The sequence below is a fragment of the Diuraphis noxia genome, unplaced genomic scaffold, assembly GCF_037042655.1.
Source record: "Diuraphis noxia isolate RWA-SAM2 unplaced genomic scaffold, SU_Dnox_SAM2 contig0001, whole genome shotgun sequence".
Classification (NCBI taxonomy): Eukaryota; Metazoa; Arthropoda; class Insecta; order Hemiptera; family Aphididae; genus Diuraphis; species Diuraphis noxia.
This window is the reverse complement of record NW_028301711.1, coordinates 33,427,371-33,571,549: the sequence shown is the minus strand read 5'-3', so window position 1 is coordinate 33,571,549 and position 144,179 is coordinate 33,427,371. Positions and strand designations below refer to the sequence as shown.

Genomic DNA, 144,179 nt, shown 5'->3' with positions numbered 1-144,179 from the left:
ACCTAATTAAAACGACCATCGATGAATGAAAGGGAGTAAAATTGTTCGTGACCACTATTCCCTTACTGACACCTAAAACTTAATTGGATAATATGGATCGTAATTTTATTATGCAACTTAAATAAAATTATTTTTTAAGTCCATGAATAAAAGCAAGTAAATGTATACGTAAGTATCAAATATTAAATAAATAATTATTTTAGTATTTATTTATAAGTTCAGATGAGTGGTTATGAAAATCGTTTATTTAAGGGAAAATAAGAAGAGGAAGACCAAAAAAGTGATGGTTGAATAGTGAATACTATTGAGAATGATATGGTGGCAATTGGTGTGTGCTTAGGGGATGTGAAAAATCGAGAGAAAAGTGGAGGTGTGGGACAAATGTAGCCGAAGGCGAGCCCTCGGAGAAAGGTGAAGAAGAAGAAGAAGAAGATTTGTAAGTTTCGACGAGTGAATTGACAAGACTTATTTAACAAGATCAGGGATTATAGGTTTAGCGTGTCTTTGTTAATCCAAACTTTAAACATGCTTAAAATTATGCTTAACTTCGACATAATTGATTTATTTCCTGATTAAATATGCGGTTCAGAAGATGATATATTTTTTCCAATCACCCATGTTGTGTTAACGTGGGTTGTAAACACATAAGAATTATTAGAGAACAACCGACCAAAAGATTATGAAATTTTCACATTTTAAAATTATTTTTTCTGTATAGCTAGGACTGAAAATTTTAGGATCATGAATGTATATTCAATCCGTATCATATTATTAAATACTTATTTATTCACCTTATGTATGTCTGTTCTAGAAGTTTCTCTGTATTCGGTTTCAAACCACCAATTTAGAGTGAATTTCAAATTATGGGACAAAATATTATGTATGCAATCTTATACTATGAAACAGACTCTCAGCATACGTGTATGACAATTCTCCGATATAAATTATAAATTAAATATTTTAATTTATGGTTAAAATACTTATACAAATCGGAATAGAAAAAATAGGTTTATTGTCTTATTGATAAACTATACATTTTAAGTCAATTAAACAACATAAACATTTTGTTAGTATATTACTTTCAAATACAAATGGTTTACTGTATCATTAATTAATTTTAGCAAAAACCATAAGTTAATTATAAGCTCGTCATTTTTGTACAAAGTTATTTTCACAATATTGAATTAGCAACTAAAAAAAAAGAAAAGATTTTTAACTTAATATAAAATCATAATTAAATAAATATGATGGTACAGAAATATATTTTTTATATAATAAATTATGGTACCTAAGAGCTTTTAAAAATATCCAAGTTATAAGTTATATAAAGTTGGTTTATACCTTTTAACTAAATACATAATTAGTTTCTCCAAGTATAATTATCATTAAACACATTCAATTTAAAATTACAATTCAGAATAACATAATTTTAATAGGTAGAGTTAATTTAATAAAGGTACATATACCGCAATGTAAAATATTAACACTATACTTCAAACTTAATTCATATTGTATATTGTATTTATAATAAACATTTTATTTTATCTATATAACAATATAAGACTAAGTTAGTATTGTGTTAGTGGAAAAATACAGTCATTTAAAAAGGTTTAATAATTTAAGAAAATGTAAACTGAATAAACCACAAAAAAACAACTGTGTTTTAATGTAAATAAATTATTACATACTGAACGTTGTTGATTTTAAAATATAAAATTGAATACACTCAACACATAAATCTACAGACTATAATAGCTTTAAAAAAAATAAGAAAAATGCGTATAAAAAAACAAAAAAATGAAGTTTGTAACATATTAATAAAATATATAATGAAAAAAAAACAAAGTAAAGCAGAATTACTAAGAAGTTGAATAAAAAAAATTGTAAAAACATTACACACTAATTATTAAAGATAATATCATTAATATCTGACTACAATCTGTACACAACAGAAATGAGATCCCTCAAATAAATCAAAAATGAAATTAAAACAATGTAAATTATGCATAAATAAAAAAAATTATATCAAACATATTTTTCCTTCTGGTTGAATAGATAAATAAATTCTTCAATTGGTTATCTTTAAAAAATATAAATATAATATAAGTATCATGAATACAACAGTATGGTGTGAATATACAATTATCATAATTTATAATATTGGACGGATTCAACCAATAGAAAACACTGCATTTCTAAAAGTAGAAAACACAGCCATGTTTTATAATAATTACTTACAATAAAGTAAAAAAAATAAAAGATGAAAATGCATACAAGAATGTTCTTAAGAGATGCAGCTTCTTTTAAGTATAATGATCTTTATAATTTATTAACAACTATTCCTCTTTAATCCACAAGTGTAAAACATTAAAAAAATGAAGATATATAAATGAAATATAAACGTGATTTTAGCTAGCATGACAGCCATTGCAACAAAGCTGTGTTTATTAATGTTATTTTTTAAAACTTTTCGGGTTTGAACCTTTTCTGTAAGGTCAGAAATAAAAAAGAAAACACTGATCTAATAGAATATTTTACACACATACGTTGTCCATAGATATGGATTTATATATTATTATTATATTATAAAACAATGTTGTTAAAAAGAAGGAGCTTCCTGATGATATTATTTTAATTATGTGCACAGGCTGTATCATATAAGTTTGGAAGTAGTTGATACGTATATGATTCTAAATGCTTATTAAAAGCTATGTATGGAATGAAAATTGAATGGGTTCAATAAGCTGAAAAATATGGTAGTGTGTTAGTTGTACAAAATTATTATGATTGGAAAAAATATCAAAAATGTTATAAAAAAGTAACGTTGGAAAAAAATTAACAAATTATACATAAAAAAAATACTTAACATTGAAAACAGTTTGACAAGACTTAAAAATAATAAAAAAAAATTAATAATAATAATTATTATGTCGTGAGACGCGTATAAATGGGATTCACCAAATGTTCAGTGTAACGTGGGCAGTGTCTTCAACTGAGTAAGGAAAATTAGCGTCCTCTCTCTGCCGATTAGATGTCTATTGTTTGCAAGAGCATATGCAACTGTCTAAACACGTTTCCCAAGTTACCCTGGACCGTTTGTCTCTTCAGCACAAATGACCTGATGTCCATGAGTATGTTTTGACACTTGCGACATTTGTTATATCTGTAAATAATTAACGGTTGGTGTTATTAGATCGTGTAAGGTACATATTATGTTGCTTTTAGATGTGGCTGAGATAAGGTTTTGTACAACACAAGGTTGTTTTTTAAATCTTTGAATTTGTGTAAAACACCTGTGTCTAACAATAACCCTCTGTATTATTCTAATTAAGAGTGATAGAACCGCGATATCAGTGGTACCATACTCCTAGTCCCATTTTGTTCGATCAAAAAAATATTTAATAGAAATGAATAAGGTACTAAGTAGGTACTTTATTAACAGGTGATTAAGAGTATAAGCGATTGTAAATTCCGCTAACTTTTATAAGTAGTCGATTTTGGCGTTGAATTTATAACATGCAAATTCCAATAATTTATTTTTACGTCAAAAAAATGGAACTCCAATGAAAATAACTATGCATAAATTGTTTGGTATGAATTTTATTTTTATTTTACATTTGAAATAAGTATTGATCAGTAATGATAATTTTATGTGTAAATTATGAATTTACATAATAAAATGTGAATTAGTGTAAAAAAAAATATATGTTTCTAAACATAATATTTTACATATAAATATATAATAAACCTCAAGCTGCATAAATAAGGGTGGTGGTAACTAGTTATTTGGGTAAAGCTGTAAGGTGATCATTTTTGCTAAAAAAATAACTGTCTGTTAAGGCAAGTTTAATAAGTTTTATTGATGTGAACTGTAAGATAATAACTTGGTACTTAGATGCATGATGAAAGAACATGGTGTGATGAGATTTATGTGATACACAGTCGTGTATAGGCATCACGTTCAGTTATCATCAATAACCACTATCATGATATTTATTAGATATTTTTATTTAGTATCCAATTTTATATTTCCATATTAAAAATAATAATAGTAAAGTTTAAAACTAAAGTTAAAAATTAACTGTTGAGAAATATTAAGAAAATGGAGTTTGTTTTTGCATTAATCAACAAAGTTATTAAAAATGCTGGACTGAGAAGCTATAAGGAACTGAAGAGCCAATGACAGTGATAAGTGGAGGGAATTTGAACAAATTATGTAAAATCAGACTTATTAACAAAAGGCAATAGGTATATATTGTAAAAACATCCATCAAATCAAAAAAATAAATTGAAGATAAGTATAATGTCATGCTATTTTATTTTTGAAAAAAAAAAATTACTAACCTTTCTTCTTGCATAATATCAACACCTATTGCAGAAGGTGGTCTTTGTATATTATTCTTAATGACTGGCATGAAATACTGCAGTATATCTCTTATGGCTTTGAAACTTACATTTATGAATCTGAAAATTAATATCTAATTTAAGCTTAAAAGATTTACAAAAAATGAAAACATGAGTGGGTTGTACGAGTATATCATACAACATAAACTAGATGTATCTTAGGTCACGGCTAACTATTATATTTTTCTGATAATATGAAACATCTTATGAAAATTAGTATCTTGAATAATTGCTGTAAGCGCCAGTGTCTTCGATAGTTTCATTAAACAGTCTCAATTTCTAGGTTTAATATTAATAATACTGAAAATTCCATGTAATTCACTTAAAAACGTTCAACCATTGCATGGTGCTATTAATTATTCAGCCTGAATATTTTATATTATAATATATGTGTAATAAACCAAGATCTTAAATTTAATAGTATATTAGGTCTCAGAACACATATCACAATAATTTTCATTACAACTTATAAGATGCTTTAATTTATATAAAGAACTGCACAGGATTTTAAACTTGGTGTGTTTTTGAAAGCTTAGTACTGCAACTCACGTGAAATGGATATGGTACAACACAAATTTTTGAGTTTTAACGATTTTGTTCTTCAAATATGATGTCTACCGCATAACTACAGACCTAACTCTAATTCACTTAATATTGAAACTCTTACTACATTTTGACATTGACTTGGGTTAAAATTCTTAGATGTCTAGGAAAGTTAATTCATCGATTTTCTTAGATCAAATAAACTAATAGATCATCTATTCCTTTCTAGGTTCTTTTTAGTAGCTTTAACTACTTCATAAGTGAATCAATCAGTAAAGAGTCAGTATCTTGTTATGTGGACAAATCTCACATTTGTTTAAGTTGATAGACTTATTGTACTTAATTCTATATATTAAAACTTTAATATAATAAAATTAACATTTTACTATTAAAATGTATAAAAGAATATAAATATTTTCAATGAGCCCAAACCATAAAAAAAAAAATAAATAATAAAATAAAAAACAGACAACAGACAACAAATCATATGTTGACAATTTTAACATACAAGTAATTTTTCATCTTCTTAGTAAATTAACTCATAATCATATTATGAAAATATAATGTATTAGAATCAATTTCAAAATATAAACTTCAATTAAACACTTACGCTTCATTGCCACTTTGAATCAAATCAGATATCGAAGGAAGTAGCATACTACAAACATCTAAGCACCAAAGATTTCTACAAAAATATTAGGTATATTTCTAAATTAAAAATAATATTTAAATTTTGTGGTGTACACAGAAGTATGCGGGGAAAGTTAAATGTATGCACTCGAATAGGTGGAAGAATTATTTTTTTTCTATATTATACTAAAAATTAAAATGATCAATGTTGAAAATGGTAAATAATTACAATCTAAATCAAAATTACATTTTTATTAAGTGATGATAGTCAATATGTATTTGTGTTGTGTAAAATTAAAAAAAAAAACAAAATTCTAGGTTTCAACCCAGTCAATGTCTTTAAACAATAGTAATATCTAACTATCAACGTGTCAGTTTGTGTTTATGGCATTACTTTATGCAAGAGGGTTATTCCAATAATTTAAAGCTTGAAATTATATTCTGTTTAAGTAATACATTTTATTACTATAGATAAAGAGTACTAATGGTGCTATTTAATGTTAATCGAGAATTGGTCCACCAGTGATTAATTATAATTGTATACACAAAAATATTAAGATATTGGATTCAGAAAGTTATCATTTGGTATTCAGTTTGTTCAGAATAATCTGTATAATATTATACAATTATTATAAATTTAACTATTATTTACTGTATTTATAGTATTTATCTTATGTATTTATTTCAATTTTTACAATGACAATACAGATCAAATATTTTTAATGAATAAAGGTACAATGCACACTGATAGTATTGAACAAAATATTAATGAAAATCACACATATGTCAAGTAATGCAGAGTAAAAATGTTATGTGTGTAATTACATAAAATCATTCAATGATCATTTGAAAAAGTCAGATACTTAAAGACCACCTATGTCATAAGTTTTTTATTGTTTATTTGATAATATGAAAACATTTAATCTCTTATTTTAGGCTACTCATCAATAATTATCTTATAAGGTAATAAAATAATATAAAATCACTAAAATTGTATCTTTGTATGCTTGAATGTAATTTTTTTTGATTCCACAATAAAATTAACTATTCTTAATCCTACATATATTAAGGAAAATTACTGTGCACACCACTGTTTAAACATAATATTAAATAGGAATTTATAATTTACGGGCGTTGTGTAATAATAGAAATGAGATCTGATATGACAGCATCATCATTCATAGAAACTGCAGAATTTACAGCACACTAAAACAATAAATAAATTATATTAACATTAATAGGTATATAATATAATTTGATCATGTAGTTACTTATAACAAACCTTAAAATTTTTATTAGTCCATAAAGTCTGTATAATATTAAGATAACGTTGTCTTTCTTTGAGCACACCCATAGTAGACTTATGATTTTTGGTAAGAATTTCCACAATGTTTTCTTCATCATCCAAAATATCATTTAAACTCTAAAAATAAATCAGGTTTATCATATTTTTTATTTGTAAATTAAATATCATTACAATTTAAAAATTAATCGTTGAATTAATATACTATAGAATTATTTTAAATTATGAACAGAGCGATAAATGTACTGATTTTACGATGATGTATGCTTTTTTTTAGTCAGTTAACATTTTTATCAGTATAAATAATGCTTTAATTTTAACTTCAGTATCTTTTCTGATGGGAAAGTGAATATAGTAGGTATTTCACAGTTCTTTCCTTAAGTGTCAGCAATAAACAACAAAATAAAATAAGTTTTCTGTGCTAAACCAGATTCTCACAAATTCAATTTAATTTTTTTGATGAAAATCCTAGTTACTTTAAATGTTGACCAAAAATTAATATAACCATTTTCTATGCATAAATATATGTGTATATTTCATATATATTTTTTAAATATTTTGGTTGTTTTTAAGCTTTTTAAAGATATAAAAACAATTTCTCTTTCTCAAATACTTGAAAATTTAATGCGCAATTTTACATAAGTCAAAGTTAATGAAAATTTAAAAAAAAGATGAGAATAAACCCTCGATTGTTATTTTTATGAATGTTTGAAATTATATTTTTAAAATCTCAAAAATTTACAAAATTTTCTTTGAAAAATGAATAATAAATTTTCCTACATTTAACAAAAAAATAAAAATAATAATTATACTGGAAAGTTAAACAAATTTTTCATAAGCTATATATTGTCATAGCTGAATTAATGAATTCTCATCAAACAACTTTCTTATTTAATTGTAATTCAAAACTGAATATAAACTTGAATTAAAAATTCCTCGTAAATTGTTAGAAGAACAAATTGGAAATTTGATTATATCAAATTTATAACTATCTCAAAAATCTACAAAATTATTTTGAAGTTAAAATTACAAAACATTTTTAGTTTCTATAACAAAGGATTAAAAATTTAAAATAAGGTATCTCATAACTATTTCATACTGCCAACAATTTAAAAATATATATAAACACAACTTTTGTTTATTCTTATTTTATGTACAAATTTGGTTTATATTAGATATTTTAACAAGGAATAACAATTTTATTTTGTTGTAATTTAAAAATGTTACTATTATATAGGTTGACGTTAACTGATAGAACAGATACTTTTTAGTATGATATTATACCATTGAATTTAAATTTAACACCATCCATTGACCTACATAATCCAGTGACCTACTAGACACTTAATGTACAGCAGAGTGTGAACCAGTTTTGAATATATTGAATAATATCTAAGTTGAAATTGTATGGAATAATTTAAAAAGTATTAAAATGAAATATAATATTGAATGAAAATGTTGGTTTTAAAACTAATAGACATAAGTTAATATTTTAACATCATAAAAAATTTCGCACATTTGTACAAACATTTTTTAATAACCCAAAATCATCCAAGGGAAGTTCAAATTTCTTAGTGCTGATATCAGTCTTTTTATGTTCAGGTGTGACTAATAAATCATCAGCCAACAGTCGTTTATGATGAGGTAATGATGTAATTTCATCTGGAATAATTTTTCTTTGAGATTGAGGTGATGTGTACTTATGTCCATAAGCAAAATGATCTAAAATATATAAGTTACAATAAATATATTAAATTATACAAAAATAAAACTATTTTCTAACCATTTTGTCTAAAGACTGGTAAAGAAGATGGGCGTTTGGATAAGCTTTCATTTATTACATTAGAAGATACACTTCGCATTGAAACAGATGATGTTATGTAAGGATTGTGTCTTTTTTCAGACACCTCAACACTATCAGGTGTTAATAACGGAGTTGGTAAATCAGGAGTTTGATAGTCACCAGAACTCTCAAACTGAGGTAACTGAAATGAATCACAAGGTGTAGAATCCACAGATGAAGTTTCAGCTTCTGAATAACTGCTTTGCATTAACCCTTGAGAAAGGTCTAGTTGATAAAAATATAACAAAAATATAAAATTATAATTTAAGACACACTATAAAACATACAAAAAAATTTACCAATGTTATGTTTTTTTCCCTCTAATTTCACAGAAGTTGATAGATTTCTATTTACTGAAAATTAAAATATGTATTCAGAGGATATTTTTTATTTATAAATTTAATTATCTTACCTTCAGGAATGAATATATTATTGGGGTTATCTGTAAAAATATAATTATTAAAAAATGATTATTAATAGTCATTAATAAATACAAAATAAACATCAATATTACCATCTTCAGATAAAGGTGAAAATGGAGGTGGACTCCGATTTACTGAAAATTAGACATAACATAAATAAAAAAAAATGTTTTAATGTTATTATAAACTAAATAATTAACATATAAGTGCTTTATAAGAAGTAAAATATTATATTCAGTATTGAAACAATTATTTGGAACTTTGGAACTTTAAGGTTCATCATACTTGTATTCATTGAATTTAAAATAAATGGATTTCCTTTGAAGCTTAATTTTTATGAATACGTTCAAATTTTGTTTGTTTATTAAGTTATGTATTTATTTGTAAAGGTATCAGAATTTAAAGGTATTTAACAAGCCATCAATATACATGGAAACATATAAATTCAATGAGATTAAAATTTGTGCAATTCAGTCAATTACTATTGTATTTTAAATATATGAGAAAAATATAAAATACTAGCATACACATTATATTTAAATTAATTCAGTTATATAATAAAAAAAAAAAATAAATTTTTGATAAATACTGAATATATATTTATTTACAACTATTTGGTTAAGATTTAATAACACAAACTTGTGAGTGTTTTTTAAAATATAGATTCAGATAAAAATGTAAAAATGTATAATATATCACAATTCTATTACATCATACATAAATACAGTTATTAATTATTATACAATATACGAAATATAATATAGAAAACGTCTCAATAAATAATGCACACAAACACATAAAAATGTTTAAATGAATGTCAGCATTTACATTTGTAAATGATTACAGACATTAAAATAAATAGACATACTTACATATTCTACTTGGTTTAAACGCTAAATAATAATTAACATTATTATTAATTCTTTGTTTACATGAAAATGATCATAAGATAAAAATAACAATACTTACAAGTTCTATTTGGCTTAAACACTGAATGATAATCATGAACGTTATTAATAACAGTTTGATTTTCGTCGTCAATATCAGTTTCACTTTCATCAATTAATTTCATATTAGTTCTGAAAGTAATACAAATGAGAGAACATAAATAATTAAACATTAAACATTTAAAGCTAACATTAATTATTTTTACATACTTGGGTTTAATCATTTCTCGTGATTTTTGTTTATTAAAACTTTTTCGAACACCAGTATCTCTTGTAAACATAGTATTAGTCTTTGTTGACTTATCAGGTGGCGAAAATTGATTCTTAAAAGGATATTCTTCAGGTAAATTAATTAACCATGTTGAAACGTCTGTTGATAAATGGGAAGCACCAACCTAAAAGTATTACAAGTTTTTAAATAAGCTTGATAGAAAAAAAATCAAGAAAAAAAATCCATCTAATAAACATTTTCGCGCTTATCGCGTGTTGGTGTCGGCCGTTGTCGATTGGCGGTTGAACAGAAAAGTGATAGCGCGGGTTTCTGCGCAAAGGCCGTTTGAATTCAAACGGCTATTACGCGGGACCGCGTCACAGTAGAACCTGGATTATTCAAACCTCTGATAAATGAACGATTTAGTATTCGAACAAATTTCAAATGCAATTTACATAATAATTATTGTAGTAACCAAAAGTCAATAAGTGTTGTAATACTTGAACATAATTTGATGGTTAGAAGGTGTAGAAGGGTGTAAGCGATACTTTTTTCAAAATTGATGATTTTGCATATTATCGTTAATTGCTAACATTGATTTTTAAAAATTTTATTCAAAAGTTACTTATAATTTAAATTTCTTTGTTTATGTTTTTACATACATTAGTCATATTTATTATCCAAAAAGTTATGTTTAAGATTAAAAATTGTTTTTTTTTAAATTGTTATTGTAATCAATCATTGACTAAATGTCTAACTATTTTTTTTTAAAACAACAGAGTTTGTCTAGTATTTTGTTTTAGATTGCTATAACATAATATTAATTTTACTTAAAAATAAATAAGTAATAGAAATACATTTCTATTATTTTATTAAAAACTTAAAAACTAAACAATTCAAAGGTTTTAATAATAGAACACATATTTCACTAAACTGACACAGGTACCAGATCTAATCAGTACATTTTATTCATTACTATATTTTAGGTACCTACAAGAAGAATTTTTAAAAATAAATAATGATGAGAGCTCAGGTATATATTTGGCTAATATTCAGTTTTAATAATTTACTAAGTATGTGTTTAAGTGCATTTATATTTTATAAATATTATTAATTCTAACTTAATTATTTTCACTATAAATGAACCACTAAATAATGATTTTAAATCTTAGGCTACAATTGACAATTTTTGAAGTACTTTCATAAAATTTTTTATTGATTAATCAATAATGTTTATAAAAAAATAACAATATTTAACTATGAGAACCATTATATTCAGTAGGACACTTTTGGGGTCTGGGGTGTAAGCTTAAGATTTTTCCAGATTCAGAAAAAAAAGGGGCATAAATCATTTTTCTTTTTTATATTAGCTTTAAGTTCTTAGATGTATCATTATTATGAACTATAAATCAATAAAAAAAATTATTAACTCATTGTATCTTGCGATAAGTTTCAAAACAATTTGTTATACAATGTTACTAAGGTGTCTAAGGTAGTAACACAATTTAAGTAAAATATGTTTTTTGGCTTTCCTAAACAATTTGTAGATCAGGGTTTACACCCTTTTACCTTCTAACTATCGATATGATGTTATGTTTGTTTTGTAATTAATATAATATTATATATTACACGCTAGCTTTTTTTTAAACCTTTTTATTCGTTGATCCCTTTTTGATATCCACTTTTCTCTTGGAACCCAAACTGTTTTTAACTTTTAAACTTTTTTTAAGAGTATTTGCAATAAAAATTATAATTATTTCATAACATAATAATATGATATAGGTATTTAATTCAAAAATATGTTAAAATAAAAATATAATTAATTATACTTAAACTACTTAAATTAAAATTCTAATGAGATAAATGATAAAAGCTATTTATTATTAAAAATATTAAGAATATTGGACTTTATTAATGAAAGTTGTATTATCATATTAGACTTGAATTCAGATCTGTAGCAATTTTTTGTTTTTGTTGATACATAGATGGAGAACTTTATTTCACACATATTATAAGTGGTTTCAAATGATAAAGGTACCAACTCAGCTTTTTGTGACAATTGAGGATATACATCTTTTAAACTGCACCAAAATTCTACTGATGGCATTGATTTAAACTTTTTTTGCAACAATGAATCAGATGTCTTTCCATTAAAATTTTTATATTATTTTGCTGACATGATTAGATATTATAAATTCATTTTCTTAAATATTTTTCAAAAAATTACTCAAGATTTGCAAAACCCAGCGGTTCTGTAGAACAAAGTTTAAGAAACAATGTTATACATAATATAATATACTAATCTGACCTGTAGTATTAAAAAAATTCCCAACATCCAAACATGAATGTTTGGATTCACAACTTGGTGCTGTCCCAATAAGTTTAGATAATCTAAGTTCTACTATATTCACAACAATTATATTTCATATGTAAAATATTTAATAACTTACAATTCGATTATCTTTTACTACTAACTCGTTCATATTTCCCCATTTTACAACCACCGAATCACATACTCTGGTTGGTTCTACACCATACACACCAAGGTAATCATCACCACCTCCATATAGAACATCTCCTTTATCATTAAATTGCAAACATCTAAAGAAAACAATTTCAATTACTATATAATAATAAAAAAATAAAAACCATACATATGAATTATGTTATTACCTAATTATTGATTTTTCTGTATCTATTTGGGAAATAATAGTAAATCGCTCCAAATCTAATATATTAATTTTATTGTCTGTACCACTACTAGCAAGTAAAAATACTAATGGATGAAATTGAATTGATGTTACTGTTCCTTTATGTAGTTTATCAAAAACATGTATCATGCGCCCAACTCTCAAATCCCATATCTATAAAATAAATATCAAAAATAAAATAGTTTTACTATTTATATACAAATAATTATACATTCAAGTCTTGATAACCTTAATAACTCAAACTTTTTTTGTCCCTACAAAATTCATATACACGCAATGCAATATTTGTCGCAATAAGTCAAATGTAAAGATAGTTAAGCAAAGGTAACTCAGTCATGTCATACATTTTATTATTAGAATCAAACATTTGTTTTAAAAGTAGAGAATTGTTTAGGAAGAAAAAACAGTAGAGTTGTAATTCTTTAAGGATCAAATATGACTTGCACAGATAAAATTAAACCACTATTAATCAATAACTCAATAAATTAATGAATAAATACATATTAAATTTAATGAGTTTTTAAATGTAATCTTTAAATTGTAATTGTAGATAACAAATAAACATATAATAATATCTAACTCGAATTAGTTTGTATTTTATAAAATAATTCATTTATCTAACGTGAAAAATAGATTAGTCAAATCAGGCGCGGATTCAGGGAGGGGGCTATGGGTGCTCAGGCACCCCCTGTCATCTAGCCACCAACAAAATAAATTTATGTTATAAATTAAATTATTTATTATTTTTCAAAATAAAAATAATAATAATAATAATATCGGTGCTTTTCGTTATCACCGTCACATACGACAATAATAACTATTATTGTTAATTGTTTTCGAAGTATACTCGTATGTAACGACACGCGTCGACGGCGGAAAGCACCGATAACAATTATTATGGAAAAAAAGTTAGCACTAATAAATCAAATAGTAAATGGTAATATTTAAATAAATAGTAAGGTGTAACAATTTTTTTTTTTTTGAGCACCCCCTGTTAAATTTTTCTGGATCCGCACCTGAGTCAAATTATACTTTTACCTCCCTTGAAATTCAAGTTATCAAGACCCGACATTACTTGTAAAATCATTATATGACAATACGATAAATGTGGTAAATTAAACTAAACTTGAAGCTATTAAATAATTGTTAGGTATCACAATTTGATTATATAATGATACATGTATTACTAATTATTTACTTACTAATAGCAATGATATATTAAACACTAAACAGTTTGTAATATGGATCTATGGTTCTATGAAATGAGATATATACCATAAATTTTTATATTAATAATATCAATATCTAATAACTAACCTTAACACATCCATCTTCATCGCCAGAGGCAATCCATAAACCATCTGGACTGTACTTCAAACTAGAAATAGATGCCTCATGACCTTTGTACATCCCTATGCAGTGTGAATATCGATAATCCCATAACTAAAAAATGAAAATGTGTACACCCAACTAATTATTTTGTATATTTAATAAAAATACTATGATTATTCAAATTATACCTTAACATTGGTATCCTTTGAACCTGTTACAAAATATGAAGATGAAGCAAAAGGAAAAAAATCTAATTTTGTAACAGCCGACTTATGTCCACTAAATGTCTTAACCTTTTTTCCTTTAGTTAAGTCCCATACTTTTAAACCACCTGTTTGACTACCGGCACCTACTAAATACTCAGATGGATCAAATTGTACGCATTCAATAGGAGTTACATGACCACATAAGCTCTAAACAAATTAATAAAAATTGTTAAAATAATTAATAATACATGAATATATCAGTGGCGTATCCATGAAGCTTCGGGTGTTCAACCCTCACTCTCTCCCATTGATATTTTCCCCCTGATAAATAAATTATGAATATTATTATTATAAGCTGTAAAAAAACTAATTAAATTAATAATAAGTCCCCTTCCCATTTCATGATCCTAGAAACACCACTGAATATATTATACACAAACATTTAATACTATCATTATAGATAGAATTTAAAGTATTACCATAAAACATGTTTCACTATCAACTTTCCACAAGTTTACTTTATTATCTGCACCACCTGTAGCTAATACTAAGCCACTTTTTTGACCAAGAGCCAAACAAGTAACATTTGCATTATGTGCAGAAAATTCTTCTATATAAATAATACAAAAGTTAATATAGCTATTTACAGAAATTATTTTATTATGGAATTATATTCAAACCATTATACATATATTATATAATACAAACAGAATAAAAAAAAAATGCATGTTGATCCCTCATCTCGATAATAACTCACTCAGTAATCTATAAGATTTATTGTTCATAATTAAATAAATTATTTTTAAAAAAAATATGAAACTAAATACCTACATAATTAAAAAAAAAATTGACAACTAATTTTAATTGTCTGATTACTGATACTAGTACAATATTCTATTTGCATTATATACTGCTCTGCTAAGCATAAATGCAAAAAAAAGTGAAAGAAAATTGTAAGACAAATTATCTGATAGGTTTACTTATTTTACACATATTTTATTGAAAAAATACTCCTTAAACTACATTATATCAGCAAAATTAACATCATACAAAAATTTTATTAGTAATAAAAAATATAGCAGTAATAAGTAAGAATACTCTATCTAACATTTAATCCAAAAAACATCAAGTATAATAGAGTACTTTATATTTATAAAATAATGAATAATGTACATATTTTTTTTTATATATATTTTTGTATAATGTATATGATTCGGGTGGTGATGCTGAGTGCCTGTCCCTAAATGCTAAATTCTGTTATTTCATATTATATTAATTATTAAATTTGCCCATTGTACATAATGTTGTATAGATTGTAAATTACTTAAATATATATAAAAAAAAAAAATGAGGGTAAGTCGTGTATGTCGCTCTGCTGTACAGTAGGTTACAAGTGGGTTACTGTAATGGATGGAATTAAATTTGAATCCAATGATATTATATCATTGTATACGAAAAAGATTCTGAGTGAAGACGGTTTATCTGTCTAGGATATATTATAGATTATTAAAAATTTTCAAATCTAAGATTTAAAAAGAAAATTTTTTATGAATTTCTAGTTTGAAATAATTTCTAAATTTTCGTGATTTTTACATAATATGTTTTCAAAACTCAAACTTTGAATGCTTAAAAAAAAAATTGTGACTATGTATTTCTTTTATTTTTCAATTTCTATTGTAAAAATATGTTAAGAGCCTTGTATTAAATTTTTTTAAGCTTTTCTGCCTAACAAATAAATTTTTATCGATATTAATTTTAAAAAAACTAATAATGATCGAAAATTTCAAATGCCTATGAATAGTTCAACTTAAGTCGAAAATTTTTGAAAATTGCATGGTGGATAGAATATACTTATATAAACATTCGGTGAAAATTTCATGTATCTATGATTATTTGTTTTAAAGTTACATCAAAAACCAAAATCGATTTTGTCGAAAAATGAGTGTGCGTAAAATTTCCCGTTTTTCCCTTAATTTTTAGTTTGTTTTTCTCGATTATTTAGAAAACTATTAAGAATTTTTTACTTTTGACCCCCCAATGTACCAACTAGATTCACTTTCTGATCGAACGAGGTACTGAAGTCAAAAATCGAAGCATTTTTACTGCCCCAAAACGTGATGACACAAAAAAAAATAAATAAATAAATAAAAACACACACCATGGTAAAATCAATACATTCATCGCTCCGCTCAGAATCTAAAATGTATATAATATATGGTTAGTTTACATTAGGTTATAAATTATAAACATAGTAAACAACTTTATAGAAACAGTTTTTGATAAAACTATATTTAACACGTTGGTATAGTCCGCCAAGAGCCCGCGTTGCCATGTTGAAAATTCAGGGACGTCCATTAAAAATTTTTTATAATAGGCTAAATAACTGAACGAGAAAAAAAGGTCTAATAATTCAAATGGATGTCCACTACTATTGTTGTATATATATATTTAATATCTAGAGTAGGTATTGTAACCAGTTCACTTTATTAATTATAGGAATGACAAATTTTTGGTACCTAGAGCCATAAAAACATAAATCCACCTACGAATATAAGTATAATACACTGCTTATACTGTTAAGTACTAACATAAAATTAACTTTTATTCATTTAATAAGTGAATAATACTAACTTGTTTTTTATTATCTCATTGCACTCCTTGTCAAAAAAAAAAAAAAATTAAAGGTGTATAATGTATATTATATTTTATAGCAAATCAAATAGTATAACAAATAATAAAGGTATTAACATGAAAAATACAATTATGCATTTTTTTTTTAACTAATATAATATTAGTTTTATAACACTTTTGCTTAGCAGAGCAGTGTACATAGTTGTATCATGAACCAGAAGATTTTTTTTTAATCAACTATCAAGAACATTATAATGTTCTGTATCATTTTTCAAAATAAGAAAAATCCCATGTACAAGATACATATTAATTTATTACCTGGCTCATAATAAGGCAGTCTCTATGTTTTTTTTTCTATACTTATAAAATTATACTTACGTAATTTGCAAATATGTTTGTTTGGATTTGACATTTTAAAGGCATGTACTCTGTAAAATTAAAATTAAATAAATGGTATTATGTATAATTATTACATAGTTTACAATAAAAAGCTAAAATTTAGAATAGTAAAAATTACAATTTTCCTTTTAATACAATTTTTAATAAGTGCTTTATATATTTCCTGAAATATACATTTTTTTTTTTATTCTATTTTCATTTGTAAATAATATGTTTTAAGTTAATATAACAATGTGTTAGTTCAAACAAATATCTATGTTAATTTAAATTATTGACTATTAAATCATAAATTTGTGTAAATAAATATTTTACTGTGAAAGTTAAGTTGTATTCAATTAATTTCATAAGAGTTCTTTTTATTTGTGACTTACTAAAATTATTTAACTAACAATTTTTGTATCCAAGTCAAAAAGAATACTTATCAAATCAGGTTGAAATAAAATATCAAAAGGGTTTTCATTAAATATAAAAAAATACTTTTTTAATTTAAATTTAACAAGCTAATCTTAACAAAGTTATTATCTAATTCTGTTATAATATATAAATTACAATACCAAGGTGTGGCAGTGGGAGGATGGATTTCCATTAATAGCTGATAAAAATATGAATGCTTTATTCAATTTTAAAATTAAGAATATTCTTGATTATTCCTCCTCCTGATGACATTTTTAACTGTGTCCTTGTATAAAATGATTATTTTTTGTTAAGTATTGGTTTACTTTCATTTTATTTTTAATAATTTGAATAACCATATCTAGGTAGTTATTATTAAGTATTGAATTTGTTATTTATAAATTATAAAATAATTTCAAACTAATTCTTATAAATTACCTAGTAGAATAAGTATTAATAAGTAGTAAAATCATCTATGCATGGTTTTTAAGTACGTTGAAATACGCATAAAAATTATAGATAGCTAATAATATGAAAATCATGGTTTTTCATACTTATACAAAAACCTTTAATTACTTCAATAAGAATGGTGCTTTATATAACATTGATAAATATTGAATAGAAAACCAATTTTAATATTAATAATTAATAAACAATAGTACCTGCTATACATTGTAAAAAAATTTTATTTCAAAATTGTATAAGTACTATTATTAAAGTAACTGTATTTTAGGTTGTATTAAAATACTTGATACCAAATACCAATAATAATAAACAACTACATTTAAACAAATTCAGCATATATTGAAAAATTAATAAATAACAAGTATAAATAATTAACACCATAAATAAGTAATTGTTTATATTGACTCATTTTATATTGTAATGCAAATTTCTCAATAATACACAGTTGTGTGAAGTAAATAAAATAATATCAAGAAATTTATTAATTAGAAGTTATAACTAGAGTTGGGACATTGGTGACTTAGTATTTTGTTCCTTTAATTATAGACAATGTTAAACAAGCTAGGTACCAATTTATTCTTATTTTCGGTTTTCAACTTTCCATGTTTAAATTTTTTCTGGTAGAAAATTCATTTGAATTGGAACATTAGAGAGGGAGGTTTCTATGGTATAAAATTCCCAAAAGTTTTCAAATACATTGGGAAAACAAACAAAAAATTAATAAAACTGAGACTTTAACACTAAATCAGTTTTCAGAAAATCTGTTTTGTTTTTATAACTATATCAACATTTTCTAAAATTTTCAAAATATTTTGACTTATTTTAAGCTATTCATAGGGGTAAAAAAATTTCTTTTCATTAGTTTTTTTTTTAAATTTTGTTAATAAAAAAACTTTCATAGGGCAGCAATTTGAAAATGTACCTAATAAAAGGTTACTCATAAGTGGTTATGGGTTGAAAATTTAAAAAAAAATTGAACTTATTCCACGGTAATTTTTTATTAATATCTTTGCAAATTTACATAATTTTGAAGAATTTGATCAAAACTTAAATTTCAGATGACCATAAAAAGTAATTGTGAATTTACATTAAACTTTTTTTTTAATTTTTGTTAACAACTTATGAGGAACCTTGTATTACATTTTCAAGTTTTTTGACCAAGAACAATTTTTTTTATCAACAATGATTAAAAAAAAAAATAATAATAAAATCATAACTTTCTTAAACCAATATATATAGCTTAAATTCTCAAATAGTGGTTTGATTTGCAAATTATTTTGTTGTTAAAACCGTATAAAATGTTCAATTTTTATAGCTAAAGATTGATAATTTAAAATAAGAATTGTCATCATTAATTATACTGTTATTAAAAAACCTAAAAAACATACCAAAACAGTGTTTTAATTTTTTTTTACATTTTAAGTTTGACAAAATCAGATATTAAACAAATAATAACAATATAAATATATTATTTAATTTAAAAATATTATTAATGGGTATTAGAATCTTTTAAAATATATTATTATGTTGTAAGTATACACACAATGACATTTTCAAATCAATTTCTTTGCCAAAATTTAACCTATTACAGTACTAATAACTAATAGTAAAAAAAGTTACTTTAATCACAATAATATCATAAAACTTATTTAATAATATTATAGGTTAACAGACTGTGTTTACTCAGAATCATTTTTTTTTATACAATAATTTTATATCATTGAGTTAAAAACAGATCTATTACAGTAACTATTTAAGCACCTAGTATGTATTATTGATGAATTTTATTGTGATTAAATTTACTGCATATATGTAAACATGCTTTCACTAAATTATGCTTATCCAATATTATATTTATTAATCAAAGTCCAATAATTCTTTGTTTTTAAATAATACCTACATTTAGAATAATTTTGAAAAATGTTTAGATCATTTTTTTTTTTGTTTTTTGGGTTATGGAGTATTTTTAATGATCATTGTTCGTATTTTTATAGGTCATCAACATCCTATCTCAACAAATAACACTACATTTTAATAGGAAATATTAAAAAGATTAATTTCTTTTAAAACATTGACTAAAAAATATAAATTATAACTTTGATACATTCAAAGTGTATCATTAGAAAATGTTTAATTAAAACAGATTGCAAATCATTTAGGTCAATTAATTTAAAAAAAATTGATAATTGTACTTATATTTTAACAGACTTAATTTGTTTTTATTATGTTAATAAAAGTATTACCTGTAATATATTAGGTGTGTTTTATATATTAGGTTTTAAGCGTTAATTACTCCTTTAGAATAATTTAATATTCAATGATATTAATGATCTTTAAATTTATTATACAATTCCTATTACCATCTTATCTTATTGACATAAACACGCCTACTATTATGGTATAAATAAATGTGTGTAGAATATGTAAGGATAAAAATTTTATGCAATAAAATATTGTTCAAAATGTAACTAAAATTTCAAAAAATGCATGTAAAATGAACTTAAAACCTTGAAAATGATTTAGCATCTTAAAAACTTCAGTATAATAGCAGAAAGCCCTAAAAATTATATATCCTAAAAACTCCATTACAGAATCAAAATATAAATCATAAAAATCATGTAAAATCATGATTTTCATAATATTTTTATTTTTTATAATACCAATAATATAATATAATAATATATTATAGGTAGCTATAAGCTATCAAGTTATTTTAAGAAGAAAAAAACTATATTTTTATTATTTCAAAAAATAATTCATAAAACAAGTGTTAATGTTTTAAATAGGTATAGAAATTCTTTAAAAAATATAATAAAAAAAACGATTAATGATAAAAATAACAAAAATTCAAAAACGGATTTATTGGTAATTAATTCAAAGTTTATTATGCTAGGAAAACAATGTTTAACAATAAGTTAAGTTAGTGCATATTCCAACAAATAAACAGTCTACTTCTACTATAGACATAGGTAATTAATATAATATATAGGTATATGGTCCAATGAAAAATGGCATAGGATAAAAATATTTTAAAATATAAAAGTAAAGATATTTAACATCTGAAAATTTAAATTTTTAAATAAAGTTTTAATAATTAATAGATTAAAGTTTATTAAGTTCTGTTATCATATGATTGCTTATGTTATCAACTAATTACTTATTATTAAAACTATTAATATAAATACAAAAACTATTAGGTAATTTAGATGAAGGTAATACTAATTATCTTTTTTTTTTTTAATTTACTAGGGTATTTATATAAATATCTATCTTTTACTTTATATGTTTAGCGATAGATTTCAAAAATTCTTCAAGTTCAATTTTTTTTTCAGCAAATTGTATGCAGAGGTACTAGATAAAATATTTCTATAGTTTGAATTTTTCTAATATTTTTATTTCTTACACACAGCACACCTAGTCCGTTCAAAGTTAATTTTAAACATTTATTCTGGTGTTATTTCATAAATAATTTAGAATTAGTTAACAACTATGGTTTTTATAAAGAGCAATTATTTATTTATTAGATATTTGTATTTAAGTTCATATTTTAAACAGTTTTGATTTTTAAGTTTTACTTAAAGTCTTGTGGACTTTTTTCCCAAGTGCCTAATATTCAGGTCCCAAAAAGATGTGACTTACTGTATTGAATAGACAGAAATGTATCATTTGTACACCGGATAAACAATATTTCTAAATGTATACGGTGTATAGGTATGTTTAGGTTTTTATTTTTAATAACTATGAAACAAAATCTTAAACTTACATTTGCAGGAATGCTTATAAGCATAAATTCAATTGAATATTGCAAGATGATGGATACAAAAGCAGAAAGAGTAGATGGTAAAACTTCGACCGCGATTTTGAATGTTGTTTTGATTATTGTTGCTTTGTATACGAACTACGAAGTAAGTCCAAAAAAGGTCAACGAATTAGACTACCACTGACAGCTGCAGCAGCTGTGCTTGTTGAAAAATTGTATTTTGGCGTTAATCATTGCCGTTATGAGGGGGCATTCGTTCACAGGCCAATGTTTTGGTTTTTTCTTTTTTCTTTTTTGATAATGACACAACGATGATAAGAAAATTTGCTCCATTTACAGTGATTACGTTTTATCAATGGTTTGTCAGACGGGAATGATTGCGCAGGCCCACGGAAACGATACGCAATAAACCACTACCGCCCTTCCTCCGATCCATCACACCAGCTGTTAGTGTAGCCATGGGTACAAATCAGAGGTTCCCAAACTGTCACTGTGCTCCGCGGAGCCCTTGATGTTCCGCAATGGCTTACCAAGGACTCTGTTAGTAACACCACAACAAATTTAAAAATTATTTTAAATAAAAAATAATATTTTCCAGTTCTTTTAATACTACTGTTTCACATTTATTTATCAATATCATTTTATTTTTACCCTTGAATATACCGGTACAATACGTGTATATAAATATATAATATTTTACTTCATAGAAGATGAACACATCAGGCAGATAAAAATGAACGTCAAATATTTCTTGGGGGCTCCACGAGAAACTTCTACCTAAGGCTCCGAAGCTCCGCTGGTATAAAAGATTACCGTGTACTGGTTACACGTCATACAAAATTGAAAATAAGAGACTAAAACTTGCTATTCGCAAACTATTCTGTGCCAACGGCCAGAGTGCCAGACCCAGTACGCAGACGGCAGTCTTGACGTGGTATTGTGTAGGTACCTACTCCATATCTGTTACACTCAGTGCCGCAACAACCACAGGGGCAGCCGGGGCAATTGTCCCTGCAGAGGGCCGCTAATCGTTGGCTCAAGGGGCCCCGACGTGCAGTGCGTCTATTTAAAAAAAAATGTATTATAGTCTAATGTTTAAATAAAATAAAATATATTAAGTAAAAATATTATTGAAAATATTTATTTTTATGATTTATAATGCTATTTAATGTGTTGTCGAAGAGCGGGGGGGCCCTATTGATCCATAATAACATCTATACTTAATACTTATATATAAAACTGTTAGTGAAAGTATTGGTTATTTAGTGACAGAATAAATTAGTAAATAATATGTATGTACTAAATACACTTATATAATTGTGGATATTAGAATATAAAATATTGATAACAATTTTACAAATTGTACAAAAGTATGGTATTGTTTGTTTAATATTTTTAGGGGGGCTTTAACTTCAAATTATTTATTTTGGGGGAGCTAAGCCCCCGTAAGCCCCCCTCCCGGTCACCGCCGATGAACGTTTTAACAATCATTTCATACATTTTATTATTTTAGCTAATTCTATTTATGATGATTCTGAATATTCTGATAAAACTGTTAGTGAAAGTATTGGTAATTTAATGACAGAATCAATATTATAATACAATTTATATTTATAATTAAAAAACAAACACTAAAAATGTTGTTATATTTTAATAACAAGACACCAGTCACTGGGTGGTGGTGGGCCTTCGCATTTTATTTTTAGGTTTTAAAAAAAAAAATACCATCATTATTTATTTTGTATTGGTAACCTATAAAAAATATATACATAAGCCTCAGGGCCCCATACATTGACTGTGTCCGGGGCCCCAAGAATCCTAGTTGCGGCACTGGTTACACTCTGTTCCCGCGTTGCCGTGACGACTATAATTAATAACAATATCAATAATAAATAATAATGTTATGTACGAATAACATGCCATACTGCCTCCGACGGTACCTAGCAAGTCTGAGGTCGCACTCACACAGATGTCAGATCAATAAGCGCAGGTGTCCATTCCTTGAAAGCGGTTTTTTGAAACTCATTAAATTGTCACAAACATTGGACATAAAATGACAATAATATCAAATATGAACTATTATCGTTTATAAATTTATAATTATTGATTAGTTCCCTTTTTGAATGTGCCTGCAGCATATTATAAATTATAATACTACGGACGTTGCCTATATAAACGATATGGAACACTATAACATTCGATGATGAGATCACCTCCAGCTATAATTTTTTTAAATGACCATCAAACACGTTTTGACCGAAGGAGTTTAATGATTATTGTACGAATGTAAAATAGGTAAACCTTAACACTTTTACTTTACTCTTCGTCCTCGATAAACGAATAAAAAATAAAACTATCTACATATATTATTGTATTTTTTTTTTTTTTTTTGTCATATTATACATAAGCATGCACGTAAAAATATTGTAAAAATGTTTAAGTACCTACCTTATAAATTATAATTGATATTTTTGATAATCGCCAAGCAGTGGCGCATTTAGACGTTAAGCGCCCTGGGGTAACATTTTACAAGCGCCCCCCCCCCCCCTCCCCAAGAAATATACATATAATATATTTGTATTTGTGTGTCTTGGTTTAACATATCTAATACTTCATCTTTATCTATTAAACAATAAAATACAATTATTTAATTTCAAACATAAAATAAATACCTACAATTTTAATTTAATTTCTTTCTCAATATTTTTACAATTTTTTGTAGTTATGCTTTCCAGAACTGCTTACATTTGAATAATTTAAGTTCATATTTATTTGTGTAGGTAGGTTTACTATATTTAATTCATCGAGTTTCAGTTTAATATTATTATTCAAATTTATTATAATAAAAATTCAAAATATTAGTTTTGAAGTACCTATACTAGTTTTTTACAAATTAAAATCTGTTTTCTAAATTAAAATCCATCAAACACACTTTTGTCTGGTATTTTGGTTGTTTTACATGTTTTTGTCGACCTGCTTCAGCCTCCTTAACTTAAACTAGTTAATAAAATACAAAAATTGGATCATTATAAATGCCAATAGTTATAAGAGACAATAATCAGATAGTGTATGATAGGTATAATATAATATAATGGTCCAATATTAATATAAAAAGGGAATTTGGCATTTTTTCAAAACAGGTAGGTACTTTAAATAATTAAATACAAAATAAAATAGGTAGATTGCAAACAAACTTGAAAATTGAAAATTTTTCACTGAATTGTTATTTGTTTTTATACTTTAATAAAAACAACTTACTTGAATTAGTTGATGGCTTGAACATACTATCTAATTTTCTACATTTCTTGATTAATGCATCTTGTTTTAATTTTTTAATTTTTGCTTGCTTTCTATATCCTGAACCACTTAGTTTTTTTTTAGCTTCCATATTTAAAATCCACTTACTAATAATCTATTAGGTACAGAATTTAGTAATATAAAACTTTATAATACTTAATCACGTACAGTGCATAGAACCATACACGTTGGAAAGTATAACGAATTATAAACAATAAAGAGTAATAAATGGTAAATCAAATAACACTGTGCAATTACCGTAATCACCGTCAACTTGATACACAAGACGCTGTCAGAAGACAGTTTACTGTTAATAGTAGATTGACAAAAATAAAATAAGTGATCGACAACGTTCGGCAGTCGGCGATAGGGAAAATATTTATGGATATTATGTTATTTTTAACTTGTATTAACTGATAAATTGTAATTGCCGCCACGGGTGATATACCGATATATACCTATATATATAAATAAATCATAGATATTTATATCCATGATCGTCGCAATCCCGTTCAGCCGTGACCCGTATGAAAACCGTTTATAATCATAGACCTAATGAATTATGAGTAAAATGTCTATGTTTAATTTATAATATTTATTTCTATTTTGTGTAATAATTATATCAAACAAAATATAAATATTTCAATTCTATGTAGTGGTAAACTGTAAAAAAATTTCCGCCCCCTAGCACTTTGGGAATCTGGCGCCCGGGGCACTTGCCCCAGTTGCCCCCCCTTAAATGCGCCACTGTCGCCAAGGTGTTGAAATTAAGAGGACGTTATACCCGCATGTGTTGTTTCCGTCTTACAAGTGCGTAACATGGTAAATTTTACGTTCAGCAGATCACGTTTAGCTCCGTGAGTTTAAAATGTAGAGTGATATTACCTCTAATAAAAGTTAAAGGTAACATTAGTACATTACTCGAATTATCGAGGGTTTCTCAGAGACTTTTTATTATATTTTTATTTTAAAGTTATGAGTATTTTAAGTTATACAAAAAATTTACAATTTTAAAATACTCATAACTCGCTTTAAAATTAAAATAATATAATAAAAAGTCTCTGAGAAGCCCTCGATAATAATGTTACCTTTATTTTTTATAAGAGGTCAATTCGCTCTACATTTTAAACTCGCAGAGCTAAACGTGATCTGCTGAACGTAAAATTTGACATGTTACGTAAGACGGAGACAACACATGCGGGTATAACGTCCTCTTAAGTTTTGCTCTCACGGAGAAAATATATGTGATAAGAAATGTATACAACCATTTTTTGTCAGAAAACATTCAAACAATAATCACATTGTGCCATATTTTATTTTACGATAAGCCCGAAATTAATTCCTCAAAATGTATGCCTATCATTTTTTAGAAACATTGATGAAGAATATTGCCCCCTCCATTCTTAAACACGCCTCTGTTTTGGATTAGTTATTACTTATTACTAATTATATATTTATATATATACAGTTGTCAAAAAATAGAGATATTATGATGTGTATTTTATAAAATATAATATATGAGTGTAATAATATAATACAAATTATAATTTCATAAAATACAATTATGTGTGTTGTTCTTTTCAAGAGTCTATAGACGGAAATCCATTAACATTTCATGGGAAAGAGCTAATATTTTTAATATCCATGTGAGCTGGAACTTCGATCCCGACAACTAAAAAGCTGTCTGTTTTTGGGAAACTAGCGAGATATTTAGGTGGTATTTTAGCCTCTTACAAGCCACCCGCGCGTATCCCTTACCCGATTTCCTTTTTTCGCCTATACAAGAGTCAAGATTTAAATCTGGAGCTACAGTAATAATTGTTCGTTATATTGTTACTAAGTTATTTCTAATTATTTGTGACCATTATAACGAGTAGAATCTAAATCATTGGAATTGAAATTATAATATAAAATATATAGTAAACTCATGGAGTAATAATCATCTTCATAGTCCGTGGTATTAATATCATTATACATACATATAACATATATACACGGAATGACAGGATGAATATCTATCAGATTCTAAGAAGGAACAGCCTATATATGTAATAATTAGATTATGAATAATTGATTAGATATTTTAAACATATTAATTTATGCACGGTCAATTTAATTACTAATAAAACGATGATGAATACCATGAACATATTTTAATACATTTTATTATAAACTCCATAATAGTTAACAATGTTAACATATACTTTGTATACCCACCTAATCTAAAATATAATATATTATAGAGTCTATAATTTAGACTATATTAAACTTAACCGCACTCATAATTTATTATGAATTATGTTTACACAGTGTTGTGAAACAATATTTATTTAATAGTACTTATTTTATATTATTTATCAATTTGAACAAATGTGAAGATAACTATATTGTCTATTGGAGTTTATAAATTGATATTAGGTGTCTATAATCTATACCTATAAGTTATATCGTATGTTTATATTTTATTATGCTTAATAGATTATTATAATTTATAATATGCAAGACTTTTAATTGTTTTAACTTTTTTTTTTTAACACCTACATTCAATATTTTTTCATTGCTATTTTAAATCCAAGTAGAATGATTAATGCATTACTTGTACAATGATGTTTATTATTTTTATGTGGTATTGATAATAGCATTTTATAAACAATATGACATAATTTTCGTTTCATTTAATGCTATTTAATACTAATTTAATACCCCCCCCCCCCCCCCGTTAGTACACCACTGATTATGATTAAATTCTGATTTATTAAATTTAAGGCAAATTGAATGAGCGAAATTTTTTACAAATAAATATAATTAAATTTAAATATATATAATAATTATAATGAAATAGGTAATTAAACAAAATATTATTTTTAGTTTTAGTTCTTATTAAACATAAACACATAATATGGATTCATGGGTAATCAAAACAACCAAAAACACATCTGAAAATACTATTGAGAATAATAAAACGTCCAAAAGTAGTTTCAAATAATGATAAACATCAGTAAATACTTCAATAATTAATGAAACAATTAATAGTCAACCGATTTTTCAAAAACATAAAAAAATTCAAATAATTCTTCCGTCGTATCCTAATGTAGGTGGTAGATCTTTTAGAAGTCAATGGTTTAAATTATTTGATTGGCTTGAATATTGTCCAGAAAATTATTAAAAACCAAAATATTCTATTATAAATGGATATTACTATATTAGATGGAAAATTATATTTGTGTTAATTTAAGGAGATGTCAGTGCAAAATGCAAATAAATTAAAAATTGCATTAATATTGTTTTTATTTATAATTCCACCGGGCCCCTCCCCCCAAAAAAAAAAATTTGCTTTGCCCCTCCTGAAAATTTGGTCTGGCTACGGGCCTCACCTAATCATGCAATTCAAAAGTTCTCGATAAGAGAATGAAAACAATTTTTTTTGCAAAATTAATTTATTTTTTACTAGGGTAACTCTCCCAACCACGTCTCACTTAAATATATGTCTTTGAAAAATAGATAAATTTATTGTAATTTATAGTTGCCTACTGCTATTAATCGTGTATTCGAGTGTTCAATATAATATGATGTATTTCTGCACTCGGCAGAATAGACCTCAACTAATAAGGTAGTAACATTATATTAGATATGTTAAAATATTGTTATGATGTTTTATTATTCCATATTATTTTCTAATGAACTTTAAGTGTTAAAATGTAAAAACCTAAATGGTTTAAATAAACATTAAATAATTTCAATTTCAAAACAAATTACATAATTATTATTTTATCAAAATATAGTCTACAGTCTACAGTATAAACACAGTGTAGCTCATCAATTATTATAAATATACACAGACACACAGTATATACCAGATAATATATATTAATTAAAGTAAAAGTATATTAGTATGTAATAGGTAGGAGTAAATTTGTTTATTTAATAGTTAAATGTGTTGTTTAAGATTTAAATATTGCACTTTAGTCTTTAATGATGAAAATTATATTTTAATACCTATAAATAGTACAATCTTATAACTTAATTGATATCTTTAAAAGTTAATTACTATTTAATATGAGCTAATTTATTACAGTAGTGCTGATACATTAAATCCAATCTGCAATCATAACAATTAATGAATTTATTACGTATTATTATGTGTACGCGCGCGGAATACATCCATGTTATAATAATATTATAAATTATAATCTAAATTATTAATTTACTACGTCCATTGATAAAAAAATTATATATGACTATACCGATGACATCGAATATTAAAATATTGGTTGGGTAAAATAGTTCATATTCTTTGGACAATTTTCATGGTTGTAATATTTTGTGTGTAAGTCTTCTAAAGATTATACAAAATACTAACTACAGAAACATTAGAAACTAAACGCAGAAAAGAATAGTGATATCATAAAAATGTTTATTCATAAGAACCTATACCAAATAATAATGGGAAATTGCAAGTATGTTTAAACGACTGGCAAGTCTATAGTGGGTAAGAACATATACATTGTATACATTGCTACATTAGTTCCATAGAGGTGTACTGGTATGGTAAATGATGTATATCATGAAAATTCAAAGTTCTTATATAGTTATATTATGCATGGTGTCATGGTGATAAAAATAACATAAGTTCTTATCTATAGTGATAAAAATACAATTGATATCCATGTTAATTCTTACACCTGTGTTAATATTAATTAATATTAATGTTAATATTGCAATAAGAATTTGATAAATTTGAACCTGATTTTAAAATACATATCACAATGTTGATCAGTCAACGTGGTTGAGACGTTGAGTTTAAAAAATTAGAAGAAAAACAACATTTTAAAATAAAAAAATATCTGATCAAAACTAAAAATAATATTCATATCAGACTTTAACTAATAAGCCGCATCGATTTTTACTTATAGTTTTCTAATTTAATATATTTTTTTTTTTATTCCAATTTTATTTGATACCTATTTTGTTATAACCTAGCCTACCTAATATCATTGATTATAATTATAATCCTTGTAATAGGTACTTTATTATCATTATTTATGTATAAATATAAATCCTGGTATTAATAATCAATGCTATATAATATAAACAGTTACGAATGCAATTTTTTATTTGATTTTTGAATCTGATTGTAATATACCTACCTACATTTATCATTTACTTCTCATTATTTATATTTTATATAAAATTCATTGTATATTTATTAAATGATAATGATGTAAAAAATAATAATCTATAATAACTTATTTAAAAACAAACCGCATTTTAACCACATCAGCTATATTTTAATAGTTTATACGACTCCGTTTATACGACCTACGTAGTTTAGTCAAGACTGAATAATTTTTATTACGCAGTACGCAGCATTTTAATTTTATCACAGTGTAAAATTTAGTAGGAACTAGTATATCTCGAAAATTCTCACGTCATGGGTAATAAAATATGGCATCCATTTACGTCATCTATATTATGTCATTATCTGTGTCTTGTGCAGAGAATTTCATTTTTCTATTATAACAGTAATTAGTATTATTTCAACGACAATATATGGTTGTCTTTTAACATAGGTAATATTCTTTAATAGAATAATTATAAATCATAACTTGTATAATAGATTGTAAATAATAATTATTAAAATAATAAATAATAATTATATGAAATTTATAAGTAGGTAGGTATAATATCAATGTCCGTCGTGATAAAACATAGAATTGTTCACAAAAATTGTATAACATATAATTTTCTATATGCTATATAGTGCTATATACCATACAATTGTCAAACTATTTTGAATATTTATATTAGTTTAACATTCTGAACGGAGCAATGAATGTATTGATTTTACAATGATGTGAGCTTTTTTTTTCTTTCATTTATGTCTATGTATCTACAAGATAAGTAGTCAAAATAATGCTTTGATTTTCAACTTCAAGATATTTGCGTCTTTTACGGTGGGAAAAGTGAATCTATTGGGAAGTTTGGTACATTCGGAAAGTCAAAACTGAATTTTGAATTTTGACAACATTCGTAAGAATCACTGAATTTTACATAGTATTTTTTGTATTTTAAGTTAGAAATTTATGAAAAATTTTATACAAAATTCCCCATAATTTTTTCTTTATTCAACAAAAAGAATGTTTACTGGATAGTTTACGAGCGTTTGAACATTGAAAACTCACCAGCAATTTTAAAAATTCTTAAACAACGATTTTGTTAAGCGTTGTACCTAGGTACTTTTCATTTTCATAAAAGGTTAATTTTATCATTTTCTTTATAAGATACAATTTTCATAAAATTTTGACTAGCTTTGAGTTATTTATAAACATTAGAAATTAGAAATTTTTATTCTAGGAATAAGTGTCAATGATATTTTATTCATTGGGTCAAAAAAAAATTGAAAATGTATAACAATAGGTTGAAGTTGAAGGTTCCATACAAGACGTGTTATTAGTAAAAAAAAAAATTTTAACTTTAAAGATTCGTATAGGCATGGTTTTTTTTATAGTTATTTTAAATTCAAATTTGGTCGAGATTGACGAGATTACAAATTAAAACCAATAAAAACAATTTTAGTTTAATGCAAGAACTTAACATAACAACATTTAGTAATTTGTGCACTAATTACTGAAGTACATTTTATTATTTTTATTGTAAACATATTACTTAGGTACTTTATTATTAAAGGCGTTTATAAATTTATAATACGTATTTTGGTTTTATAAAAATCCTATCTCTACTCGGTAAACCACTTTTACCACAGTGAATAATAACTAATAACTATATAGGGCTCAGAAGTTGTTGAATTTACTGATTTTTTGTAGGGTATTGGATTTATTGCTAAAGTAAACTTGAAGTTAGTTCCAGAACTATGGTTATCTGACACTTTAAACATTTAATAATCTATTGATAAATTGAAAAATTTGAAAGAAAATGTATTAATTAAATTATTTTAAGTTTTCACTAGGTACCTATTAGGTATTATTATATCATAACTTTAAAACTACATATGTACCTATAATATACGAATTATAATATATATATTATATGTACACTATAAATATCTGCTATTAAAAGACGATAAATTACATATTTGCACCAGGTATATACCTACTATAAGTACTACCATTTATTTAGTTTATTTTATATATTTTATCCCTGTAAATTGTGTTTAAAAATTAAAAATAAATATTTACTTATATTTATATATTTTTAACAGTATTGTACTTTTGAGTACAAAAGGAACATCAAATCCAGCAATTTATATACGTGTTAACTACGAGTATAATTTATTAAAATATTTGATTTGTGAAAATATCGCGTTAAAGAAAAAAAATAAGTGCATATTTTTAAAACCTATTTATACATTTTTAAGCGCATAAGTGCATATACATATTATAGAACTTTTCGTTTGGAGCCCTACTAAGAACTAAAAACTATTAGGTGTATTTCTAGTGTTAATGTGAAATACTGCTAGACAGTGACCTAGTGTCAACTATACTCTATATAATAGTAACCTGTATGTGCATTATGTAATACGTATATGTATTGATTTCGTTTGTACATTTTATGGAAAGGCCATAAAGCCATATCAGGGAAATAATAATATAATACATATTATTATATAATATCTTAAATCACGATATTGAAGATAACTTCGAATTTAAATCAACTCAAAACTAATTTTTAGAATTTTTGTGGGGAAATAGCAGGATTTTATAAGTGACTTTCCAGAACAATAATTTTTGGCAAATTATGCATTAATACTGTATAAACTGTAGAGTACAAAGTGTAAACCTATACCTAAATACAATTTATAAATAATGATTTATAAAGCAAAAATGATGCCTATATATGTTCATATCTAGTCTGAATTTTTTCGATACTTTTAAAATGCTAATATAATAATTTATGCGAGAAGCCTTCTGCACAATTTTCATTATTGGTTCACTCAGAATCCAAAATCGATATTTATTTGTATTTATAGCTGATAGTTAGGTATCATAAAAATATGCTTGTTTTGTATCAAGAGTCAAGAAAAGTAAATGTATATATATTGCAGCCAGTTTACAATTGCATGGAATTTTAAATTTAAGATTTGATCAATTTTAATCCTTAAAGTTAATAATTAAATATATTATATAAATTATACGATTAGGTAAAATATAATATTACAAGTGTAAATGAAAACTTGAAATAAAAGTTTTTAAATTTAAGATTTTGTATAAGATGTAAATCAGTGAAAAAATCATTAAAAAATGCCACTAAAAGTGAAAAATTCCAAAAAATAAGTGAAATTAAGTTTGGTATGTCTATTGTCTATTCAACAAAACTAACTACTTTATGTTAAAACGCTAATCGAGTAACTACCACTGGTAAAACAATGCAATGTACCTACATTTAAATTATGCATGCCTTTGTTTAAGTTATAACTTTATAAGCAGGTATTTAAACTATTTATAAATAGCCCACAAAATGTTGGTTCATTATACCACTATATGCCAAGTCAGCTATTACTAAACTGTATAGGATATGGAAGGACCATAACATAAGGAAAGAAACAAAGATATATCTGATGAAAACGCTGTTCTTTCCTATTGCAACATACGGCTCAGAATCATGGACTATTAATGCATCTTGCAGAAGAAAAATAGAATCTTTTGAAATGGCATCGTATCGAAAAATGCTGCGTATACCTACCACATGGACAGATTACAGAACAAATGCGTCAATATTAAAGAATTGAGAATACAAGAGAATAGACGACTCCTCCCCTCAATACAACGTCAAATCCTAAAATTTTTTGATCATATCATAAGACGAGAAGGCCTAGAAAAAATAATTATTCAAGGAAAAGTGCAGGGCAAAAGAAATAGAGGACGTCCTCCTAGCCGATTTATTGATCAAATCAAAGATTTAGTAGGAATCAGGTCAATAGCATAAATTATGCGAAACATAGAAGACCGGGAAGTTTGGAGAAATATTAGGAATAATCATACGTTTGTATAAACTAAATGGTCACGACGTTCGAAATCGAACTATCGAAGAAGAGGAATACCACTCATAATTCATCTAAAATCAAAAGTTCAAATACTTATAAAAGTTTCTGATTAATTATAACTGCTCGTTCAAGATTTGATTCATATATATTATATAATTAAATAGTTTATAAAATATTACCAAAGTATAAAAGTTGAATCTTTGAATATTTTTAATGCAGTTATTTTTTCTCCATATAATAGCTTATAATTTATGTAAATTATTCTAATGCAACAAACTCAAAATATTTTTTTATGTAACAACTACTGTATTGCCTCGATTGTTACGTAAAAGAGTTTTACATATCTATAACATGTTACCAAATGATAATACATAGAATATAGTATTTCGAAGATTATGAAAATTATTAATGGCGCCTATATAGGTTTATTGCAGTAGGTAGTATATACAGAATAATATAGTCTTAATAAAAAAAATAGTATTGTAATATCTATACCTATGCCTATTTACATACACAAACAATTTACTATTCCCATTGACTATGTGTATGAAAAGTTAGATTAAGTTTCCATATAGTCTGTGTTATTATGCATTGTAATATACCTAATATAATATATCTAACAAGTTAATTTGTTAAACATTAGTATAACCTATCAATAAATATATGTCAATTTTTATAATTAAACTTCGCCAGTCTACATACATAATATATATGTAGTAGTAGTATATTCTGGTAGGTAGGTTTATATTGCTTCACAGTGTATGTAATATAAAGTATTATATAATCTTCTTTTTTTATGTTAATATTAATATACATATTATATCTATATGTTCTGTATTTTGCTGAGCTATATGGGTACCCTGCTTTTAATATTTCACTTGTATTTTTTTTATAGTTCTGAAAAATAAGCTGCAATATATAGGTTGGTACTTTATCTTACGTAAATATGGTTGAAATATATAAACACAGCCTACGGAAAGGTTACAAAAGTTATTGTTAGTTTACAACTCCAATATTTGATTATGATTATATTCATGTCTCTTGGTGATCATTCTTTGTTTTATCTAAAGATATTTGCTAATAATTATTAGGCATTATACAGATGTGATTAATTATGCTAACAGTTTTTTTCGATCAGTACACTTATAATAACCTTTTAGATGTATACAATATGAAAAAAAATGTATGCTTATAAATAATAATCGTACCTTGACCATTGTTCAGTAAGCACCAGACGACTTCTGTATACCTACATTATTTTTTTTTTTTTTTTTTTTTTTTTTATTAAACAACTATCCGCGGCGTCTATGGCCATTGGATGTAACAGTACATTATATATTAGTATATTTACATATTACATTAATATTTAAAAGATCCTACATTATTAATATCTCGTTTAATCCAATACCTACCCACATTTTATATAACTCGACATCTGTTTAATATTATAACCGTTAAATATCAGATCCTATATAGAGGATTAAATTAAATCATCGAACCAATTTTATAGAATAGTTCTGGGGTAGGTAGTGATTTTTTTAAAAAATAGACAAGTTTACATTTTTCAGCTCTTATAGTCTTATCATTCTACAAAAAAATGTCACTATAGGCATTAGTGCATTACTATATTAGTAGTAAACGCAAGTATGGTGATATTATAGTCTCTAGCCGTTATAGTGGGACTCAGTCTTCCTAGAAAATTGTTGACAAAACGGTTTTAATATCAGACATAAATATATACCACAATAGCATCTAACTTATTTACTTATCTAAGCATAGAATAAAATGTATATAAGCTAAAATAGTTATAATTGTTCTTAACTTAAAAATATTATTAATGACAATATAACCATGGTAGAATTTTTAAACAAAATTAAGTAAGAGGTTTATGATATTGTAACAATTACATTGTTACAGAATAAAAATAGCTTGGCGAACTCTGTTCTGTATTTTTCTATTTCAACATTTCAACCATATTATTACTTAATATGCATACCTATCTACATGTTGCATTATATAGCTTATAAGTGTATAATAATTAATAACTATAATAGCGAATAGTCAATAAATACATCGTAGTTATAAGTTATATATATTCAATTATTAATTGTGTACAAGTAATTTTTTCTGTAATATAAAATATGCCATAAGTGTATTCATTTGTATTGTGTATACTGTATGCTATTATGATACCTATCTACCTAGTGAATGTTTCTGTTTGCGTATATGTCTTACCAGCTATTGATCGGATCGGCTATAATAGTGGTTGATATATTATATAATTTACTCGCAAATGCATGACTCACTATTGACAACGAATAAGTATTAATATTTTTATTGTTGGCAAAAGTATACAACCATGCTTTTGTAAGCCATTTAGGTATTGACAAATGACAAAAACGATAGGTACCTGTGTTATGTGCACGGTTAAGTCAGTAAACATATAGTACAAACAATTTTTAACTTACCTACTCATTGAACATATTACATTGTTTGTGACGTTTGTGTATAGATATACATATACTAATTGTAAATTTTCTCTTTTCTATCTTTTTTTAATAATAAGAATTAATAAAAACGTACCTAGTAAGTACTGCAATAATGTATTATAGTATTATACAATATGTAGGTACCTATTATATTGTTTGTACTTTCAGCTCGTAGGTAAATATTAAATTACAATAATATGTTAATGAATAATGATATAAATGATTATATGATTTAACTTATAATTATTACTCAGGTACAAATATGTCATAATATATCACTTAAATATTTTATGAATTTAATTTTATTGTAAAAAAAAATCAAAGTTTAAGGTCTTTTTTTATAACTACCTACCATAAGCTGTGACAATAGCTGACGAATATTAAACAAACACTTGTTAAGAGATAATAAAAATCTCAAGAATAATCACGGCATAATTTATTTATTTAGTACTTTGAATTCTGTGTCTGAGTACGTATAACATATTATATTAGTGTGGCAAACAGCGATAAGAAAATATTTAATATGAATAGGTTAGGATTTATTCGATTTCATCAACACTAAACAGGTTCGATTTTCGTTTTCATAAAACAAAAAATTGATTTTAATAAGAACTACTTTTATATTACCCTGCAGAAGCCATTGCAAAATGCTGCATGATATATTTTCTCAATTGCTCTTGTAAAATAAATAACATGTATTCCAATTTATTACCTATTTAAATTAATACTATATGCCTACCTACCTACTTAATAAATCAAAATTAATAATTTAACCATAAAAATTTTCAGAAAAAGAAGCATTATTGGTAGTACCCATAAAAATAAATAGCTATTAACACTTAATAGTATTTAGTTCAATGACCCGTAATCATTAAAAAAAAGCATGTGTGCCTACCATTAAAAATGATATTTACATAGGTTATTGTATTATATGGTGTATTATATATCTACACAATAGCGGTATAATAATAAATATAGGTATTGGTATTACACCTAATTGTCCTAATTACATTGTAATATCGGGTATAATTTTTGAAATTATTAATATGATTTTAGATTTCTCATTATCATAATTATTATATATTGTACTTTTAGTAACTGACGTAAACTTATGGTGAGAGTATTCCATATTATGATCACAGTTCGGTTATAAGCTTAATAAGTAATACATTTTGTAATTAGTAATAATGATAAATGAAAATTAATAAAAAAAATAATATATATATTAATATCCATCATTACTAAGGCACAATAATCATTGCACAGTTGGCACAACACTCCAACATAATATTATTTATTCAATCAATAATTTTTACTTACAATAGTATATCTAGTCTTATATCAGTCATACACTCATACCTAATAAAATATTATACCGTTATGTAAATACTTGTACATCTTTTATAATTGTTTTGCTTATCGAGTTTTTTAAGCAATTTATTAGTTCAATATAATATTTATATTGTGGTTATTTATATTAACTTGTATATTGCGTACACAAATACATAATCGACGAGTATATATAGGCTACCTATATACATTATTTAAAATATACAACCATCGAACAAACTATTAGTCATTAGATACAAATAAATTAAGGTAGGTACCTATAGTCTTGCGAGATGTGACTACTGACTACCTACATGAGACTCGTGAGACTCGTGAGACTCATAGTGAAAATCAACCCAGAATATAAAATCCAACATTAAATATAGAAGTATAAAAACTTGCAAGCTGGAATATTTATATAATTCACTATTTGCCTTTATTCACTATTTAATATTTGTCATAATATAAGTAATAGTTAATAGTGTTAATACTACAATTGTTTGTTATTCGCGTTATCATTATTGTTTTAATCAAACACTATAAATTCTCTGAACTTCGAAGTCCATATACACGCGCGCATTACTGCAATAGACGTTATTTTGCTATACAATAATTATGTATAGTAGGTATAGGTAGCTATTTGTTATTACTTAAATGTTAACTTTTTTTTTATGGAATAAACGTGAGTGAAGTCTTCTTTCAATTCGTGGTATAAACAATTTTTAAGTAAAGTTAAATTTTGTTTGGATTTAATTTTACCTAGATGCTTAATATGCCTTATTTACAACAATCCCAATAAAACATGTAGGTGCAAGTGATGAAGTGAATAGTGATAACTGAAAAATAAAGATTCCAGTATTATTAAAGCACTTTTTATATTATATGTAATTTTTTGCTACTTGTATAATTTATAATTTAATAAATTATAACATAATTATTATTTTTACTTCCTATAATTCTTATTATAAGAACAGGTAGATAATTTAGATAAGAAATTGAAAGCAGGATTGAAGTACATTTGTATGTAAACAGTTTAATGATTTACTAGATATGATATAATATCAGATAAAAATAAAACATTAAAATTGCACTTGACAATTTCAGCTACAAAAATTCAGATTTGTATGTTAAAAACCATTAAATATGCATTTAATATTGTATATTAACCATTATACCAAATAGGTTGTACCCAGTGGCGCAACCAGTGGTGGTGTTTGGGAGTTGTGACCCCTCCCGAAATGTTTTTAAAAGTCAAATATTTCAAAGTGAAGACACTTCATTAAGTGAAGACTTTTTTTTTGCTAATTTATTTTTTTATATGTATAATCCCTCCCGAAAATAGATCCTATATAGTTGCGCCACTGGTTGTACCTACCAGGCACCAAGCATCAGCTCCCACTGATTATAACTTACCAAGTATTATATTATAATATGACCATCGCAGCATTACCATTGGCCAATAGGTATCTTATCTACCCTGCAGGTTAGCCCTACCTGGTACCTACTGGCTACTATATCTGTATGTGGTATCTGTCTACTTACACAATAGACTATAGTGCAATACTACAGATAATGTAAATATTAAAATATATAAACAATGTAAAAACATATAAAGTAGGTACTTATAATATATAATATAATTTATGGTATAGGTAGATGAAGAATATAGGCAAAGACAATGCCGCAATAGCTAATAATGTAGATATTTAACATAATTCATAATAAATGCAATTTATTATCATGAATCATAAATGATATTGCTAATAACTATATAACTATTTTTTTTTTTTTTATGGTTAGGGCTTCGACAACTGAGGTCATTAGCCTGGGGAACTGTAGGGGAAGGTACTGTAAGGTTTTAACTCGTGGGTTTTTGGCAGAATTTTGAATGGGCACCCGTGGGTTTCTGCCATGCCCGGTTGGGGGCCGGCGGCCTCTCTCTCCAGGCATCGCGAAATGCCCAAAGAGCGATAACGCCCGTGACCGAGATTCGAACCGGCGATTGCGTGCGTCGCAACCGACGCCTTAGTCCACTCGGCCACTTCACCCCCTATATAACTATTATTACCATCAATAATAGGCGGTATATTATATTACTATCATTTATGTAGGTAGGTACTTACGACTTACGAGGTGCAGGCCCGGCTCAAGGGGTAGGCGGCATAGGCCCACGCCTACGGCGGCATTTCTTAGGAGCGGTATTTAACATTTTTGTAGTCAAGTTCTAATGAAATGTTTACATTTTTATTATGTTTTTATTAATTTTAGATTCTGAGCGGAGCGATGAATGTATTGATTTTACCATGATGTGTGTTTTTATTTTAATTTTTTTGTGTTTCATCACGTTTTGGGGGCATTAAAAATGCTTCGATTTTCGACTTCAGTACTTATTAATCTAATTAATTGTTAATTTTATGTAAATAAATAAAATGAACTCAAAAATAAGACTTTTTCAGTATTGTTAATGTAAAAAAAAAATTTGATGTAGTTTTTACATGTAAGGGGCGGCAAAACTCAAGTTTGCCTAGCCGAGCCTGACGAGGTGACCTATTTTACGTTACCTACTGAGCAAGAAACTCATTTTTTCAAATACTTTAAAAGTTTTTGAAAATATTTCTTTAAGATATTTTTAGTTTTTCAGTGCGTATTTTAAGCATATTTTTCTTATATTTTATTATTTTAGATGAGTATAGTGGACCAACACTTACAAGTTGTACTCCTGTTCCACATACACTCATCATCATAACTTTAAATACTTATATATATAACTCATAAATTCATAATAGGTACTCATTCAAAATTAGATTTATATACATCAAAATTCTTACTCTTACCTTATTTATGAATAATAAGGAATTAAAAATGTAGGTTATCAATAAAAGAGTAGAAAAATATAAAAAGTGGTTTCAAAAAAAATATCATTATGAAAAAAATCATTTTCAAATACGTTAAATCGTTAATAGTAGTTTTTAAAGTATCTAATGAAGTAATTACTAATGAGAACTTATCTCACATTAAACGAATCATCTGGAATAGGTATATGATAATTACTCATAGCCCCTAAGTTCCAATATCATTATTTATTTGTTGCCTTGTAGCCTGTAATCTGTATGTACCTACTGGCTATGGATATACGCCTATACTTAATAATTAATATTTTTAAGTATATTAGGTATGAACGAAAATTTATAGTAAGTACCTACCTACCAATGCCCAGACGCCCGGAGCACTGGATTAGTCTACTTTGGAGCTAAAACCAATTATCAATAGGCTATGGGCAACATTTACTCTTACTAATGAATATTTTATGTTATTCCGTTATCTTATCAAAGATTTATAAGCACTGCGAACGAATTAAAATATTTATGAAAAAAAAAAATAAGTAGGTACTAACAATATCTTAATTCGTTGAATTGCGCCAGAACTCATAATGGAGTATATGTACTGAAAATTATACACAGTAGTACAGTACCATAAGGTATAGGTTTACACGTCAACATTATACTTATATTTCGATCTCTCATCAGTCGGTATATACATTTTTTTTTTTATAAGAATATACAATCTATACATAAAGGCATAATAAGAATTATATGTGCTACAGCAGTAGTTCTCAACTGGGGTGACATGTCACCTAAGGGTGACATGGACCTAGCTTAGGGGTGACGCAGAATTTTAACAAGAAAAGAAAAAAAATTTAAAAAATTAATTTTTCCGAAAACAGTCATATAATTTCTTATAATAAATATATTATACACCTATACCACCACTGTCATGTACATAACATACCTCAAAGTTCGTATCTTTATAATAGTTTGTATTATTTATATTTAATCTTTTGGTCCGATAAACACGTGTACCTAGTAATAAATATACAGCTAAGATTGTTTATTATTTTGATGTTAGTGTGACGCAGTGTTTGATTCTAGTGGCTAAAGAGTAAAGGTGACATGAATCAAAAAAGGTTGAGAACTACTGTGCTACAGTATAATTTAGAAAAACATGAATATGGTGTGAGAAGAAACCATCTAGTGATCGCACATCCTTTTGCTTAAATATAATTTGATATATTATTTTAGATTCTGAGCGGAGCGATGAATGTATTGATTTTACAATGTGTTTTTGTTTATGTCTGTGCACATGATAAGTTGTCGAAATAATGCTTAGATTTTCAACTTCAATAGTTTTTCTGGTTGGAAAGTTAGTGCATTGGAAATGTCTAATTTTGAAATTCCTAATAGTTTTCAAAAGCACCAGGAAAAAAAAAAAAAAAAAATTAAGCAAAAACGGGAATTTTCACGCACAATAAATTTTAAATATTGGTGTAACTCTAAAAAAATTAACCTTAGACACATGCAATTTTCCCTAAATGTTAATTTTTATTATACTGGAATTTCCTATATATATGATAAAATTTTCAAAATATTTCAAATCATTTTAAGTTATTCATAGACATTTGAATTTTTTTTTTTTATACTATAAATGTCAATAACATTTTATCCGTTGGATCAAAGAACTTGAAAATGTAATACAAGATTCCTCAAAGTTGATATAATAGCAGTTGGAAAATATTAAGAATACATCAGAACCTTTTATTTTAGAACCATCTAAAGTTCAAATTTTGACAAATCTAATTTAATTGAAAATGTACAAATTTTTTAGTTGTTAAAAATGTATAAAACTTTAAAATTGTATAGCTAAGGATTGAAAATTTAAAACAAGGTTCCTCGTAAGTAGATAATTCTGTTGCAAAAAAAATAAAATAAAATAAAACTAAAAACTATTCAAACAGTTTTTTTTATAGTTATTTTAACTTCAAATTTTGATGAAATTACATATTAAATAATCAAGAATAACAATTTTAGTTATATTATTGTAATTTAAAAACATTATTTGTGGTGGATTTTCATGAATCGTATGAGTGGCTAGGTTAGATATTAGAGGATTAGGGCGAGAATGCAGTTTGTTGAAAAAAACTTTTATACCTATAAAAAAAAATAGTACGTTTTAGCTTCTTATTGAACGGTTTTGATTTTTAAGTCAGAATGAAGGGTAAAATTAGAATATAAAATGGGGAATAGGTGATGGAGCACAGTATTTTGTTAAGATTTGATTTTTTGGCCAAAGTTGTAGACCATTTAGACTTAATTAAGGATTTATAAATGAGTAGTTTTATATTTAATTTAGTATGTTTTTTGGAGAACAATATTTTCTGGACACGCACATTCAAAGTGAGTTTTTTTCACTTACGAGTTACGCCTAAATGAGACGCAGATCAATGGTTAGCTCTAGGTATTTGAAGGGATGAAGGGATAGCTGTGTCAAGGTATATAAATTAAATATTTAAATAATAAATACTATAATACAAAAATGTATATGCTGCGCATAACAATGCAAATAATAATAATCATCATAAATTTAACCATAATATTATATTATATGCAATATAGGTACATGTCGTATGAACAAGATATTTAATATAATGTATAATGTTGTATAGTGGTATAATTTATATTCTACCTACGTTTTGTTGTTTTATTGTTTACGTTAGTGGACAGGTAGTACTAAAAATATGATAATTTAAATTTAAAATAATGACAAACTGAAACCAACAATATTAAAGTATAATTGTATATTATTTTGGTTAACAGTGGGTTAACAATTTAAAATGTTTTAAAAATATAACAACAATAAAATCAACAGTGATTTCAATATTACAATTACAAGTACATTTTACTTATATGCTACAGATTAGATTAGGTTAGTTGGTAGCTGTTGCCGATTTATAAACATGTTAGGCAAGCGACAATGATTTATAAATTTATAATGCAGTGAGCCCCTTATATCCGAGTGATCATTTATGATCCAGGCATATAGATGTCTGAGAGACGTACCACAGCGATAAAGATCTCAGCATGATGGATGCCTATGTCTTCAACTAATAATTTTTATGACCAAGTACTTAAATTTGTGAATTTTAATAAAATATTGGTGTGACTCATTGACCTATTCTTAAGTCATATCGTTGATTGTTGAATATCGAGCAAATTCAGCAAATAGGTAGTAATTTGAAAAAAATAATTTAATACCTAATAATAACGTACAACTAGCTGTCAGCTGTGGCAGGTGGTAGGTGGCGCAGTGCAACAACTGTTGTCTGTTTACCGCATAGAACTTATACTACTCAGCTACCTAGATATAAGGTTTATCGTTTATGATTTATCGTAGACGGTAGACCGTAGTCCGTAATCCATAAATTGTGGATACCCTTGAAACGATTATACCTAACGCTAACTACAGACAGCGGTTAATCGGGCCTTGAGGGGGGGCAGTAATTGACGGTAGAGACAACGGTTGCGACTCTACTGGCCCTCGGTAGATCAGTTGGCTCTAGTCCCCTTTAGTTTTCCTAATCAATTATGATTGTTATCAATACCGTGATTTTCCTTCGAAAATCGAAATAACTATTTACTCATTGTCAATACTGGACTGGTCGTCTCGAAGAAGGATGAATAAATAATAATAATGATGTTCAGGTTTTGTTTAGTTGGTTTACCGTGAAAAAAAATTGTATCGTAATCAAAATACGATGACGGCAATGGGTGTGTATGTTAGAGATCGATTCGATGCTGAATTCATTATTTGGTTTTTAACTGAAAGGTAAACGATCTGAAGAACTTTAGAAACAATCAAATCAAATCATATCTTCCGAGTAAGTCACATATTTTTTATTAAATTGTTGTTTATTTTTAATAGGTAAATTATTACTTTTAATATTACAACAATAGGTAACACTAAATATTATAAGTATAACTATGTAAGTTGTATGTACTGTCACTGATATTTGAGGATAATATTTAATTTTTTAAAATAGCATTTTTATTAATTTTAATTAATACATGATCTTATACTACGAAGTGTGATTATTGAAACTAAAAGTTCTGGTATAACATCGTACTTGCAATTTTAAATTTTAAATTATTAGGTTTATGCTCAAACTAATAATGCATCAGAAAACCATTACCAAGGTAGTTTGAAATAATAAAAAATAGCATGTTTTTATAACATGCATGTCATAGTTTAATTTATTTTTTATTATTCACCTGAATTGTTTTTGTTTTTTGAACATAAATAAAAAAATGAATATCTTACAATTTGTTTAGGTACATTTTATTTAACAGTCATAAGTCAATATTATGGCATTTTGATGAATTGAAATTTAACTATCTTCTGGTGATCTTCAATTAAATTAGTTGAATAGAAAATTGCTAAATTAATAGCTTTGAAATTATATATTATACATATTAATGATTTGATATTAAATTAAAGTTAACAACCACTAATATTTTAATGTTTTGATAGGTAATTTATTATTTTTTTGATTACACGAAAAAATAATTTATTGTATACCATGCATGGACTAAAGAGGTACATATTATTCTCTATACTTATCTAAAATATTATTTATTTCATTAAATTGATAACAATGTATAGAAAGCCAAACTAAGTTTCTAAAACTTTTCATTAAAGCAAATATAAGATTGGTTTCATTTAGACATATTATATTTTAAATATTTCAGCAATAAATTGAATTCAATTTTTAATCGCATTATTCTAATAACTAAATGAATAATTCCAACAGTTAAAAGAAATATTAAAATCAACAATTTAAAAATGTGCATTAGACATTTCTGTTACTGTTTTCAATGTGATAAAAATGACAGCAATTTCAAATTAAATAAAATGTTATTAGTTTAATAAGTAGTTGTAAGAACTTAAAATGTGTAAAATTATGCATTCAATTTAACAATGTCTATAACATTCCTACCTACCATTATATCAAATAATATATCATATTATTTTTATCCTTTTTTTGGTTAAATATTTGTAAATTTTTAAAGATGCAATAAACTTATAAATAAATAAATAAATAATTTCTTTTGTACTAAATTAAAATTTGTTCCTACTGATAGGATTTAGGAGATTTATGTGTTTGAAAATGTTGACTGTGGATTGATAAATATATTATGTGTGTTCTTACTTTTTATAATTTTATTATTATTTTTTGTTTCTGGTAAGTATTCTAAAAGAAATTAACACAATTATATTTTTTATTTATTAAGAAGTAAAGTGATTGCTCAAAGCAAATTGAATTTAAAAAAATTGTAAATTACCTGGTATTTTATGTAGATAATAGTATGGTTATTAATTATTGAATAGTACATTTTTTAAAGGATTGATTTAAAAGACTTGCTATTCTCAGAACTTGAAAGATATAAAATGTTTTTCATTAACTTATTAGCTTTTCATATTAAGGTTAATGGTTATGACCTTAACAGGCAAAATTAGGTTTTTTTAAAAATGCCTTTTAATTTTGATAATTTATGTTTGATATATTTATGAATATTTGAATTATTAATAAAATGATTTGTATATTATGATACTTATAAGTATTATTTAAGTTGTCCATTAACTATATGATTACTTAGTGCATTAAATAGTTAAGTTATAATTTTATACCTGTTTAAATGTATTTCAATGTTTGATTGAAAAATTATTAATTTGAAATAAAATATATAAATAATTAATGATCTACCTATAAACTTTAAAATTCAAATACACATCCAGAAAAGCTATTTATAAATTAATTTGTCTAGTTATTGCCAAATTATTATTTTTGTTTTTTTTTGTTCACATGCATGTATATTTCATCTATGATTATTAAATTGGTAGGTTGCCAACATGCCAAAATATATTGTTGTTTTCTTTAAATCTTATAATGTTAAATACAATCTAAAATATAACTAGGTTCATTTTCTTTTTTAATTATTTGCAGAAATTGTTTTAGTAGGTACTGTCTATTTAAGATGTATTCAAACTGTGCATCACGGCTCCATGGGCTGTCTTGATTATTTGTAAGGGTAGTCGTGGTACAGTAGAGAAATAAAATAATGATGATTGAGATTAATATATTATTTTATTCCATACGTATACGGCGTATACATTAAACATTTAATTTCAGTTTTCTATCCATACTTATTATTACATTTGTGCATTTATAATTTATATTATTATAAATAGTTAAACATTAAAACATTTTCTTTCTGTATCTTTGGGAGCCAACAAAATGTTATGACAAAGGAGCCGTGGAATGACAAAGTTTGAATACCTTTGGTATATACAATTCAACAATTTTTAAAGATATGATAAAGTATATATGAGTTAATACTCATTAAAAATTTAGAAAGAGTATCTAAGTATTAAATATTTTTTAACTTTTAGCTTTAATCTAATTTTAAATTAATTTTAGGTAAGAAGATAAATTTAAAATTACAATAGTATTTGCATAGTAAGTTACTGTTATTTTACTACAATATTGTGAGTTAAAAACTGAATTTATTGCTATACTTTTGTGTATTAATCATATTTTGTACTATCACTTATCTGTTTCAATTTATATGAATATTTCAAACTGATTAACCTTTTTAAGTCTTGTATGAATATTTTACTTTTACGTCGTTTTGAATATCAATTGTGTGGAAGTACTAGTACTTACATGTTATAATGAATATTTATTAAGCTGAATATTTAAAATTAATGTAAATTTTCTTTTGATTCATACTAAAGTTATTTTAATAGCCATACTAAAATTGTAGCAATGTATTATAAATATCATTAACTTTCATATAAATAATACAATTAATTAAAATATATTTTTAATAATAGTGTATTAAAAATGTATATTATTTATTTATCTAATAATAATAAAAATAAACTATAAGAAGCTTTTACTTTGATTGGGATGTTAACTACTTCCTATTTATTTTTTCTTAATTGAACAGTTTAAACTAAAATAAATTGTATTAAGGTGTATATATATATATATATATGATTTTAACAAGATAATTATCAAAATAAGTGTTTCTAATTAGTAAATTTAATTTTTAAATATTGTAATTATTATGTAGCAATATAAAATTGGATAGTATTTTATACAAACTAATTTTGGCATTATTTAATAATTTTTTATCTAATAATAAGGTACTAAATACCAGTCGCAAAGTATTTTGCTAATTGTTTAATTGTAATATTTCAAATTCATTATAACAAATTAAATAAATAACTTACTAAAATTGTCTTAAAGCTAAGAATAATTTAATGAAAATAAAAAATATGTACAAATAAATTTTTTTTTATTTAAAACATTTTATGATTAATTATAAATATTAACTAAAATAATAATTCTAAATAAATGTTTATCCATCTATAATAAAGAGGAAAACAGAAATTCAGATAAGGAATGTATAATTTATTAGTGGTCAAAGGTCATTTGAGATAATATTAGTTTGGTTCATAATTATTTTATTATTTATTATACATTTTTAGTTTTGATAGTACATTTGTGTCTCTAACACCTAGGCAACAGCAATGCTCGCTTATCAAATTCTATTTGAATAACTTGTGACTTTTAATACTTTATATTTTATATTTTCTAAAAATCATTGTTTTATTTTTTAATCATGATGAAATTCAAGTTAAAAAGAAAGATATCCAATGTGTCAATAAATATGGCTTCAGTGTGGAAACGGCTTCAAAGAGTGAATAAAAGAGCTACAAAATTTCAATTTACATTATCATATCATCAAATAATATGTGAAACTACTTCCAAATGGTAAGTGATTTTTTTTAGATTAAATTTCTAAATAATTTATATTACACACCTAAATTATTTTTATTATGTATAAATAAAGGTGTAACAGACTGACCTGGCAAATGGAATACCTTTTGTTATAGTTAATATTTAAAAAAATTGTAGGGTAATAATAATTTTATAGACACACAAGTTAGTATACAATTTTTAAAATTTTTTTTTTTATTAATTTCATTTTATAAAAATGTTTTAGTAAAGATATTTATATTAGTTTAGTTATATTTTTTAAGTAATATTTTTTTTAGAGCTAATGATTTGATGTGTAATAAATTTTTTTCAAAATATAATTTTTTGGGAGTTTTCAGACATAATTAGGTACTTACATCTTAAATTATTAATTATTATATTATTTTCTTAATTTAATTTTATATGTTTAACTAGTATCAATTTCAAATTTTTTATCTATCATATCTTTTTGTTACACCCTTAATATATATTATATAATTTCAAAATAAATTGTTATGACATCAAATATGAATTGAGTGATATTAAAATAGTGTAATACATTTAAAACAATATTCATTTATTTATATTAAATTGTACAGTTAGATAGGTCTCATAAATATTATTAAAATATAATTAAAAGTTTTAAATACATTTTTAATTACTAATAACTTGGGCTCGGATGTTTATGCATTTAAAACTACTGTAATATGCATGCATTTATGCATTAAAAAATTACGAAATATGCAAACAAAATATGCCCTAAAAATTATAAAATATGCATTTTTAGTCAATAAAAATACCAAAATATGCACAAAAAAATTTATTACAATTCATAAAACAAAAATATTATATTTTTATTACCCAGTAGTTATTTTTATATATTATTTTTTTACTACAATTTAAAATACATTTCTTAAATTTACATAGCGTTTTATTAACTTTAATTTATATTATTATTTATTATTTATAGTGACTAATAATTAATTTTATTACATTATTAAATTATCAGCGTTACACTGTGATACAATAGTTTTTTTTTAATTTGATCAAACTTGTAGCTGCGTCTGTTATCCGAAAGTAAATTTTTGTAACGTGAAAAACTTTGTTCTACATCAACCGACGTTATTGGAGCATACTTGAAGAATGCAAGATCCTCAATCTTCAAATCTTGTTCTATTCCTTCCATAGTATCAACTTCACCAGAATTTATTTTAGAAATCTGTACCAAAGTTTTAGACCCAGCATTCTTTTCAATTACGTTCTGAAATTTGTCGTAAATTTCTTTTCCAACTTTTTCATTAGCCATCTTGAGGGTTTCTCTAGTATTATTGACAACATTAATTGATTCAAACAAAGTTAATCCGGATGATTCCAATTTAGTTATGTTGACTGGTAAACATTTAAAGTTGGACTGAATGAATGTTAAGTTTGGCCTAAATTTGGTTCAGCCATAATGCTAATACTTTTCCGATTGAAACTGCGTCATCTGGGTTTAATTTTGAAAATACATTGTGTATAGTTGTAAATTATCAGAATAGTAAACCTAACCTTCCAGACAAGCACGATATTAAAATACCTAATAACTAATAAGGAACATTATTAATATTTTACGTTAAATTGTCTTGAAATATGCATTTATATTCTTAAAATCCAAAATTATGCATTTAAAATACAAAACCACTAATTATGCAAAAATATTCAAAATAAACAGTAGAACATGGGTCAAATTTGTATCCAGGTTAGCAATAAATTGGATAAATAGAAAAAAATATGCAATTTCATAAACATCCAAGCCCTACTAATAATTTATTTAACTATACTATATAATACAATGTTATATATATATATATATATATATATATATTTTTTATATTTAAGTATAAGTAAATATCAATAAAATAAACAATGTTTAGAAATGTTTATTATGATTTTAATCATCTATTTTATTTTTTTTAAATTCATGTTATATATTTTTAATTTTTTGGTTTGTACTTTTAGGACTCCAAATAAATTGGTTGTTGTGTTAAGTCGCAGGAGCCGCCGTTTTGTTAGTGAAGCATTACCGTGGGAACCTACGATGAGAGATCCACTTAGGGGAGTAGTAATTTGGCCAGTTCCAGAAAATAAACAACTTTCCATAACATTATTTAAAGACCCTCGGAGTAATGAGCATGAAGACAAAGAATGGACTTTTGCTATTGAAGATGTAAGCAATAAAGATCATTGTATTTTTAGCCCTACTAATATATTTAAAGCAAGATGTTTATTCTTTTTAAATGTTTTCGATAGATTTATATGTATTGATAATGTATTGCAAGATAAATAATATTCTTATTTAATTAAGTATTTAGGTATTTTATTTAATTAAATGGTTTGTATTGACAATAGTCATTGGATTTGTTAAAAGTTTACTTTATCAATAAGTACTTTTCATCATTGTTAGAAAATTTAAATTCAAAATCGGTTTTATTTTAGGTCAATGTATTTAATTTAAGCAATTCTTGTTAATTTTCACTTTTATTATAAAGCAAACATTAAGTTTCTAAAAAATTAACGTATCACATTCTTTTATTAAAAATATTTAAATAAAACCTTGAGAAAATTTAAATAATTATTATACTTTCTAGAAAATTACTTATATGCTAAAAGAGCTCAGCCTGTTTAATCTTAATAAATAAATACAGTGAAACCTCCCTAACAGACACCTCTCAATAGTGGGCACCTCCTAATAACAGTCAGAAATTTGGGAATGGCGACTTATTTATTTATTTTATTTCCTCTCATAATAGCGGAGACTTTCAAAATAAAGGACAATATTTTGGCGATCAAGAGTGTCCGGTATTTAAAAGTTTCTCTATGTATATTAATAAATAATTTGCTTTAATCTATTATTCCAATCAAACTACTCATAAAATAGTTTTAAAAATGTTATAAATAAATATTTTATAACATTACTAATAGATATAAATTTTATTTCAGTTTTATTTTATATAAGTGGTAACATTTATAAAATGTTTCCAAAATATTAAAGTTTAAAACTGCATTATTTCTAAAAACGGCTTCACATTATGCATATTCACAATGGTATTATTAACTTACATTTGTAATAATTGTATTTTGTTTGATAAAGTTCATACAGGGGTTCATACAATAATATTCATAATGTATTATACATTTTTTTTTCTAGGTGAGTAATTTAGGAAAACATCGACAAATAGCAGTTGCTGTTTTAAATATGAAAAAACATGCCAGTGTAGATTCTACACAAAGCCAAATTACATTGGTATTCAAACCTACTTCAAAAAAAATAACTTCTGCTTCTCTTGAAATGACTATTACAAGTGTATTTTTGAGAGAAGGAAAAGCTACGTAAGTTATTTACAGTAGTTACAATGTATATATAACTATTAATTATATTAAGTTTCTAAGTTATTTTTATTATATTTCTGTTTTAAATACTCTTTATGAATTTATACTGTTTGTTGAAAATATTTTGATCTACTTGCCATAATCTATCATTTACCACATGGGTTCTTAGATATTTATCCACTATGACATTTATAATTCAGTATTTAGGAAACTTAAGTTTTTTTTAATGTACTATATTTACACTACTTTTATTTTTTCTTCTAAAATATTTTCATAAGAGTTGGTTTTGCCCTAACCTATAGTTTACAATATCATGTTCTGTTTGTCAGTGTTTATCTAAGATTTATTATTTATCTATATGTTTACATTATTAGTAATAGATTATTGAACTCCATTAATGCAGATAGACAGATAGATACATCTTAATATTTTTATTTTAAGTGATGAAGATATGATGAGTATGGCTAGTCTTCTTAGTACAAATAATAGTGATATTGCACCACTCGAAGATTTTGACGAAGAAGATATTGAAGGTAATTTATTATTTATTTATTTTCTGATTTTCATGCTTTTCTATGTATGTATACGTAAAGATAAACTTAGATAAACTTATTAAACACTATTAATTATTTGTCTAGACTCTTCATTCAAACAAGATATGAACAATGTATCATTAATGACTAACAAAATTGAACTTTTAACGAATAGCTTAAGTGACCCTGAAATGATTGGTAGTTCTGTTGGTAAGTTGTTTATTTGATGGTACTTTAATGTATAAGTTTCCTATTTTATTTGTTTTTCTTACTAGGGAATGATTCTTTTAAACAAGATGGAGATTTGTCAGAAAATACAAAACATTTCAATTTGTCAATCAACGAAAATTCAAATTCTGAAAATAGTGCTACTTATAATAATCTTTCTAACATGTAAGATGCTCTCAAATGTATACTATTTTTATTACACTATATAGTTCTATATAATTAACTATATAGCAGGTACTGATAAAGTAATCATAGTAAAATAAAAATAACATACGTTTTTAAATTTGAAAACCTTATAAAAATCCATTTGATTAACTAATTTTATTTGTATGTATTTTAAAGAAATAATTCTGGTTCTGGAGAAGGTATGAAAAACACTCGTGCAACATTAAAACCATTAAATTTGAAAGATGTGAGTAAAACATTTTTGAAAAGACATGTAAATTTATCAATTAAATTGTTTTATAGTATTTTAACCATATAGTTGTTTTTGAATATATTATATACACATAAAGCACTTATAATATTTATTGTTTTCAGATTCATACTGATAATGGATCTAAAGGTACTGAAACTACTACCCCTGGTCAAGATCTACTTGAATGGTGTAAAGACATTACCAAAGGATATCCTGGTGTAAAAGTTACCAATCTTACAACATCTTGGAGAAACGGCCTTGCCTTTTGTGCTATTATTCATTACTTCCGTCCAGATATTATGTGAGATATATTTTAAGTGATTTGTTTGCCTGTTTTATGTAATCATAGTTAATGAGCTCTAAAAGTTCTACAGTGTTAAAAGTTTTTTTAATGAGTTCTATAAAGTATAACTAAAAATATTTATTTTAACTATTACATACAAACATGAGCACTTCCTTACATCTATTTGGTGTAAAAAGATCTCAAACTCAATTTATATTTATGAAACCAAGTATTTACTGAAGATAGTTGAGACATTTTATCATCATCTGTAGAATACAACTTTAATTTTTAAGTAATGTCAATTAATTTATTATTAGATATATCTGTTATAATAAAAACAAAATAGTACTATTTAAAAAAAAAAAATTACAATATAAAGAATCTGAGGTATTACTCATCTATTTTCTGTAAAAATTATGGAATTATACTCCAAACTATAGTTGTTTAACATTTAAGGTATTCCTCTAGTAAAGTTTATAATTATTGGTTTTTATCTTAATAAATAATTTTTTTTTAAATAATTTTTGAAGAATAAGCTTATTAAATTTATATTTTAATTTATATTCATTTTAAAAATTATTTAATAACTGAGAGTGTGTAAAATTTCAGCGAATTTGATGCACTAAAACCTCACGATATTAGAGGAAACTGTAAAGCTGCTTTTGATGCCGGAGAACTGTTGGGTATATCCCGTGTTATTGAACCTTCTGATATGGGTGTTCTTACGATTCCTGATAAATTAGCTGTTATGACATATTTATATCAATTAAGAGCTCATTTTACTGGTAAATAGTTGATTTGCAATGATTACTATGCATTACTATCAATAATAAATTTGTCTTAGGTCATGAATTAGAAGTCCAACAAATTGGTAAAACAGCAGACGAATCATCATATATGATTGGCCGATTTAATAATCCTGATAGAGATATATCTTTTCAATTATTTGAAAAAGAGATTTTTAGAACTAATGATTCTAATGATAAAGACCAAAATTCATTTGGAAACATTAAAAAGTAATATTTTTAGACAAAAAAATATTTTTCTTTATTTGCAGATACACTAATTAACCTATGTATTATATTTTTAGTAAAAAAGATAATGTTACTGATGATCTGAATAATGGTTACTCTTCAATAGCATCTACAAAAGATAATATTACAGATAAAATTTTAAATGGTTCAAAAAGTATTTTTGACAAAGTATTATCTCCATCTAAAGAAAAATTGTCTTTTCCAAAGGTATGTTTATGAAATATTTTTATTGTTACATCATAAAATTAAAAACTTAAAATTTTTTATTTAGGTGAAATCCTCAAAATCCTCTCAGATAACTAAGAGGCAACTTACTGATCCTTTAATTTCTGATGATGATACGTATGATAATATTTAATTATTTTTAAAAATAGAAATATATTAATTTTTTTTTTATAAATTTCAGCTCATCTCTAGTTTCTAGTGAAAGAAATAAAAAGTTAACAAGATCTCTATCAACTAGTGAGGTATTAATTTTAATTTGTAAAAAAAGTAATTAAATTTAAATATGGTTGCATTTCTTTAGAGCTTAAAAAGTTCAAGCTCTGGTGACAAAAATAGTGAACCAAAGTCATTACAAGAAACCTATAAAAATCATGCTTCTTCAAAACAGGTATATTTATAATATCTATTATAAAAATATAAATTATGCTATTTTGCTTGTTTTTTTTTATCAATTTTAGTATTTCATGATGCTTTGATTAATATAAATTATAATCAAAATAGAGTATATTTTTATAAGAATTAATACCTAACATATTTTATAAAAAATATAGATGTTTGGATGAAAAAATAAACTTAATTTGTTTAGATATACCATCTAGTTTTTCTTTTATGTAAATTTGGAAGTTATAATCATTAATTCAAATACTTTGTTAAAGTTTCTTTATTCCACATTGTTATATTGGTTATACATGGTTAATATTTTGAAATACTTCTATAATTATTAATTACTCTTATACATCATACATATTATATCATTTTGTTTTTAAGTAAAAATGTAGGACTCCCATCTAGGATCGATCTCAATAGAATCTCTAACTTGATTTTCACAATATCTTAGTCTTTTTAAAATAATATATATTTTATAAAACACTAAAATTTAAATTTAAAATGGCAATGAATATCTTGCTAATTACTAATAAATCATAGTTGATATTAATATGATTGAAAGTTGCATGATTTTATTTGTATGTGTGTAGAATGTAACAACTAATCGTCACGTTGAGCTTAGAGAAAGAGCTCGTCAGCTTGTAGAACAAGCCCGCCGAGAAGCTGCTAGACGATCTGTGCCACAAATACCTAGTCAGGTTGGTGTCAATAACATTGTTCCTTTGTATCTTTTTCATATAAAACTTGAATGCTATAAATATTATGAGTTTTGAATAATTATACTAGTACATAATTTTTTAAATTAAAACTATGTTACATAAAAAAAAATGTATATCAACTATGTTATTTTTTAATCATTTAATACCTACTGTTTATTTTTTTCTTAGAATGAAGAAGAAAGACAGCAGCAGTTAAGAGATCGTGCTAAAAAATTAATAGCAGAGGCACGTAAGAACATTAATGTTTCAACCTCATCATCTCCAATTACAAGTCTAAATAATGGAAGTGCTCGAAGTTCAGTATCTCCAGTTTCAGACAGATCTCAAACTAGTTTGTTCAACCTTGACAAGGTATAGTTCAAAACTATTACAAATGTTTACATGATTTATAGTTATATATATATATATTTTTTTTTTTGAATAGTCATTTGATTCCAGTAAAAATAGCAGTAACTTAGCTTTAGACTCAAGTAGCCCTCAGAAACTGCAATCTTTCACATCTTTATTGGATGCAAGTTCTGTATCAAAAGATGTAAGATATAAAGAAACATGGTTAAGAATTTTATTTACAATATTTTTTCTTGTTGTATGCTGATAGACTTTTAAGAATGAAATCAATTACATTCAAAATGAAATGGAATCTTTAGAACGCGAACAGAAACAAATTGATTATCAAGCTGATGAACTGGAAGTAGAACTAAGAAAAGTTATGAATACAGGTAAAGATATGAAATGTGTTTATGAATTTAAATTTTTGTTAGATAATCATATTTTTTTTATTCATTATATTTATTCACTCTAGGAAATGATAGAGAACGAGAAGAATTTCTTATGACAGAATGGTTTACTCTTGTTAATAAGAAAAATGCATTACTGCGTCGCCAAATGCAGTTAAACATTTTGTAAGCATTGATAATAGACATAGTACATTTAATTTAATTTAAAAATTATGCAGTTTAATATTTTTAAAAAGTTCCTGATTAAATCTGCTGCCATTATTTAAATTTTTTTTTCACTCTGAGGTTTTTTGAATATCAGTTTGAAATGTTTAAAAAAACTTAATAATGAAACAAATAAACATATGGAAGAAACTACTATCTTCATCAATTATTCCATTATCATTTTAGTATGGTTTCATTCAGTGTTGGGCATAAAAATTAGGATTAATAAATGTTTTAGTTTAAATCTATGCATTTTAATAAATTTCAATAAAATCAATGAATATACAATCATTGAGTTTATTAATATTATATTATTTTGTATTATTGATGTTGAAATAAATACAATTTTACCATAAAAAAAAAATAGTGAAATGAATAATATACCATAATTATAATTGCAATCATTGACCACAATTAATTCTGATTAACTTATACTATTTTTTAAATGTATTTTGAATTATTTGAACATTGAGCTGTACATATATTGACAAATTTGTGTGTTGTATATTTATTTAAATATATTTATTTAAGTTGTAAATATCCTTTTATAATTAAACCATTGGTTAATTGAAGAATTTCTTTGCCTGGCACTGGTATGTTTAAATAAATTTGTGTTTGAATGATTGTTACATTATTATTTCTATTATTAAATCCTTCTCATACTAAACATAGATATTATTTTTTATCAAATCTGAATTAGAAGTTAGGTAAAATAGATGATCTTTACTTTTTTTTATTATTTTAAAGCAATGTAATAGCATTTAATAGCGATATAAACAATACAGCTGTATAGCACTAATTTTATTCTTTTTCTTTTCATTAATTGTATTTTTCTTTCTAAAGATTTTGAATGTTAATCTTAGTTTTTTTTTAAGAAACTGAAGATTTTAAAGTTGATGAACATTAGGTTGAAGTCGTTTTTAATAGATTTAAATTGTATCAACATATAATATTTAGAACATAAAGAATTTCATTGAAATTTAACGCTTGGTATCATTCTGGTTCATTATACAATAGCTAATTAAAATTAATAAACAGAATTCGATTTAATCTAACCATTTTTAATAGGCTTTCACCCAAATTATCTTTAATGTTATTGTATATAATGAAACAATGGCACATTCAGTTTAATACATGTTTTTTAAATGGACATTATATTCATCATTCAATATTTAAAGAGAAATCTTTCTCTTACATGGTTTAAATCTGCGGTTCTTAATCATTTGTAGAACACAAATCCAGATAAAGGATTTTTAGAAATTGCGGGCCCTCTACCAATTTTTTGTCGAATATCTTTTGTTTACTAAAATTCTATAAAAGTAATATAATTATTTTATAATATTACACATTATAGAAGTATACATAAACAAAATATACACATTTATAATCATTTTTAAAAACTTAATTTTTCAAAAATTTGTAATGTAAATTATTTTATTTTCAATAAATATTAAAATAGTAATACAATTATTAGGTTTAGATACTAAATTGTATCCAGTTCCGCTGTCATTAGGGTAATAAAAATAATATAGGTTTATCTTTTACAACATAAGATAAATTGTATATGAAGAAAAAAAAAATCCAAAAATATTGTAATAATACATGTCACATTAAGCTGCTGTGGACCACAGGTTAAGAACTGCTAGTTTAAATGGATCATTTAGGCAATTAATCCAGCACTGAATATATTTCATAACATGGTTCAACTTAATACTTAATGCTTACTTGTAATAAAAGACCATCGCATGAAATTTTTTTTTAAGTATAATAGTTCTAAGGATTTGAAAGTCTTGGCAAAACCAAAAAAAAATAATAATAAAAATATTAAATTAAAAAAATTATTATATACTATAATAACTGATAATATATTTTCAAATTTAAATAATGATGGTGTGATTTAATTGATTTATAATAGAAGACATTTTTTTTTGCAACAGTATGCTTTTGATAATCGGTTTTTTGTTAAAATTATAAACAAACTGTTTTAAATCAGATAAAACAATGTGATTAAATTAATTTTGAATAATGAATGGAACAGTGTAATTTATAACATATATACATATATGTTATAGAGAAAAGGAAGATGATTTAGAGAGAAGATACCAATTGCTCATTGGTGAACTAAGAAGTATAATTGCAATTGAAGGTATGATTTAAGTATGTAACACTTAGTAGAAATGGTTCAAGTAATAAGTTGAGTTAATTTTTAGATTGGCAAAAGACAGAAGAGCAAAGGCGTCGTGAGAATTTATTGTTGACAGAACTAGTCACTATTGTCAATAAACGGGATGAGTTAGTTCATCATTTAGATTCTCAAGAAAGGGCGTAAGTATTACCTTTTTTTGAAATTTTAAGAAATTTAATTATTAAAATGTATGAATAAAATATTATTAATAATCCATTCCCAGAATTGAAGAAGATGATAAAATTGTGAGAGATCTCAATAGATCTGGCCTGATTCATCAAAATAAGAACTGTGTTGTACAGTAATGCATATTATATACGAATAATTATTTAGTTGATTTAAGCAATACCATCTTGAATCTTGTGAAAATGATTTTATTTTACAATTTAATTCTTTAAAGTCTTTAGTTTTTTTTTAAATCTTTTATTTTACTTATTTTTAAGTATTTATTGTTTTCATTAAGTGTATTGTATACTATTATCTTTGAAATAACTTACATAACTTTATACTGTAAATTATTTATTTGAATTGCACCAATTTCTGTTTGATGTTTTAGAATAGTTTTTAAGATATTTTTGTGACATTTAGAACGGTTTTTATTTAGCAAACATTTCTTTTGGGTATATTGTTAAAGAACAAATGTTATTTAATATTTTTTAACACTGAATATACTCATATGTTGACATATTAATCTAACTGTGAATTATACTGCTACTTACATCATATGATATATTAATTTTTTTCTTGTTATTGTTAAAAAAAAATTAATTTCGCTTAATTTTTTTAAATTATCTAGTCAGTACTTCTATTTGATTTTATTTAAATTATAGCCATTTAATGAAAATTAATTTTAATATTTATTCAGTCAAATTTGATGAATGAGGTTTGCTCAATGATGTATTTTTATTTTATACTTATTTACTAACAACAATTCATGATTTACTGTAATACAACTTTTTTTTTATAATTACTTATACATATTATATTGTGTTTGTTATAACAATTGTGTATTGTATTGCATCTTAATCCAACTATGTTTCCCTAAAATCAGAATAAGTTTTATTTTGGTTAAATATTTATTTTAAGAAAGACATTTTGCTATTTGTTAAAAGTGATTCCAAAGTTTGTTTTTAAGTGATGAAAGACATTTAACATTCTATTTTACTCCATATGTTTTTGTGAGGTTGAGCCAATGATTGTTGGTGGGCTGTGACCAATATAATTTTAATCAAATAGAATTCTTAGGAAAGAAAATACGATAAATTATTATATTTAATAATCCATTTTATTAGAATATTTGCTCTTCTTTAATTTATTTATATTTTATAGTTTCTGGTAATTGATATATTATATTTGTAGATGTAATTTATTATGATTGTGTTATGTAAAAAGTCAAGTAATATAATAATATGTATTATTTAATTAGCATTGAGTAGGATATGGAAAAATCTCATCATAAATAAAAAGCGAATGAACTACTAAAAAACAAATATGTCTTTGATAAGTATAGTTTAAATTTTACCACGTAAAACTTATTTAGCTTATGAAAATCAACATCAAATATATTATAATTTTCTAATAATATATATTTTTGACAGTGATACAACTTGATAACAAGGGACGCATGTGAAAATACTCAGACTGAGTCCCTTATTCACAAATAAGTAAGGGAGGAAACATGTGGCTTGCATATACCCAAATCGCCACTGATTCTTGAAATGTACAGTTGTTGGCAAGTAATGAACTAATATTTAAAACAAAAAATACCAATTAGCACACTATTTGATATTTTGTCTTTTGGATAATAATAAATTAAAAGAATTTAAACTTCGTAAAATGTATTACTAAAACCAAGTAAGCATGGTATTTTGACATAAGTATTAATAAATATAAAATATAGAATTTATGTTAGTATGTTACACATAAGTTAGTTTGCAAAAAACTATTTTATACTGAATATAGTGTATATACTGCCTATAATTATCCCACTATTTGAGTAATTGGGTTTATTAACTATAGTTGTTTTTATGTTCAGAGGTTAGCTGTTTTTTAATTATTCTGATTAAGATATTTGCCTAAACTAATTGAATCATTTAAAATCAATAAAAAGTTTTATTTTACAAACTATTTTTAATGTGCAGGCGTTATGCCAGACCAAACCTGTACTCAGACCAAATTTTAGGGGGGGGGGGTATTATATATAAAAAGAATATTAATTTTTAATATTTGTAGAGGAGGCAACAATTGGGTTTAGGAAGGGCAACACCCCCTCTTATAATAGTTACATTATAATACTTATGTGGAATGTGGATAAGTCTTATTTGAAATCGACAAATAATAATTTGATTTTTCTGTTTTCATCATAATGTCTGATGGTTGTAGGTACATACTACCTACTATTTAGTAATAGGGTGGCCACAATGAGGCTCCCGAGTGAGTGTTGTGTGGCTCTTGACACCATGTTTAGAGTCAAATTAATTCATATAATATAAAAAGCACTTCTCAAAAGTAAAATCCCATTTCTTAATGTATACCTAAACAATAATATTCTGTGTAGTGTAAAAAACGAATATTCCTTTATTTGTTATAAAATTAAAAATGTGTATTCATTAAAAAAAAAACCCCATATCTTAACAATGTAGCTCATTTCAAAATAGCTTAATAAATTTGCGGCTCCAAAAATTAATGTTATTGGTCACCCCTGCTATATAGTATATCGTATGTCATCGTACAAATACGCAGATACCCTACGTATCTAAATATGTCGGTATGGGTTGGATATTAGATAGGTGAGTAACACACTAGTACGGCTTTCATTTAATATACTTTAGTCAATAGTCATTAGTCAGAATAGACTATATGTATTATGTACTCTATAACATTAATGTATGTTTACTATAATCATTATGGATTATGTAATATTCAACGTCGAGTACGGATAGCGGGATAGACCGAGACGCAACAATGAATGATAGTTTAGTCGTATCTCGTATCATACGAGTCGTATAAGGTATGACGTAAATATGATTCAGTTCACAGTTGGTTGTGGCCTTACTACCTATAATAATATTATTGTGTCTGGTGACTAGTAGTATGGAGGGAACGGGGTCAGACCCGCGGGTCGACAGCCACTAATACTGCCGTAAAACACTTCCCCTCGACACTGCGCATTGCGCAACCGCGGCGCTACCAGACCGTCCCCGCCCCGACACCGCCGGCCATAGTAGATACCAGCTTGCCCATACCGCTGCAGCTCGGTGGCCACGACCGTCGGACAGGTCGGTCTCTTCGGCCGCGACACCAATTGATAACCCCCACCCCACCTCACCCCGCCCGCACTGTGGCACAATCTCGTGCTTGCGTTCACCACGATCACCTGTCCCCCGCTAACCCGTCGCACCCTCCGACCCGTGAGTGCGTACGATTTACGTTTTCGGAGTTCGGACCGTTTGTCGTCGGGCCTGCCGAAGACGCAGCCACCGCCGCCGCAGTACATAAGGGGAAAAAAAATATCCGAGAGAACCATCAATCGTTATTCGTTTTTGATGTGCGAGACTTGTTCGGGACTTCGGGTGCACAAGACCAAAGCGCTCAATGACCTAGTTCGTCAACCTTGGCACATCGACGCGTTATCTGTTTTCTCGTGTGTGTTTTCCTAATCGCGCGCGCGCGCGCTCGTCCGGCCGTCCGCGTCCCCCCCCCCCGTCCTTTTCAAAACAATAATAATAATAGTAATAGTGATAATAATAATAGTAATAAATATAATAATAATAATATTGTTTCTACTCCAACTTCTCAATAATAATACCATCATAATATTGTTTTACATCCGCACACGGCCGATAAGAACTCCGGGACATCACTACACTTGTCTCCGGGGACCTCGTACAAGCACCACTCAGTGGCCCTTCACCGTCACTGTCACCTCTGTTGTCTGGCTATCGCAATCCCCACTGATCGACCATGGACGGCACCGAACGAGGTAAGAAGTTTTGTGTTCATCACAAAGTAAATGCTATCTAAAGAAAGCTAAGTCAAAGTCTCCGGATGGTGTGGATGTAATGCCATGAAATTGATGATCAGTGTCAGTAGTGTTGATGTATCCGTAGTTGTACCCTTGGTCAGCAATATTTTTTAGACCTCTGCAGCTATGCGTTTAACAAACAATGAGAGTTGAGTACGAGGTTTCACACATTTCTATGAGAATTCTCTGTTACTGTGATGACCATACTTATATCTAAGAAATTCGCTTGTTCAATCTTAATTAGGCATTTTTTTTAACCTCTATTTTACATTACATAGTTTCATAGGCACCTACATAATGTTAACTATATTATTGTAAATTCATCCAGCTTATTTTGCTTCCTTAACCCATTAATTCAAACTATTATGGTAATTTAGTCCAGTATATACTTTCAGTTATTATAATATTATTATATTAATAATTGATAAATAGTTTCAAAGTATTATTCAAAGGTTTAGAGTATTAGGTATGATTATGTTCTTATAAATGTTCAAATTGTATCTACTTATAATACCAGCTATTTATCAAACATTGAATTAGTGGGTACCTAAGTACATAATAACTGTTTTAATAGTAATTTGTTGCCAAATTTAAATACAATGTCCTGTTAATTCATCATGTTTTTGTATAGCTAGATATCTATTTTAATATCATATTATAATATAACTTACTATATGAAATAAGAACCTAATAACATTTCATTAATAATATTATGTATGTAACAAATATAATTTAATATTGCTACAACAAATCAATAGCACATATCCCAGTACACATAAACAAACAATCTATTATGTAAATAAAATTCTTAACAACTAACAGCTGATAGCTATAGTACACCTAATTGATATTCTTACCAGACCACATATTATTTTTATCTCTAGTAATTTTATGATGACAAATATTTGGGAATCTATTATAGTGGTGTCTTAATTCATACAGGTACAGTGTCGGTATGCCACACTCAGTCACCCGGTGATTTCAGAAGGCCCCCAGATATTTTCCAATATTAGGGAATGAAGGAAACAGCCAAATAGGAAATATATATTTAAATTTTTTATGATTTGTGACTTAGATATTTCAAATTATTTTTGATTTTTGAACTACCAATGAAAAAGTGATTTATTTAACACATTGTGCATACTATTCAAATACGCACTTATACTCAAATGATTATGAACAAGTACTGTCAAAACATAAAATTTTAAAAACCAAATATTGATTTAGCCAACAATAACTGGAGTCTTGTCTAGTCTTTAACTTTTATGCACGTTCTTGTTGAAGAAGATATCATTCAGTTAATAAATAACAATTAAATTATTGATATGTTAGGATCTTCATGCAATTAATTATAAGAATTACTATTGTAATAACAATTTGTGATTTATTTAATTAAGTTTTTTTGCCCTACATTATTTATATTTATCACATTTTGTTCACAATAAGGTATATTATTTTTTTATATAATGTGTACTATATATTTTTTTAATAGTATGTATAACATTGTTGGTTTCAACGTGTTATAACATGTACAATAATAAATTAATATTTAACTTAAAAGTTCGAACTTGTTTAATATTTTAGAAAAGAAAGTGATAAACACATCATTGGATCATTTTTTATATTTGTACACACATAATATTGAAACCAAAAGTTAAGTTTTGTATAGGTGTTATGTTACTTAGGTACTTTGACAATATTAATTATTAAAATAAATACCTATATAAAATCATAATTATAAAATAAAAAATCCCGTAAAAAATTGATATTTTGTATAGGTATACCTACCTAAATATATAAAAATAATCAACCATTTTGTTTTATAATGACATATAACAAAAAATGAAGGCTTGTAATCTTTAGAAAATAAAATAGGCATTCTTCTGTTTGTAAAAAACAGTTGTTTAAAATCTATATTTTTTCAATATACCTATATAAGTTTCAGACCACCTTTTTTAAAAATTGTTACGGTTTCTAAGTTAAAGTAGATGGGTTATAATAATGTGTACGTACTTGATAATTAATTTTTATATTGTATTATATTACCTGTTTAAAAGTGTCTTTATATTTTAATGAGTTATTTAAAAAAATGAAAATGTCATGAAGAAATTCCCAATAGATTTGTTAGTTTCAGTTTTTATATGAGATTTATATAAAATTATTATTAGATCTTAGAATAGATCTTAGATGTGATTTTGGACTGTGGTGTACCTAATGTTTTTATTAATTAAAGTTTTAAAAAGTAATCTTAGTAGTTAACTGTAAATTAGTCACATCACTCTAATTAAAAGAACATTAAATAATTTATGAAATATGTTACCTATGTCATCTTTATAAATAAAGAATTAGTCAAATTTTGAAATACTTGAGAGAATTATGAACATTTATTTTTGTCAACAGAATTATTTTAATTATTTGATGTTGCATGCACTAGTGTTTAGTTGAAGACATCATTATTGATTAATGATTTGATCATTTAATAGATACCTATCTAAAATAGTATAATGTAGATATCTTATAAATGTTTAACAATCTTATGTTTATATCAAGTTATATATTTAACAATGATAATAATATTTAAGTGTTTTAGCCATAGTGTAACTGCAATATATCTTAAATATAATAAAAGGAACTCAATTGAATACATATTACCTCGCATATTACCTAGTATAGTACAATATTTAAAAATATATTAATCACATAGGCATAGTCAATTGTCAAAACTACAGTCTGGCTAATCAAGTCATGACCTAACCTAATACCGAGCCTAATACTGAATGAATAAAATATTGACTTTAGAATTTAAATTTCAAATTAAAAAGATATTTTGTAATTAAAATTTATTTTCATATTTGTGATGGGGCCTGTCATAAAATCACCTAGTTTCACTTATACACTTTACATATTGGTAATTTATTTAATCATTATTATTATTATTATACTCCATAATATTCTTAAAATAATCAAACTTTAAGGGTCAAATGCAATTTTTGAAAATTATTTGCAGGCCGTTTCCATTTTTTTTTTTCATATGTATTTTAATTTGCTCAATCTAGCTGTATAAAATATTTTTATAATAAGAATAGATGCCCAATAGACAGAAGGATACCTACAAAAGAGGGCTTGATTAGTTTGATTAAAAAAACTATTTAATCTACTTCATGCTTATATTTTGAATGAGGATAAAAATAAAAAATATTAAAATTTGCAATTGTTCGTTGAATTTAGTGGAGAATATTAAAATGAGACACAATATTTTATTAGGAAAGGGTATTGTATGAAAAGTTCATAAATATGACACAAATGTTTTTTTTGGATTTTAATTAAACAATTTAATTTTAGCGTGGGCCATAGTTAATTTGCTAAAGCGCCGTTTAGTGATTTGACACTAAGAACCCAGGTGGTTGTTACGCATCCAAAAATTTGAGCACTGGCTGGTGCTGGCATTCAGAGCATATTTGTGACTAAAGCCAGACACTGCACCACATCTAGCCAAAATATGGTTTTTATTAAATAATACAATATAAAAATATAGGTACTAAATAGATATACCGTATACATACTGAGATAGACTTTTTTAATATTATTAATACACAATCTGTACCAGCGGTAAAAATTTGAGTGCAAGGTATATAAATATAAAAGAAAACTTGAACAACTTGATTAAAAAAGTAACCCATTGATGAAACTAATATTTTCAATATTAAATTAATTGTAAAAAGAGATTTACATATAGAATAATGAAAAATATTTTATAAGTTTGTTTAGTAAACATAATATTATATATATTGTAATATATTATTGATTAAATTGTGGAATAAGAAAAAAAATGATAATTTATAATGGGCCTGCGAATACCCGTTTCGACATTGCCTCTTGGGTGCAGTCTCTTGCGGAAACCTTAATGCTTGCATCTGGTCAATGAAGGGAGTGGATGTCTGTACAAGAAGCATGCTCACTGCATACTGTGCATATTATTTAAGGGACAATGTATAATTTATATAGAAACCAAGGTAACTTAGGTGTCGTCATACATAAGGCTGAGGTTATACATTTAAATATTTTCTTAATGCAATGCAGTAGGCACAAAAATAAGGCGATGTATCATGTATATGCGCTAAGTAGGACGAAAACACGTTTCGTGTTGAATAGATGTATATCTTAGACTATGATCATGCAATCTCTATGCTGCACTTCTGTAGTTATTGTTTATAAATTTATAATATATGATTTATTTATATCAAAGCTTTCGTCCACGGCTATTATTGTGATACTGCCATGTTTTGTCCTTAAACTTGGAGATTTTTAAATTGTTGACGTATAATTCACAATACAAACATTCATATATACATCTTACATGATTATATTTGTATTTTATAATGTGTAATTTCTAAGAAAAACAATATAAGAAATCCATTTCTACTACAAATTTGCGTCTTATTAAGTGGGCCGAAACACCCGTTTTTGTTGTCTCAGTTTTACAATGCGTAAAAATGTTACGGTAACATAGCAAACTTACGCTTAGCAATTCATATTTTACTCTGTTAGCTTAAAAATGAGAGTGAATATTCCTATTATGAAACTTGATGGTTAGAACATTATCTGTGTTTTGTTGGAAGTATTTTTTACGATAATTCAGTTTTTAAATGAGTTCTGAGCATTTTTATTTTACAATTTATTATACGCGCATAACTCACTTAAAAATTGAATTATTGCAAAAAAATACTTACAAGTTACAACAAAACTTGCTATCAAGTTTCTAATTTGTAAGCTAAAAGCTTGTAAGACTGCGACCACAGATAATACGGGTGTTACGCCCACCTAATAGCGTTTGGGTATTCTAATCATCGAAACTTAAATGATATTATAATGTGTATACAATATGTCAATATATTATACTAGTAACAAGAACTTGTATATGTGTTGTTTATAGCCCTAGTATGAGCGATTAAGCGTTTACAATTCGTGTAGGCATATTATATTATTTAATCAGAAAGAGGAAAAATAGAAAACAGAAAGTAGTAGGTACACTAAGTAAACTAAGTATGTAAAATAGTCGATAAACTATTTGGAATAGTAAGTGCTTAATGGCATTTAAATTTGTTCAGTATTATAATTTATAATATATACAGATGCTATTAAGGTAGTGAGGAAATAAAGTTTTATTAAAATAAATCACATTTATAGTCATATTAGTACTATCTAATTCCACAAACGATAGTTTTTAGTGCCACTAATTTCCCACTACGTATTAACTTATAGCTCACTGGTACTAATGACAGATTACAACAAATAATTAATTTCTTGAATATGTTTTTAATTGTACTGATACCTAATGGCACACAATCAAATTCCACATTTTGAAGGCAAATGCAGCATTTCAAAATTATTTTGTTATAACGTTGACGGTATTATAATAATATAATATAATATTATGTATCCCCGAGGTAACCGTCGTCGAAAGATTATGGACGGGATCGTTGGTGAGGAATAAAGGTGACTCGCGGATCGAAGGATTTGGTAATGATGTAGGAATGTAGGATGTAGCTGGTACATAATATAACTGGTGTAATCGTTAGGAACACACAACATTGTGTAGAGCGTCGGTGGACGGTACAACAAGTACCTACACAGTAGTCAACAAGCAATAATGGGTAACGTTTCTCGTCGGTACGATCTAGCGAATGGTGGGGCGCGCGCGTGGCCACCGATCGAACAGCGTGCCAGTGTGCTTATTTGGTTGCCGTCCGTTGCGGCGCGTACCTACATATTCGTTGCGAGGCCGTGCTGTCGCTTTTGCCGTCACCGCTGATGCTCTGGCGCTGTGCCGCTCGCGCCAAAACTGTGTCACTGGGTGGGTAGAGGCACATCGCCGTATAGTTATTGTTGTATCGGCGTGCGTCGGCCGGCTCGCGGGATCAGTGGGTCGTCCGCGGCGGTCCGTGGAACAGGCGCAGCACAGCTCCGGCCTATAGAGCGATCGGCGATTTTGTCGTCCGCGTGCGTGTCGTAGTCGTTATTATTACATTTTCCGTCGATTCAAATATACTGTCGTCGGTCCGGTTACGCGCGCGCGCCAGCGAATCTCCGTCGTTCGCCGAGCTCCGGCCAGCACCGGCACCGAGACACCGGCCGGGTTGAGTATTTGAACATGTTTAAGAAAGAAAAACCAATGATGTCCGTGTCGGCCATCATACAGAGCAGGGCGGCTCACCACTGGAGTAGAGGTAAAACACGGCCGCGGCGTCATTATAATAATCTAGAAATACGTTCGGTTAACCCGGTATTGATTTCTTCCTATAAAGAACACTGCTTTAGAATAAAATATATTTTTTTTGTGTGATGACGCCGGTTCAAAGTTCTTGTGATTCCGGCGTAAATATATGTAATCACCCGTTTTTATGTTTTTCCCATATTTCAAACTTGAAATTTTATAAATTATCATTGTAAAAATATATTATTTAAAGTGCGATGAAATACAAAAAACAATTTGATATTTTGTATCGACAAATTAAAAAAAATGTCCTGATGTACATTATACCGGTATGCTTATATATGACGATATAAACCAAGAGATTTCACGGGTGATATTATTTTGTGTGTTCCGGGTTAAACGAACGAATTTATAGAATAATATGTATTGCACAGTAGTTGTATAACGGTGGAACTGAGCCCCCCTTGTTATTGGTCCAAAGTGGGGAAAAGGGTCTACATATTAATCATTACCGCGCGTGTATGAGCAAGACGAGCATATTATATTCTAGCGTGGTACAAAATTATTCGACATAATGGTTCGTTATAACTTCGCACCAATAGGACAAAATAAATCGTCCTAACGTGATGACGCGTTTTCTCGTTTCCTCCCTACGACATCTCTCTTGTCGATTTCCGTTATGCCCACGAAATTTAATATCTTGATCGGGTTTTTTTTACCCTTAAGGCTGTCTTTTCCGACGTTCCACTCCCTCCCTGTTTGTAAAGTCCTCAAACGCTTTTAATTCGTAATTTTCTGTGAACTATACTGAACTACGTACATTTAAATATTGTTCGTCCGAAAATGATATATTAACACTAGAGTTTTAATTTTGGCAATGCTTTTTAATTATATTGTTTTTGAAATAAGTCTTGTAAAGGAAACCAAGTACTGAGTAATGAGTATATTTCGATTTTTATCGTTGCAGGCAATTCGTTATCGTTATAATTATAGGTATCTATATTATAGATTATCATTATTGATGGATTCAGTAATATGTTATCTAAAATGATAATCAATAATCATTCAACTCTATGTTTTGATTACTGTATTTATAATATTTTTGACAATTATAGTTATATCTTATATATAGTATATATATATTATATATGCATAGGTACAAATTTAGATGTTCAGGGTACTTTATTATATTTGGCAACGTTGCATGGAATTATTTAGAGTTCTCAATTTTAATTGACAAAAAATTCTTAAAAGGTATCTTATGATTATAGCTGTTCTCGTCGTTTGGTCGTCTATATGCAGGGACTAGGGTGACGGATATATATTCGCTTAGCTCATTGTAAGATAAATGATTATTTTGGTGAAAAGTAACTTTATTGGCCAACTAAATGTATACCTATGTCTATCAATTAATTAGAAAGCAACCTAATCGAAAAATATTGGTTTTATAGGTACTTAAAATGTTGTAGGCACAACCGTCTAATAATAATATCTGTTTTTTAAGCATATTATTTTGTAAAAAATAACTATATATCTGATAAGTGCAATATTATATAATTGTATTGTATTGTTGAGTCTTAAAAATTATTCTTATAGTTAGAACTTTCAGTATTATTGGAACTTTAATAATTCTTATTTTGTAGCCAAATACAAGTTTACACAGTTTAAATGGTTGAAATCAATACTTATAACAGTAGTAAAATACAGTGATAATAATAATAATTATTATAATATAGGTATTTGTGAGAGTTATTTTCTTCATCGTGTATGGTATATACAACTATACTAACAATACACTGTATACAATACGTATTTTTGTTCACTTGGGTCATCTAAATTGTAAAACTAGCGTGTAAGAATTTTAGATTGTTGTGCATTATATTTAATGTATAATTCAAAATTCAATGCATATTTTATTTATCATGAACTGTATCTAAGTATCGCTCAATAAGAAGCAGAATAGTAAATGTTACGAAACCTTTTCATTTGTTTAAACCACTGCTGCATATATTTAGATGAAACTATATTGTTTAAGATATAAATTTGATTTGATATTCATTTGGTACGGTATAAATACTCGTTTGCTCTGCGGTATTGGAATTAATGTCGTACAAAATAAAATCCTGACAATGTTTTATAAGCTCTTTTTTTAATCGTTTATCATGATCGTACTTATTTGATATGAACCATTGCTGCTGCTGTAGTGCTGTTGTATTCTAAAACTCTATATAACCACAAAATTATGTTAATTTTGTGACGGGAAAATCGAGTCGGCATGGCGCGCGTGTCAAATGCAGTTGTCGGTTTGGACGTATTATTTATTTTTATTCACATTTGAGTTTAACGCGTTCGTTTGAAAATCGTAGTAATAATATGATAAATAATAATAATATATTTTTTATATGTACGTAACCACTAACGTCTTGGGCACCGTGTCTCGAGGTTGTCAGAAAAAATTAATAGTAAAATCGATCATCGTCCATGTCGTCGTCAAAATACATGATGATTATAATATTTCACTGTTATTCGTTTTGGTTCGTTCTCGTTTAGGTATTTATGTACCTGCATTATTATTTATAATACCTATAATAAACTATTGAAAATTACAATAAATTGTCGTGTTTGTTCACGTGTGTTGTACGTACATCGGATCTTAATACAATATTATTTATATTATAGAATTATAATAATCGATACAATAATAATAATAATATGATGGACAAATAATGAAGATCATAGTATACATAATAATAATTTAATATCGTCGTCCGCAGTTGTCACATTAAATCGTTGCGATTCTTGTGCATGAGACGTATAATATCGTGAATGACGTACTCGTAATAATAATATTACGTATCGTGACGATGATAATAGTAATAAGTAATAATGATATCCGACGACAATGTTTGGTCGGGTCCGTTGTGGTCTTCTTCGGTGTGGTGGAAAAGAGTGGCGCGGGAACGAAGTGAAAAAATATGATTGACAACGATGACAACGATACGGTCGTTAGCTGCGGTGCGCGCGTTGCCGCCTCAAGGTCGACGTTGCCGTGCCACCCGTCCTCTCCGCCCCGCTGACCTACCGGGAGCTTCCTATTTCGCACCTCAAGGTCGTCATATCTCGCGCGGGACGCACGAGGCCTGCTGCAGTTAGTTTTACACATACGTGTTAGCGAGTGCAGCCGGGAAAACTCGCGGTGGTAGTCTCTCGGCACCCAACTTCTCTGGTAGGTACGGCGCGCGCGATGACGACATGACGGCACAGGCGCTCCGTGTACTTGAGTACATCGCGGTGTCGCAATATTATGAGCGCGCGCCCCACCGGTCCGAAGATATAACACAAAAAGTCATTATAAAATTATATGTTATTGGTATTATAAATTATAATGTTTCATAACACACCGTCAAAAGACCGCGTGCAGTTTGCGCGTGCGCGTTCCACCGGCATGCGCCGTTTTTGTGACGACTTGTACGGAATTTGGGCTTTTGAACGACGGACTTGTAAAATTTAATTTTGAAACGATCGAACGACGTGGGAAAAGGCCGCTCAATAATGACAGCGGGGATGATCGTAGACGATGTCGAATGCCGGTGGTCGGTCCTGGGGATGACATAGAATATAGAAACGATACAATTATATATATTTTTTTGTCACGGAAAGTTTAATTTTTGATGTCGGTTGGAGCGTTGCAAAATGACCTCCTTTCCATCGAGTGAACAATAAAATATGCTCTTTTCAGCTCAGAAAATGGAAAAGTTACTGTTCACATACTATTAATATACATCATGCACACGTATCAATCTGCTTTTACTAAAATATTAAATATTAAGTTTGACGATACCTTATAAGTGGGTAACTCCTATCATGGAATACAGATTGTTAAAAAAAACGTCAAAAACGACTAAACTTCAAAGGGTTTCTGTTTCGCTCCTGTTTTGTCAATATTTGTTTATTTGGTGTAAATAGGCGTTGACACATTTGTCTGACAAAAGCGGAACTTTCTGCTTAGAGTTTTCGGTCGGATTTTTCGTATCAAAGCTACATTCGACAACCGATAGGTACCTACAACGTGGTGCACGTACTGACGTACTGTATAATCGTGTTTCATCTGACTGTTTTCCGATGCATTTTATAAACGTTAATTTATTCTTAGTTGCTGTCGACACGAGCCCGTGTTATATTTTAAATTTTTACCGTATTGATATATACATTATGTTATATCGCCTTCCTCTATTCTTCCCCTTTGTTTTGTAATTTATTTTAGTCGTTTCGTACCATAAGTGATGTAACGTTGAGTGCTGACATGTAAATATTTAATACTTACGAATTACGAGTGGTTTTCCGTTCTCTGTTATTTCTTAATGTTTGTTTTTTTTTCATTTTACGAGTAAAGTGGCACTGTGGCAGTATAATTCGATCCTTGGCAAACACTTCAAATGTAATAGTCTATATTATTTTTTCTGCTTGAATATTTCTGTTTCAGTTAGCTTTTAAAATACCATCGTTGACATGACAATTTAATTGCCTAAAGTTTTTATTTTTTGATATTTTATTTTTACTCGTACAGATTGAATCATAAACGTCTATAGGTAGTTTATATCACCATAAAATATAATTTTAGAAACATTGTAGATATGCATTTTTACTTTTACACACATTTGTTTTTTACTTGCAATGCATATATATTTGGTATTATAAATATTAATGAACGATATTTTCAATAAATTGGAAATTTAATTTATTTAATAATTTTTTTGATATAATGTATAGATAAAATCATAATGCCGATCGTGCAGTGTTTTATTATGCTGGATGCTGGTATTAAAAATAATACATTACCCACTGATTTATAGTTTTTTTTGAATCACCTTTGCTACTTCAATCTTGTTTGTTTCGAATAAAATTTGTATATATTTTTGTGAAATATCAAGATATTATTCTAATATTGTCAAGCCTAACATGATTATATATAATATAATTTAATTTAATATAATTCGATAAAAAAAATACTCTTATACAAACTCTGGTCTTAAAAATTTGTCATTATTCATTGCCACGCCAGATGCAGGCTATTGTGTAACCATAGGCTATAATTTATATTATGATTAAATATAAAAATGATTGACTCTGAAAGTCGACTTTGGTTTTACATTTATGGTAATAGAAATTCAATTTTTTTATCTAGTTCTTTGAACTTTGAGTATGTTTTCCTTGTTTCTGTTCAAGCAACTTTTAATATACAAGGTTTAGGTTACATTTTTTTTAACCACTATGGTAGAGGATATTTTATTGAACCTTATCATTAAAATTAATATAATATTAACCACGTAAGATAATCAATTGATTACTGCAATATACCTATCTATTGTTTATATATCAATTTAAAAAAATAATTATCTTAGATATTCATGTATTGTTTACAATTATAAATAAAATATGATACTATATAATAGATCACACCACTGCAAGTAATTATTGTGGTAGAATTACTCAGTAGGCACACACCTATAAATGTCGCCTATATTAAAGATATATATAAGATAAATTATAATTTATAATAGTTAAATTTTTTTCTAAAAACAACGTTGATAGTTAATTTAGAATATTACAATATTTATAACACTTTTATTATTATATGTAAGTATTTACACTTAAAATATTATGATATTTTAACCATAAAATTGACAATTAATTGTGTACATAATATAACAAATCAAAGTTCATTGCCACAGAGTAGTCAATCACATACTCTGAATAGACAATAGTGATTCCTTATGCGCACACTACGTCATGTACAAATGTACATATTATGTTCAACATGTCGGTGATGCGTTACCACCATTTTTCTATCTACGTGACACAAAAACCGCCTTAATGCTGCTAATATAATTATAGTCTCCTCTGGTAGTGTCTAATATACTCAACTGCTGCTGTACATTCGAGTATTGTCGCTTGTAGATTTAGTTCGCATTAAATCGCGATAGACATCTTGAAGATCGCATAGTTATAATTAATAATTACTATAAATGAATCGTATGCTCAATGCCACATTTGACTCTTCAATTATTTTCTTCGGTATTATGGTCACGTGATAACCTTTAAGAACAGCGTCAAGCATTGTATTATTACACATTTTTGGTGGAAAATTGTGCGTATCTCCCATAGTTCCGTCAATATAAATATATGTACGCATTGATCGCCCATGTATCATTGAAATTACCATTACAGTTAGAAAACATTAGTAAATATTTGTTTATAGAATTTTGGTTGATTATGGTTTATCTGATAAATAGATCGATTGCGATGGACAAAAAGTAAGTAAACATATGATATTCTCACCATCAAATCTATAGCATGATATTGAAATGTGGAAGTTCAACGTTATGAATGTTATGATAAGCGTCCACTATAAATGGTTAATTATTTACTATCAACTCAACAAATATTTTTTTCATATTGCCTATATTAAACTCCTTAAGAGGACCCGCATGTGTTATCTCCGTCTTAATAATGCATACCATAGTACATTTAACATTAAGAAGAATCAGTATTCAGTTTTAGTTTGTTGTTTTTAATAGTAGAGTGAATAATTACCCTATTTTAAAATTTAAAATAAACGTAGTGAGAATTATATCTAGATCTGCTAACTGTTTTAAATTAAAATATCGACAAAAATACTTACGAGGTGTCCTTAAGGATAATATTCTTACCTTTAAATTGTATCATGTAGGTCAAATCACTAAAATATTAAAAGTACAATGTCCTTTTAAAATTAACAAATTTTAAATCCCTTAACAATACCAGTCACAAGTTGAATAACTAATAACTATATTATAATCTCTATAATAAACAAATATTAAAAAAAAACATTTTTGAGTTATTACATCACATTAGAAAGAAATATTTTATCCCGTTACAAAATAATATATATTCTTGCCTTTTTAGGACTATATAGGCTATAATATATTCTAAAATTATCTTTAGCTCAAGTCCCCTCAATTTTTTCATTGATATCTAATAGTTTTTTTCTATGTTTACAAAATTTGTCATTTGGCTGTAGGTACATTCCAGACTTCAATTGGCTATCAGTGTAATTATGTTCTATTCTTATTACATACAAAATTAATATTTTAACGATTAAATATGGTATTGGTAGTAAATACTAAGTAATAGATTATAAATATATATGTTAAGTATTAAGATAATACACTGTGGTTTCGTATGCATATTCCTACTTTATAAGCATATATGTAGTGGGTCTCAAATGTTTTACGTATTACAACTCTGAAATCACATTCGATTACCTATACTTACTATATAATATCATACTTGTTACATTAATCGTATTTAATGTGTACATTAAATTTACATATTTTGAAGTCTCTGTTTTCATTCTTCATACTGCCGCGCTGTCTTGGAACCATATCATATTTTATCTTGTTTGAATAAATTCTTACGCTTTCGAAATGAATTCTTATTAGTATTATATAAATTAACACTACCTATTTGTGTATTGTAATCTTAAGATGTTGAGATATTTAAACATTTTTATTTTAAAATAAGGCGTGAAATCTTGGTCATTTGAATGAAACATAAAAGTGTGGGTTTGTCAAGTCTGGATAGTCCTGCAGTACTTCTTTTATACTTATTATCGTTCGTAACAATCAAAATATTTAAATTTAACTTTTTGGAGGACATTTTTTGGGGCCTTTAAAATCTGAAAAATTAGCATTATTATAAGTGTTGTTTTATTGCGAAACCCTATAGCTATTCATTTTTAGTTGAAAAAAAACCATAAAACAACAATGGAAATTCAATGTTAAGAAAGACGTACAAGTGTACAACGTTACAATACACTAGAGTACAATTATAATCTGACGCTAAAATCAATTGCATCATTCAGTTAATATACAATATCAATTGTTTATATGAAATATAACACCTAAGTACGCATTTTTATATTGTGCACTTTGTAACCGCATAAATGCATACATAATATCGTATTGTTTTGAATTATTCAAAAAAATATATTAAACATAAGTTATTTGTATTTTATAGGTATAGGTATACCTCTTATGGGTGGCACAATAAAGTATATTACCAAAGGGATGAATTTTAAAAAACTTTTTAGGCTTACGACTTTTATTGTACTTTTAATATTGATTTAATTTGAAAAATGTATGCTTATAAGTTATAAATAAAGATAAATTATAATAAATAAATCGCACTTTTGAATGATCGCTGACTTTTACGACATCGGTATTTTTTCGCTAGATAAATAGGTAGAATCCCATATTTTAGGTATCTATTACTTCTTATACTCTCTTTCTTTTCTGTAAATTATTGAATAATGATTTGGTCTTGATTAAAAATGCCCTTTTTGATGTCGTACATATTATCATGGCATGATCATGCTCATAATATATCATGTACTTAAAAAAAGGATAATATCTACCTATGCCGCATGCCTTGAATTGATAAATCAGAAACGTAATGCGTTAAGGCAGATATATTTTAAGCGGAAATGTGGTTTTGACCCTGAATGCGCTGTGTAAGTGTGTAACCCAATCGCAATACCTAAGTCGTATAATAATATTTTACGTCTATTATTTAGAAATCTGTGTGTATAGTATTACCGCGACTACCCGATGACCCAATATGTATGTGCGTCAACGTCTGTCGTGTGGCGAGGAAGATTATATATCCATACTGTGTTTTCTTTAATTTATTATTTATTTATTTAATACCTATATGGTCGTATAGTACGATGTGAACAATTATATAATACGACAGTATATAATAATAATATATATGTATCGTTTCGATTCAGATACATTTCTGATAATTAGTATTGTATTCGAATTCGAAATGCGACATGTCGTCCAATATATCGTTGCGTGAACACCAACCTTGTACAAATTCGATAAAACGAACGCTTGATGTGCATTTTTGTGGTACGCCTGCGCATGTGCATGTTCATAACTGCATTGAAATCTCCCACCCGACTCCGCCCAAGTGCTGCAGTTAGTTCGCTGCATTTCATAAATAATTAACTTATATACTAACACGTAACACCGCGTGTACGTACGAGAGCGAGTATAGTCGTGCACCTAAAGCATATAATATTATATGTTATATAAAGCTCTCGTCCGCTCGTTCCATTATTAGACGTTATCAAAATGTCAAGGCCAATCAAAGGAATGATTTGATTGGGTTGCCTCCATACGTAAAAATTTTGTTTTTATGTGTGCCTACGTGTTTTTTCCATATGTTTATGTGTGGTATTCTGCCTCAATAGTTCACAAACGATGCACTATGCATTTAGGTATTATATCGTCAAGTGTTTAAGTGTATAATACAATACATTTACGTATAACTATAGTATATACGTGGTTAAGCGGTGTATGCGTGTACTTTGATCGGCCAAATCATATCTGTATTATAATTGCAGTATTTATATTTTATATAATTTCCGTTATTAATTAGGTAGAATTTTTTTTCATATTCATCATTTGGCTTGTAATACAATATTCTAGTTTCATTAATGTATATAATACCTATATATATAAGTTTATAACAATAGTGCATATTTATAATACAATTGTAAATTGTATATAATATTAGCTGTATAACCTGATGATAACCAACTATTATGGTAATATGGTACCTAACTCTGTGAACTCCTCCGACCAAAATGAGCAATCCACCTATGATGAATTGGATATAGCACTTAGTTCATTTTCGAACGTGGTTAAAAAATTATACTTTATAAACATTCCTTGCAATTTTCATAAAAATAGTCTATTAGTTTTTGAGTAATAATAATAAGCTACAAAAATATATTATTCATTATTGTATTTTATAAATTATTTAAAAATATCTTTTATTTGTGTAACCAGTGGCAACATTTAATATAAATAAAAATATATTCTATAATTTTTGTGAGTCATAACAAAATTTGTGTTAGGCGGGTTGTGAACCTATCCTATATAGGTTGAAAAATTCAAAAATGAAGCTATATATAAGCACGTTCCGAGTCTCAAGGATTATTTGTGCCAGTTGGTAGTTCTGTGGTTTCCAAGTCTATATAAACCCCGTCCAAACGTATGCTATATAAATATATCTAAATATATATGCAATGATTTTATCAAAAATTAGTTCAATCTACTTCTATAACATTTAAGCCGTATTAGAATTATTTGAAAATATATGTACCCTTAAAAATAGAATCTGACGCATCGTTTCGTATCATTTTTTATAGTATAATTATTACTGATATTTTATCATTGAATTAAAATGTATCGCATCTCTTACAGTAATTTACTTAATGACTAGGTACACTCAACAACTTATGAATAGAAATGCGACTTTCTTGGTATTAAATAACTACTTTTGTTTGTATATAAATACCTAGGTTTTAAAAGTATTTTTAATTTCACTGATTTCGACAGAAGCATACAGAAACATATATGTACCTACCTATGTAAAATTGTGAAATTTTATATAAAGCTTATCCGATTTTAATATGTGAATATAAGAACCTAATTAAGGGGATTGGAAGCGGTAATTTTCTGTCTTTGTCTAACACACGTGGGACATATACAATACGCCTGATAAAAATAAAGGTACTTCTAGTTGTTCGATTTAAAATATGTAAAGATGTGTCAATTGGTATACAAGTTTACTTCGCATCTGTCGAAGCATATTTTTAATATATTTAATAAAAAAAATTGACAAATTTATAAAATTTAAAATATTTATTCTTATCAAAATATTGCTACAATCGAAAAAGGGCTTCGACCGATGCAAAGTAAACTTGTATACCAATTGACACATCTTAACATATTTTAAATCGAACAACTAGAAGTACCTTAATTTTTGTCAGGCGTATTGTATGTCCCACGTGTGTTAGACAAAGACAGAAAATCACCGCTTCTAATCCCTGGTATTTAACTTTATTCACATAATATATAGGTATAGTATATGTACTACCACCTACATGTGGTAAATATAGCCAACTGTAAACTATTAGTGTAATCCGATAGTTGCATATTAATAAAACATTATTGCAGAATTCTTGTTATTATCGATGATGCTTGGTAATCATTTTGAATATATTGCAATCTTAACTTTGAACATCGTACTAATTAACACTATATTTTCAGTGAATATAGGTAGGTACCTACACTTCATTGCTTAAAACACAATATGCTTATTGGTTGAATTATTGTTTGTGAATAGTATACAATACAGAAAATATACGATCATATAGATTAAAATTTGCTTTTATTCATTTTTCTTTCAACGTATTTTTATTGTTACTATATAACCAAATCAAGGGCATACAAGTCAACGGTTGAAAAGAGGATACCTATTATGCAGTGAATAAAAGTATTCAAGGTCGTATCATTATGCTACTATATTACCCGTGTATTTTTTTTTACATTAAATTTGTAGAGGTGAAGGTCGAGGAGAGTTTTCGCTCCCAATATGTGTTAGGATAACAGAATAACATAAATTTGGCATAATAATATTAACCACTTTCTTTTGCCATAATTTAAGCACATTAACGCCTAAAAATGGACTGTAAATAAGTCATTTAAAATTTCAATATAGGTATCTATGAAAAGTATTATGTATATATACCTATTAGTCATTATTTGTATTTGCTTATACCATTTTTGGGTATACTAACCTGATATCAATTGCATACGTATACGCTATGCATTTTTAGCTTGCACTAACCGCTTGTCGTCGTGTGTTAAAACGCCACAAAATGCAGAATGTGTTATTATAATCCACGCAATATTCACAATACCGTAACCATAAATACAACTTACTGTTAGTTGATATTTAAAATTATGAATAATTTAGGTGGCACGAATAGTGTTAATAGAATATTTTTTACTACCTGCAGTTTAACGTGCATAATGCACATCCAAGACTGTCTTGGATGTGCATTATTGTCTTGCCAAGACATAAATATTAGTAGATAGGTGTAGCCGTGTGGGTACCTATATTTTTAATCTATAATATTACATTATTATTACCTACGTTTTTTAGTTTCTTTCGAGGTTACTATATAATATTAGCTATAGTATATACACCTTATCGCATGTGGATATTTCAATTTATACTATACGTATATAATATCCATTATGCACACTATACATTATATCGACATATTATACATTTAAAATGCTACTATATAGCTCTACGATTTCACAGTAACGCAATTTATAGTGTGTGTGTGTGTAATGTGTATACATTATGTTTATTATACGAGTACTACACATGTCTATACATCGTTGCTGTTTTCAAAAAAAACATCACTCATAGCTATAGCTGTGGTATTTGTTGTAACGTGTGTTATGTATGTGTGAAATGGTCTTCGTGTTTTTAATGCATAAAAAAAAATGAAAATCGCACGCCTATATTATCTTTGTCACTCATACTTCCTATATATATATACGGTAATTTGCCAAGAAAAGATTTAAATGAGATAAATATTTCAATAGTGTATAGCGTTTGATTTTAATATAATATCGAATGTGTCTCTATTATAATTTATTTTTTCATCATAATGTCTATAATATCGTAGTCGGGTATATTCGCAGTAACCCGTGTACAGTCTGTGTTGCCACTGTATTTTTATCTCCGATAAAAAATCTTAAGTAGGTACCTACATAGTCGGTACAACAGTAAAGTCGCCGTTTATTGGACTTTCGATTAATTGACATATTTGCCTGTTGGACTCAAATAGGCTGATTAGGTTTGGCTTACAAACGTGTAAATTTCCTATTTATTAACATAGGAAAAAAATTATCTATTGAACTCACTTTACACTGGTTATTGGTTAATCTGGAGAGGGTTAGATTAATATGTATTTTTGAGCACTTATTTTTAAATTCAATATTACATTTCCTCGATTTCATCGCGCACATTTATTTCTACCATGAATACCATTTCTTTGACTCATTATATCGAAAATTAAATTTTCCGTCTTTAAAAATATTTATTTTTAATAAAATTTAAAATGGCAATAATACCACATTAAAAAAAAAAAAAAAAAAAAAAAAATGTATTTTCCTTAACAAATAACAACCATCAACATAATTTGTACACACATATATATATATATGAAATACATAATATAGATTATTGAAGACTTATAATAATGCAAATATGTATAAAAAATCAATAGCGCACATATTATATTCGTACAACAACGCAACAACCGGTAGATAGCAATTCAATCGTGTTTTCCATTAGTCATCGAATCATCGCAAGTAGTAAAATGTATATTTTACACAATATGGTTAATACTATTATAACCATATACAAGGTGAATTTTAAAGCATATTTGCCCCGATTTCCCCTTTTAATAGTACCTATGTTTATTCAAATTCTTAATTTTAGAACTTTTATGTACACCTAAATAGCTAAATGCCACATCTTCAAATGTTTAATATTTTTTACTCTACTTAAGAAGTGTCCTGTGACGATACAAACTTCTATTTTATTTTTTAACTTTTTTTACTGAGAATTATTTAGCAGATGATTTTTTTAAATTTTGATCATCTAAATCAAAATTCTAATGAGTAGTTTCAACGTTTTTTCGTTGATAATCGGCGATTAATAATCACATTAGGAATCAACGAAAAAACCAACAAAATTAATACCTAACATAAATTAGAACCATAAGTACCTAATACGGAATTATCGTAATATTATATTATACCTATATATTATCACTGTAATTGTACGACGTTGCACAGCGTAATCAGTCTATTTACTTAATCATGTACTCTATACATTTACAATTTTTTTGATAATTCGATTGACAAAAACATGTTTATTAAAGTATAATTTCTTAAAATATGACCGATTTTTATTCAAAACAGTTAAAAATCCAAAAAACTAAAAAACCGCAAATTATGCAAAGTAAAATTTTTTAATTTGAGTTATCTGTATCATGAAATACATTTTGAGCTTACTCTGCTATTTTTAAGCATCTTTTAAGAAATATGCAAATGAGATAAAGTCCCAATCCTGCTCGTTACAATAATCAGCATTTTAATGTATTCATAATTTAAACATAAAATATGATTAACATGCTTAAAAAATTACACTGTATACATCATACATTTTATACTTGGTATAAAATGCCCATGCTATTATATTATATGTAGATACTAGGTACCTTGACTGGTAGTTGAACTCTTTTTTCGTGGCGCCCTTTGTATATATACTGAACAAACTGTGGTTATATATAATTACTATAATTATAACATGTATATTCTATACATTGCATGTACCTACGTAATATTGTTTAAACGAGTGAATTTACATAATACTGATATAATGATTTAGGTATAAGATAACAATTTCCTACATTTAATCTACATTTCTTATGTATTTATATTTAATGTGTAATATTTTATTCGTTTGTTCACAGGATTAAGATTGGACAATAATCTGTCACTGAGTTCAATGGGTCCTCAGTCGCCTCTAGACCTCAAACCGGACACGGCCACTCTAATGGTTAATTTTAGCCCTCCGGGAGCTCCTTTAAGTCCTGCAGGGTAAGCATAGTTTATATTGAGTAAATAATTCTAATGTACGTCTTAATATTCATTATTCAAAATTTATTTCGTTTATTACTTGTAGAAGTGAACATGTTATATATTAAAAAATAATTTAATTACAAATATTAAAAAACTATTAAAATGTATTATTATTATTAATGGTTATTGCTTTATTATTCGTATTAGTTATTGTTGATTATGATAGTATTATTACATTATAAAATATAATTGTGCAATTATTTTTACTAGACTTGACATGAACTCTCAATCTGCAGAATTTATTTCACTACACCTATAGGTATGTCGCTTGGACCATAATACAATTTCATACTGTGTATATTAAACATATACGTGCACATTAAAAAAGATATAGATATAGATTCTACTGGTTCTGAAATTCAAATATTTTTTATTCACTCGAACTATAAAAATCATAATAGGCTTACGAATTGCTTTTCCCCCATAAAAATCATTATTTAATCTGACAACATTTATTCCAAAAAGAATAAACTTATAATAAACCAAATATTTCTTATTTCATTGTACACGCCTTTAATGTTTTATTTTTTGGAAATATTATTACCATATTATACTACATTATTTATTATGCATCTATAATTCTATATACAAAATAAAATCGTGTGCATGCCTACATATTTTACTGGTTTTGAAACTCAAATATTTTTCATTCACGTAAAGTTTAAAAGTAATAGGCTTTTTATATGAAACGATTTTTTTTTTCGTTCTATAAAAATCCGGATTCTTGTGTTATTTAACCACTGATTTTATAGGTACCTCGGACATGAATAATATTTACATATATTTATATTGTGTGTAGATATATGTATGCGTACCTATCTAATCATAAAACCGGTCGATAAAAAACTGATAATTGTTCATTCCAATATAATATTATTCTCATTATCAAATTTTTTAATTAAATTCGTCTGATTCGACGAGTATGCGTCGGTATTTTAATATGTATAATGAATATACAGCAATATAGGTACTCATATAGTATACATTCACATTTAATTAAATAATAAAGTATCTTATTTTTCCGTGAAAATCCGACATACTATAATATTATAGTGTAAATATTGAATACCTACCATAATATTATCTAATATTTCGCTGAACTCGATGTACATATTATTAACATTATCAATAATGCGCTGTCGACGTGTAACAAACATAAATGACCTAATATTATTACAACCAATATAATCGTCATTGTTGTGTTTATACGATGTTTTTTTTTCACTTACAAGCCGTATTCATCAATTATTTCATTCCGTTATATTTCGCAATGCTCTCGCAGTGTGCACGTCTCAGTTGTAACGTAATTTTAGCATAGTAGGTACATTCTTTTTTGTGTACTAGTGTATATCACAATAAATCAAAGACAAACATTTATTTTTGCTGACAAAATATATTTTTTGCTATCGTTTATAATAATAGTATTTGCATTGTACAATGTACATATTATAATTATTTTAATATAGTGTGTTTGGTCTTCAGTGTTGTTATACCTACTGATGTTCGGTCCAAATAGTGTGCTTCGACGATTATTATTTTTTTTTACGTTAAATTGAAGAGTTTTCTAAGACGTTTAAAATGTATTCCAACTCGTACACCATGTATTCAAGTGACAGGTAAATTGTAATGATGGGTTAGATTACCGGTTTGTTTGAAATTTGAATATTGGACGGGACGTATATGAAAGTATTGTTTTTAATTTTTTATATTGTTTTTGTTTATCGTTTTTTTATAAAATACGTTTTTACTAAGCGCTCGTCTATAGATATTTCTATTGGCGTGACTGAGATATAAAAGTTACAGAAGTTATGCTAGCACTGCAACTACAAATTCGATAAATATAATAATATATTTAAATGCGTATACAGTGTAGTTGAATAAAAACAGTAAATTTCTGAAAAATCTTCCAAATATTGTATTGTGTTGTGAAACCATGTGTTAAGCATGAAATACCTCTTGAGGTGCTAAATATGACGTTTATTGCCTCAGAGTAAGATTTATGTATTCTGATGTAAAACTCTGAAAAAGTACCTACCTACTTTATGTGTTTTAAGTTTTAACTTAAATCATAATATTTTTATAAATATATGTTATGCCTATTAGAGACTTGATATTTTTTTTTAGTATAGGTACCTACTTATTTTTTATCGTAATATTTATTCTATTGAATGAATGTTATAACTATTAACTATACATACTTTATTTTAATTTTATCACTTGACTATTATAATTTTAAACCAAACAACACAAATTATCAATTTCAGTATTTTGTTTTATTTGTGATATAAAATAAAATAAATGTCTACAACTATACATTATATTATATACCTACAAATGTAAAAAGTAAAAAGCTCTCTTTAGTACCTATTTCATAGTTACTGTTTTTCTTCTTTGACAATTTGATTGTGATTTATTAAAAGTTAACATGTTGTATTATAAACTATAACATAATAAGTACTATAATATAAATAGTAATATAGGTTATGTTACTAATTTTGTATATTAATCTGTGATTGATCTTAATAAGTAAAAATATCTGCATGTTTAGGTGTATAATATCTCTGATATTGCAGTCAACTATAATTTAATATTTATATACATGCTTCCACATTCATAGTTGTGGCCTTAAATTGTAAATAAAATGTTTTATTAGTGAGGATTTTTTTTTATCTTTGTTTAGGAGTTAAAAATATTTAGTTGATCCATTTTATTTAAAAAGTGTAGTACCTACTGTAATTATATGATTATACATAATTCTTTTTGCAATTAGGTTAAGTATATAATATAATTGACTTAATGTAAAATGTTTAATGTATTAATACTTAATTTTTGTTAAGTTCACATTTTTTTGCTTTGATCATTTGTTTATAAAACTTTGTTAAAATAAGCTATATAAGTAGGTGTGGCAGACATTTATCAGTTTAACACCCAAATTATACCTATTATGGAGTATTACTAAAGTTCAGTTAATTATCTTTTATTATAAAGTTAAAGTTTAGTCCACTCTACCGGGTGATTCTTTTATCATTAAACACTCATTATTTCAAAAATTATTAATGTTTTTGAAAATATTTTTTTACATAGTTTCAAGTTGTTAAAAACCAACGTTTTTATTAAAAAATTATATTTTTAAATATTTTTTATCTTTATCATTTTTTAAGTTTTTTAATTTTTTGAATGACAACATAGAGTTTTAAATTCATATTCCAAAACAGAATATTTTTCTAAGTATTTTGATTCATAAAAATTGAATTTAGGGCTAGTAGCTTATGAGATATAAGTATTTAAAGTTTAGATTGGCAGAGTGGAGTGGTATGTGGTTACCCCGCGAAATTTTTGTCCACTACTCCGCTTGTCTAAACTTTAAATACTTATAACTCATAAACTACTCGACCTAAATTTGATTTTTATGAATCAAAATACTTAGAAAAATATTCTGCTTTGGAATATGAAATTAAAACTCTATGTTGTCATTCAAAAAAGTATAAAACTTTAAAAATGATAAGGATAAAAAATATTTAAAAAAAAATATTTTCAAAAACATTAGTAATTTTTAAAATAATTAGTGTTCAATGATAAAAGAATCACCCAATATATGCATTATCAATGTTTTAATTTTAAAGTTAATTGAATATCAATTGTAACAGTTATCATTATACATTTTAGCTACTTATAATCAATGGTATAGCAAACTAGCTGTCTAAAATTTAAATTTAGCTCATGGATTAAAAGTTTGTGTTTTCTTATACTAAGGTAGTTGTATAGTTTCATTAAATTTTTCTTGGTGTATTATGCATACATTAGAAAATACTGTTACTCATAAAAACATTTCACTAAAGCCCATTGATAATTAACAAGTGTATAAAGACATGAAGTATGTTCTAATAAATTTTCCAGAATAGATGAAAATTGTAACAAAATGTATATGATGTAAAATACAAAAATATTCATTACTAGATTTGTAGTAAATTTAAATTATGTTTTCTTCTTTTCCTATTCTTTATAGATTATATAATGTCGACCGGAACAGTATGATGAATAATTCTTGCAACGTACAAGATTCTCCGAATTACCCGCCCAACCATCCACTCAGCGGTTCGAAACATCTGTGTTCCATATGTGGCGATCGTGCCAGTGGAAAACATTACGGGGTCTACAGGTAAATCTGCGTTTTTCTTTTTTCCAGTGTCTAAAGCCAATTAATTTTAATTATGTATATGAACCTCCATATAGTTGTGAAGGGTGCAAAGGGTTCTTCAAACGCACTGTGAGGAAAAATTTGTCTTATGCGTGTCGCGAAGAAAACAAATGCATTATCGACAAGCGTCAACGAAATCGGTGTCAGTACTGCAGATATCAAAAATGTTTGACCATGGGCATGAAAAGAGAAGCTGTGCAGGTGGGTTATTGTCGTCATCCACCTATATTTACAATCAATTCGAGACGTTTTTGTACTTTTACCGTACTATCTTAAATAGTACATGACACCAATAATAATAAGATCAGTGATACATTTATAGCCATAAATAAGTACATTCAATTTTTTTAGCCTCTGTGTTTTGTGGACTAGAGGCATCAAAAGTTGGTTTTGTCTAAAACAACTGCCGTTTTGAAGAATTTTTTTCAGTGCTTGTGGGTGGGTAGATAGGTGCTTGCTTAAGTTTTAAAAATAATTATATCACGGGCGTTTCAAAAGAAATTGGCCCTTCTGGCTGTTATTATGATGCCTATTTATAAAACATAGATGGTTGTTCCGGATTCTCATGATATTTCTATAAAAACATAAATAGGTTCTTTACAACAAGGCATTAAAACATTTATAAGAAATTTGTAAGTTTAAAAATGTTTGTTGAAAATTGGTTAGTTTGAAAATAATTCAACATAATATGTTATGACGAAAATATGTGTACCACCATGAGATAATAAAATTATAAATATCTACCAAATTTCTAAGATTTTATCAATAATACAAAAAAATTCAACAATTAAAATAATTTACAATTGTGTAACTTTTTAATTATATAAAATAAATTTCTGTTTGAAATATATTAGTATACAAGTGTAGGTACACCTTTATTGTTTGTTGTTTATTAATTTGATTTAAATATAATTTGTTATACTTAGAATAAGTAAGGATATTGGTTAAAGTACCATTAATAATATAAAGCTCAAAAAGTCTATATTTTCGTATATCATAGATAATAAGTTGTTTCAATAAATTTTAGGAAGAAAGGCAGCGTACAAAAGAACGAGATCATAACAACATCGAAGTTGAGCCCACAAGCAGTTCTAATACTGATATGCCAGTAGAACTCATATTAAGGGCTGAGAATAAAGCTGATGCTATAAAGACTGAACAACAGTATATAGAGCAACAAGTAAGGTTTTTTTGCACAAATATGATTATATGAATATATTAACTAAATACATTCAGCTAAATTTCATATTGTAAATGACAGTGTATTTAATTAAAAAATAATTTTTTTCAGCATCCTCAACATACTGTTGGTGCTATTTGTCAAGCAACTGATAAGCAGTTAATACAACTTGTTGAGTGGGCCAAGCATATACCACATTTTAAAAATTTACCTCTAGGCGATCAAGTTTTATTATTGAGAGCTGGTAAGTAAATATACAAATCCCAAATTATGTTATAGCATGCAACATATTTATTTTATTTACTTTTCACTTGTAGGTTGGAATGAGTTGATGATTGCAGCATTTTCCCATAGATCAATCAGTGTAAAAGATGGTATAGTTTTAGCTACTGGACTTACTGTTGACAGAGATTCAGCTCACCAAGCTGGCGTTGAAGCTATATTTGATCGTGTACTCACTGAACTTGTTGCTAAAATGAGAGATATGAGTATGGATAGAACAGAGCTTGGCTGCTTGCGTACTATTATTCTTTTTAATCCAGGTAATTTTTTTAAAATTATTTATAAATATCAATTACTTATACAAAGAATACATTTTTCTTTATTCATATAACTAATAGTTCTTATTTTTGTATTAGGTTCAAAAGGTTTGCAGTCTGTGAATGAAGTGGAGATATTACGTGATAAGGTATACGTTGCGTTAGAAGAATATTGCCGTACAACACATCCAGAAGAACCTGGGCGATTTGCTAAACTACTTCTTCGGCTTCCTTCATTACGCTCAATAGGTTTAAAATGTCTGGAACATTTATTCTTTTATAAACTTATTGGGGATTCGCCAATTGATACATTTTTAATGGAGGTTCTTGAATCATCATCACATGATGTTCAAGTAGCCACATGATTTCTAAAAATTTTGATAATTAATAATACTATTACTTGAATATAATGGTTATACATTTATAAGCTATTTATTAGGTTAAAAAAAATAATATATAAAATTGTTTGTAGGGATTTTTTTCTTCAGATTAATGAGTTTATGTTTTATATGGTTTTAGATAAATCACTTAACCAATTTAGAAATTTATAATTATGTTAATGAATGATTTTAGCGCATTTTTATAAAACAATAATTTATTACAAAATATTAATTATATTATTTTAAACATTTCATTATTGACTATTTTTTTAATTTTAATTTTTTTGATTATTGATTATTTCTATTTATTTTTATCTTAAAATACTGTAATTTCTTAACCAATTTTAAATAACTGAATAAATAACATATATTGTTCATAGGTTTACATTTTTCCAATAATTAGTTAAAAATCTTAATTAGATGTCTGATTTTGATAAGTTCGCAATCTATTAATCACTCACAATACTATTGTTTCCAAAAACAATTGCACATTATTTTGTCGTTAACTCTTCGTTTGTATGATGCCTTGTAATTTCATCATCACTTATGATTTATTTCAATTAAATCTTTTATTACTTATAATATATGACGTACTCCCTATGCATTATTCATTAAAAATGAAATAATGAAAACCTAATATTTTGTTTTATTGTGAAACAATATAATTTATTGACTATTAAAAGTAATTAATTTATGATATTAATATCATGAATGTCTTTAAAAATAATCGTTCAAACACGTAGCTTTTTTACAACCATGTTATATGTTCATAAATCTATTTATTTTTTTAGGTACATTTTTTGAATAATAATATTTATTATTAATAATGAAGACATATTCAATTAGGTTAGTAGGTATACAAAAATGGTTTTCAAACTTAATTTTCAGTATTATTTGAGTGTAATCAGATTTAATTTCAAAGTACTTTTAGAATTTAAAGTTCATTAGTTTATTGTTTCACTTGAGATTTACGTACACAGTTTTACAATGTTTTGTATTTATTTTATTGATATGTGTACTTTGTTATTACATACATATTAACTATAAACATTTTTTAACTAAACTATTATAAATTATCTATGATAATTATTTTAAATATCTCTGCCTTAAATAATATACAATGTATAAAAAAATTTTAATTATCTATTGTCTTTGCTAAAAAAAAATAACCATATAACTACTTAAATCAATTTCAATCCTAAAAAAATATAAATGTTTAATTTATTAACGTTTTAACCTACTACTTATCAACACATGTTTACTTTTTAAACTAAATAAGTATTATTAATTTCCATGATTTATTTTTAATAATTATAAACAAAGAAAAAACTATTTTTTAAACTGCTGACACCTTAAAAAGTTACAAATTATAACTGATTAAAAAAAAAAAATTAAGAGTAACAATATTTCTTGTATAAGCTTGATACATATTTTATTTAGTTTATTTAAATTCTATAATAGCACTTATACATTTAAAAATTTGTACTGTATTGGATTACGTTTATATTAATTGCCAATAATATTTTTTGTTACATTTTTAACCCAAAAAGACCTATTAGTTATAAAATAAACAAAAAATGTTGAGTGATTTTCCATGTGATTATTTTCAAAATTGTACTACCTATCTTAATTTTATACCTCATTATGTTTAGGAATTTAATTTAAAATTTGATGAAAAATGAATTATGATTTTATTATTCAATGTAAACAGTTTTATTTTTTTAACTTATTATTGTATTTACTATTATTTTTAATAAATAACTAATTATTATATGGCATTGTAGGTTATTAATTATTAAGATGGTTACGGTTTTAAATATGTATGCATATTATGTTAGATATTAGACTTTTAGGTTCCTAGTATTTTTTATGTGAATTTCTTCTTATCATTTATTTTATCTTAATGATATTTTTTTAAGAATATATTTTTTTAATGTTAGTATTTTTAGTTTTATCTCAAGAAAATGACATTTTATTCATAAAAAAAATGTTATATAAAAATAAAGAGTTACACTGTAAGTAAAAAAAAGGTATATTTATTTTTTTTAAAGCAGGTAAGTAAGTGGATGTCACTGCTGTAGGTACAGTAGGTTACAAGTGGGTTAGTGTAATGACTAATGGATGGTATTAAATTTGAAATCAATGATATAGTATCATTGTATTCAAAAAATGCTAGTTAGTAGAGATGGTTTATCAATCTAGAATATGTTATGCTATATCAATTTATTGTATTGTTAGTATTTAAAAAAAAAAAGACCTATAAAATAAATTCCAAATTAATCAAGCCATATTCATTATAATATATCCAACAAACCAACTCACTTAGTCATTCATTGTAGGAATTGTATTTAACTACTATGAATGACTGAGTGAGTTGGGTTATTGGGTATATAATGAATATGATTTGATTAATTTGGAATTTATTTTATAGGTACCTATCTACATTTTTTTTTTTTTTTTTTTTAAATAATAATATAATAAATTAATATAGTATAACATATCCTAGATTGATAGATCGTCTCCACTCAGAATTGTTTTTTGTTTACAATGATTATATCATTAAATTCAAATTCATTATCATCCATTACAGTAATCAACTTGTAACCTACTGTACAGCAGAGTGACATTCACTTACTTATCCGCTTTTTTTGTTTTGTTTTTCCCGCTGATTTTGAAAACTACTGGGAATTTTAAAATTTGACTTCCTCAATGCACCAACTAGATTCACTTTCCAACCGGAAAAGCTATTGAAGTTTAAAATCGAAGCATTATTTCGACAACTTATCTTGTAAACAGCCACAAAACAAAAAAACACATCCTTGTAAGATCAATATATTCATTGCTCCGCTCATAATCTAGTAATAGTATAGTAATATACAATTTTTATCAATAATTATTAAGTAAAATATTAATATAAAATAAGTTAATTGAAAATTACACAAATTAAAAAGTTTAATATATTATATTTTAAGGTATATACCTACATATGTATTAGGCATATAATTTATAATTATTAAAACTTATATATAATTTTTGTCATCAATTATTTGATCAGTGATCGTCGTGTTTGATTATAATGTGAACTCCTAGGTATAGTATATAGGTTTATATGGTATGTAAATGCAAGACCGATCGTTAATCGTTATACGTATGGTAGATAATCGCTATCTTTTATAGCTAAGATAAAACATCAATAACTGATTATATTTTCTGTTAGGTACTTGTTTAATTTTTGTAAAATCAATATTCGTGCGTGCAATAAATATAGTGTCAGCCCGTGTACCACTCGTTGCGTCGTTTCCATAGTTTTCAACGTTCAAAATTATAATATGGCTGAATTTATCAAAAGTAAAAGTGAAAAACCGTTATTAGTTTTAGATAGTTCTAAATTTAGTATCTGATCAGAGAACAAAAAAAAAAAAAATTCAACTCGTTGGCGATGTATTCAAAGAGATTGTAATGCTAAAGTGTTAACAAAAAATAAAGTTGTTGTACAAGATCATCGTGAACATATTTTATCACACAGCCATAAGCCATATGATAGGAATACAATATTGAGGTAAATTGTTAGCTCTGTGATTAAACGAAAAACAGTTGATGCACCCTTAGTTAGATCGAAAACAATTATCTTAAAGTAGTTGGTGAAAATATTGAATTCTTACTGTTTACTACATACCTATTAGTTTATTTTTATTTTTATGTAATATTATAATTATACATATTATTGATATTATTATTTTAATTAATTCATATAATATTATACATGTTGTGACATATTAACATAAAAAATAATTTTAATATCTAAAAATTCTTATATTTGAAATAAATTTCTACATTTTATGCAATTTTTGTTTTGGTTGAAAAGGGAATCGGCTGAGAGGGGAAAGGTACGTTTTTGGTTGAAAACGGCCATGCCTTTTCTGTAGCTGTGCACTAGAAATAAATTTTTGTTATAAGTAGTAGGTACCTACAAGATATTCCATATTTTCTGATTGCTGGTTAAATCTGGGGTGTTTATTTATAAATAGCTTAAATTTTTTTCTACAGAAATATTTACCATGAAAAATATAAAAATCATCATATACCTAGATTTATAATTATTTTTAAGTTTTACCTATTTATAAAAATCAAAATATAGGTCTATCACTGCGAGTAGTTTCATTTCTCATGTTTTTCATGCCTTATTATATTTAATGATTCAATGAATTATATCGAAAAGAAGGAAAAAAAGTAATATATAATTGTTGTAATATAATTTTAATTATTAGAGTTTACAAAAACTTTTACCTCATCAAATATCCCGTTATTTTTATTTATTGTAAAGATCTCGGGATCTTTTCAATTTTTATACTTTCAATGTTTTTACACAAATTATTAAATTAATCAAAATAATGACTCAATTACTACACATTATACAAAACTTAGTTTTCTTATGTAGCATTTTTAATTTTGAAACCTTAAAACATATCAGTCATATACAGAAGTGTTCCCATTAATTTTTTTGAGGGTATACTATATTATCATCAAGTATAAACATTTAATACAGTAAAAATTGTTTTCTTTTGGTTTATAGAAGTAAAGCCAGTAAAGAGTGTATCAATAATAATATGGAAAAATTTTTAACCACATATTTTTATCCATTCCTATAATAATATTACGAATATTGAAAAAAAATCTTGAGAGTATACGGTGTACATGTATACCCTATGGGAACAGGGAACACCCCTGGTCATATACTCATATTGAATATACTATATTACTATATATAGTGTGGCGAATATGAATAATATTTCAACAACCATGGTTCGAGAGCAAAATTTGAAATATTTTGTGCGAAACGCAATCAAATAAAACTATTAGGTATTAATCAACAAAAGTATAAATAACTTAGAGGTACTATAACTTATTTTCAAATTGTTAGTTTTTTAGGTTTTAGGTGTCTAATCATCAGTTAAAATACTTGTTATAGTCGTTTGAATCTGAATTCAGCGAACTTTCCCAACTTGTTTAAATATGTCCGTCTCACCAATACATTGTCGTTGTTAAGCCGATGTCAATATTTACAATTTATTCGTTATTAAAATTAATAGGATTTATTTAATAATAGACTGATTAGGTAGCATATTATAACATAGGAAAACAATTTCAGGTCTTGCTTTGTAAAAATGAAAAACGATAAATTTTCATTCAAGACTAAGAAATGATGTTTGGTGGTTGTACCAACGATGGAAGCTGGTATATAACAGAGGTCGGAAATTAATTTCTATTGGAGTCCGGAAGATTAAAATAATAAATAAATTAGGTCCAGTGAAAAAAATTGTTGCTGAATCTTTATGTTTTTATGAAGATATGAATGTAATATGAAGAAAAAATGTTAAGACATGTCAACGGTCCGAAGGCTTTCTGCGTTCCACGGTCCGGAATCCGAATTCGGGCCGTGGTCCGCCAGTTGCCGATCGTTAGTATAATATAAGGTGTAACGTGTAACAGCAGGGGCTATTTAACAAATTTCCATTACAAATATTATTAAATCTGTTGAATAGTCTGTTACATTCTGTATATTAAATAAGTACTGCTTCTAAAGTACATTATCTTATAATATACCTAAATGACTTGTTGAAAATAACGAAACTCTCTTTTAAATATTGGGACCTTTTTCGTTAATTCACTACCACTATTTTATTTTATTTTTCGTTTTTTTTTTTAGATGATTATATATATTAATGGAATGGTTCACGGAAATGTGTTGATAAGTTAGATCAAGCCTTTGATAGGAGCGCTACTCATCGGTAATTTATTATTGTCGTGTCTGCAGCAACATGTTCAATAATAATTGGCAACAATGTACGTGCTGATCTGTTGGGAAACAGGAACTAGAAAAGTTTCTTTGGCTTATTAATTTTGTAGTCTTAAATCCTAATACTTTGGCTCACACTAATACTATTGAGAGTTCTTGGAGCAAAATGAAAACTCGAAATATAAAACAGTGGGCTACCTACCGACCAATGCTGAACAGCTACTATTGATAGAGTATAATATGTGGTGTAAGAGCGTTATGGTCCTAATAATTTATTTGAAACAATACTACAACATATTGCACACTTCATGCCCCCAAAATCAAAATAATATAATATATATATATAATAATCTAAAAAAAACAGAGAAACCAAAAAAAAATAATAATAATAGTGGTAGTGAATTAACGGAACAGATACAAACATTGTACTAAAGTTTATCGTTAATCATTGCATTTATAATACAATATAGTACTAAATTGTAGATTTCGTATTTTTGGAGTTACAAACAAAGTTGAGTATTTGTCAGAAGAAAAACACAAGTAAAAATGTTGTGAAAAATATATTAACTAAAAAATATCGAATGAGTTATATTACTACATATATTTTATGCTTTACCCAGCTCTAATAGAGATAAATCGTTTTTATAGTACCTACCTAGTCATCATTATATACATATCATAGTTTGTTAGTTTGTAATTAATTTTTTTTTAAATATTATATTGTCATTTTTTTGTGCATACAATTTAAAAATTAAATCTTGTCAATAATCATTTTATGTGTGCTAGTGATATTACTGATAAACGAAATATATCTATACCATGCACGTTATACCGACTAAATAATGGCTAACGTAATAAGATTTGATGATTTGATATACAACTTATATGCAAAGAACAGCCACCCATAAAGTAACATTTAATAAACTGAGACTTATTTAGATTTTTTGCCAGAATGATAAATAATTAATTAGTTAAGATTATAATCTTTACCTACTTTCCATAAAGTTTTCTAGGAATATTATCTGACATAGTGTTGAAGTCAAGATTCAAGAGGATGATTTCCTGGATTAAACATTTAATAGTTTAAAAGTTTTTGGGACATTTCGGGTATTTCAAATGAGAGTTAAACTCAATGTTCGGAACGTTCACTAAAAAAATGAATTCGTTCACGTTCACGTTTAGTCCTTAAAAAAGGAACTCGTTCACGTTCACGTTCATGTTTTTTCAAACGAACGCGTTCACGTTCATGTTCTTTGAAAAAATGACGCGTTCATAAGGTCGTTCATATAATTTTTTGTTTATAAATAGTTTACCAGTAGTTTGAATAAAAACCCTTAAAAATATAGGTCTCAACCCAAAAATAAAAACATTTTAGACTTTAGAGCATATACATTTTCTAAAGCATATAAATTATATACATATTAACATGTTATATTTATTAAATAGTAAATAAATTGAGCGTCTTCAAAATCGTTCAAATTCATTAAAAATATAAACGTCGTTCACGTTCACGTTCTATTTTTAAAAAATGAGCGACGTTCGCGTATCGTTCACTAACTATGAACGTGAACGTGTGAACATGCGTACATGAACGACGTTCTTTCCAAACACTGGCTAAACTAGAAGTATCGTAGTGATATAATTACTTGTAGTAGTTGATATAAATTTTGTACATATGACTTAAGGTACGAGGTACGAGTATACCAACATCTTTTTTAATATTCCAGTTTAGTACATTTTTTTTCCAAATAATAATAATAATAATGGTAGGTAGGTGTTTCAGAAAATTATCCACTATATTGTGAAAGTCACTTAAACAGTTTAAAATAGAATAATATTAAATTGAACACGACATGTGATATTATAGAATATAGATTATTTCCCATAAGTACCTAGTTAAATAGAAAGCAAAAAAAAAATTGTGAATATATATTATGTCTTTCTTTCAGATTAAAACAATTAATACTTTGATATAATTTTAACTAAAACTTCTAGTGCACATTGACATATTATATTTCAATTCTTTATTGGAACATGCAGCTTTCAAAGGTAACATAAAAATTAGTTATACGTCAGACGTTAATTATTAGGTATCTTTAGTGGTGTATTTAAGGTTTTTCCGCCTCTAGGCACTTTCCAATTCGCCGCCTTCCTCCCCCTTCATCCTTTCTACAATTATTTCTAAAACGTATTTAAATATATAATTTACTGTATTATAATATTATATTAAAAAGATACATTGAGATATATGTAGATATATGATTAATTTTGAGCGAACAAAAATTAGTTGAGTTTGATTTCATCAAATGAAAAATAATTTTTCTAATTTTGTAAAAAAAAATTGTTGAAATTTGCCGCCCTCCAATGTTGCCGCTCTAGGCCCGGGCCTATAGGGCCTGTGCCTAAATACGCATCTAGGTATCTTAGTATCTATGATATTGATATATTATATACATATTTGTAAAATTAACTAATAAATAATTAATATTCATCATCCTGGTGATTTATGTAAATAAATAATCAACTGTCCAAAAAGCAAAATTTGATTTTTATAAAAACTAAAATTTATTTTTCAGAAAATTTGGATGATTACAACTTTACAAGTTACAAATAGAACATATTTCTGAAACGTTGTTTTAAGAGATTTAATTGAATCTCCCTCATTTAATTCTGAACTTATCAAGCGTACCTACCTACTTCATTTATTACTAACCTAAAACTATTTTATAGACTATGACTAAAGTATTTATACTTTATACATTATACAATATACAGTATTTCCATATAGTATATTGTATTTCATTACAGTTTTCATTTCTTAAAAATGAACAATAGTTACTTATCTAATAAGTAATAAATAATAATTAATATCTGAAAATAGTGAAAATAATGAATCAATATTATTTAAATAAGCCTTGCAAACAAATATAACATTTTTGTGTGTGCGCGTTTTTGTAATAAAGTATATCACTATCACTATATATTTAATCAATTATAAAAAATATATTAAAAATGTTAAACTTTAAACAATTCATAATAAATATTTTTACTTTAAAACGAAATATACCTACTGAAGTAGTGAAATGTAAAGAAATTAAAAACAAAATAAATTAACTTAATTTATTTATTCAAATAAAAATGAAATCGTTAATTAAAATAAATTTAGTAAATTAATAGTTAAGTTAAAGAAAATAATCCAAATATAATTAGCCCTGCAGGCCTGACTATTATTCACATTCCCATCCCTTTTTAAATGTTTCCCAGTGTTATACCTATTCCCTGGCCTTGGGCCATGGCCATTGGGCCGTGAAAGCGATCGAGGCTCTGAACTTTTTTAAATAATTTATAATCAGGGCCCCCACAAATCGCGGTCGAAAAATTGTCTCTTACTCGATACAGCTAATTTAACGATGAAGTGTGGAATTCAATTTTATTTTAGCTGCCATCGGATACTTGCTGTCGTGAAACTTGGGGGTCCGCGAGGCTCATTAGTCACTGCAGAGAGTGGTAGGTGGTAGGTGGAGGCTAGAGATGACAATGTCGTTTTAATTTTACAACTATAAGTTGCTCCTATTGTAATACAGTAAAACTTCCATATAACGGTCACCGAAGGGACTGTAAATAATTACCACTATTTAGAGTTGGCCGTCCTACAGAGGTGACCGTTAACAGAAGTTCATCACCTTCAAGGTAACTGCTATATAATAAAGCCAATAAGGTCATGACAATTTTAAAAATTAAATACCAAACAAACAATTCATATGAATATGGGTATTAAAAAATATATTTATGATTAATGAAATACATAGGTAGGTACTATAGGTACAGTAAAAAATTTAAAAAAATTTCATAAGCTTTTTTAAGAATTCATATGGTTGGTTCAGTGGCGTAGAAAGACTTGTTAGCGCCCCTGGCCAACCTAGGAAAATGCGCCTTTTAAGCGATTAAAAAATTGACGAAAACACGAAATGATATATATTTTTATTTTTTATATATTATATAATTAGGCAATACAACATTATATAATTATAAGTTATTATTACAATGTAATTTTGAACTTTAAAAATTTTCTTTTCTTGCTTTAAGGCTAGAGAATTCATCGATGATTTCGTCATATGAAATTTGTCTAGAAAATCCATGTTCTATGCTAAAAGTTCCATGCTTGTGAGTCTCTCTTGTCCAATAGTTGATCTATTTGCGCCCCTTCATAATTTGCGCCCCTGGCGTAGGCACAGTTCGCCATACCCTTGCTACGCCACTGGGTTGGTTAAAAACAAAAAAAATGTATGAGGTGATAAAGATTTGTGATAAGGCTTTGGCGGTGGTGTCGTTTTGAAGGTAAGAATGTTTAAGCTATAAGTTTGAGTGTCTAATGTAATCTCACATTGACATTGCCCATTAAAATCGGCAAGTCAATAATACGCGCAGCTTTCCGTCACACGTCCGCTGCATAATATAAAGAAGAAATAAAAACTTGATGTTTTTGAAAATGAATACAGATCCCCAAATGTCAACTTGTACTTCATCTAGGATTTGACTTCAAGACAAAATATTTAGGAATACCTATAGTAATAATATTATAAGTATTGATAGTTGATACCATGAACTTAGCCTATTATTTATAATCATAATACTTTATTTAAGCATATTATTTTCAGAAGGTATGATCTTTGACCATTGTAGTTTTGTGTATTAGGTATAAGTTTAGATTGCAACCAACTAATAATATTAGATTAAATTGGAGCAGAACTCCTAGAATAGAGCACAGTTTGATAATTACTAGCTGGCATAATGAAGAAAATTACTTTTTTAGTACTAAAATAGTAAAATGAAAGGATGGTTACTATATACCTAAATACAATGTACATTTTTATAATTGCAATATAATTTTTGGATATTTAGTTTTAATAAATAAATACTAATTTATTGCCCGATTTAGAGATTCCGCATGACCGCATCTGTATAATTTTAAAATGATTTAATTAAATAATAGTTACATCCTAATTGTCTAGTGGCACTTAATATATTCTTACACTATTACATACCATACCAAATATTAAAAACTATACTACGGCCATTGTAAGAATAACGCTACTGAGCGACACCATTATAATTCAGTTATTTGCAATGGCACACCGTGTCTTTGTATCATACATTATTAAATAGTTAAATATATTTTGATAACTGAAGTATATTTTATCTTTCATAAATATATAGATATTATTATATTAATAAGTCCAAGTGTACCTATTTAGTGGCCTTTATAGTATTTATAATTATAAAAATTGCCTAATTTATCCCTTAGAACACGTTGAAATATTATTAAAAATAAAATAATATAATTTGATCGTTTTTTGTTAACAATTACATAGATAACACCTTAGTCCCTAACTGTCATTGTGTATACAAAAGAACTGAATGACTGATGGATTACTGGCACGAATTATTCACACATTCACGCAATAGCCTTCGATATAGCAATTATAGTCACCAAGGTAACTAACCTATAAGATTATAAAATAAACTGTAATATATATTGTAATCTAAATATTCTGTACTATAAGTAAATGTTGATTATATGTATACATTTTTGATTTGTAATTTGTATTTATAAAGATGGACAATGCAGAAAATGCAGAATTGGATGACCAACGGTTGGCCTACGTGTATAAATTTCTAACCAAATCTTTGCATATAAAAAACGATTTAATTGACACAATGTTGAAAAACAGAGAGTATCGTGTAAGTATACTATTGTCTTTGATTTATATTACATAAGAAGTTATATTAATAATAATTACGATTCTTATCCATATTAAGACTATTCGTTAAATATTTAATTAAATATTTAAGAAATCAACTACTAAAATACCTAATATTATAATACCTATGTAACAAAATGTATTAGACTTGACGGCTTGATTTATAAGGGGGCATCTATCTGTGTGTGTGTGTGTGTGTGTGTGTGTGTGTGTGTGTGTGTGTGTGTGTGTGTGTGTGTGTGTTATTTTTTTAAATTATTTGTTTATCAGGTCGCGTGGCCAATTAGGTACATAAGCGATGTGGAGGATTAATAATTAGGAGAGTAAAAGAAAAAATATTTTAATGATTTGAGTAAGTTAAAGTTTTGGAGTGAAATATTATTCTATACTTTGTTGTATAACTAATTAATTAATAATAATAAAATAACACAATTTCATGGTTTTTAATAGCCAACTGTTTTTAAACTGATTACCCGGCCAATATGTGTCACATACTAAACTGAATGGAAGCAAGTAATAAGAGAGTAGGCATTTTGAGATGAGGATGTTGTTATTATGTAGGCTATGAAGGGTATTGACGTATTGTTATTAATGTAACACGGAGCTATTGTTCTAAAAAATTATAAATATTTATCTCCAAATTTCCGAATCTAATGTCACCATTACAGTGTTAAAAATTCACTTTTTTAAACGCATGGTGCACACTTACACAAATTAGGTGCCTATTATAATTTTTTTTATATTTCATAATTATCTAAATTGGTCATCGCTTATCGTGTAATAATGTATAATATATACATTAATAGCAAAACAAAATACAATTTGGAAAATATGTACATGTAAATGAGAAACTTTTTAAATTGGATTAAAGAAATATTTACAATCTTTTAGTACGAATAACAAATACAACAAATAATATATTTACGTACTTAGTTTTGTTGTATACAACTTTTAGGCTTTGGTAATGAATTTTTTGAACATGCCAGATCGAAATTCAATTTTTTTCACGTTAAACTCTACTGGTTTATTAATACCAATGTACAACGAATTTCCTGATGGTTACAAGTCTAGAGTTTCGTATATTATAAGACTTGAACCAGTTGAAGTTACGAACGATAACTGCGACTCAATACTTTATTGCGGAGAAGTGTCAGCAAATCCTTTGGATGATTTAAAAGCAATCACTGAAAATGTAAGTAACACAATGACAAATAGGTATAACCATAGGCGTGCGCACGGGAGGGGCAGGGTGGGCAGCTGCCCCTCCTGAGGGCTACTTTTTTTCTCCCAAATATAGTTTTAAGAAAAAAACATTATAATATAATTTTATATTACATTGAGTCAATGAATAATATATTGTGAATATTGAGTATACGGTGCACGATAATTTCGTGTTGTCAAAGGTCCAACTTTGTTCAATCCACAAGCGATAGGTACAGCGTTGATAATATGTGTTAATAGATACGTAGCAATAATACTAATAACCAAAATAATATTCAATTATATATTATAATACTACGACTGTATGTAATATATACAATATACATTTTGGCCCCCCCCCCCTGTCAGCAAGGTCTGCGAACGCCTATGGGTATAACATTATTAAACCATAAAAATATAGTCTTAATAAAATATGTATTCTTATCTTGAACAGGCTTTGTTAAATTTGTTCTCCAACAAAGAAAATTTTTTCAAGAACTGTTCAGATGACATTGTAGTGGAAGTTCAAGATAGGCTTAATGATTTTCTTACAAACATAAATAACATATCAGGACAGATGAAAAATCGTTCAATATTGACATTACCCTATGGCTATGATAACATAACTACTGCTTTAAAAGCCGCTGAAATGAGGTACCGATTTCCTACTCAAAAATAATTTTATCAAATTTATTACAATGTGTTTTCAGTAGAAAATGTTTCTATGTATTACTATGCACGAAATGCAATATGTTCCAGTTTATATTTTTATACTAGCTTTATTCTAGACATTATATAATTTTTAAAAAGGTAGGCTAGTGGGTATCTACTCGATATTCTCAAAAACGTGATCAAAACACAAAACTAACCCTCACTGTAAATTAAATATATTCCTCGTTCCACTCTGCAGAATCTAAGCAAATGGATGTTTGCTTGAATTTATATAACTCTGAATCAAATCAATATATATATTTACTTCTGAATACTAATAATTTATTGGTTAAATACCTGTTTAGTGATGGAAAAATTGTTGATGATGTGTTAAAACAAAGATTGGAAAACAAAGTGTACGCTTGGTTCAAAGAATTAAAAATAATGGTATCGCTCAAGCCAGGTGTAATTTTGGAACAAGATCCCGCTGCGTTGCCTTCCCAATGTATATGCTAAACTAAAGAAATATAGTCCAATTTTCTTAAATTTTCATACTGACACATTTTTAATATACAGATCTTACTTTTTGGAAAAATCGAGAACAGCAACTTATAAATTTTCATGGACAAATTGACCAACAGATCGGAAATTTCTTGACCATTACGAAAAGCCCATGCATGGATATTTATAAGCAAATAACAGAAATAACAGTGACTGGTAAATCTATTTGTCGAATTTTTATGGTTTTTGCATTATACTCGTAAATATTTATTTCTGTGAACATAATAATTATTTTGTTTTTATTTAGAAAAACGAGAAGCAAATCTTATAATTACGTTTTTATCTGCACTGACTAAGCACATAAATACGATTGAAGGAAATGGTTTGGTCGAATCTAAGTTAGAATTATGCATTTTGTGGAGAAAGTTGGCTTTGATATGGATAAATTGTCCAAATTTTCAAAATTACAATTACATAACTACCTTAATAAAAGTATTATGCAATATGGTCATGACAGAAGTAAGCAAATCAAGTGTATAGATTTATAAATTTATTTTTATCGAAAATTGATGTTATAGTCTTCAAGATATTTAGAACCCACCGCTTTATTTCAAGGCGAACTAGCGGAGAATTTAGTAAAGATTTATGATATTCTAGAAATACTAAGTTATTTCAAGTAATAATTATATTCATACATATTAATATTAACCTATTATTTGTTTATTGTCATGATATTTCGCTAAATATATATTATGTTTCAGAAACGAATTCAAAGTTACTCAAACGGAATATTTTCAAGAACAGTTTGATACTTTTATATCGACAAATTCAGTTTCACGTAATTACAAACCACGTTATTGGAATTTCCACACAAATGACCTTTTTCAGAACATTGATGCATTTGAAAATCGATTAAATTGCATTAAAGTATGTTAAAAATGTATTACAAACTATCGTATAGGTAACTTCAAAATACACATATATCAATATTTTACACCAAGTTAACAGATTTGAGTTACTTAATAAAATTAAGTATTATTTTAGAAATCTTTATAATGATTTGAATGAGTATTAGTTCTAAATAATTGTATAAATTTAAATATGTATTAACTATTATTATATTCATAATAAGTAGGTAGCTATCTAAATTCATATTTAAAATTCTGAGAAAAGTAATGAGTGTATTTATTTTACAATAGCTGATAATGTGTATTTTTTTATCTGTCATCAATCATCATATACCATCGATCAGATAATAGGTACTAAATCTTTACTCATTAAAAATGAAAGTTAGTAGCCATTCATTATTTCAAAATGTATTTATTTTTAAAGAAGAATTATTGTAGGAACATGTTTTTTATTCAAAAAATGACATTTAAAAAGCTTTTTAAATGTTGTTTTAGAACAACTGGAAATCATGTAAAAAAACATTTTCAAAAAGATTATTAATTTTTGAAATAATGAGTGGTTTATGATAAAATATTCGCTCTATACGTAGGGTTACATATTACGTGATGTATAATGTATATGCATATAGAGGTATTACCTGTATATTATTATGTATTAAAATCAAACTATTTTAGTGGATGATATTAACGTTAATTGACTATCAAAAATTGGAGAAGGTGGAAGTGGGTGGACTCATGGGCTGTTGGTATAGCCCAATGATTGAAAACATGTATCTTCGGTTTACAAAGTATATGGAAAAGTTGGTTTCTATTGCTTACGATCCACTAGATTTGTTAAGCGATGCGAATAACGCCTTGTTTATGGAGGACTACAATTTCTGTTTGAACATGTCGGATGATATTGATAATCGTTTAGCCACTGTTTCTAAAGCCTGCTTAGAAAATATTGACGACTTAATGTCATTTCATAAGGTAAATTTAATCTATTTTTATTAATTTAATATAAAATATATTAATTAGTTTACAACAAGCTTATAAAATATTACTCAAAACATTAACTTAAATTATTATAAATCGACTAAAGTGTTGTCGGCTGACGAACAAATTTTTTGAAATATATAATAGCTAATATACAAGTAGCATTTAACTTTAAATAAAATAATGTGCGGAAGAATATTCGTTTTTCATTTGGTACCTACCTATGTAAAAATCAATAAAGGTTTTGAATTAAATATCAAACGTCAGAAATCTGAATAGATTAAAAGAAAGGTGCATGATGTTTTCATAATATTTTTACAATAATAATCTCCTTAAATTTACAGTTTATAATAATATTTGGTTCGGCCGTGTTGAATCGACCTATGGTAGCGACTGCCGTGGAAAAATATTTCGAAAAAGTGTTAGGTCTACTGGATCAAAATTTGGCACAGGAGTTTGTTAGTATCAACATTTTATTTTTGTCATAATAATTATATTAACCTAGTAATTGACGTCATTTTCTGTATGTCTTTAGAAAATTATCGACCGTCTATCGGGAACGGCGATGGCTACCGAAATCGAGAAAAGTGACTATTACGAAATGCGTATCATACCAGAAGAAATGGATTCAGAGTACCCGCTCGTTCTTAAAGCGATGATGTGGGGTAACTCACGGATAAATAATCGATTGCTGGAAGATTTAAACGTCATTCAGTCTTATGACTTACCGTAAATATTATATAATAAGATACATTCTGTATACTTTAACATATTGCTTAAGACCCATGACATACACTGACTTCATTACTACACGAGAGCAGCAACTCGTGTGTTATTAAATAAATCTTGTTTTATAATCTTATCGGTTGGAAAAATGATATGGATTCCGATGTTTAGGAAGGTATTTCAAGACCTAATATATCCTCCTTAGTTTTCAATTTTATAATCAATACAATTTTTCCAACCCAAAATATGACAAACGACTAAATGAGCATCAATTAATATAAGTTAATAGGTAATAAATAAATGAAGAAGCTAAGTATTAATCATTAACAGCATAAATAAGTATGTAGAAAGTTTACAAAATCTGTATTTTACTATAATAATATAATACATTAATAATAATAATACACTATTTAATATTTGATTCGAAATGTTATTTTACATCTTAAAATAGACTATATATGAGATATGCTAGATATGATGTTTATTTAGAGTAATAAGCAATAAGTTAATAAATAAATTAATCGTATATTTATCGTACTTAATAATTATTAAATAATAAATATTTAAGCATCAAAGTGAGGTACACAGAGGGATTTTTTAAGATTGATCGCCTTACTTTTATGGTAAAATTATGCATACCTACATTCAAATTCTGATTTTTGGAATTTTTAAATATAAATAGAAAACCATATTTTAATTCTTGTTTTTAGAACTGGGGCCCCCATTTTCACTATTAGTTATTTAGCTGATATTTTTCGATAATTTTGATGTATCTAAATCAAAATTTGACTGAGTATTTTTTGAGTTGCCACCTATATAACTTTGTGTAAAGATAATATTTATATCCTAATGAGTTAAGTAGATTTAGGGGAAACTAAATTAAAGTTAATTTTAGATAATCAAAATATTTAAGAAAATAATCCGCTAAATAAATTGTAATACAAAGAGGGTATAATGTATTAATGAAGGGAATGATTTCCCTGTTTACAATTAAGTATAAGAAATAATTTTTCTTTTTAAGTAATAAAATATAATAAATAGGTAATAGTAAATATTTTTATAAGTACTTACTATATATATATATATATACATAATGTCATGTGTTTAATAGTAATAATATTATATAATTTTTTTAATAAATTATATAAACAATGATATCTCATTAATATTGTCTTGTCTTTGTTGTAAAGAATCATGAAAACCCCAAGAGCAAATCAAATCAATATAAAAATTGAACAGTTAAAGGATAAATTTAAAAACTATTTAAGTCCTTTATTTGAAGAATGGAAGCGTGTTGCACCACAACAAGTACAAGAAAAAATATTGCAACCACTATTCACGATTAACAAAAATAACACAATCAGTCTAAACTTTTCTGAAGAAGTAATCATTTTTTGTTTATAATCAATTATCATTCACTGATTATTTTTATTTGCATTGGTATAAAAAGTTGGATGCCGCAATTAAAGTAGCCAGATACATAATACTTTGTAATTACAATTTCAAAAATCCAATACTGATGATTAATATAGATGACATACCATACGAAGTAATTAAGCTCTATAAACGAGAAAAACTGATTTTAACATATAAAAGAGATATTGAAGAAATAGTTAAATGGTTAGTGATGTTGTTTAGATTTTTAATTATTAAATTTAGATTTAGTACCTACTTACTTATTTAAAAAATGTATAAACCATTTGTCGATAATAATTAGGTAATTGTTTATATATTTTAAGTAAGTACCCACATAAAAATATATTAAATTATTAAAAGTTTATTTAAATAGATTTTTTTTGTTATCATAATTAAAAGTAATATACTAATAAAAAAAATACTGATTTTAAATACTTGTTTGTTACAAAATTATATTCGACAATACCTATAGGTATAATCTGCTGAGAACTGAAACACACCCTACAGAATTACAGTTAATTATTAAAGAAATCGAGAATATTGATAACCTTATTGACCATGCTCAAAAATATGTTACGTGGAATACGGAAGGTAAAAAAAAAAATTATTTCATTATCTCTACATAACTAATACATATCACTACATCACATTATATAACTAAATAAATATAACGTTCTCATCTTATAAATAGATATTGTTTACTCAAGTGAAAATGATTTGTACGAAGACACAGGGACCGAAAATGATCAGTTTATGTTACCAATATCGTTACAAAATACAATTAGCACTATTCATAGTTTAACTAAAAATGTTTACGAGCGAGTAATGCAAACTCATGAACATTTTCAAAAAATAATTACCCTAAGTAGCCAATGGATTGATAAGCCAATGTATGTGCGTGATAAGAATACAAAACGTTTAACATTTGACAACAAGTTGACTGAAAAGAAAATCGCTAGATACGCTGAAGTTCGAGACGCTAGTATTAAGATACAACAATTACTTATGGAAAATCTTTTATTATTTCACAATGTGCCATTATTGGATCCAAGTCTGAGTAAGTTAACTTCATGACATTATTCTTTAAAATGTTCATGACATAAATATTGTCTATTTTTAAATAGATATAATAAATTGTTTCATAATTTATATGTTCCTAAATAATATTAAGTGTAGATATCAAATGTTAAAAGTAAACGTGATGTATATACAGAATGATTTTTAAGCATACTCACCCTTTTCTACGCTTAAACGTTAAATTATGCATATGTTCAAATTATAGTTTTTGGAATTTATTAATACCCTTGGTGATCATATTTATTTATATACATCTTTAAAAATAAACTATGTTTATATCATTATCATTTCAAAGATAAATATGATGAAGTTTAAGCCACATTAAGAAAAAAAAATATTTTAGGAAAAACATTAGAGGAAGAAAATTATGGAGAAGAAATAATAGATGAGATAGAAATCCAGACAGAAAATGTCTTAGATGAAATATTAGATGAAGGAATAGAAGACGGCAATTACGGAGAAGAAACAATAGACGACATAGAAATTCGGACAGATACTATTTTAGAAGAATTTATTGAAGGAGAAGAAGAATATTACGGAGAACAAAAATTAGATTACATACATATTCAGGCAGAAATTATTTTATCAAACATCGAAAAAAAGTTGATGTGGGATAAATATAAATTTTTTGTTGATGAAATTGTATTTACTGGGTTACAAGAGGCGACTCTTTACAGGTATGAACAAAAAATAAAATTATAAAATATAACAATCTCAATTAAGAATAAAATTTATTTTAAAAAAGTCAATAAATTTATGTAAAGATATATTCCTTATTTTCAAGGTATAATTAAGTACATATTTATGAGTATGTGAAAAAAAATCATTCAAATAATAAATAATCTTAATTTTTGATTTAGTGAATTCTAATAATAGGTTGGTACTAGGTACTATAATCAGTGTCGGCCTGGCCATGGCCGCTAGGCCGCGAACGCATCCGGGGCCCCCGGCCGTATTTGTGTCGAGGGGCCCCGATATTACTAAAAATATAATATTTCACTACTTATAAGCATTTTTTATCATTTTTATTTCATTACATGTTTGGGGGCCCTTCAGAAGAAATGCATCCGGGGCCCTTCAAGTACCAGGCCGACACTGACTATAATCATTCAATATTCATACTTTAAAGTTATTGAGTTTTAGCTATATTATATTTCACTAATTTACTATTACTATAATCTTGTTTTATCTTAGAATATAAAATTTTAAGTAATTAATTTATCTTAAAATATTTACTAGTTTTAATTTTATCATTTTTCAATTATTTCAAGTTATCTATAATAACGTCATAACTATTTAAAATAATGATTTTAATCGATCACAGGCAGTATATTTGTGTACATATTTAATTGACTAATTAAAAAAAATATATATATTTACAGTCTCAAGTATATCAACGATGAAATAACAATTTCTAATGGATCTTTAGCAATATTTACTGTCGTATATCTTCTCGATAAAAATAATTTCCCCCGATTTTCACCTAATTTGGAAATCAACGATGAGCCGAATTTCTATGGATTAGTTACTTTTTTACTTGAAGACATGGTTGAAATGGGATCGTACATGGAAAGAATTGCTGATAGCTATCCACCATATAATGTAAAAATGTTTATACCTATGGGGTATGCATGTATTTAAATATAATTTAAAATTTAAAATTTCTAGGTAGATATTAGGAAAATTAAAAAGGTGATCGAATATATCGATAACATACTTAATCATGTTAAGATTACAACCAATAAAGTAAGAGAAAATCTTAATTAATTGTACTTGTAACGTGCATATTATTTACTGGATTCATTCCTATTTCGGTTTTCCTATTTCAGGCTCTTGAACATGTTGCGCAGTATCAAGAATATTCTATGGTATGGCTAAAAAATCAAAATGAGTCATTGTCAATTTTTCTTTCATACGGTAGAGATCTGTCATTGGAAGAACAAGAAATTCGATTCGAGGTTGACGAAGAGGGAAATCCATTAGTAATGCATTCTTCGCCCAAACTGATCGATTATCAAAACAAAGTATACATTACAAAAATATATTCATTGAATTATTTATATAAAATATATTTGAGATTTAATATTATATTGTATTTAGATTAACTTGTTTGATAATATTTATCAAAAAGTCAATAAAATAGATGAAATCATGACATTTGATTTTTGGTTAACAATAGACATTAGACCATTTAAAAGGGATCTTTTAAAATTAATTACAAGTTGGTCAGATTTATTTAAAAACTATTTGGTCAACAAAGTGGTGAACAGGTATAGTAAAATGAACCTAATTAAGTAAATATTTTCTATCTATATTTTTTTAAATTTTCTAGTTTGCGTTCCTTACGAGATTTTACAGTAGAAACAGATATCGGCCTTTTAAAACCATTAGAAGAAGGGGACTATGAAGGTCTTGTTAAAATCATGGGACATTTATTTAATGTTCGAGAGAGGCAAAGTGAATATGATGCAATGTTCGAGCCAATAGGAGATATGTTACATCTACTGAAAGTGTATGATGTAGAATTGCCAGAAGATGTGTACATTTTGAAGCAGGTATGGTCATTATTATATCAAAAATAACTAAACAATCAGTGAATACAATTCTATACATTTACTTTATATTTTTATCTTCTTACCATTTAGTACATCTAATACATTTATATTGTTTGAACTAATTAATTTCACAGTGTCTACAATTTATTAGAAACAGTCAAATTTGTTTTTCATTTAAGCTTCTGAGCGAACCAAGTTATGTTTTTACAACGCCGCGTTTTGTATTTAATAATTGGGCACAAGTTTGATATAAATAGAATTTGGGAGGTTAGGATTAAAAACTGGAAAAAAATCTTTAAAATTGGGAACAATTAAAAAATTCAAAAAAATTAAAAAAGAGGATATTTACTAGGCGGCACTTGTTGATTAGATTATAATTTATTGGTCAAAAAACTTGAAAATTATATAAAAGATTCCAAATAAGTTGCTCTTAACATTATGGAATTGTTGATGGAAAATTTTGATTTATAAATGTTTGAAATTTTCGATATATTATTACAGTTTTTTCTTAAATATGGTTTTAGTTATTTTGATTTTTTGATTTAATGTATATAATATATATAATATATATATATATATATATATATATATATATATATATATATATATATATATATATATATATATATATATAAGTTCCGTTTATGTATGTTTTCTAATTATCACTATATTTATTATTTAAATAATACAATAATAGGAATGACATTATAATGCATTAAAAACAAGTTTTTGTTAATTTTTTTAAGGAATTACCGGAAAAATGGAGTACAACTAAGAAAAATGCTTTGAACATCAAATCTCAAGTAATTCCTTTAATTCAAACAGAAGGATCAATAATAATAGGGAGAATAATTTTGTTAAACGTGCGTGAAACGTTTTTCAAAATGAACTTTACAAAACAGGATCAATTTAAGTAAGTATCAAGTTTCTATTTATAATTTGTAGTTTCACCTCTATATACTACAACTCATAGTTGATTGTATTTAGTGCAAACTGTGAAAATCCTTATATAGAGATTGATAATGCAAATCAGTCTTTAATGGAGTTGGAAGATTTAAATGATAAATTACTCTCTCAAGCTGTATTATTCGAAATACCAAAACCAGAACCAAATATATTATTATCTACCAAAAAAACTTTACGTCTCAATAAGCAGTTGTGGGATTTTGTGAATTTAGTAAAAGGTTGGATAGATGTGTGGAAATCAACATTGTGGAATAGCATAGACACTGAGTATATGGATATGGAACTTAAACGGTTTGCAAAAGAATTAAAAGGTATTTAATTTTCCCATTTAAAGTGTTTTAGTATATATGTATTTTCGTAAATTATACTAATTTATTTTTATTGATTTTATTTTAAGTAATGGACAAAATTACTCGTGATTGGTCGGTGTATGAATACATTGAAAACTTGATAAAAACCATGATGACGTCTTTGAGAGCATTAAGTGAACTACAAAACCCAGCGATGAAAGAACGCCATTGGGCAGAACTTATGAATGTTACAAATGTAATATCATTCAAGTTTTATGTCCATACAATATGTATTGTATTTTACCATTAAATTATTTCAGGTTATGTTTTCTATTGAGAAGTCAACTACACTAAATGATTTAGTATCACTTAATTTACATGTGTATGAAGATGATATTAAAAATATCGTCGATAAGTCTGTAAAAGAAATGAGTATGGAGAAGTCCTTAAAAGAATTTACTGAAACTTGGAATACAATGTCATTCGAGTATCAGCCTCATCCTAGGACAAAAGTTAATTTGCTTAAAGTTAGGGAAGAGATAATAGAAGTGTTAGAAGACAATCAAGTTCAATTACAAAATATGCTAAGCTCTAAGTTTGTTGGATATTTTTATAATGAAGTGTCCAGTTGGCAATCAAAGTTAAACACAGCTGATCGAGTAATAAATTTATGGTTGGAAGTACAAAGAATATGGGCTTATTTAGAAGCAATATTTATTGGTTCTGGTGACATACGAGTACAATTACCAGAAGATACGAGGCGGTTCGAATTACTCGACAAAGAATTTAAGGTGAATGAAAAATAAAATAAAAATGAAAAATAATCATCAATAATAAAACAAATTGTTTGAATAATGTTGTGCGAATAGGCATTACTAGTAGATATTAGAGCTAATCCAAACGTTATAAAAGGTACCAGCAAACCTGGATTGTACAACAAACTCGTTAATATACAAAATGAGCTGTTTAAATGTGAAAAAGTGTTGGCACAATACTTGGAAACAAAACGTTTGACTTACCCAAGATTTTATTTTATATCATCAGCTGATTTACTGGATATACTATCAAATGGAAATAATCCGGAGGCAGTTTGCAAGTAAATTAAACCTACATTATTTATATATGCATATATAATTATTAATTTAACAATCTGTTTTATTATAAAATAAATAAATAATAAATTTAAATATAATCGCAGACATTTGATTAAACTATATGATTCGATGGCAAAAATAAAGTTTGTTAAAGATAAATTAGGGGTTGGCATGTATGCCAAGGATGGAGAATACGTTGAGTTTGATGGAAACTGTGAATGTTCCGGACAAGTAAAAAATGACAAAAATCTGTTTTACGTTTTTAATTGATCAAAAATTATTTATAATTATAAGGTCGAAAAATGGCTAAATAAATTGACGGATATAATGCGTTCATCAGGCAATCTTTACTTCAACAAAGCAGTAAGATCATACGACGAGAAACCAAGAAGATTATGGATATTTGATTATCCCGCTCAGGCAGCTTTATGTGGTGTTCAAATATGGTGGACTGCTGAAACTAATGATGCCTTTGCTCAGCTTGAAATAGGTCATGAAAATGCGCTTAAAGAATACAACAAAAAACAAGTAATTTTAACTTCCTTTTAATAATATTTTATTGTGTACATATTAATGGATTTGTTTAAGCTCAGTCCAAAAATGTTTAATACTTAATCTGTTTTTAAATAACATTATAATATTTTAATTGGGATTGTACAGTATCGTTGACTGACAACGCTCAAACATTTCGTATAGTATTATTCATAATTTTTTATAATTAAATTGTTCCGTTATTTGTATAGTGTGTATTGTTCGTGAAGACATAAATCACTTTTATAATATTATTAATGTTTTGTATCCATTTTGATAATAAAGACCAGCTGGCTAGTCTGCGCTCTACTTGAATTATTGTGAATTATTATGAGTATATGTTGCTGTATAATTCGTTCATTTAATTATTGAACTATACAAATTCAAAATAGTTGTATTGAAATATTTTTATCAGTTGGACCATAAGGGCTATTTATCGTTTTATTTTCCTCGTAGAAACAAAGGGGTTAAGATTATTAAATAATATGTAATATATTTAATCATAACATATTACATAAATAACTAGAAAAGCGTATTATTATTATGTTTACCCAACCTAACTTATTATTATGTTTTCAGATAGTACAGTTGAACGAACTTATCGATTTACTGTTGGAAGATTTGACCAAAGGAGAGCGACAAAAAGTGAACACAATTTGTACTATTGATGTGCATTGCCGGGACGTAGTGGCAAAAATGATTCAACAGAAGATTGAAACTGGTTCTGCTTTTCAATGGCAGTGTCAACTAAGACACAGGTAACATGCTACTACATTCTTAATTTTGGAATCGAAAAATAATTTTGTTATATAAAAGATGGGATTTGAAAGAGTCAGATTGTTTTGCCAATATTTGTGACGCGCAATTTCGATATTGGTATGAATACTTGGGAAATACTCCTAGATTGGTTGTGACCCCGTTGACAGATAGATGTTACATAACATTAACACAGGTAATTTTCTCCATATCTCAATCGGGTCTGTATGGAAATTTAAGTGTAATGTATTTGAAAAAAAAAATGATACAATTTAATCAACTCATGTTATGTTGAAAAATAAGTAATAACATTTAATTTTAATATTTGTGTTTTAAATAGTCATTACATTTAATAATGGGTGGTGCTCCTGCTGGACCAGCTGGTACCGGAAAAACTGAGACAACCAAAGATCTAGGGAAAGCTATAGGAATGATGGTCTACGTTTTCAATTGCTCCGAACAAATGGATTTTAGAGTAAATCAATAATATTACTAATTTCCAAATAAAATATTTTGATTCCTATAAACATAGAGACATATATTATGCTTATATATATATTTTTTTAAATCTCGATTTTAGTCATGTGGTAATATATACAAAGGTCTCGCTCAAACTGGCGCTTGGGGATGTTTTGATGAATTCAATAGAATATCCGTAGAAGTTTTGTCCGTGGTGGCGACTCAAGTCAAATCTGTGTTAGACTCCATTAAAGCGAAAAAGAACTCCTGTTTTCTGTTAGGTGATAATGTTAATCTCATTCCATCTGTTGGTATGTTCATTACAATGAACCCTGGGTACGCGGGACGAGCAGAGCTTCCCGAGAATCTTAAGGCGTTGTTCAGGTAAGTTGAAAATGTTCTAAAATGTCATCTTTTTACGCTGTTTAATTTCAAATATATTTATACAGGCCTTGTGCTATGGTTGTACCAGATTTTGAATTAATTTGTGAAATTAACTTGATTGCCGAAGGATTCCAAAATGCAAGGTTACTTGCAAGAAAATTCTTGACACTATATTCGCTTTGCAAAGAACTCCTATCCAAACAAGACCATTACGATTGGGGTTTAAGAGCTATTAAATCGTTATTAGTTGTTGCTGGATCGTTGAAGGTAAAAATGAAGTGGCGATTTTAAAGTTATTATAGGTATATATTATGATTAAAATAATTGCTTAGATAATAACTGTGATTATATTATATTTTCTATAGAACTTTTATAACATTATTTTCAATCGTAAACATATAAATTGTATAAAACATTATGTATTTTAAAAGATATAGAATGCATATTTGTTTTGTGATAAACATCACCCATGCAATTATCAGTTATTAATTTTAGCGGGCAGATAGAAATCGTCCCGAAGATGAAGTTTTAATGCGAGCTCTTCGAGATTTTAATACTCCAAAAATTGTAACTGAAGATAGTACTATATTTATGGGTCTCATCCATGATTTGTTCCCTTCACTAGTTGTGCCTCGAAAACGTGATTTAGAATTTGAAAAACAAGTTCGTCAAGCTACAATTGATTTGAAACTTCAGCCAGAGGATAATTTTATACTCAAGGTCCTAAAAAATATATATATATAGATATATAATATATGAAACATTCAATTGATGGTATTATGAATTGTTAATTTTATTCATGCAGGTAGTGCAACTAGTGGAGTTACTAGAAGTTAGACATTCAGTTTTCATAATTGGCTTGGCCGGTACCGGCAAGTCTGAGGTATGGAAAACGCTATACAGAACTTATGCAAATTTGAAATTAAAACCTTATTTCAATGACATCGAACCGAAAGCAGTAACCAATGATGAGTTGTTCGGCGTCATTAGTTCTACAACCAGAGAATGGGTAGACGGTAAGTTTTATTACACTGGTATAATTTTTCTGTAAAGTTATTGTAATATTGTATACTAGGATTATTTTCGTGCCTGATAAGAGATCAATCACAAATGTCCGGTGATGGATCTAAATGGATGATAATGGACGGTGACATAGATCCTATGTGGATTGAGTCATTAAACACAGTGATGGACGACAATAAGGTAATTATTGCTTTCAGTTTTTCATGATTTTCAATTATCATGAAGGTATGCTAAGAATAATAAATGGGCTTACATTACCACGCGTATATGAACTGTTTGATATTTACATTATAGGTGTTGACATTGGCGAGCAATGAACGAATTGCCCTGACGCCAACAATGCGTTTGCTATTTGAGATATCCAATTTGCGGTCTGCCACGCCAGCCACTGTTTCCCGTGCTGGTATACTATACCTTAATCCTACGGATCTTGGCTGGAATCCTTATGTTGCAAGTTGGATTGACACTAGGGATAGTTCAACCGAAAAAGCTGCTCTTCTAGTACTGTTTGAGAAATATGTGCCAATCTGCTTAGAAGCTTTGAAAACAAAATTTAAAATCATAACACCCATACCAGAAATAACACATATACAAATGTTATGCACTTTACTCGATTGTCTTGTGACTCCTGTCAATTGTCCCCCAGAAACCACTAGAGATGTGTATGAAACGTATTTTGTGTTTGCTTGTCTGTGGGCTTTTGGCTCTGCAACATTCCAAGATCAGGTGTCTATAATTAGTATTATTATTATTCAATATACTTAGCACTCTATATTGTATAATTAACAAAATTGAATCTTGATAAATATTATATACACATTACACATTTAGAATAATAAGCCCGTCAATTATATTTTGCGATGATTATGCTAAATTGGTGATTTACATGTAGTTGATTGATTGGCGGGTTGAATTTTCCAAATGGTGGTTATCAGAGTTTAAAACCATTAAAATCCCATCTTCAGGAAGTGTTTTCAATTATTTCATCGATCCTGATTCGAAACAGTTTCTTCCTTGGTCTGAGATTGTACCATCATTTGAGCTAAATCCAGATATACCTCTACAAGTAATTATTACTAGTATATTATTTTATAAATAATAAATATATAAAAAAAAATATTATAACAACAATAATATTTCTGAATCCTACACCATTATTTAACCACATACGAGTATCTAGTAAATTATGATATTTGATGTTTTAGGGTCTTGGCCTTCTTAATATTGCCTCACTTTAGTTAATATTTATAAGTTATAATTATTTACAGCAAACACTTGTAAGCACAACAGAAACAACTAGAATAAGATATTTCCTTGACTTACTGGTGGATAAAAAAAAGGCAATTATGTTGGTCGGAGCTGCTGGTACTGGAAAATCCGTCATAATTAAAGACAAACTCAAGTCACTTTCTAATGATTTGTATGCTGTCGCAAATGTACCGCTTAATTTCTACACAACATCTGGTATTTAAACTAAAAAAGAATAATTTTTTAGATTTTGAGATGGTTAGATTTATGATTGAAGGTATTCACCAGAATTATTATTTTGTAATTTTTATTTTAAAGTACCTATGCGTTTTGTAAGTGTAAATAAGTAATACATTATTAGTAGTAAATTATATACTTTATGCTTATATTTGTATGAGTTAAGTAATAATAATGACTTTATAGTTTTAATCTGTTATAAATATAACCAATGACAATATTTAAAAAAAATTTATCTCTTACAGTATACAATCGTACGTATTAATAAAACTTTATTGTAAGTTTTAATATTATAATTTTTCTCAGAAATGTTACAAAAGATTTTGGAAAAACCATTAGAGAAAAAGGCTGGAAGAAATTTTGGCCCACCGGGTGGCAAAACATTAATATATTTTATTGACGATATAAACATGCCTGAAGTAAGTTAATGTTTTATAAATGATATTTATTTTATATTTGTATTGTATTAATATATTGGAGTCGTAATAAAAAATAATATTTGCTATTATTACGATGAATATGTAGGTAAAATAAGAATACAAAAACATTTGTACTTTATAATAACATAGCTAAAAATTTTTATTATTTTTAAATAACACCTATAATAATAATTTATCATACCTAAGTTAAAATAAATCTTAAAATTGATTTTAGAAACCAGTAATAAGAATGATTTATTCTTTTTTTGATGCATTTTTTTATAAATGTAAATAAATATGATTTAAAGGTTGACCCTTATGGAACCGTGCAGCCTCATACGCTCATCAGACAATTTATGGATTACAATCATTGGTATGACAGAACGAAGTTATGTCTAAAAGATATACAAAACGTTATGTTTGCTTCGAGTATGAATCCAACTGCTGGAAGTTTTACTATTGATTCTCGACTGCAGAGACATTTTTATGTATTTGCTTTGGGGTAAGTTTTAAGTATTCCAAATAATTCTTGATTTATACATCATTTTTTTCAATTTGTAATTATTATGATATTTATTTTAGATTTCCATCACGTGATGCATTATACACAATTTACTCTTCGATTTTAACTCAACATTTAAAAAACCCAGCAAATAAATTCAACAGTAGTGTGTTAAAACTAGGGGATTTAATTGTACAGCTGGCGATAAATTTTCATAGCAAAATTCTTTCAGTATTTTTGCCAACAGCTATTAAGTTTCATTATATATTCAATCTCAGAGATATGAGCAATGTTTTTCAAGTAAAATCTTATTCTATACCTAACTAAAAAATAAGAAATCTTTAAATATTAATAAAATTTAAATATTATTTTGTTCAAAAGGGAATCATGTTCAGCACTGGTGAATGTGTTTCAACAACTAGTTCTTTTATTCGCCTTTGGCTTCATGAGACTAGTCGAATTTATAGCGATAAATTAGTCGAAAAAAAAGATCAAGAAACTTTTACAAAAACCATTACTGAACAAATAAAGACGACTTTTAGTGTGAGTATTTTATGTTATTTATTTGTCTTATATATTACCTAATGTTTTATTTTACCAATTCAAAAATGTTTTCATGCAGAGCTTAGTAATCGAGGTATGATTATTACAATTTACTTGGTGTTTAATAATTAGTATTCAATTCTTTTCATTATTCTGAAATCCTATATTTATTATGTAGGATTTCAGAATAAAAACCAACCTAGGTATTATTTGCAAACTTATAATTTACTTTTAAGGGCTTGAAAAATAATATTATAAGAAACAATACATTTTATAATGTAATATTCATGATCAGATAGAATTCATTGTGGTTTTAATTTTTGATTCGGGAAGGTCAGCGATTTTTTCCTTTAACCATGCAAGCACACGTTCACACTTACATACCTACCTACAATTTTTAAATTATTTAATTTATATTATATACTTAAAAGTATATTTAGTTAAATATTAATTTTTTTGTTATTCAAAACAAACATTATTCTGAGTTATACCATATTGAATTACCATATATCATAAACATTATACAATATACCATTATTGTATTACATTATTTATAAGTGTTGATAAATTTAATCCATTACTATCATCTTAAGTCTTATACTTATATATTCAGGATATTTCGGAAAACGAATACTTGATAAGCCCATTGATATATTCACATTTCGCGGAAGGTGTTGGTGATCAGAAGTATATGCCTGTGCGGTCGTGGCCCATACTGCAAAAGTTACTAAATGATGCAATGAAGTCGTATAATGAATTTCTAGGAGCTATGAATTTAGTGCTATTCGAAGACGCTATGTCACATGTTTGTCGGATAAATCGTATACTTGAACTTCCCAGAGGCAACGCGTTGCTCATTGGTGTGGGTGGCAGCGGTAAACAATCGTTAGCCCGCCTATCAGCGTATATATCTTCGCTAGAACCGTTCCAAATACAGTTGAGGTCTTCATATGCCATTGCCGATTTAAAAGCTGACCTAGCCACTTTATATATAAAGGCTGGGTTGAAAACCATTGGCACGATGTTCTTAATGACTGACTCTCAAGTGGCTGATGAGAAGTTCCTTGTACTTATTAATGACATGCTGGCTAGTGGCGAGATTCCAGAGCTGTTTGCAGATGACGAAATTGATAATATAATTCAAACCATTAGCCCAGAGGTATTATCATAGATTAGGTTAGGGTAGTAATAATGTTAAATTGAAAATTTATAATTCAAGGTTAAATCAGCTGGTTTGCCTGAAACAAAAGAGAATTGTTGGCATTTTTTCATCAACAAAGTGAGATCATTAATTAAGATTGTCTTGTGTTTTTCACCCGTTGGTAACACATTAAGAATTCGATCTAGACGATTTCCAGCTCTAGTCACTTGCACTTCTATCAACTGGTTTTATGAATGGCCTAAAGAAGCATTGGAATCTGTATCGTTCAGATTTTTAGGTGATTTGATCGAACTTCCAGTAAAACTAAGGAGACCAGTATCTTTGTTTATGTCTCATGTACATAGTTCAGTAAATGATATGTCATTGAGATATTTAACAAATGATCGTCGTTACAATTATACAACGCCAAAATCGTTTTTGGAACAAATTAATCTCTACATGAAACTATTAGTGTCAAAGACCAATGATATTAAGTTTGGGATCCATCGATTTCAAAATGGTATTAAACAACTTTTATCATGCGCAGCTCAGGTAAGTTGAAATTAAACGAGTTATTTATAAATATTAATCAATAATGTTCGCTGGTAGTTATTATTTTACCAAGTTATTTTTTTTATAAACATAGGTCGATGTATTAAAAGTTGAATTAGATGTACAAGAGATCGAATTAACTAAGAAAAATACTAAAGCTGGAGAGCTAATCAAAGTGGTTCAAAAAGAAACAGAGAAAGTGAAGTATGAAAAATACAAAGGTATTTATATTATTTTAAAATTGAATCACTAACTTGAGATTAACGATTATTTTGTTACAGCTGCTGAAGAAGAAGACAAAGTTAAATTGATCGAAGAAGATGTTGGCTTAAAACAACGACTGTGTGCAGAGGATTTAGAAAAAGCAGAACCAGCGTTGGTAGCAGCTCAAAGTGCTTTAGATACATTAAATAAAGTAATTGCACTATGTTTATAAACTTCATAAATACTAAATGCAAGGCTGGGCAAGTTAACTATTATTTTAACTCATTAAGTTAAGTTGATATAAGAAAAAGATATGTTAAAAATTAATGGATAAAAAATTAATTTAAATACAAATTTCATTATTTTCGAATCCGTAAGAAAAATAGGTTATCTACAAAATGAATAACAAATTCGAAATTTGTAGTATGCTTAGTAATATTTACTCAGAAGTCAATTGATAATATCTTTACCTGGACAAGACGTTGGAAAATAAAGATCAATGGCGATCAGTGCACGTTAACTATACGCTGCGAATAACCGAAAACATCCAAATAGTTCGGAATCAATCATAAATCCCTCAAAAAGATTCAGCATAATATCTTGGAATACACCTTGACTCTCTTCTAAACTGGAAACATCACGTCCGTCAAAAAGCCATTCAAATAAAAGAAAAAATGCGAAAACTTTATTGGTTTGTCGGACTCCACTCCGATTTAACTATCGAAAACAAACGTCTACAGTATGATCTGTATGTATCTAACAGTTATAAAACCTATCTGGATTTATAGCATTCAACTGTGGGGTTGTGCCAGTAAGTCTAACAGTATGTTACAGTCTTACTGTATGTACAGTCTATCAGTAAGTATTGATATAATACCACGCTGTCTAAACATCTCCCTTCAGACCATCACTGCAGAAGTGCAGACTACCGGTTCGAATGAAATAATGCAATTCACCGTGATATGATGCTTATAGCAAAGGAAATTCAAAGGATTGCTCACACACACGAGACGAGGCTAGATCACCATGTCAATCTATTGGCCATACAATTATTAAATTACTCCAAGGACGTCTCAAGCGTCTGAAACCATACGACTTAGTTTAAGATTCTAGATTAAGGCAGGAGCCACTTCACTGGAAGTGAAGTGAATAGTACATGTAAAAATTGTAAAATATGTATAATCGTCGAATATATTTATAAAGGCCTTTGGGTTGTTTAAATAATAAAACCTCAGGGCATTTAAAAAAAAAAAGTAATATTTCCTGAAGATTTAAAGAGAGTAGTTGCGATGATTCAGCCAGCTATTTCCCACCCATTAAAAAAGGGGGAGTAGTTAAAATAGTATAAATACACAAATAATACAAGTTCTACTATTAACTGTTATACATAAATATTTGTATATCCATTTAAATTATAAAGTAGGTATACACATTCAGTATAATATTAAGAAACAAAAGTAAATTGTATAACACATAACATAATAATATTATGTTTGTATAAATAAAATATTAATTTAAAATAACATTTTTATTTATATTGATTGTTGCTTTTTTATGAATAATGAAAGGCAAATTTTCTTTACTATGTTAATAAAAATAGTAGTATAGCAGTCAGCAAAATAACAATAACGTAATTCAAAATTCAAATTATAAATCACGGAGTATAAATATTTTGAATCAGAGCGTTAACAAAGATATGTTCAGAAATAATTTTTTTGCCATGAGTTATTTTAATAATTTCACGTATTTCTTAGGATGTGTGTGACTTATGAATGAATATGTCACTAGGTAATGATTTATAGTTTACAAGAACATCATAACCCGTATATAATTATATGACCAAGTATAAATATAAATTTAGGTACATTAATATTATTATTCAGTAATTATACATTTTCTCATTTATTTTCTATTTTATCTAATATTTCTCAAGACAACAAACTTATATCAATAGGTTGCATCATTATATTAAATTTAAAATTGAATCTAATTTTAAATAATCTGTATATAATTAACTTGAAATTAACACGTTAAGTATGTTAAAAATGTAATTTATTAAGTTAAAATTTAATTTCAAAAAAAAAGTAACGAGTTACTTAACTTAGTTAATATTACTTATATTACTATAGCTTAACGTTTTAACTTAATTTTAATTTTTAACTCGTTAATGTCCAACCTTGACTAAATGCATTAAGAACAGTCATAAGACTATATTGAATAGTTATAATTTTATAAAAGTTTACACGAAGATAAAATAATCCATAAAGATAAATTTAAAAAAGAATAATTTTATCAATGCCTACATTAATATATTTGTATTTAAATGTTTTTATTAATTTTTAATGTGAAAATTTTGCATTTAAATTATAATATGCGCATATAAATTATAGTGTACTTAATATTTTAGAATAATAAAAACTGAATGCAAATATTTATTAAATATAAAGCATATTATAAATTATGTTATATTTGTATTATATTAATACGCATTTCGAACATTTCACTTATTTGTATTTAACGTTTTAGAATAATTTAACAGAACTGAAATCATTTGGATCACCTCCGTTAGCTGTTATAAATGTATTATCGGGAGTTATGGTATTACAAGCCAAAAAAGGAAAAGTTCCAAAGGATAGGAGTTGGAAAGCTTGCAAGGTATCTATAAATTTAATACTTTCAAAAACTAAAATTATAATGTCTACCTAGACTTTTATTTTATTCATTGGAAGTATGATTTTTGAAATGAAATTATGATTTTAATTATTATATTAATGGATAGGTTATTGGAAAAATTAAAAAAATACGTTTAAATTTTATAAATTAAAAAAAATTTTACAATATTATACTATGTTAAATTTACTGATAAAATTTATAAAAATATAGATTAGTTATATTTTTTCACGTACAGTAGAACCTTATTAATCCGGACTAATAAGGGCTCTAGGTTGTCCAAGTTAATGAAAGTCCGGATTAGACAAAATAACCAAAAAACATGTCTCTATTATAGATTTAAGAATATTATATTAAACTAATTACTATATATGATATATTACAACAATGCAACATAATATTAGATCCAGCAAAAACATTACATATAAACGTAATGCATGTAATCATAATTATTATATATTTAGGCAAACTTTCATTATCTGGTTTGAAAAAACTGGTATTCTTTTTTTGTATTCCTTTCGCATTTATTTCTCGTATAAATAATTCAAGCAGATGTCTCAAATGTTCGTAATATACAGATATGTTTTCATCGTGTTTATCTCAACAAATTTAAGGACAATATTTAGATGGTCTTTAATTTCACCAAGTTTTAGCTTAGACTTGGTAGTATCGTCTACTTCATCTTGTTCGTATATTCACCCGTTTCAGAGTTTTCTGCAGTGGTGAGGTTTTCAAAAATCTCTTCTTCTGTTAAAATGTGATAACTATTATGTTTATTTTAATCTACGGCATATACTGCGTATTTTTCGTAATATTAGACAACTGTCTGGATTAAGCGAAGTCAGGACTAATGGGGTCCAGATAAATGAGGTTCTACTATATTAACATAGATTAACATTATATATATATAATGAACGTTATTCCTACTTTAGTTATAAATAGTTTTATTTTGAAACAAACTCTATATTTCTTATAATAGTTTACTTATTTTTACTTTATTGATAGCAAATGAACGAGTACCTATTAATATTATATTTTACTAATAATACTATATAATATATAATATAATTTATTTGTGTATACATCTAGGTAATGATGGCGAAAGTTGACGGGTTTTTAGATTCACTTATAAACTATGATAAAGAACATATACACCCGGATGTAGTCAAAGCAATTCAGCCTTATTTGAAAGATCCAGAATTTGACCCAGATCTAATCGCTGCAAAGTCTTCAGCCGCAGCTGGTAAATAAAAATCTATTATTTTAGTGAAGTAATTACTAATTACTAATAAGCATTAGTATTATTATTCTTATTTATTATTTACTTTCATATTAAAGGTTTATGTAAATGGGTAATAAATATAATGAAGTTTAATAATGTTTGGCAAGTTGTGGAGCCTAAAAGGAAAGCTAGGGATCAAGCAAATGAAGAGCTGAGTGCTGCTAGGAGTAAACTTACGGAGCTCAGAAATATGATTATTGTAAAGTTTAATTTTATGATTAATCATATAATATTGTATATAACCTGTAATTTTAGGAATTGGAAAGAAAACAAAAACTTTTAACTGACGAGTTTGATGGCGCAGTAGCTGAAAAAACAAATTGTCAAAAACAAGCGGATGAAACAAACATGAGGATTGATTTAGCAAATCGACTTGTCAATGGTTTAGCATCGGAAAACGTCCGTTGGAAAGAAAGTGTTTTGACGTAAATTATTTTACCGTTATATCCATCAAAAGGATAGAACTATAAATTATTTTATTTTATATTTTAGATTGCAGAGAAGTTTGCAAACATTACCTGGGGACACACTTATGGTTTCTGCTTTTGTGTCATATGTAGGTTACTTTACAAAAATGTATCGTCAAGAACTAATTCAAAATGCATGGTTGCCTTTTTTTAAAGAAGTTAAGGTAAATTTATCATAAGTGTAAACAAATCGAATCAAAATGTGTAATTTATTATACCTTGAGCTCTTCACGTATTCAAATTAAAATATTAATTTTCAGCCTGAGATATCAATAACAGAAAATTTAGATCCACTAGCTTTGCTCACTGATGATGCACAAATTGCATCTTGGAATAACGAAGGTCTACCAAATGATAGGATGTCATCTGAAAATGCAACAATTTTAACTAATTCTGATAGATGGCCATTGATGGTTGATCCTCAGGTTTGTAATATTTTTATTTTTTTTAAATATTTGATAAGTATTGCATAGTTATAAATATTTTTCTAAATAGCTACAAGGGATTAAATGGATTAAAACAAAATATGGCAGAAGTTTAAGAATTACCAGACTGAATTACAAAAATTATTTATCAGATATAGAAGTTTGTGTAAGAGATGGGACCGTTTTATTAATTGAAAATATAGGTGAATACATCGACCCCGTTTTGGATAACGTAATTGGTCGAAACTTGATAAAAAAAGGAAGGTAAACAATTTTTCTCTGCTAAATAATATTCATGTTTAATTTTAATTTATATGCAATTTAGTGCTGTAAAAATCGGTGAAAAAGAGGTCGATTACAATCCGAATTTCCGTCTTATATTGCATACAAAATTATCAAACCCACATTACAAACCTGAAATGCAAGCACAAACAACACTTATCAACTTTACTGTGAACCGTGATCAACTTGAAGATCAATTATTAGCAGAAGTTGTAAAAGTTGAAAGACCTGATTTAGAAAAAATGAGAATTGATCTGACCAAACAACAAAATAGTTTTAAAATAACATTGAAACGACTTGAAGATGATTTATTACAAAGATTGTCTTCAGCTGACGGTGATCAAATACTCGGTGACAAAGAACTTGTTTTGAATCTTGAAAATTCCAAAAAAACAGCTACAGAAATTGAAGTAAAAGTGGCTGAAGCGAAAATAACATCAAAAGAAATTGACTCTGCCCGTGAAGAATATCGTATTGCTGCAACACGAGCATCAATACTTTACTTTATAATGAACGATTTGATAAAAATAAATCCAATGTATCAGTTCTCTTTAGAGGTAAACTATTAAATATAAGACAGGCTAGTCATCTTAAAGTCGATTTGTATCATTTAAATATTTATTAATTTACATATTATTTTTATTTTATTCTTTTAATAATGCATTAAATTATTGTTTTGCAAATTATTTTTAAATTTCACACATGGATCAACTATAATTTACATATCATTCTCATTTTCATTTTAAAAGGCTTTCAGTGTCGTCTTTCAACGAGCTATGAGAGATGCAGAAAAGGCAGACACATTAAGTAAGCGAATAATAAATTTGGTGGATAACATAACATATCAAACATTTATTTATACTAGTAGAGGATTATTTGAAAAGGATAAGTTAATATTCATTTGTCAAGTGACTATTCAGGTATATATACAAATATATGATGATGAAAAGTTATTTAATTTTTAATAATATTATTGATTAAAGTATTACATAATATTTTACTCGATTTTTTATTACATGAATTTTGTTTTACTCAATTATTATTTGTGATTATTGATTAGTCATAATGAACTAAGAAAATATATTATTCTGTAGGTACAACTCCAAGCAAATAAATTAAAATCGAATGAGTTAGAATATTTGTTGAGAAGGCCAGCAATTACTGGATTATCTAGTCCATTTGATTTTATTTCATCAAATGTATGGGGGGCCATAAGATCACTTGTTTCAGTTGATGACGAATTTGCGTAAGACAAAAATAAATGCTTAACTTATTTTATGCTAATTTATTTTCGTATAGAATTATTTATTTAAATTACCTATTTATTATTAAAGAGGTTTAGACAAGGACATTGAAACCTCCGGTAAACGGTGGCAGTTATACATTGATGGCGAAGCTCCAGAGAATGATAAATTACCACAAGAATGGAAAAACAAAACTCCATTCCAGAGACTTTGCATAATAAGAGCTTTAAGAACTGATAGAATGACTTATGCTACTAAAGTATACGTCCAAGAAGTTCTTGGTCACAAATATACCAATTTTAGACCACCTGAGTTCATTGACTCATTCAAAGAAACTTCTTGTAGAACACCTGTATTTTTTATATTATCGACAGGAGTTGATCCAACACGTGTAAATATTATATAATTGTCTATATCTTTTAATATTTTAAATGTTCAAATGGATATAACTAACTCCACACGGAGTTAGTAATAATAACTACATTATGGAATGTTTTAAGTATAAGCAAATTAACAATTTACTTGCTTACTACAAGTATATTATTATGGTATAGGACGTTGAAGCTGTTGGTAAAATTAAAGGATTTACAATTGAAAAGAAGAACTTCTATAACATATCTTTAGGGCAAGGTCAAGAACCAGTGGCAGAAGAAGCTATAGAAATAAGTTCTCGGCTGGGTTATTGGGTTATGTTACAAGTAAATATAAAATTGTAGTTAATCATTAAATCACTATGACATTGTATCATTGTTTTGTGTTTAAAAGAATGTGCATTTAGTACAAAAGTGGCTGCCTTCTTTGGATAAAAAAATGGAAGCGTCATTTGAACATCCACATGTCAACTATAGAATATTCATTAGTGCTGAACCCGCTTCTGACCCACTCTATCATATTATTCCTCAAGTAATTTTATTATAAACTAAATAATACTATATTTTTACAAGTACAATTGTTGTTTGTCTTTTTAGGGTGTTTTAGATTCTTCAATAAAAATTACTAACGAACCACCTACAGGAATGATGGCGAATTTACATAAAGCGTTAGATAATTTCAACCAAGATACCCTTGAGATGTGTTCCAAAGAAGCAGAATTCAAAGCAATTCTGTTTAGCTTGTGTTATTTTCACGCATCTATACAAGAAAGATCTAAGTTTGGAGCTCAAGGATGGAATAGATCGTACCCATTTAATGTGGGTGATTTGACAATTTCTGTGAACGTATTATATAATTACTTAGAAGCCAACAATAAAGTTCCTTGGGAAGACCTTAGATATCTATTCGGAGAGATCATGTATGGTGGGCACATTACCGACGATTGGGATAGAAGGTTATGTCGGACATATCTTGAAGTCTACATGAATCCAGATCTAGTACTATTAAAAAAATATATATATTTATAAACATTATACCAGTTAAAAACATTTTGTTATTTAAAAATATAGATGGAAGGAGATCTTTCATTTGCACCTGGTTTTGTGGCCCCGCCAAATACGGACTTCAAGTCATATCATGAATATATAGATGATTTACTGCCAGCAGAAAGTCCTATACTGTATGGACTTCACTCAAACGCTGAAATTGGCACACTCACTACAAGGTCTAACAATTTATTCCAAACTCTAATGGAGATGCAACCTAGAGATTCGGGCTCATCTGGTGGAACTGGTATGTCAAGGGATGAAAAAGTTAGTTGAACTAGAGTTGTTAAAATCAAATTTATTGGATATAATAAAGTTATGAATGGTGTTCAATTTATTTATAGGTTAGACAAGCTTTGGACGACGTTCTTGATAAAGTTCCAGAACCGTTTAATTTAATAGATATGATGAGTAGGGTTGAAGAACAAACTCCATATGTTATCGTTTCATTCCAAGAATGTGAGCGAATGAATGCGTTAATGAACGAAATTAGAAGGTCACTAAAAGAGCTACATTTAGGATTGAAGGTATATTAAATATTTGTTTAATGATTAAATGACACAAAAAATAATGATACAGTGAACAAAAGATAGCAATTGTAGCGTTAAGTTTAAAGTTAATTTAATAACAAGCAATTTAGATAAACAAATTCAATATTGGTAACATAGCTATATGTATTATTATAAGTGCTACATAATTTATGTTTTTCTTTGTTGGAAGGAATATATTCTGATATTTAATAAATATGAGTTATCTAATTTATTATTTAATTGTTTTTATAGAAATTAATAGTTCACTCTCGATTATGGTGCCTTAAAAATATTGACAAAACCAGAGTGTAGTAAATCTTTGAATATTTTAGTAAATAACACGCGCGCCAACAAACACGCACACACACAGACCAAACATTCTCTCAAGAGCTTACTACAATTGAAATGTTTGTCAAACGGATCGTTCGATTTAGAACGATTTCATTCTATTAATTCTGCAGTAAATAATGTTTTAGGTATTTTTATATAATCATATGAGACATAAAAATAGTTTAGAATCAAACAAACCTCCTAAATCATTCGTAATGGAGTTTCTAATTCTAGATATTAAAGGAATTGAGTGGTTTATGCGACAAAGCACATAACAAACAACGAAACAAATAATAGTGCATTATTAATATTAAATTATTTTCCATTTTTGTTTTCATTACCTGCGTTTATTGAATTTTACATTATTTATAAATGGTATTTACTAAAATTTAGGGAGAACTGACAATAACAGCAGATATGGAGGCATTAGAAGAATGTTTGTTCATGGATAAAGTGCCACCTAGCTGGGAAAAACGTGCTTACCCGTCGTTATTATCTTTAGCAGCTTGGTACGCAGATTTATTAATGAGATTACGTGAACTAGAGTCTTGGGTTAGCGAGTTTCAGGTAAACTATTACTTGACAATAACAAAAATACAAAATTAAAAATATTATAATTATATATAATTAATTTTTTTATTAGCTTCCATCGTCGGTATGGTTAGGTGGATTTTTCAACCCCCAGTCATTTTTAACTGCTATAATGCAGAGCACTGCTCGAAAAATGGGATGGCCTTTAGATAAGATGTGTTTACAATGTGATGTGACTAAGAGATACCAAGAAGAAATCACGTAAACAAATAAATTATCTTAGAAATTGAGCAAACTGGTGCTGGATATTCTAAAATAATAAATTACGTTTATGTATGGTTTTTTGATTTTCAGGGTAGCACCCAGAGAAGGTGCCATGATAAATGGATTGATATTAGAAGGTGCTCGTTGGGACTTAACCACAGGTTGCATTGTTGAATCTATTCCGAAAGAATTGTTTCCAATAATGCCGGTGATACATATAAAAGCTATTATCAAAGACAAACAAGATTTGAGAAATATTTACGATTGCCCAGTTTACAAAATTAAATTAAGAGGGCCGACTTACGTGTGGACATTTAATTTGAAAACACGGCAAAACCCATCCAAATGGATTTTAGCTGGTGTAGCAATACTACTTAGTGTATAGTTTTTAAAACAGAGTATCAATAAAAATATGTGTTTTTAATTGAGTTGTTTATATTTATTAAGTTTGATTATTATAAATGATGAATAACATGGACTAAGTTTAAGTCTAAGATTTTTAGGCCGTGATAAAAAGGTAAACTTACAATTTATTACTGTAAGAAAAAAAAATGATTGCTTTTAAAGACATTTTTGTTTTAATTATACTTTTTTTTAAATAAAACACAATTTTACTATATTTTTTTTTATTTAATATGGATTTTCCTAGAGATTTAAGAGATAACTTAGTAATGCAAATACAAAACATTATTTTATATTTACATTTATAGATAGGTTATATTATATTATTCATATTTTGTTTTACTTTTGTATGATCATAATTAAAATCTGACAAAAACATTCATATATACATTACCCATGTCTAAATACATGTATACCTATAATTCCTCAATACTATAATACTGAGAATAGTGTAGAATGTAGATGTTTGTTCAATGTTCAGCGAACCAACCTCGCCTATAATAAAACAGTTGATAGATATATAATATAAATACTTGAATACCATTTTTCCAGCTTTTTTGATCAATGAAAAAAGTTTTATACCTAGTAATTTATGGGAACGAACCAAAAAAATATCAAATTTCTATAAGTAGTAGAGTAATTTATAAAAATCGAAGAATCCTCACCGTTATAAATAGCTTAAAATACGACCAAATATTTTAAAAACATTACGTTGCAAGTATAAGAAAATACCAGTTCAATCATTTTCGGGACATTTTGAGTTTGTATGGTTATTTTTTTTTATCAAACAAAAATATAAAAATGAATTGAAGAGAAACGATTAATTTAAGGGTGAATAGACAATGTTGAAAATATTTGAACTTCAAATGCTTGTAAAAAATAATAGTGATTTTTTGTAAGTTTTATTTATGTCATAGAAAAACTTATGAAATTTTAGATGCAAAAAGAAAAACTGTTATCAGTTTTTAACACAAAATAATATGTACCTATGATAATTTTAATGAATTATGAATTTCGTCTAAATTCCAACTTTAAATGCGAATAAAAAAAATATTGTGACTATGAGTTTTTTTAACAGTATAATATAAACTTATGAGCAGTATCGTATCTAACTACTCAAATGTCTACTTTTTTGAACAATAGAAAATATTAACAACAAAATTAAGAACATTTAATTGGTACTACTTACAATCTAGTCACCTAATAAAAGTAGTATAACAAATTAAAATAAATAATATGGTACCTATTTAAATGTTTTTCTTTTAGTGGATTATTTTATGATATACGGTAAATTATCATCAAATGTTATCCATTTTTATAAATATATTAATAATTATGAACCTACACAAATTTTATAAGAATCTAAAAATGCTCTACAGGAATAAAAGTATAAAAAAATATGCAAAATAAAAGATTCATTTTTAAGTACCTACCTACCTAATATAATTTAGTAAATAGATACATTTTCATTACATTTAGGTATCATTTTTAATTTCTTATACGCAATCATAATATATATTTTTAAATACTTAAAAAAGGGAAAGAAACTGAAATGTTTAAGACCTATGGAGAAAACCATGGTTAAGCTATAGATTAATACTTAATAGACTATAGTTGAACTGTTAAAGCACTAATTAGTCGATAAAATATATTACATCGACATTTTCCTGCATCCAATAATCATTATTATAATTTATAATATATCGTTAAAATAAATTTAAAAATGAAGAGCCATTTAGTTTAATAAATTTGGCAAAATTCTCGATGATATAGTGGTAAGTCCTGCCTGTCACCCGGGGACCTGGGTTCGAATCTCCGCCGCCGGGGAGAGTATTTTTTTGCATTTTTATATGTCTGAGTAAATAAAATTTCTGATGTTAGAAGAATAACATTGTTTAAATATATTTACAATGTGACATATAATTAAAGATACCTATTATATAAACCGACTTTACCTATCCAATATTATGATTTATATTAGATAAATGTAAGTGTTCTTGTAATATGTTTTATACGACGGGTTTATGGATATCAAGCAATGCTGGTGTGTATTAAACAATATTAAAATAGTACCTATTCTAAAAGTTTCAAGTACCAACGAATAATATTTTTAAATTTCAACAAAATAACTAAAATCGTTATTTTTGGTTTCAATAATATCATGTAATTTCGTCCAAATTTTAGTTGTCTGAATATGTCTACAAAAAAACTGTATTTATACATTATTTAGATTTGTTGATTACATTACGAAATATTTATAAGGATTCCTGTTATAAATATTAAAACTTTATCTATACAAATTGAACATTTTATAATTTTTAACTTCAAAATATTTTGAAAATATTCTTAACATTTGAACTTTAAATACACACAAAAAAAAAACATGTCATGTCCATCCATGACACCATGATCAGTACCATAGTATGTTCAAGGTTTAATGAATTTTAAGCATTCATTAATTTTCATATAATAAATTCAATTACTAACAGCTTGCCTAATCACCACATTAATATGGAGCTCTTGCACGTTCCTCAAACAATTAGCAATTGCCTAGCAAACCATTATTTCAATAAACCAGCTTCAATAGATACAGTGAAAACTCTTTATAACACTCGTTACAACGAAAAACTCTATATTACGTAAATAACATTAAGTTAACTCATAATGGTTGGTTTGTTTAAAATCTATTAATTACTCTCTATTACGAAAACTCTCAATAACGGAAGAAATCACATGGTCCCTTCAGATTCATTATAGAGCATTTTCACTGTATATTACTCGGTACAGAATTATTCTTTGATTTGCTGGTTGGTGATATTACCTTCAACATCATTCAAGTCTAACAGTTTAACTATTAAAATGCGTGTAGTTTTTGACATTTCTGCTACAACTAATTCGGTCGCAGCCTAAACATATTAATGTGTGGACCAATAACTTTCCAACCTGACCTTAATTCCATATTACTAAGATTTTGGATTTATAAAACCGCTTTCACTGAAAACATATCTAAAATAATACAGGCAAATATACGAGTATCGCCTGAAAATTTTGACTTACAAAGAATATGTTATAGAGAGTCCCGCTGAACCACTGCAGAGAATTACAGACTTTTAACGGTGACTTACGGTACCAGAGCTGCCTTATTTCTTACTACTTGCTGTCTACTTGTATTAGGTTATAATGTTAAGGATCATGTGACTCAGCGCGCTATTCAACAAGATTTTAATGTTGACGGCTTGCTAAGTGGTGGACAAAGTAAAGCTGAATGCTATGAACTTTTTCAAAATCTATCTGATGAACACACAAAGGCTAACCTACCTCTTCGAAAGTGGTGCTCAAATTCAAGATCAGTCATGTCAAAAATGTCAATTCCAGTAAAAGATCCTACCTACCTATTGTCAATCAATAAAGATACCGTCAGCACTCTTGGTCTCACGTAGTAATCTAGTACTGACTGTTATTAAAATTAATTTTTAAGGATATGTATACATGAAAAAAAAAACAATACTTCTAATATAAACAACGTATTTGTCCAGTGGGTTTCCTAACGCCTGCTTTAATACAAGGAAAAATGTTTATTCAACGATTATGGTCTTTAAAATTAAACTGGAACACACCACTATCTACGCCACGTTGCGTTCCAGTCAATAATACTAAATCAGTGGAACTTCGTGGTTTCTGTGATGCTTCACAGAATGCTTTTGGTGCTTGCATTTATTTCCGTTAAGCTATCGCATCATAATGTCAGCTATATTTTTCTAAATCTTGAGCAGCTCCGCTGAAGACCAGTACAATTCCACGACTAGAAATTTTCGGAGCATATTTTTCGGCAGAATTACAGGACCGTATCAATAATCATTGTGACCCCAGTAACGTCATATTATGGTCTGATTGATCCACTGTTATATATTGGATCAATAGCGACAAACTACTAAGGTCATACGCATCAACCAGAATAGCACAAATCTTGGGCCTAACTTATCCCTCTCAATGGCGTCATGTGCCAACAACTAGTAATTCTGCTGATATAATTTCACGTGGATGCTCAGCTGAATCACTGTTATCAAATAAACTTTGGTGGAACGGTCCCAATTGGTTAATCCAAACCAAGGACATTTGGCCATCCAACAATGTTACCCTCTCTGAACTAGGTACCTAATATTAAAATAACTCAACCGGTTCTTGTAGCAAATTGATCAGCAGAAAATCAAATAACTAAATAATAATATTAATAGGTAAATTAGTTAAACATAATTATATTTGAATATTGGATACCCTTGGCCTTGATCTTCTCCTTGCCTTGAAGAATGTAGGCGTATGATTTGGCACGTAACGCGCAAAACTCAGTTAAAATAATCCTATCCGTCTCTTTGGAAAATAGCCCTGGTATTTTTTTTTCGTTTAGAAATGTAGCATCGGTGGTCTTGTGGTAAGTTGGATGTGTTCAATCGATTCAATAAGATGGAGTTAGCTGCCAAGCCAGCGCAAAAGTCATCTGTCATAATCTGATATACTAGTTAATCTGAAATAATTATAATAATTAATATATTTTAGATGTTATGTGAAGGTTTGAAATATATTTACCTGTATCAGTGTACATTAAATTGATTCTATCACCATAGTGTTTCTGCATCACATTATAATGATAATCATACATTGGAGTTTTACTTATATCCAACACTGAAAAACCTATAGAAAAAAAATTAATAAGGTGTGTGTGATGTAAGAAAAATAAAAGGGTAAATTTACCAATATAAATAGGCTTGCAAAAATCTATGATTTTATTTTCTAGCGTAACGGCTGATAGATTTTCATTATAAATAGTGGCACGTTTGAAAGTAGTACGGTTAATCAGTTTCTGTATTCGTATATCACTTGAGACAAGATTCATCTTCAGTCGCTTTCTCATCGATTCCATTGTTTTCCCTGGAAAATCATAAAAAAGTTCAAGTTTAAAAGTTTAGAAGTTGAAAAAATAAATAAACTATACCGAATACTGCATGTCTGCATTATTCAAAAGTTTGAAGAAATCTTTATCAAACTCGTTATTTGTCTTATCCTCATCTCTGTGTTTAATGCTATATATGATGCAAGCCAGTCAGACTGATTAAACTCTATGACTCTATGCACCTATAAAATGAATCGTTACAGAACTGTTATAGAATATTTAAGTAAAATATTTACTTTTTCGACAATTAATCCGTTTTGAATAGCTTGCTGTAGATTACGATACTGAACAATATAATTTTTCTTGGGCTCTAATGCTGCCATTAGTTTTTGCACTTTCGAGCCTTTGGGTATCCCGTTTTGGGGTAGAAAAGGTAGGTCGTTGTGTAAGTTATGAAGTTCTTTTGGATAGGATATATCCACCTCATAAATCTCTCCTAAGGACGATGTTTCGGTAAAATCGTCCAGCCCCTCCAAGTTAGGTTCAATTCATTTGAATCCACCCTAGGGCATGTACTGGCTCATAGCCCAGCAGTAAAGGTTATTACAATCTTGATAGACAAGCCATGACTTCGGGTTTGTCTCGTCATGATCAGGCACCTTGTAATTATTGGCTTTAGCATAACACATGCTTGCTTGAGTTAAACCACCACGAATTCCTTTAGTAAAAACAAAAATATTAAAACATAATTTATAAATAACCAATCTCTTTATAATTACCCTTTTTAATCATAAGCATATCATAATAAAAGAGCAATTCAAGCTTCATAGACGTGTATTTCAACATGTTTTAAAACAATACGATAGAGAATTTTTTAATTCCTTTCAATTTTGTTTACAATCCGTTTTATATGAACATTGTTATTGTACGATATTTTTATACACTTATCAACAATTTCTTCTGGATAAAAACATACTATATTATTACTCTCTAGTCTCTTCTGTGATTATAGCTAAACTGTTGGCCATTATGATTGTATCATAGGTATTATTCAAATGATTATTATTATGACTAATTGGAGTAAATTCATTTCCAAGTAATATATTTTTACAATATTATCATTTTCATTTGTACAAATCGATATTGATAAAAAGTGAGTGATGTCCACAAATTGTCCATTCTGAAGGTAAAAACTAATGTTACTTCTTTTTTTTTGTCGTCCATACATTGTTGTATGAATAAGCATTCCATTACTTATAAATCTTTTGAAAGATTTAATTTCAATGATACTATTTTCCATTAGTTGTATACCAGTTTTATTTCTATGCAAATTTGTTGACGTATTGTTAATGAATGTGACATTATTCTTTCTGGTACTCCAAATGTGGTAAGTTTTATATCTAGACATGTCGCATTTGTTACATGGGTGTATCCGTTTAATCGAGTGAGTAAATTTAGAATGCGAGGGTTAATTGATTTTTTGTGAGATTTTGCAGCTTGCATATTTGAAATCATAATATTCATTGTCATTTTAAATTGAAAAGTTTTTAAAATTTGCTGTGGAAAAAGTTTCCTATATACCTAGTCACGACCTCATTATATAGCTGCAAAATTATTTATTTACTTAGAATATCTTTTTAAATACTATTTCACAATGTTTTTATTATAAATACCTGCCTATTATGTATTAAAGATGATATTATTAAAAACTAAAAATAATTTAAAAGGTCATCATTTATAATTCAATTTTAAAAAATGTATGAGAAAAATAAACATATTATAAACTAATATATTCAAACCAGGTTTATAATATATATTGGTTCTGTGTCTTCATCGATTTTACCATATTTTGACTGATTCTGTTCAGTAAATTTTTTATTACTACACTTAATCAACTTTTATTTTAATGTGTATAATGTATATGTTACGATAAAAGTACGAATTACGGTTAAACTTACTATTACGGTTTTGCCGACTACTATTGGTAAATGTTCGAAATTCTGACGTTTACCAATTGATTTCGGTTAAATTTAAGAAACAAAACATTATTCGGTCGAATCCCGAATAATTTTTGTAGTTCGGATTTTTACTAACGGGATTGGGTAAATCTAGGATAAACATTAGTTAAGTCCAAAATTGCTTATTAATAATTACTATTATTGAAATATATTAGGTACTACATTAATGGCTAATATATTAAATACAAACATTTATATTGTTGCTGTATATTATTACAAAAAATCTAACCAAGTCTGCGGCCAATTCTGATATTCCCTTTTTTCAGGAAATGAAAAACACCATTAGTACTTATACAAACAAACTATCCAAATATTATGATCACACATTACACGTATATGTTTATATTAATATGTTATAGATACTTATTTGGTACCTTGAGGTTTGAGATGAACAAAAACCATTACCTTTTAAAAAGTTATGCATTTTTCATTAATAGATACTATATGATATTCCTATTAAACATTTTTATAGGTATGATAATTAATATTTACAAAAATTATGATAAACTGATAAGTATAAGATCAAATCTTGTTTGTTAAAAACCTCTATCTATTAATTTTACTGTATTCAAATATTATTCTGTTTAACTAATTTACCTATTATTATTTAGTTATTTGATTAAAATATAATGATTTATTAATATTAGTGAATAATTTTGTGAATAATCTCAGCTTGTAAATAATAACTGTTGGACGTGCCATTGGACTTTGGAGATAATAATTTATATAGGTATTCATCTGCATTTTGCTTGTATATGTTTCTTCATATACAATAAATATGTTATTATTATATTATGACTTAAGTCATAATTATGACAAAAATAGTTAAAAAAACTTTTTTGGCAAATATTTTATAATTTGATAACTTAAAATTGATAGTATTACTTAGTATAGTATTTCACTATGATAATAATAGTTGGACCTCAAACAACAAAAAAGCTAAATTTGAACTTAGGGATCTGTAACGGCAGCGTGATAACTGATAGTTCAATGTTGAGAAGCAATGACTACAACGGTGGGTTATTCCAATAATGTTATTAGAACCAAGCTCGGTATTTATAACGATATTACAGTATATTCGTCGAAAATTAATAATAATAAAAGATATATTTTATTTTAATGCACTATGTTTATCATTTGTTGATAACCATAGAGTTATGTTTGAGCATTGAGTACTATAATTACTGATTAGGTTATAGGTTGCAAAAAGTTAAATTTAGAAGGTGGGTGGGCTGGGCCCCGTTTAAATTAATAACATATATTATTATAAGCCGAGAAGTTCTTCACTCATACTCATAAGGTAATTATTCTATTATTTTATTTTATTAATACCCATAATCCATATTATATATTATTGGTGAATATTAGTTATTTTCATATATGAAATAAATATAACTGTCTGTAATTATGATAAAAACTAATGAATAATTATAAAATTACTTAAATAATTAATATAGAACAATATTAATTAATAATTTTAAATTGCATATTATGTTTTAGAAATTTCAATTAATCACAATAAGTCTTCTAGTGATTATAACTTATTAAATAACCATATACCTATTTGAGTTTTTAGTACCTATAATCATTGGCCAGTAGAAATAAGTACAGAAAATATATGTCTGGTAACCAAAAACGAGCAATAAAACAAAAAAAATATGATTTTTTGAACACACAGCATGGGTCATTGAATAAATATCTTGACACCTCGAGTACTCCTGTAGTTGATATAAATGAAGTTGAAGTTAGTATGTTTGTTTATTTGTTATAGGTACTGTAAAAGTCTAAATACTATACTAAATTGTTGTATTTTGTTTTCATACTGCACAACTAATTTATGAAAAGAACCATTACCAAAATAATTCATTAGCAATTTGAATGTCATGTAATTATTTAAATTAAATAAAAATAAAATATATACCTATATAGGGTATTTTGGAAATGGTTTAAAATCTGGGTTTTATCTTATTATCTTTAAAACATTATATCTTAAATCTAAAAATTGATACTTGTGAGATATTTCAAAAAAAATTTCAAAAGATTCTTCATTTGGTCACTCCTGAGAGTATGTGTAGACTAGTCTTCCTCAACCTTTTCAGAAACATTGTATAGTTTATCCAAGTGTATACTGTTAATTATAAAATACTGCTTAAAATAATTAAAAAAATAACAAATTTAAATTATAATTTTTAAATACTGAATACTAAATTAGGCCCCTCAAATAAAAATTGCCCAGGGCCTCATAATATGTAGCGCCGTCACTGGGTTGGGGTAACGTTACTCCAGCCCCACCCACCTTCTAAATTTACCCGGGGAAAATTCGACTTTCGGGAAAATCATTAGAGCAGGAATTCCGAGGTTTGCGGCAGAAATTTGCAGAAATTGAGCACTAATTACTAGCCTAAAGAAAATTGCAAAAATTGTGGGGGGCTGGGGTAACGTACGTAAGAAATACACATCATTGTAAAATCAATACATTCATCACTTCGTTCAGAATCTAAAACGGTTAATGAAAACGTATTGAAATGTTTCTATCGGTAATCGGTATTAATTATGATAAATATATTTTTATTTAAAATGGGAACATAATATAAATACAATATTTAATTTATTTTATTTGAATTTTATATAATGATATAATTTATAATATACATAAATTATGTAATATAATATATTTTATATCTAATTATAATAATCATATACATTAATATATTATAATATAGGTACACATCATTATTCAAATATCCACGGTTAGATGGATTTTATTTAAGTTGTAGATTTAATAGATTATAATAATACATATTTTATTTCACTATACTATAATATCACTAATTGTTGGTAAAAACACGATAGGTATACAACCACAAAGTTTATGGAACAAGCCTGCAGTGGGTTATTTAGTATACTTTATATACATATATTAAATAGTAGGTACCATCACCGGAACAAAAAAAAATGGCTATTAAAAGTCCACCTAGCATATTTTGTAAGTACAATACAATATAATATAGTGTATACTGTATAGGTACACATATTATATTATCTATATAATTTTAATTATTAATAATGAATACAAAATTACCCACTTTTATAATAATTTGTATTTTTTAGTGAATAAAGAATTAGTTAGTGACAGTGAATCAAATGATGACACGGATTTAGATCCAGATTTCACCTTACACATAGGTAAAAAATTCCAAAAATCAATTATCAAAAAAATATATATTATATACGTTATTATTGCTTACTTAAAATTGATATAAAACTATTTTAGTAATATACAATATAATATTATAACAATCTCAATGTATCTATATTAAATAAGTAATATTTATTGAAATTGTTACAGCTGCCTGTACATCTGTTTATTGCTTATAAATACCATATATATATTTTAGTTATTTTTATATTTTATATATTTATTAAGTAGGTATATGATTATTGATTATAAAAAATAATTGATTTTAGATTCAAGTCCAATTTGTCAAATTTTTTCAAATGATAATAATGAAAACGTGCACATTGTTTATTCACCGAATGAAAAACCTTTTCCTAAGACAAAAACATTATCAGATTCTAAACTATTGAAATCACAAAAAAGGTGTTTAAGTTATACCCAGCCTACCAAGGCTTCAAACTCCAAAGGTAATTTTTAAAACTATTAACAATAAATAATAAATACAATCCAATAAAAGCTATTATTATTATTATTTTAGATTTATTTGCTTCATTCAAAACATCTGAAATGGAAACATTATCTAAATCCCAGTGTAATATTCCATCAAAAAGAAAACTTTTTGATGATTTTCAAGAAGTATTGGAATTGAATGGTAAGAACTTCTTATATTTTATTATATTATTAATATATAATATTATATTAATATATTACATAGTTTAATCTTTAATTAAAAATAATCAATATTATTGATTTAGATTTTTCTGAAAAATCATGTTTTGAACAACAAAATCCTGACGATTTCTCATCTGCTCTTACTTTGAAAACATAATTTTCTACTGCTTCAAATTAAGGTAAATATTGATACTAATAGTTACACAATTTCTTAATCAACTGATATTAAATTGTTTCTTTTCTCTAGGCCTAACGCTAAGTAACCGTAAAACTGGTATTTAACCTACAATGTCATTAACTGGTATGTATTAGATTACTTTGATAATAATATATATAATTATGTCACTTTATTAATCTTATTGTTTTTAGTTTCAAAAATATGTAGTGAATACATTGTCTACTATAAAATATGACTTAAATTATTGTGTATCTACTAATCAACAAATTAATACTAACATGAATACATTACTGGAAAATTTAAACAAAAATACAGTAACATCAGATAATGGTTTTAATGATTATGACTTGAATGATATATTTCCTATAAAAAGTCTTGAAGCTCTACAAGAATTTGAATTCAAGCTCCAATAAGAAATGAAAACAATTTTAAAACTATAATGGTTATGACACATTTTATGTATACTTCATCTACAAAATAAGAACTTAAAAAATAATCGTAATGTATTTTATCATTTAATTTTCAGGTACGCAAATTGTCATTGCTTGTTACTAATAAAAGTGTAGGCGACTCGGTGAGGCATGTATTGTCCAGAATGTTTTATGATAAAGTTCTTGAAAATTACTCAACAAGACTTTAAAAAAAAAATTGAGGTTTTCTTCATTGTAGTCTTATCAACTTCTATTTGGTAATTATAATTTTTAACAGTTATTTAAAATTATTGATACGTTTTTACTTGAACAACATATATATATATATATAACATTAACTGAAATGTTAATTACCATTTATTGTATACATCTAGTATGTTCCAAAAGTAAGAAAATCAATGCAATTTAGTTTTTACATGTTTAAAATCTTAATTGCAACTAGGGATTTATCATGGCAATCTATAAATATCTTGACTATAAATGGATATTTCAAAACATAAAAAAAAACTATATTTTATGTGTGTTATTTTTATGTGGTTCCATTTAATTCAAATAATTTCAACTACAGTATTATATAAGTAAATTATTTTTG

At 26.9% G+C, this 144,179-nt stretch overlaps 7 protein-coding genes across 14 annotated transcripts; 6 read left to right on the top strand and 1 right to left on the bottom strand.

Annotated features, from left to right (window-relative positions):
* Nucleotides 1-2,922: 2,922 nt before the first annotated feature.
* kat80 (katanin p80) lies at nucleotides 2,923-22,508 on the bottom strand. Of its 3 annotated transcripts, none has more exons than XM_015514103.2 (20): nucleotides 22,204-22,508; nucleotides 17,562-17,611; nucleotides 15,032-15,162; nucleotides 14,535-14,759; nucleotides 14,332-14,457; nucleotides 12,977-13,167; nucleotides 12,754-12,904; nucleotides 10,303-10,487; nucleotides 10,115-10,224; nucleotides 10,018-10,038; nucleotides 9,238-9,279; nucleotides 9,136-9,165; nucleotides 9,023-9,076; nucleotides 8,664-8,948; nucleotides 8,397-8,602; nucleotides 6,860-7,000; nucleotides 6,707-6,783; nucleotides 5,558-5,632; nucleotides 4,345-4,464; nucleotides 2,923-3,163 (listed from the first exon to the last, which is right to left on the bottom strand). In XM_015514103.2, the coding sequence occupies exons 2-20, from the start codon at nucleotides 17,593-17,595 to the stop codon at nucleotides 3,028-3,030; spliced, it is 2,340 nt and encodes a 779-aa protein (XP_015369589.2). In that variant the 5' UTR covers nucleotides 17,596-17,611; nucleotides 22,204-22,508; the 3' UTR covers nucleotides 2,923-3,027. The 3 variants fall into 3 exon arrangements, with proteins under 3 accessions (XP_015369589.2, XP_015369590.2, XP_015369591.2); XM_015514104.2 differs by having other exon boundaries at nucleotides 8,409-8,602; XM_015514105.2 differs by lacking the exon at nucleotides 10,018-10,038 and having other exon boundaries at nucleotides 22,204-22,507.
* A 22,185-nt stretch (nucleotides 22,509-44,693) lies between these two features.
* Ehbp1 (Eps15 homology domain containing protein-binding protein 1) lies at nucleotides 44,694-60,717 on the top strand. Of its 4 annotated transcripts, XM_089216388.1 has the most exons (24): nucleotides 44,696-45,028; nucleotides 47,627-47,665; nucleotides 48,852-48,988; nucleotides 50,972-51,179; nucleotides 52,161-52,342; nucleotides 52,784-52,875; nucleotides 52,981-53,085; nucleotides 53,151-53,268; nucleotides 53,446-53,515; nucleotides 53,644-53,822; nucleotides 54,414-54,589; nucleotides 54,649-54,820; nucleotides 54,895-55,045; nucleotides 55,110-55,180; nucleotides 55,245-55,305; nucleotides 55,365-55,451; nucleotides 56,041-56,148; nucleotides 56,338-56,520; nucleotides 56,594-56,701; nucleotides 56,768-56,888; nucleotides 56,972-57,071; nucleotides 59,183-59,256; nucleotides 59,321-59,435; nucleotides 59,519-60,717. In XM_089216388.1, the coding sequence occupies exons 3-24, from the start codon at nucleotides 48,885-48,887 to the stop codon at nucleotides 59,598-59,600; spliced, it is 2,667 nt and encodes an 888-aa protein (XP_089072514.1). In that variant the 5' UTR covers nucleotides 44,696-45,028; nucleotides 47,627-47,665; nucleotides 48,852-48,884; the 3' UTR covers nucleotides 59,601-60,717. The 4 variants fall into 4 exon arrangements, with proteins under 4 accessions (XP_015369575.2, XP_089072514.1, XP_015369573.2 ...); XM_015514087.2 differs by lacking the exon at nucleotides 47,627-47,665 and having other exon boundaries at nucleotides 44,697-45,028; XM_015514089.2 differs by lacking the exons at nucleotides 47,627-47,665; nucleotides 56,041-56,148 and having other exon boundaries at nucleotides 44,694-45,028.
* A 1,886-nt stretch (nucleotides 60,718-62,603) lies between these two features.
* Nucleotides 62,604-93,500, top strand: LOC107165733 (retinoic acid receptor RXR-alpha-A-like). Of its 3 annotated transcripts, none has more exons than XM_089216071.1 (8): nucleotides 62,604-63,277; nucleotides 83,992-84,118; nucleotides 88,167-88,319; nucleotides 88,394-88,559; nucleotides 89,386-89,538; nucleotides 89,650-89,782; nucleotides 89,856-90,080; nucleotides 90,177-93,500. In XM_089216071.1, exons 1-8 carry the CDS (start codon nucleotides 63,259-63,261, stop codon nucleotides 90,440-90,442), a joined length of 1,242 nt encoding a protein of 413 aa, XP_089072197.1. In that variant the 5' UTR covers nucleotides 62,604-63,258; the 3' UTR covers nucleotides 90,443-93,500. The 3 variants fall into 3 exon arrangements, with proteins under 3 accessions (XP_089072197.1, XP_015369584.1, XP_089072198.1); XM_015514098.2 differs by lacking the exon at nucleotides 62,604-63,277 and adding an exon at nucleotides 69,121-69,546; XM_089216072.1 differs by lacking the exons at nucleotides 62,604-63,277; nucleotides 83,992-84,118 and adding an exon at nucleotides 85,529-85,776.
* Nucleotides 93,501-103,787: 10,287 nt separating this feature from the next.
* On the top strand, nucleotides 103,788-105,048 carry LOC149060581 (dynein axonemal heavy chain 9-like). Its single transcript, XM_089216532.1, has 5 exons — nucleotides 103,788-103,870; nucleotides 104,233-104,372; nucleotides 104,444-104,584; nucleotides 104,676-104,887; nucleotides 104,947-105,048. Exons 1-5 carry the CDS (start codon nucleotides 103,794-103,796, stop codon nucleotides 105,046-105,048), a joined length of 672 nt encoding a protein of 223 aa, XP_089072658.1. The 5' UTR covers nucleotides 103,788-103,793.
* A 906-nt stretch (nucleotides 105,049-105,954) lies between these two features.
* On the top strand, nucleotides 105,955-109,470 carry LOC149060580 (dynein axonemal heavy chain 17-like). The gene is made up of 7 exons (XM_089216531.1): nucleotides 105,955-106,248; nucleotides 106,599-106,712; nucleotides 106,790-106,983; nucleotides 108,171-108,363; nucleotides 108,431-108,600; nucleotides 108,869-108,987; nucleotides 109,088-109,470. The coding sequence occupies exons 1-7, from the start codon at nucleotides 105,955-105,957 to the stop codon at nucleotides 109,468-109,470; spliced, it is 1,467 nt and encodes a 488-aa protein (XP_089072657.1).
* A 3,986-nt stretch (nucleotides 109,471-113,456) lies between these two features.
* On the top strand, nucleotides 113,457-120,580 carry LOC149060579 (dynein beta chain, ciliary-like). Its single transcript, XM_089229644.1, has 21 exons — nucleotides 113,457-113,540; nucleotides 113,605-114,075; nucleotides 114,154-114,380; nucleotides 114,483-114,609; nucleotides 114,673-114,906; nucleotides 115,489-115,667; nucleotides 115,726-115,861; nucleotides 116,006-116,140; nucleotides 116,246-116,508; nucleotides 116,574-116,775; nucleotides 117,004-117,228; nucleotides 117,314-117,524; nucleotides 117,584-117,711; nucleotides 117,826-118,257; nucleotides 118,424-118,597; nucleotides 118,800-118,995; nucleotides 119,323-119,435; nucleotides 119,744-119,937; nucleotides 120,018-120,237; nucleotides 120,319-120,480; nucleotides 120,560-120,580. Exons 1-21 carry the CDS (start codon nucleotides 113,457-113,459, stop codon nucleotides 120,578-120,580), a joined length of 4,134 nt encoding a protein of 1,377 aa, XP_089085770.1.
* A 513-nt stretch (nucleotides 120,581-121,093) lies between these two features.
* LOC107165726 (dynein beta chain, ciliary-like) lies at nucleotides 121,094-132,244 on the top strand. Its single transcript, XM_015514086.2, has 23 exons — nucleotides 121,094-121,639; nucleotides 121,700-122,173; nucleotides 122,268-122,394; nucleotides 122,455-122,588; nucleotides 124,904-125,032; nucleotides 126,137-126,290; nucleotides 126,386-126,528; nucleotides 126,585-126,754; nucleotides 126,822-126,960; nucleotides 127,057-127,221; nucleotides 127,292-127,485; nucleotides 127,547-128,060; nucleotides 128,253-128,423; nucleotides 128,598-128,749; nucleotides 128,838-129,138; nucleotides 129,302-129,445; nucleotides 129,513-129,650; nucleotides 129,716-130,117; nucleotides 130,190-130,432; nucleotides 130,510-130,692; nucleotides 131,419-131,592; nucleotides 131,669-131,817; nucleotides 131,911-132,244. The coding sequence occupies exons 1-23, from the start codon at nucleotides 121,172-121,174 to the stop codon at nucleotides 132,203-132,205; spliced, it is 5,163 nt and encodes a 1,720-aa protein (XP_015369572.2). The 5' UTR covers nucleotides 121,094-121,171; the 3' UTR covers nucleotides 132,206-132,244.
* The last annotated feature ends 11,935 nt before the right edge of the window (nucleotides 132,245-144,179 follow it).

What these genes read in the sequence shown, in the direction of transcription:
- LOC149060579 (XM_089229644.1), top strand. Translation starts at nt 113,457, where the DNA reads ATGACGTCTTTGAGAGCATTAAGTGAACTACAAAACCCAGCGATGAAA. An exon ending in ACTGTGAATGTTCCGGACAA is followed by an intron (nt 114,610 to 114,672) that starts GTAAAAAATGAC and finishes TATAATTATAAG; the next exon opens with GTCGAAAAATGGCTAAATAA. An exon ending in ATATGAGCAATGTTTTTCAA is followed by an intron (nt 120,238 to 120,318) that starts GTAAAATCTTAT and finishes TTTGTTCAAAAG; the next exon opens with GGAATCATGTTCAGCACTGG.
- LOC107165733 (XM_015514098.2), top strand. Translation starts at nt 69,471, where the DNA reads ATGTTTAAGAAAGAAAAACCAATGATGTCCGTGTCGGCCATCATACAG. An exon ending in GGCTCACCACTGGAGTAGAG is followed by an intron (nt 69,547 to 83,991) that starts GTAAAACACGGC and finishes GTTTGTTCACAG; the next exon opens with GATTAAGATTGGACAATAAT. An exon ending in AAACATTACGGGGTCTACAG is followed by an intron (nt 88,320 to 88,393) that starts GTAAATCTGCGT and finishes ACCTCCATATAG; the next exon opens with TTGTGAAGGGTGCAAAGGGT.
- kat80 (XM_015514103.2), bottom strand. Translation starts at nt 17,595, where the DNA reads ATGTCAAATCCAAACAAACATATTTGCAAATTAC. An exon ending in GTTTAAGCCAAATAGAACTT is followed by an intron (nt 10,039 to 10,114) that starts GTAAGTATTGTT and finishes ATTATTATTTAG; the next exon opens with CGTTTAAACCAAGTAGAATA. An exon ending in TAAAAAATGTTTGTACAAAT is followed by an intron (nt 7,001 to 8,396) that starts GTGCGAAATTTT and finishes ATTTATTTTTAG; the next exon opens with AGTTTAAATGATATTTTGGA.
- LOC149060580 (XM_089216531.1), top strand. Translation starts at nt 105,955, where the DNA reads ATGATATTAACGTTAATTGACTATCAAAAATTGGAGAAGGTGGAAGTG. An exon ending in ATTCAGTCTTATGACTTACC is followed by an intron (nt 106,984 to 108,170) that starts GTAAATATTATA and finishes TTTGTTGTAAAG; the next exon opens with AATCATGAAAACCCCAAGAG. An exon ending in GTCTAAACTTTTCTGAAGAA is followed by an intron (nt 108,364 to 108,430) that starts GTAATCATTTTT and finishes TGGTATAAAAAG; the next exon opens with TTGGATGCCGCAATTAAAGT.
- Ehbp1 (XM_089216387.1), top strand. Translation starts at nt 48,837, where the DNA reads ATGATGAAATTCAAGTTAAAAAGAAAGATATCCAATGTGTCAATAAAT. An exon ending in AAAAATTGTCTTTTCCAAAG is followed by an intron (nt 55,046 to 55,109) that starts GTATGTTTATGA and finishes TTTTTTATTTAG; the next exon opens with GTGAAATCCTCAAAATCCTC. An exon ending in GTTTGTTCAACCTTGACAAG is followed by an intron (nt 56,521 to 56,593) that starts GTATAGTTCAAA and finishes TTTTTTGAATAG; the next exon opens with TCATTTGATTCCAGTAAAAA.
- LOC149060581 (XM_089216532.1), top strand. Translation starts at nt 103,794, where the DNA reads ATGAAAAATCGTTCAATATTGACATTACCCTATGGCTATGATAACATA. An exon ending in TTAAAAGCCGCTGAAATGAG is followed by an intron (nt 103,871 to 104,232) that starts GTACCGATTTCC and finishes ATACCTGTTTAG; the next exon opens with TGATGGAAAAATTGTTGATG. An exon ending in AACAGAAATAACAGTGACTG is followed by an intron (nt 104,585 to 104,675) that starts GTAAATCTATTT and finishes GTTTTTATTTAG; the next exon opens with AAAAACGAGAAGCAAATCTT.
- LOC107165726 (XM_015514086.2), top strand. Translation starts at nt 121,172, where the DNA reads ATGCCTGTGCGGTCGTGGCCCATACTGCAAAAGTTACTAAATGATGCA. An exon ending in TTTTATCATGCGCAGCTCAG is followed by an intron (nt 122,174 to 122,267) that starts GTAAGTTGAAAT and finishes TTATAAACATAG; the next exon opens with GTCGATGTATTAAAAGTTGA. An exon ending in AGATACCAAGAAGAAATCAC is followed by an intron (nt 131,818 to 131,910) that starts GTAAACAAATAA and finishes TTTGATTTTCAG; the next exon opens with GGTAGCACCCAGAGAAGGTG.